Below are 144,179 nucleotides of genomic sequence, written 5' to 3'. Positions count from 1 at the left end.
TCGGATCACTCCCCGGTTTGGGTCTCCTTTGACTTTCGAACCCCCGTGTCCTCGCGGGTGGCTCCCATCAACCCTTGGTATTTTCGCGACCCGAAGACCAGGTCGCTCCTGGCTAGGGCTATGGATCGGTACTTCGTCGAGAATACAGGATCAGTTGCCTCGTCTGTTTCCCTTTGGGAGGCCTTCAAAACTGTGCTTCGCGGCGAGGCCTTCTCCCTGATTGCGGAGGTCCGCCGGCGGCGGGACGAGGACGTAGTTCGATTGGAATCTGACATTGCTGCATTAAACTCCCAGCTGGAGCTGGGCCCGTCTCCCGAGCTACTCCACGCTCTCTCCCTCAAACAGTCTGAGCTTCGGGCGACCGCCACTGACGCGGCGAAAGCCCTGAGCAGGGAGCAGCAAGGCAGAATTTATGACGCGGGTGACAAGGCTGGCAAGCTCCTGGCGTGGCTAGATAGAAGGGAACTCGCGTCTCGGGTGGTCCCGGAGCTGACCAGTGCGGAGGGCCTGTCCCTCACGGACCCGGCGGCTATAGTTGGGTCCTTCGCGGACCACTTTGGGGAGGTTTACGCCTCGGCGGACCCCCTCCCGGAGTCTGCGTCGGCGTCCTTCTTGGAGGACATTGAGCTTCCCTGCCTCTCGGACCTCGAGCGCGACGATATGGATAGGGACCTAACGGTGGATGAGACGGCCTTGGCTATTAAATCATTACGCTCGGGCAAAGCGCCGGGGCCAAACGGCATCCCGGTTGAGCTCTACAAACTCAGGGCCGATGCACTTGCGACGCCTCTGTTAAACATGTTCCTTGAGGCCCGCGAGGTGGGAGAACTCCCCCCCGACCAGCGGCTGGCCACCATTGTGGTGATACATAAGGAGGGGAAGCCTCGCGATCTTTGTCGATCCTACCGACCCATCTCCCTCTTAAACGCCGAACCCAAAATTCTGGCCAAACTATTGGCTAATCGGTTAGTGGGAGTGATCTCGGACCTGGTGCACCCGGACCAGTCCGGTTTCATCCCGCATCGGAATACGGCGCTCAATCTGAGACGGCTTCACGCAGTAATGGCGCGTGTCCATCTGCTCCGAGAACCCGCTGTCCTCGCCTCCCTCGACGCCACTATGGCATTTGACTCGTTGGAGTGGAACTACCTGTGGGCAGTTCTGGCCAAGTTGGGGTTTGGCCCCGCTTTCATCGGCTGGGTCCGGCTGCTGTACTCCGCTCCAATGGCCAATGTGACGGTCAATGGTCGGTTGTCTGCCTCCTTTGCGCTGCACAGGGGCACTAGGCAAGGCTGCCCGCTTTCCCCGCTCCTATTTGCCTTAGCACTTGAGCCATTGGCGGCCTGGATTAGAACGCACCCCGATATCTCTGGGATACCGTGGTCCCCGGGTTTCGAGGACCGGATATCGCTCTATGCGGACGACATCCTTCTGTACCTCTCCTCTCCATGCCACTCGCTCATAATGGCCTTTGAACTCTTGCGGACCTTCGGGACCCACTCGGGCCTGACGATCAATTGGTCTAAATCCTCGTTGTACGTACTGTCCGGAGACACGCCGCGCCTCCCCCGTGGGTGCTCAATTCAGGTGGCCCAGCAGGGCTTTCGGTACTTGGGCATCTACGTGTCGCGGGACTCCCGAGCCCGGTACTCGCACAACCTCCTCCCGCCGTTGGAGCGATTGCGCCGGGACGTCGAGGGCTGGAAGAAATTGCCGATCTCCCTGATGGGTAGAGCCGCGCTTTTTAAGATGATGGCGCTGCCTCACTTCTTATATGCCCTGCAGAATACACAGGATCCCGTACCGGCGAAATACTTTACTGATATCGAATCACTGCAGCGGGCGTTGCTGTGGGATGGTAGGCCGAGAATCTCGTTGGCTAAGTTGACTATACCAAGTTATGACGGGGGCATTGCCCTACCTGACGTGAGGCGCTACTATTGGGCGTCCCAGCTGGCGGCAATCAATCATGGCCTCTACGGCCCGGCGGTCAACCCGAGCTATGCTATGGATCGGTGGCTAGTGGGAGATGGGAATTACTATAGAGCGTTGTACTCCGGATCTCTGGATCGGAAGCTGACAGGTCCCACTATGACGATGGTGCGTATATGGCGCACAATTACTAAAACTCAGGTTACTATGGCCACCCCGCTGTTTGATTCGGATATACTGGGGAAGCTGTGGCATACTAAGGGCTTCGACAGGTGGGACACCATTGGGATTTCCAAGGTGGGGGACATGGTGGCCAGAGGACGGGTCAAGTCGTTTGAAGTGCTGCAGTCTGAACACCAACTGGCGGCGACGGAATACTTCCGACACGCCCAGCTTAGTCATGCCCTCTCTCCCTATGTAGTGGAAGGGGAGCCTATCCCTGAATCATCCCCCCTGGAGGATCGGGTGCTGGACGGCCATATGCCGGACAGCGCTATCTCCCTAACGTATAAAAAGCTTATTAATGTACGAGTGGACTTGCTGGTGCGACTGAGAGAGCTGTGGGTGCATGACGGTATAGAGGTGGATGACGAGGAATGGCAATCGGCGATCTCCTCCCCTAGGGAGGTGGCCATATCTGCACGGCTCCGCCTGGTGCAGCTGAAGATACTGCACAGAGTGTATGTCACCGGCCCAAGACTTCTACGTATGGGGCTTTCTATGGACGGCATGTGCCGGCGGGGGTGTGGTATGATTGGGACCTTCCTGCACATCATATGGGAGTGTCCGGATGTGGCCCGTTATTGGAAACGTGTGCATGAGGTTATGGAAGAAGTGACTGGTGTGGCCCTGCCGGCAGAGGCCCGGAGATGCCTCCTTAACATCTGGGGCCCGACCGACTACAATGTCGCACAGACCCGCTGGGTCACCCTGGGCAATATGGTGGCTAAGAGAGACATCGCCCAGAAATGGGGTGCGCCTGCTCCTCCCTCGCTCAGCCTATGGGAAACTAATATGGACTGGTGCATGCTGCGTGAAAAGACGGTGTATGTAGCCAGGGGTAAACCTAAAATGTGGAGATCTGTTTGGGGTGCCTGGAACACTTATAGAGGTGATATTTGCGACCCCCCCGTTGAACTTGATCCCGAGATCCAGCTTTCCCCGTAGTGCCCCCTACCTGTGGCTCCAGATTGTTTCTCCTGCGGTACTACTTCCCACATGCCTCATTGTTGTCATTGTCAGTGTGTTACCTTGGGTGTGCACCCCCCGACCTCCTGCCGCCACGCAAGTCCGCTGAATCTGTATTGTCCTCAGCCTACCCTCTCTTCCCTTCTTTTTCTCCTGTGCCTCTTGCACACTTCTTTTTCCTTGGTCTTCTGGGCCCTTTTATCTTATGGTTTACTTGTTTCAGCTTTGATGTTATTTAAAAATTAAACCTGATTGCTCCTGCTTCCGATATGGTACATGACCTATCCTATTGCCTTAATGCTGCCTGGCCTCCGGGATGTATGGCTGAATAGCGGTGTACTTTTTCCTATAAATAAAGGTTTTCCAAAAAAAAAAAAAAAAAAAAAAAAAAAGAATGAGGAAGTGGTGCGTCTGGAAAATGAAATTACTGCATTGGAAGAGGAGATGGAGTCTGGGGCTACATCTGAGGGATTACATTCTTTGGCCCTTAAACAGTCTGATTACAGGGCTCTGGTGACTGATGCGGCCAAGGCAATGAATCGTGAGCAACAGGGGCGTCTGTATGATGTTGGTGATAAAGCGGGAAAGTTGATTGCTTGGTTGGACAAAAGAGACAGATTGAATCGGGTGGTGCCTGTTGTTGAAAAGGCGGATGGAACGCGGGTTGTGGACCTGGTTGAGATAGTCGAGGTCTTTGCCCAGCACTTTCAGAAGGTTTACGCGCCGGTTTCGGACAGACCAGAGGAGGAATCACATTTGCTACTTAGGGATATCGCGTTGCCTAGCCTGTCGGAATCAGACAAGGAGCTTATGGAGGCGGAATTTTCCACCAATGAAATAGCGCTCGCTATCCGTTCCCCTCGCTCGGGGAAGGCCTCAGGCCCGAATGGTATCCCGGTTGAGCTGTACAAGCTGTGCCCCGACAAAATGGCGCCGCATCTTCGCCAAATGTTTTCGGCATCGCGAGATCTTGGATCCCTTCCCCGGGATCAGAGACTGGCGTCCATTGTAGTCATCCATAGATGGGAAGCCCCGCGAACAATGTTCATCATACCGGCCGATTTCGCTTTTGAACGTAGAGCCAAAGATCTTGGCAAAGCTTTTGGCAAATCGGCAGATAAAGGTGGTCAGTGATTTGATACACCCGGATCAGTCTGGGTTCATTCCCCATCGGAACACCGCGCTCAACCTTCGCCGTCTTCACGGCGTATTAGCAAGGGCGGGGTCTCTTAGTGAGCCGGCCATCTTGGTTTCTCTGGATGCCTCGATGGCCTTTGACACGGTGGAATGGCTGTATTTGTGGGCGGCCCTTGCGAAGTTTGGTTTTCGGCCCCAATTTCATCAGGTGGGTTAGACTTCTATATGAGCAACCGCTAGCCCAAGTGGTGGTCAACGGCAGGGCCTCAGAACCCTTTGTTCTTGGAAGAGGCACACGGCAGGGCTGTCCTCTGTCGCCGCTGCTCTTCGCGCTTGCCCTTGAACCCCTTGCCGCGTGGCTTCGGTGGGAGCCATCGCTCAAGGGCATTAGGTGGTCCCCTGACTTCGAGGATCATATATCGTTGTATGCGGACGATATATTGTTGTACTTCACTTCCCCTCATAAATCATTGGGAGTCTTGTTCGACGTCTTGAGTTCCTTCGGGAGAAATTCTGGCTTGGTCATTAATTGGGCCAAGTCCTGTATTTACTCTCTTACTGGAGAATTGCCTCCCTTGCCCCGCGTCTGTCCGATACCGATTTCGCGCGTCGGCTTTAAGTATTTGAGGATCTATATATCATTGGACCCCGCAGCACAATATGAGCGAAATTTGCTTCCTCCGCTTATCCGGCTTAGATCGGATGTCACGGCGTGGTGTGGTCTGCCGCTGTCCCCGGTGGGGAGAGCGTCGCTCTTTAAGATGATGTCTCTTCCCCGATTCCTGTACGCTATCCAGAACACGCTTGATTTGGTGCCTGCCAATTATTTCCGCGAAATTGAGGGCCTCCAGAGGAAGCTTGTGTGGGGCGGGGAGCCTCGCATTGCATTGGCGAAATTGACTATGCCCTGTTACGATGGTGGCATAGCGCTGCCCGATATCAAACGATATTATTGGGCATCCCAATTGAGTGCAGCTAACCATGCCATGTACGGTCCTGTTCCGAATCTCGCATTCGAGATGGATAGATGGCAGCTACCGGGAGGCGACTATAATAGGGCGCTCTACTCGAGAGCGGCTAGGAAGAATCTGACGGGCCCCACTGGGGTAGCGGTACGGGTGTGGGGTAGTGCAACCGCGGCCACGGGGGGGTCGGACAAGCTAACTAGAGCAACCCCCCTGTATGCGGCGGAGAGACTGGGCAGTCTTTGGACGACAAAGGGATTCGATAAATGGGACCTCATTGGCATCAGTAAGGTCGGTGATCTTTGGGTCAAGAACAGAATCAAGACTTTCGACGAACTCAAACGGGAATATAAACTGAGTGATAGGGAACACTTCCACTATATCCAGATCCGCCATGCGCTTTAGTCGGTTTTCCCAGCCGGGGCCACTATTCCAGAGTCCTCTCCCCTGGAAGATAGAGTGCTTGACGGGTACGTCCCCGATAGCACTATCTCTCTCATTTACAAAAAACTTATCAATGACCGCTCGGACCTCCTTGTACAGCTTTGTGGGGCTTGGACCAGCGATGGACTGGAGTTGGATGATGAAGACTGGCAAGCTGCGATATCTTCCCCCAAATAAGTCGCGATTCCGGCGCGTCTCTGGCTGGTGCAACTAAAGATTTTGCACCGTGTCTATGTCACGGGTCCACGTCTGATGTGTATGGGTTATTCTGTGGATAGGTTTTGTAGGCGCGGCTGCGGTATGCTTGCTACTTTTCTTCACATTATATGGGAATGTCCAGCTGTTGCGGTATTTTGGAACCGAGTGCATGCTGTTATGGAAGAGGTGACGGGTGTTGCGTTATTGCCTGAGGCCAGACGCTGTTTGTTAATCATCTGGGAGCCGAATGATTACAGTGTTGCTCAGACTCAATGGGCCACCCTCGGCAACATGATAGCGAAAAGGGACATTGCCCAACTGTGGGGGTCTCAGAGGGCACCTTTCGTCTCAACATGGAAAGAAAATATGGACTGGTGCATGTTCAGAGAAAAAATTGTATATGTTGCCCGTGGCAGGCCCAAGAAGTGGGGGAGGATAATGGCCAATGGAATTCGTATCGTGGAGAGATTTGCACCCCCCCTTTCGTAGATGTCTCTGACATTCCTCTGTCCCCGTGACCGTGCGTTCCATGTTATTTACTTCCTATTGTGTATGACTTGCTTGTTTGCTCTCGGCCCCCTTCCCTCTCCGAGATCTTTCATCCTTCATTAAATTGCTTCTTTGGCTAGATCGCTCCCCCTACTGTTTGAGACAGCCACTAAAATGTATAGTCTCCGCCTCAGAAAATTTCTTTTTTTGTTTCTATGTTTGTTTTATAAAATATAAAATGTGAAACCTTTCGTTTATCCTCCTATCGCCACAGGTTCTCTATACTATCGTGCGATATCGCTGCCAGGCCCACGGGTTGTCAGCTGATGAGCTGTGTATCATTGTGCACTTGGTATTTATTGCAACTGGCCGGCCTCCGTGGTTGTAGGTCTGTAATTGTACTGCTTTTTTTCCGTAATAAAGGTTTTCAAAAAATTAAAAAAAAATAATAATAATGTATTGCATGTCCCTGTTTATATAGAATCCAAAATTCCTTAAGGTTATCTTTGACCTCAGACATCATAAGGGTCATGTGGCCTGGTACAAGGTGCCCACTTTAATTAGTGGACAGCATATACCAACCCACCTTGTCACACAGGAGATTACTTATGTCCACCTTCAAATCACTAAAGTCTCTTGCAAAAGGCAAGTGCTCTCATAACTCCCATCTCAAGCTGTGGATTCTACACCTATTGCAGTGGAGAGGTAAACAAAAGCAGCCGGCAACAATGTGAAAGCGGAAGCACGCCCTGCATAAACAAACAAAACTGTGCACTAAAATGTCTTGCAAAAGACAAGTCGCCTCCTAGCTCCCATCTCAACCTGTGGATTGTGCATCTATTGCAGTGGAGAAGTAAACTAAAGCAGCCGTCAGCCATATGAAAGTGTGAGCGCACCCTGCATAAACAAACAAAAGTGGATTCAGCACCTATTGCAGTGAAGAAGTAAACAAAAGCGGTCGGCAGCCATATGAAAGTGCGAGCGCGTCCTGCATAAGCAAATGAAAGTGGATTCAGCACCTATTGCAGTTGAGAAGTAACCAAAAGCGTCCAGCAGCCATATGAAAGTGCGAGCGCGCCGTGCATAAACAAACAATAGTGGATTCATCACCTATTGCAGGGGAGAAATACACAAAAGCGGCCGGCAGCCATATGAAAGTGCGATCGGGCCCTGCATAATCAAGAAAAAGTGGATTCAGCACCTATTGCAAAGGAGAAGTAAACAAAAGTGTCCATCAGCTACTATACTTGAAAGTGAAAGTGCGCTGTGCCCCACACAAGTATACAATTAAATAAACAAGTAGTCCCCAAAAAACACACAACACTTATGTGTGTATGGAAATTGTAATTTACTGGTGCTCCTTGTGAGTAAAACTAGAAATTATGTTATGGTGTGCTAGCGAATACGGAGGCAGGAAATAAAAGTGGCACAAGAGTGGACCAATTGCAAGCAGCTGGCAGGAGTGATTCCAAAAGTTCTTGCAGACAGCGCGTGCGTGCTGATGCTTGACCTAAAAACTAGATGAATTGTCTCTGCTAAAATTTTCAGGGTTTAAATCCTGATGCTGCACCAAAGTATCCTTATTGTTTAGGCTCAGAACACAATGCCTCTGCCTGCGATGGATGTTCCTTAAGGCCTTCGGGGAGGGGGGCGGGGCAAGCCATTATTGGCTATGGCCATAGAGATACGCCAACAGCATTCACCTCAGGTAAGTCTCTTGACCTGGAGAGCGTTCCACATAAAGCAGAAAAAGCGCCAATGAAGAAGCCTTCCAGTCTGTTCATGCGGATAATGCAGTAGCAGCTGGAACCCTTCAACCTTGTGACGGGTCATCCTTTTAGCCCTTCACAGGCTACCACCACAGAACCGCGACGGGACCATTGGTAGCAGGGAGTACCTCTACTCATAGTGCTATTAAGCCCAACATCCTCGCTGGCTCATGATGACTTTGATTCGATCATAGCAAATTTACGAATAGAGGCAGTACCTTGTGTTAGGCCATATCTACCATATTAGGCACATTTGGCTATTTCCCACACATAACTTTTTGTTGAGACAGTATTATTCTGCTACATGTGAGTAAGGCAGGGATCTGTTCACCTATCCTGAAGAAGCAGCTTTACGCTTTGAAACATGTCGACGCACACACAGGAGGTTATGTAGATTAAATACACATAAAAACCTCCATCACTTCCTTTTAATAATACCAGCACGGAGGCATATTAACATTTCTTAGTCCTCACTTGCCAGGTATTTTTTTAAACACTCACTTACCCATTCACTTCTGACCCTACCACTCAACAACCTCACATAGAGAATACATCAGTGCTCCCGCGTACTCGTTGGTTAGTAGCACGCCGCATTCCACAGAGGGACGCGAAGACCCCTATGATGAAGCATGACACCAAGGGCCCTTTTGGTGTGTTAGGGGTATTTAAAAAACACAAAGTGCTTTCCATCACTGTAGGAAACACTCACCCTTTCCTTTTAAGACCTGTTCCCCTCCTTGTTCGCCTATCATTCATGGGTGGATTCCCTGTGTTCTTTAACTGTTATTGGGGAGAATGAATCCGCCCGAGTGTCCATGAGGACACAATCTCTCTCCGCTCCCTCTTTTGATTAACAGGACAGGCTACCATAGTCATGGACACCGCAAAGAGCTGAGGTGCCAATCTGGGCTACATGATGGAGTGGGGGCCATTGGTTCACATCACAGCAGCATCTGCATATAAATGTGCAAGAGCTGTGGAAGGTCCGCCTTGCACAAAGGCATTTCTACCTTCAATCGCGGGCAGAGCCATTCAGGCTAAATCAGGATATGATGCCTTATGTGCACGCCCGCAAACACCACCATCATCCTTGGGAAAACCCAGAATACTGAGGTAAGCCTAAAGGACAAAACCACAAACTGGAAGAGTTCTTCCCCCAAAAGAAATCAGAGAGACTGCAGACGTTCACATGAAAGTATTCATCCTACAAGTCCAAGGATAACATCTAGTCCATTGGGTCTAAAGCAGATAGAAACCTAGCCAAACTATGCATCTTTTAATTTGTCCTTCTGAGGAAAAGCGTTCAGAAATCGAAGGTTCTAAGTCAGCCTGAGGCCACCATGCTTTTTGGGCTTTAGAAATCAGTGGGAATAGTACCTGTTGCCTATTTCCTCCCTGGGCACATCCCTGTTGCCCATTTGGCCAGTATCAACTGAACCTTTCTAGCAAAGATGAAGGCATATTCTGCCACGGTCTAAGCGAAAATAGGAGGAGCTGGAGTTCGAGTTGACAAAAAGGGACGGGTGTAACCTTGACTAATAACCTGCAGAACCACTGGTCCCAGGTATGGTATGCCAGTTGGGCAGACACAAACATATTTTGCTGCTTAGTTGCTGCTAGTGACTGTCTCAGGGGATAAGAGTGGTTTGACAGTGGTGGTGCTGTTGACCCCATCCTCTATTGCCGCTACTATGTCCTCTGGACCCTCGAAACTGAGCAAGTTGCTGGATGGACTGAGACGGGTAGCTTGTGGGTCAGAGTTAGCACGCCCAAGGAGTAAGATGTAGCACAGGTATCTTTGAACCACTCCATAGCGAATCTGCCTTGTCTCCAAAGAATTTGGACTAAATAAGAGCCTGGCTCGAAACATGGCACACATCCAGGTGAGACAATGAATGACCAATCAATCAATCAATCAGTGACACTTATAAAGCGCGCTACATACCCGTAGGGTCTCAAGGCGCTGGGGCGGGGGGGGGGGTGCCGCTACTGCTCGAACAGCCAGGTCTTCAGCTTCTTCCTGAAGGAGAGGTGGTCTTGGGTCAGGCGCAGGTCGGGAGGGAGGGAGTTCCAGGTCTTGGCGGCCAGGTAGGAGAAGGACCTTCCTCCTGTAGTCGCTCTTCGGATGCGGGGGACGGCGGCGAGGGCGTGGTTGGCTGATCGGAGGTGGCGTTTGGGAGCGTAGAAGTTGACTCGGCTGTTGAGGTAGCTCGGGCCTTGGTCGTGTAGGGCTTTGTGTGCGTGGGTGAGGAGGCGGAAGGTGATTCTTTTGTTGACGGGGAGCCAGTGAAGGTCTCTCAGATGTCCGGAGATGTGGCTGGTTCGTGGGATGTCGAGGATGAGTCTGGCTGAGGCGTTCTGGATCCGCTGGAGTCTCTTCTGGAGCTTGGCGGTGGTACCGGCGTAGAGGGCGTTGCTGTAGTCCAGTCGGCTGGTGACGAGGGCCTGGGTGACGGTCTTCCTGGTCTCGGTGGGGATCCACCAGAAGATCTTCCGTAGCATGCGTAGGATGTTGAAGCACGCCGAGGAGACGTTGTTGACTTGCCTGGTCATGGAGAGGGAGGGGTCCAGGATGAAACCCAGGTTGCGTGCATGGTCTGTCGGTTTGGGTGCGGTGCCCAGGGCGGGAGGCCACCAGGAGTCGTCCCAGGCGGAGGGTGAGGAGCCCAGGATGAGGACCTCCGTCTTGTCCGAGTTCAGTTTCAGGCGGCTGGTCGTCATCCACTCGGCTACCTCTTTCATCCCTTCGTGCAGGTTGGCTCTGGCGGCGGCGGGGTCGTTGGTCAGGGAGAGGATCAGCTGGGTGTCGTCGGCGTAGGAGATTATGCTGAGGTTGTGTTTGCGTACGATGGCCGCGAGGGGGCTCATGTAGACGTTGAAGAGGGTGGGGCTCAGAGATGATCCTTGGGGGACGCCGCAGATGACTTCGGAGGCCTCTGACTTGTACGGTGGTAGGCGGACTCTCTGTGTTCTTCCGTCGAGGAAGGAGATGATCCATTCCAGCGCCTTGTCCTGGATTCCGATGTTGCTGAGGCGCCGTACTAGGGTGCGGTGGCAGACCGTGTCGAATGCCGCGGAGAGGTCTAGGAGGATGAGGGCCGCTGTTTCTCCATTGTCCATCAGGGCTCGGATGTCATCGGTGGCGGCGATGAGGGCGGTCTCGGTGCTGTGGTTGGCTCGGAAGCCGGACTGTGAGGGGTCGAGGGATCCGTTCGTCTCGAGGAAGGCGGCCATCTGCTTGTTGACGGTCTTCTCGATGACTTTGGCTGGAAACGGGAGGAGCACACTAATGCCCAATGATGTATACACAAAAATGATAGTTTGCACCAGTCATATTAAATAATTCAAGCATTCCATCCATCACTTTTTTGTTATACTTCAGTGTGACGCTCTAAGTGGGAGGATTATGCCCAGATCTGGGTCTTATGCTCCATGGAAACAAGCTATACACAGCTGATAACACCTAATAAGGGCAAAACTACTCTTGGGTTGCTTATGTTCCGGTTCGGAGATGGCCTGATCTGGCAGCCTGGGCTGCTCCCATTGGTGCAGCATCAAATCTCATTTGCACATGACTGAGGACAAACTGAGGTGTCATGGGTTGCACAATAATGATGGACTGGGGTGCTGCCTGAGTAATAACCAGTGGCTGAGATTAATTCAAACATTCCATCCTTCTCTTTTTTGTATATTTCAGTGTGATGCCCTATGTGGGATGGATATGCCCAGACATGGGGTCCGTTCCATGCACACTGTGCCACTGAAACCAAGCTATACCTAGCTGAGGAGCCCTAATAAAGGTGAAAAGGGTCCGTGGTTGCTCTTGTTCTGGTTCAGGGATGACCTAGCCTAGCAATTGGGGCTGGACTGTTCCCATTGGAGCGGGGTCAAGACTGAACTGCATTTGGTGGGTCCAAAGTGGAAAGGCATGGTGTGCAAAATAACGATGGACTGGGTGCGTTCCCGTGTTATTACCAGAGGCTGAGATTAATTCAAGCATTTCATCCCTAACTTTTTTGTATACCTCAGTGTGACACACTAATACCTACAGCACATCCTACACAGCGTGTGGTGTTCAGACCAGCTCTCAAGATGTAGTTTGCTGATTTCTGCCCTTCATGGCCTAGGCAAACGTGTTCTGAAACTATTCTGGGAGATTGGGCAAGATATCACGCACCATATATCAGAGGGTGTATCTGCCTAGTAGATAGACCGCATTCAAGGACCATGAGACCAACTAGGTGAAGTGAAATATTCTCTTACCAAGTGCAGTCATTTGCTCTAATTCATTGTCACGCGGAGCAGTGCGAATTACCTCTGCGTTTACTTTGCTGGCTTAAACCTGAACCACAAGACTCTTCAGTGAAGGACACTGAGTCAAAAAGGGTGGGTCACCTACAGCAGTCTATGGCGCCTTGCAATTGAGTGATTTATCTGTGGCGCCAAACAGGATTTTTCCAACATTGCAGCCAAAGCAACTGTCAGAGCTTCATTGAAATAAAGTAAAGGCTTGAAGATGAATGGCCAGGTGGCAAAATGTCAGTCAGTATATTACCCTTAAAATCCAATTTAGGAAAGTATAGCTCTAGAACCTCTGCTACCCCTCGTACAATCAAAACAATGGAAGTTCTTTTTTTGGTAGGGGGAACCAATGATAAATCCTGTTTCATTTCAGGGGAGGTATCAAGATTACTTGGATCCTGGAGATGCTTATAAAGTCCATCATCAGCATAGTGCAGGATGCGTTGTTAGCCATTACCTCATCACCCATATGAATTACAAAAATCTCCTGTACATCTAAGTTAGAGCTGAATAAGGACTTAAGATGCTTAAAATAATGGCGCTGAGGCAAAGGGAGTGCCACAGGATCCTCAGGCAATACTGGCTGAGCCTTGAAGATTTTATAATGAGACATTGGTTTGGATCTATCTTAGCCAAACCTACTCCACATCCAAGATCAATATTGTGGTCAGATCCAGAACCGGAGTCTCTGAGACTGGGCCAGTGCTAGCCCTGTAGGGACTGGCATAGCCTTCTGCTAGGGGGTAGAAGCACAGCTTGGCACCCAGCGCAAAGCCAAGTGGGTTACGTTGATGCTGGGGAAGTGCTCACCGGGTGGAGTTCAACTGGTGGTTCCATAGGATCTGTGGGGCCCAAGGGTGGTCTTGAAATTTGCAGGATTGCCTTCTTGAAGGTCTCGATTTGCTGAGGAAACGCAGACTACTCAGGATATTTGGCGTACATCGGCTCCTGTTGCAAATTGTGTCTGTCAAGTCCTTAGAGTGTTGACTGCAAGACCCCTCCCAGGAGAGGGAATGATGGGAGGGTCATCCGACTGGAACATGCAGAAAGCCATCGGGAATGGGAGACCTATCAGCCAGATAGGCAATGGTGTTGCCATTAATGGCTTTGTAGTTGGTGCCACTGGTTTAGAAGATGCTGTAAGCCAGCAATTGTAGCTAATTGTGTTTCATAAGGGTGAGGGTGATGTCCTATTTTTTCAGACCATTGATGACTTGAGGGACGCCATGTTGGACACCCATGAACAGGAGAGGGGCAGTATGGAGTCTGCGAGGCTCCACATTAAGAATCTTCTCCATGTTAAAGTGTATGTACGTCTGGTTGATGCGATGTTTAGTGTCTTTCAAAATGTCTAGTTCTTGAGCCAAGCAACTAATTTTAACAATATAAGGTTTCGATGCAGGACCTGGCCGCCAGGTTGTGTAAGAGACCCCGTCTGCACAACAGCATCATGTGTGGTTGCTACAACAAATGTAGAAGATCGGTAGACCAGCATGGGCATGCTCACTCTAAAGATCTGTGGATGATCCGGCTTTCCAAAAAGACAGCTTCTCACCACTGCAATATGGACTTTCAGAGGAAAAGGATTTAAAACAGCCCTGACCTGTCTATCAAAAAGTACCCCCCTCCCCCACTTTGCACCTTGCTAATTTCACTTCGAGGGGAAGACTGGGCATTTCTACTTTCTAAGATCCATGAAGAGGCTTAACTAAGAAAAATGACAATCACAAAGGAAGCCTTAAAGTATTTCGTTATGCAATACTCACTTGTGATTATCTTGGAAAATTCTATTGGGTGAGTCTGTACTCTGCACACCTGAGAGATGTACAGCGGTGAACTGCAAATTTCTTGCTATCGGGCATTTCCAAACTGATTGGGTTTTCAGAGAGAATCTTTTGGAGTGAGCTCAAAGCAGGGAATTTGTTTTGAAAGTTTGCAGATATGACTAGAAAGCCAAGTGGATTTTTCTCAGTCCCGGAAGGTTGATGTGTTGGGATTTCTTTTTCTAAGACCATGTCCTCTTTACTTAAAGGTGGTTCAATGTACAAAAGTGCTGTCTGTCAAGTCCCTGTGTGGGCATATCCTAATGGAAGAGTATACCCTGCAGGAAGTTATCTGATTGCCAATACCAAGGGAGCAACTGAATTGCAAACAGAGTCTGAACGAGTGTCTTCTAAGCTACTGGAGTACTGGAATCACTAGTGCTGAAAATCACTGCTAAAGAGATCTCATGTGTAATGTGGTGTGAGGTACCAGTAAGATTCAGGGAATCATTATCCTAGTAAATATATGTATCGTTCAGCACAAATCGTTGGGGCATATTAACAAGATGTGCGTTAAAAAACGCACATCGCACATTTCACTATCGCAGTGTTAGCGTGTCATTATCAACGCGCAACACGTAGGCGATAGTAAATCCTGCGATAGCCGGTGATAGTGAACATTAGCGCATGAAAACAAGCGTTGTTTTCACGCGCTAATGTGTGCTTTGATAATATGGGGGGGTGGATTCAGCTTTATGGTCCACACCCCCATGTTAACAATGCCTAACACCTGGTCAGAGCAGGCGTTGGGAGACCTGCGATAAACAAGTTTATCGCAGGTCTTTTCCGCTCAACGCCTGCCTTGGTGATAGGGTGTTCCCACCTCCAACCACATTTAACATGTGGTTGGATGTGGGAACGCCCACTTTGCATGTCATTAGCGATGTTTCTTGCTGACCTGCAAAGTGGGCTTGTGGCAGGCGTTGCAATGTCCTTGTTAATAGGGTGCTGGAAGTATCGCCGCTTTCTCTGCGAATTGTGCAGAGAAAGCGGCGATGCTTCAGCTTGTTAATATGCCCCAAGGTTCTTTGAAGATTGGAACACTTCCGACAGGTGATCGTCAGTACTCAGATGTATAATCTTGTGCAAACAAGTCTCCAACACTACAGCAGTTAGTGAAAGGAATGAGCTGGGGCAATTAATTTTATGTGGTTGGTTTGCAAATCAAAATGGTGAAAGATGGGTAGTATCGTCTCATAGTGATGCCTATCTTAGGCTCACACCCAATTCCCTTGATTTAACTGGGATAAAATATGATATAAGGTCGTTTTGGACCTGACATCTTTGGCATGGTCTTCTCCCAATCTTTTTACCTTCACTCCTTCTGTTTTGTTAAGTTTGTTTTTGTTGACTTTAGGACTCTGTGCACTTTGCCACTGCTGACCAGTGCTAAAGTGCTTATGCTGTCTCCTCTAAACATGGTCAAATTGGTTTACACCTAGTCAGCACATAAATTGGTTTACACCTAGTCAGCACATTTAATTTACTTTTAAGTCCCTATTAAATGGTCCTAGATGTACCCAGGATCTGTAAATTAAATGCTACCAGTGGGCCTGTAGCACTCATTGTGCCATCCACTGAAGTAAACATTTATTGCCTGTAGTGCAGTTTAAACTGCCAATTCGAACTGGGAAACATACGTTTTGCCAGGACTAAACCTTCTTGTTTAATACTTATAAGTAGGGTTTCCTGGGTTATGTTTTTTTTATTTTTATATTTCCATCTGTGTACATCCATTCTCATTTTTTCATCATTTTATAATAATTTATGTGTATTGATTTTGGGTTTAGTGTAAACGTGAAGCTGCAATGGGTTTAGTTCCACAATTATTTAACCAAGAAAAGTATTGTCATGTTTGAATGTCCAAAAGGTGGCAGAAATTTGTTGCACAATACAATTGTCTGAAAACATTTATATCGCAGAATAGCTAAAAAAATCTATACAGCTACAATTATTTAAACTTCATTGGGAAATCTTTTTTCTTTAACTCCTCTACCTTTCAATCTGCGCAGCTACTGACCTACCACCCATGATTGACAGTACTGAGAATTGTACAAGAGAAGCCCTATGTTCTCTTTTTCCCATATTTAAAAATAAATATACACAGGAAAATAGATGGTTTTATGTCTGTATTTATCTGTAAAAATCAGTAAAGACTCAAAACTGAGAGCATTACTTTTAAGTCCCCAGAAGAAAGGCCTTAAAGCCTCAGAGGACAGGGTGCAGTGTACTTAAAAAGTTTGATATGTGGGTTTTAGTGTTACATATCCAGGTAGTGAAAAATTCCTGAACTCGTTTTTCACTGTCTGTGTATTTTTGCCAGACAGTGGAACAAAGGGCACTGGGTGTAGATAGGATGAACCATCCTGCCATGATGGCTGGGGCAGATGTGTGCCATGCCCCACTTACACTTTTAAGGGCTTGCCTCCAGCAAAGACAAAGGACCCTGACTCCAGCTTTTTGTAATCCCAGACTTCTTGGAGCCTTGACAGGGGAAGGGAAGAACTTTCCAGAACCAGTAGTGGGCCTAGTATAGGGAATAACCCCACTTTAAAGGCTGTTACCAGGTATTCATATTGGATCTTTAGTACGCACCAGGACCTGTGGACCCTACATAAGAACCGCCTTATTTTCAAGAGGACTGCCCTGCTGCTTGAGGCCTGCCTCGTTTCCTAGAGGGCAACCCTGCTGCTCCCAGTAGACTGCCTTGGTGCTTGAATCTTGCCTTGTTTCCCAGAGGCCTGCCCTGCTGCTTGAGTCCTGCTCTGCTCTCTGAGAAGAAAGGCTGAACCTGCTCTCATCATCCCAGGCTAACCTGAGTGACTCCAAGGGTCAGTTGACTGACATTCGGTGTGAGCAACAGTGACACAATAAGCTCCAGAGGCATCTCTGCAACTGCCTATCTGGCCTGCTGCAACAGAACCTGCCTGTAGCCGCTACTGGATGTGCCTGAGCCCTGCTGCCCTCTCCTAGAGTCAGTCCATGAGCCCCAAGTGGTGCCCCCTGAGGTGCTTGACCTTTGGCTGGCATAAGAGTGGACTCCTCAACAAGAAAAGAGAAAAGGAAATACTAACGTTTTTGGCTCTTTACGATTGTGAACAGGTTTGTTTGTGCCGAGACTCTGCAATCCGCGCCAGCTTTCAATATGAAGTTCCAGTGAACCTGATTCTTCATACTACAGCAACCACCAGTGGCGACCGGCAACCTGATATCAGCACGACCAGATGACATCAAGTTGCACTTTGTGCTTTTAGAAGCTATACTTACAAAACACTTTGAAATTCAATAACTCTGGTTCTACTGATTGGATTTTTGCCATTTTTATTTCTTTGTATTTATTAAAATGTGCCTTATTTGTCTAAATTGCTTTGGGAATTTTCTTATGTTGTGTTGTCACTTAATTACTGTTTGTGTGCTGCTTAAATACTTGCCTCTATGATAAGCCTGACTTCTTTGTGCCAAGCTACTAGGGGTGTATAGAGGTAACAACCTGAACTTCAGTGGTAGTTGTTATATACAATTTATAGCACCCATCCGTCTCTTGCTTTTGTCTGCCCCTCTTATACATGGTTCACAATGCTTCTCCTAAATGAGTGTCTAAAGGAGTAGGGTGAAGTGAGAAGCTACTCTTTTGACGGTGTTTATCTTTTGGCTGTCAATGGCTGAAAGAAACCTCTTCCAAAGATGCTTTAGTTGTTGATGCTATTCTTGGCGCCACTTTATGGTTTGAACTGTATAGGTATTTTAATACATCATGATGGACTTACAGTGTTTTTAATCCCTTCATTTTACATCAGGTCCATAGGCTTCAGTTTCTCAATTTCAGTCTTTGTGTGATTCATCTATTTATCCACATGCATTCCAAACTAACAAATTATTTATGTTAGGTGATGCTGTTTCTGTTAGATACTCTATCTAACCACAGATCTCTCACGTTGTGAATATCCCCAAATGCCAGACTGGTTCCAGAAGCTCAAAAAACAGTTCCATGCAGCTCTGCACTGACATTTTTCCACTCTAGAAATGATGAACAGAGCTGCAGATAAGCTGGTCCAATGTGCACTGATGACAGTTTCTTTCATATGCCTGCTTGTGCTCTCAAAGACGGAGCTCAACAGCAAATTGAAACAAATAGTGTGCAGATTCCTAAATTAGAAACCTTTTAGATGGAAAAGAAGACCCGTCCACAGAATGGGGAAGTGGGAATAAGAAATCTGCGGTTAGATAGAGTATCCACTATAAAAAGCATTACTAAAAGTACAAAACTTGTTCTAATGGATACGTCTGACTGCAGACTCCTCACCATGTGAATAGATACCAAAGCAATATCTCCGTAGGTAGTGGGTCTGTTGAATGGCTCTAATCAAAAAGTCCTGCAGAACCGAATTGGCAAAATGCCCTTTCTGTCAGACCTGGCTGTCAAGGCAGTATTGTTTTTTTTAAACAGGTGCAGTGATGGTAACCTCGTCACAGCCTGAACATTTTTTCCAGGTTAGCTCTAGGGGTAACTAGACATAATATCGAATCCAAAATATAGAATAGCCAAAAAATCAAAGTCAAAATATAGAATGGACAAAATATCGAATAGACACAATATAGTGGTGAAAAATATCGAATTGAAGGTAAGTAATATAATATCATTTTTCAAAATATAGAAAATCAAAATATCGAAGTATATAATATAGGTATTAAAATATATCGAATTTTTAATAATATCGATTTTTTGAAGTGTTTTGTATGTTAGTATATGTGTGAAAAGTGTATCTTATTTTTGTAATTTCTTTTAAGTAATGAATTTTATGTTATTTAATTTTTGCGTAATTTAATTCTGTAGTGGGTTGTGGGTTTATGTGGGAATAGGGTGGAAAATAATTTAATTATATTAAATTAAATATTAATTTTTAGAAATGACTAATTATTTTTAATTTAATTTTGCATTTTAGTTCTGTAGCGGGTTGTGGTTTTATAGTGGAATAGGGTGGGAAGTAATTTAATTGTAATTAATTAAATATTTTTATTTATTTATTGGTATTCATTTTGAATTAATTGTTAATTCTTTTTTAATTGGTGATTAATTTGTATTAATTGATTAATTGATAATTATGTTAATTTTATTAATTTATTTTCTGTTGCAGTTGTGGGTTTATAGGGGAGTAGGATGGGAAATAATTTAATTGTAATTAAGTAAATCATTTTTATTTATTTATTGGTATTGATTTTTATTTTATTGTTAATTAATTTTTAAGTGGTAATTCATTTTTAATAATTGGTAATTAATTTATATTAATTCTTTAATTGATAATTATGATAATTGTAATAATTTATTTATTTTCTGTAGTGGATTGTGGGTTTATAGGGGAATAGGGTGGGAAGTAATTTAATTGTAATTAATTACATATTAAAATATAGAAAATCAAAATATCGAAGTATATAATATAGGTATTAAAATATATCGAATTTTTAATAATATCGATTTTTTAAGTGTTTTGTATGTTAGTATATGTGTGAAAAGTGTATCTTATTTTTGTAATTTATTTTAAGTAATGAATTTTATGTTATTTAATTTTTGCGTAATTTATTTCTGTAGTGGGTTGTGGGTTTATGTGGGAATAGGGTGGAAAGTAATTTAATTATATTAAATTAAATATTAATTTTTAGAAATGACTAATTATTTTTAATTTAATTTTGCATTTTAGTTCTGTAGCGGGTTGTGGGTTTATAGTGGAATAGGGTGGGAAGTAATTTAATTGTAATTAATTAAATATTTTTATTTATTTATTGGTATTCATTTTGAATTAATTGTTAATTCTTTTTTAATTGGTGATTAATTTGTATTAATTGATTAATTGATAATTATGTTAATTTTATTAATTTATTTTCTGTTGCAGTTGTGGGTTTATAGGGGAGTAGGATGGGAAATAATTTAATTGTAATTAAGTAAATCATTTTTATTTATTTATTGGTATTGATTTTTATTTTATTGTTAATTAATTTTTAAGTGGTAATTCATTTTTAATAATTGGTAATTAATTTATATTAATTCTATATTAATTCTTTAATTGATAATTATGATAATTGTAATAATTTATTTATTTTCTGTAGTGGATTGTGGGTTTATAGGGGAATAGGGTGGGAAGTAATTTAATTGTAATTAATTACATATTAAAAATACTTTTTGTGTATTGAAAATTAATTTACTGTTAATTATTTATTAATTGGTATTAATTATTATTAATTAGTTTTTGTTATTGAAAACTAATTATTTGTTAATTAATTATGAATAGGTAATTAATTTTAATAACTAATATTTATTTGTATTTCTAATTGATTAGTTATTACATAATATTAAATTGGTAATTCATTTTAATTAACTTTTTATTGGTATTGATATTTAATTTATTTGTATCAATATATTAAATCATTACTTTCCCTACTGTTAAACTCACTAGAGTGGGAATAGTAATTTTTACCCCTAGGCTATCCAATTCTAGCCCTACTGTTGCACTCTCTGGAGTGGGAATAGTAATTTTTACCCCTACGCTATCCAACGCTTTCCCTACTGTCGCACTCTCTGGAGTTGGAATAGTAATTTTTACCCCTACGCTATCCAACGCTTTCCCTACTGTTGCACTCTCTGGAGTGGGAATATTAATATTTACCCCTACGCTATCCAATGCTTTCCCTACTGTTGCATTCTCTGGAGTGGGAATAGTAATGTTTACCATTACCCTATCCAACGCTTTCCCTACTGTTGCACTCTCTGGAGTGGGAATAGTAATTTTTACCCTCCCGCTATCCAACGCTTTCCCTACTGTTGCACTCTCTGGAGTGGGAATAGTAATTTTTACCCTCCCGCTATCCAACGCTTTTCCTACTGTTGCACTCACTGGAGTGGGAATAGTAATTTTTACCCTCCCGCTATCCAACACTTTCCCTACTGTTGCACTCACTGGAGTGGGAATAGTAATTTTTACCCTCCCTCTATCCAACGCTTTCCCTACTGTTGCACTCACTAGAGTGGGAATAGTAATTTATACCCCTACGCTATCCAACGTTTTCCCTACTGTTGCTCTCACTGGAGTGGTAATAGTAAATTCTACCCTCCCGCTATCCTACGGTAAAAATATTGTATATTTTTTTATTAATATTACGATAATATATATATATATATATATATGTATTAAAACATAGAATTGTATGTTTTTTTATAACATAAATTAATTATTTATTACTTTTAAGGTTCTTTAAATATTTTAAAGTATGTTTTAGTTAATTATATTTATTATTTCATTAATTTTAAATTACTTTTAAGACATTTAAAAAAAATCGATATTTTGACTAACTATATTTTTTACAACAATATTTTAGATTGAATATTTTTGTACTTACCTGTTTGTAGATAGGAATTCGATATTTTTGCATTCTATATTTTGTCATCGAAATTTTGGTAAGTCTATATTTTTGTATTCGATATTATGTCAGTGATCCGGCTCTACACATATCAATGCAGCTGTTGCCTTGCCAATGTGTAGCAGCTTTTTATACAGAAATAAAATGAAATGAAATTATGATTTATAATGTGCACTAATAGCCCAGGGTGTCTAGCCGTAAATATTCAGATTTTTAAAGAGCGGAACTACAAGAAATGAAAAAACCCAGTTGAGAAACTCATTTTATTTTTTAAACAGCCAGGTTTGTAAATGTTTGCAAAAAACGAGAAGATAATTTTCTTTCTTAAGTGCAAAAGGCAAAGAATTCCACAGCCTGACTGTGCCTGCCACAAAGCGTGTCCCCCCCCCCCCCCCCCCCACACACCCCCCAAAGCAGTTTTTGCCCTTGGAGTTACAAGATCAAAAGATGAGGACGATCGAAGCTACCTTTCTAGAACATATCACATAAATCTATGTTTAAAATAGTCAGGGCCAAGTCCATCTAGTGCTTTAAACAATGCAGAGGGACTTAAATTCACTTCACCTTGTAACTGGTTGCCAATGCAATATTGGCAGAGTATGCAACACTGATTGATATTTAGGGATGGCAAGCAGAAGGCGTGCAGCAGCATTATGAAGGACCTGCAATTTATTTAAAAATCCAGATTGTATATCACAGAAGAGTGCACTACAGTAATCTATCTTTGATAGAATAAATGCCGAAATTACAGCTTTCTGATACAGAGAACTATCCATTGAGAGATAGCCTGTTTCGGCACCACCCTGATCTTCTTTACACCAGAGAATGTCACCTGCTGATTTTCAACCTGGTGTTCCTAGATACCATTGATGTAAAAGCTCAGTGCTGTCTTGGGGTCTAGCTATGGAATCTCTCTACCTTCTCCTCTTTCAAGGGATGAGGCTGGACAAAGATGAACAAAGAGTGATGTGTTCTCCAACGTAACCTTTGGTGAGAATGTTGCTCAGGTCAGTAACAACAGTTTGTCCTGGGAAAAAAAGTGCCGTAGGAAGTGTAGGAAGCTAGCTTAGTATGTGGTGCACAATTATTTAAGTGATTCATCTTGCACTAATCCAGGCAATCCTTATGGGGATTTTAGTGGTCTTGATAACCATAGAAAGCTCTCAAAGTGGTAGCTGTGGAGAGCAGCCTTCAGGCTTATCTTGAAGGAGTGTTAAGCAGCTTGTTTTACCAGTTTAATCATGTGGTGTAGGTTAAATGAAAAAGAACCACACACTGTTCATATAAAAATCCTTCTATTTATTACACAACACTCACTAACACATTGGTATATCTCCTACCCGGACATATTAACACACTACACAAAAATACTTCAATTGCAATAAGGTAAGCAGCACAAAAACAGTGGTCTCAAGGGGGAGACCAAACCATTTATTAGGAAAGTGGAATGTGAACTGCAAAGGAGGACGGGACTTGGACCAGAAGACCCAGAGGAGCTGGGGACACAAGGAACCACCCAAGGCAAGTACCAAGGAGCCCCAGGGGGGCTGTGTGCCCAATAAAAGTCTTAAAGGAGAAGTCGCAGTTGCAGTTTTGCAGAAGAAGGACCCTTCCCAGAGGACCCAAAGAATTCCCTTGGAGGACAGCAGGTTGGAGAGCCACCCCACCCATGGATGCCCTGGAGACCAGGTTACCTACACCAGGGAAACCTCTGTAGATGACAATGGAAGACTTGGAGAAAAGTGCCTCTAGAGAAGAAAGTGAAGAAGACTGGTGGAATGCAAGGGTGGATTCTGGAAGTGAAAATCCTGCAGGCAGAGGGGATAGGGTGACCAGGAGGCACGGCAGCGCAATGCCCACCGATGTCAGACGGTTCAGACGAGTTGACGGTGACCTTGTGCTGCAGTTGTGGGGACCAGGCGATGCTGAGGAAGACGCAGAGCCATGCATGAGCTGTCCCATGTCGGCTGTCGGTGACGAGGTGGTTGGTGTCCGGCGGGAGCACCAACAAGCCTTGGTAGCTGCAACTGGCATGGAGTACGAAAACGGAGAAACATTGGAACCAGCAAGGTCGAAGGGACTCACCAACAGCAGGAGAGTCGGAGCAGGCCTCGAGCAAGCAGGGGAGTCAACTTTAGCAGGAGAAGACCCTCAGGAGGACCCACATGCCAAAGGCACAGGAGTCACAAAAGGACCTCGAGTAGCTCACCAAGAAGGAAGGTCCATGGTGCAGAGGATGAAGTAAGGATGCTGTACTTGGCAAGAAGAGCTGCTAGAGGCTGCATATACCACCAGGCATGCTTGAAAACAAGGTGCTGGATGGAAACAGGCCAAGAAGCTCAGAGCCATCCTCACTGAGACCCAAGACAGAGGCAGAAACATCAGAATCTTAGCCCGAATGTCCTGGACTTGTTGCTCCAAAAAAACACTGCGTCGAGAATGGCTCACATGAAGTGAAGCTACTGCAGAGGAGTCAGGTGTGACATTTGGCAGGTTGAATGAGAAGCCCAACACTGTCAAGAGGTTTGCCGACGTCTGGTGATGGTTTGAGACTGACTGTGGTGACACCAACTTCCACAGCCAGTTGTCAAGGTTAAGGGTAGATTGGTACCATATATCAGATGGACAGGGACCATCACCTCTGTGAACAACTGAGGGGCACTAGTGAGGCCGCAAGGGAGCACAGCAAACTAAAAATGCTTATGGTCCATCTTGAACAGTAGGTAGCACCTGTGAGCCTGCAGAGCAAGAAAGGGAAGATAGGTGGCTTGCTGGTCCAATGCCACAATACAGTCTCTGGGGTCCAGGGCAGAAAGAACCTGGGCCAGCATAAACATCTTGAATTTGTCCTTAGGCAGGAAGGCATTGAGTGGACAAAGATTTAAAATAGGATGAAGGCCTCCATCCTTCTTCCGAACAATGATGTAGCATGAATAACACCCAATCCCTACTTCCAATGGCGGTACCCTCTCTGTGACTGCCTTAGTTAAAAAAGCCTACACTTCCTGGTGCAAAATTGACAGATGGACCTCCGAGAGATGATCTGATGTAGGTGGAAGGTTTGGTGAGTCAAAAAAGCATAGTCCTATTGGTCATTTTAGAGGACCAACCTGTCAGATGTAATCCTCTGCATCCACCAGAATCAATTTTACCATTGAATTGTTTGGAAGTAGAATTTCTCTGAGAAGATGCATTCCTTCTATTTTGAAATGATGGTATACCACCCACTTGTTGAACTACTTTAGGTTGATCACTGGTCGATATCCCTTATCTTTTTTCTTCAGCAGTAATGGATGATCAAAAACACCCTTGGGTGTAAAACTGTCTTGCGTATTGTATTTGTCACCTTCACCATCAGGGCTTGCATCTCTTGGTCTGTGTCTGATTGAGAAAAATACAGTAGGATAGGCCTCCGTGTCTGAACTTGAGTTCCATAAAATTCCAGTTGGAAGCCTGTTGCGGTCAATAACAGCTAAGCATGCACTGTCACTTTCTGCTGCATGAGTAAGAATAGTGTCAACGTTCCACCCACTCTTAGCTGGAAAGAAGGGTTACTCCTTACCTGTTTTTCTGCTTGTTGAGCTATAGGTACCCTGGAAGGCTGCACTGCTCTCTCAGCCTCTGTCGTTTACCCGGGTGGAGAAGAATCATCCAAATTTCTTGTAGTCTTGACATTGCAATGGTTTCTAAACTGGGACCTCTGGAAGGCTGGGACGTAAGTATTGCCAGTTGAGATCTCTACTACCTCTACTAGCCCCTCCACAAACTGTTTATGGTGCTGCCTCAGAGTTGCAATTTCTCGTAAATCTGGGGCCTCTGGAAGGCTGGGAAGTAAGTATTGCCAGTTGAGATCTCTACTACCTCTACTAGCCCCTCCACAAACTGTTTTTGGTGCTGCCTCAGAGTTGCGATTTCTCGTAAATCTGGGGCATGTCAAAAAACCATGGATGTTGCTGGAAATGGCCCAGCAACACCCATTGCACGCCCCGTTAAAGGGAGCGATAATTAAAAGTCAAAAACAACAGTTGATGGACAGAATGCAGAATAATGTCATACATTCACCCCAGTACAGAGATCTGGGCCTAAATCCATCGTTTTTTTGCTCACCATGCCATTCCAGTTTTAACCCAGCCATATGCAAATCAGTCTTGACCCTGTGCCCCATGTGAAGAGTCCAGCCCGAACTGCCAAGCCAGGTCCTCCATGGACATGAAGCAAGCATCCTAGGACCGGTTTCGGGCTTTCAGCCCTCATCAGCCAAGATAGCTTGATTCCAGTGGCATGGAGAGCACGGGACTCACGTATGAGCATACCCGTCCCACTCGGGGTGACAAATGCAAAAACAACAGTTGATGGACAGAATGCAGAACAATCTCCTACATTCACCCTAGTACAGAGATCTGGGCCTAAGTCCATCACCCCCTTTGGTATCGATTTGTCCGCCCTGAGTTGGCAGGGTATGCCCAGACGTGGTTCTCTTGCTCACTCTGCCACTGGATTCAAGATAGCCTGGCTGATGAGGGTTATGAACCCGAAACCGGTCCCAGGATGCTTGTTTCCGGTCCAGGGCTGGACTGTTCCCATGAGGCACAGGGTCAGACTGATTTGCATATGGCCATGTTTGAACTGGGGTGGCGGAGTGAGCTAAAGAATGATGATGGATTAAACCCAGATCAGTTGACTGGGGGTGAGTGTTTGATTTGTTCAAACGCTCCGTCCATCATCTCCTTTGGTATCGCTTTGTTCGCCCTGAGTTGGCAGCGTATGCCCAGACGTGTGTCCCTTGCTCACTCTGCCACTGGATTCAAGATAGCCTGGCTGATGAGGGTTATAACCCCCGAAACCGGTCCAAGGATGCTTGTTTCCGGTCCTAGGAAGACATGGCTTGGCAGTTCGAGGTGGACTGTTCCCATGAGGCACAGGGTCAGACTGATTTGCATATGGCCATGTCTGAACTGAGGTGGCGGAGTGAGCTAAAGAATGATGATGGATTAAACCCAGATCAGTTGACGGGGGGTGAGTGTTTGATTTGCTCAAACGCTCCGTCTATCATCCCCTTTGGTATCGATAATTAAAAGAGAGCATTAAGCGGAAAAAAGTGGCTAAGAGCTGCCTGGTAAATATTGAGCAGGCTCCTGCACCACTGGAGCATCACAAAAAGTGATGCACTGATGGTGCAAGGGGCTTATAAATAAGCCCCTGAATTTCTTGCTGAAGCAGTCACGACATGCTGTACGAGCCTTAGTGTCAGTGATTTTTTTTTTATTTACAACATACTATGAATGGGCATTTATGTGGGTGCATGCACATCCGCTTTATATTTTCAGAAAGCGCTAACCTCGAGGTTACACTTTAACTTTAAATATTTTTTTTTTTTTTATTCTGAGGCCACTTTATATTTACACAAAAGGCGCTCACTGCACGCCGCGGCGTCTAATTTACCTTTAAACATTGCTTTTTTGTTTTAATTCGCCACACCCTGCTTCAGCCATCCTCTACCTAGAGGCATCAGGTGTCTACCTATGTCACAAATGAGTCCTCTATACTCCCACAGTCCACCGCTGCAGAGCCCCAGTGCCCGGACCACCTGCATTGAGTTCCGGCTTCGTAGGTAACTCATCCACGGCGACATCTTGCCTCAAAACTTCGGTTGCTGAATTATCTCCTGACTTCTTAGTGCCAGTCTCTAAAGATCTGGGGGGCGAGTGCCCTGGCAGCAATCACCGCTGTGCAGCAAACGGAGTACAGGTTCCGGGGGCACTGACTGCAGGAAGGGTAGTGGCTTTAACAAAACAAACTAATGCATCTAACGATGTCTATCCAACCCGAATACTGAACCTGACTTGGTGTGAGGGGATCCCGCAGACAAGTCACCTCCTGAAAATGCTGAACACTGGGCATTTCCAGCCACTGAAGTCCCTCAGATTTTTTTAGAACCTTTGTTTTGTGACATTCATCGGCTAGATCGAAAATGTTAAACATACCCACACCACACATAGTGCACCACATGTAAAAACACTGAAGGCTGTCGATCCCATCGCCTACACTTGACAAACCCTAGTCACTGTTCGCCAAGAAAGTCTGCACCTTTCGTAGCGCACTGAAGTAAAATGTTAGGGAAGCATCCCTTCCCTCAAATGCGCTCATTGTTTCCAGGCACTAGGTCTCCCCCACTCAGCAGCAGAGACAAAGGCTCCCGGGAACCCTTCTGTTTACAGCTCACTCCACAGGTCACAAACTAGCTGTTCTTTCTAGGAATCCCAGAGCCGCGCTTGTCTAGCCACGTACAGAGTGCAGGCTGAACCCTCTGGCCAGTACAGAATGCAGGCTACTGCTCATACAGCTGACTACAGAGTGCACAATGCATGTACACAATCCAGTACAGACTGCAGAATACACACACAGTCCAGTACCTCATGATTGATGCACACAAAGCTGCTACAAAGTGCATGACGCATGCACAGGACTGGGCTTCCACCTATCGCCAGACACACACACCACCCGACAAGAATCAAGTTGTTACTGGGCGCAGACACATAGACCTCACAGGTAAAAACTGCAGAAAATTGACTTTCCGAGTGGCTGCAGCTGGGGATATTAGATAAAAGCAATTTGTTGCGTGTCATAATGCAGCTGGTCGCAGCCAGGTGGGCTCTACTGCTGTAGTGGGCACCTATACGCTGCTTCTGGGGATCAGGGTTTCGGCCATGTTCTGCTTTCTGTTACCCTGTACTGTGGGGTGTAACCATGTCCCATGGACAGTGACTACTGTATGATGGTGCTTCGAGGACAATAACAATGCAATAGGTCGCGCAATACTGAAAGTTTGAGCTATTGGCGTTGCATTATTATTTGAAACGCCAATCAATTATGCAAAATCTATTTAATTGCAAATGCTTGTTCTTATTTTGCTCTCCAGGAATTTTCTGATGCAGAAAAATAAGTGCTACTCCCCAAAATGAATGGTGGCAGGCACCACTGGCAACCACAGGCTCAAATTAAGCACTAGAGATAGTGTAAGAACTGGGGGTCTCTAGATGGCAGAGGTAGGTACCACTGTCCAAATAGGGAACCTTGCTTCTAGTTAGGGTAAGGAGAAAACCCTCTGAGATAATCCCTGCTCAACCTCTAAGTAGCTTGGCACGAGCAGTCAAGGCTAATCAGAAGGCAATGTGTAAAGTATTTGTACCAACACAAAAAATAAAGGTATGTAATCTAAACTACACAAGACCAAAATGACAAAAATCCAACATACACAGTTCAAGAATATGGTTGCGAAAGAGTTCTTAAGGTTGCGATAAAAATAATCCACAGTTGCGTGAAAAGTTCACAGTTGCGTCACGTTTAGCTCACAGTACCTTTAGTTGCGACAAAGTTCCAAAAGCAGAAGCTGGTGTGGTGGAAAACAAGCGATGCGTTGCTCCTGAGACCTTGGGGAGGCGATGCGACAACCCCGGTGCAACAGCGGGCGTGTTGCGACTAATCCAGTCTGTATGGGGAGGAAGGCCACTTGTATTCAGGTGCGTAGGTTCCGTAGGAAGTTTGTTCTCCCAAAGGCACGATGCGACGATCTCGTAGGGGCTGCGACTATCTCCGGGGCGATGATGCGCGATCCAGCGGCGCTCTCTCTCTCGCAGCTCCTCGATGCGATGGTTCTGCGACGATGCTCGCAGTGACGCGATGCGGTCCGCAAGCAAGCGGTGTGGTGATCTCACCCAGCGAGACAGGCTCTGCGTTGACACTTGCAGCAATGGTAGTCTTCTCGCACCGGTCGGGTGCGTCCCGCAAACGAAGGATGCTCTGGCAGCAACAACAGGCGCTGCAACGATCTTGGCCTTCGTAGCGGTGGGAATTTCCTCGCACTGTCGGGGATGCACTCCACAGCGAGCGATGCAGCAACTTTTCTATTGCAAAGTCTTTAAATCTTGGTTTCCAGCTTCCCAGCACAGGTACAACTTCCAGATGCACCACACATGGGCCACGCACTCTAGGAAGGACAGAACTCTCTCACTAGAGCTCAGGGGAAGCTGGGGGTGGTCTTTTTTTCCCTGGGACTTCAAAACAGGGAGCCAGCTCTTCTCAGGCCCTTGGAGATTCCTTCAAGCAAGGGGACACAGCACAAAGCAAAGTCCTCCCCCTCTCCTTGGCAGCAAAGCAACAGCAGGGCAATCCAGCAGAGCAACAGCTGGACAATCTTCCTTCTTCAGTTTCAGCGTTCTCCTTGGCAGAGGTTCCTTCTTGGTTCCAGGATGATCTAATTTTCTGTTGCCAGGGTTCCTGTACTTATACTCCTAAAAGTCTTTGTTCTCTTTGTGCAAGTGGGCCCTGAGCCCAGTCTGAACCAGTTCTGGGTGTTTCTCGAGCACTTTGTTTTCCTGGCTTCTCCTTTCCTTTCAGAGTGAGGGGCAGGGTCGTCATCCGCCCAGCAGGAGGTGGAGCCAGCATTGTGGAAGGCAAGCACAGCCCTATTCAGGCCCAGGTGCTATCTCCTCCCACCATTCAAGTTGCAAATGCAGTCATTCAGCCTAGGGTCTAACTCAGCCAGCCTCCTGGGGAATCCCTAGCCCCTGTCTCTCTCAAACCAGATAGTCAATACACAAACAGGCCAAGGCATACAGGAAGGTCAGACAAGAGAACATCAACTTTCTAAAAGTGCTGTTCTCAAACACAGGATTCAAAAACAACCTTTCCTAAAAGATGTGTTATTAGATTCTGAGTTCAGGGATACTAGACTCTTATGTCCTATCTTGTTCCTATGGGACGATATGCTGGTAGCCACTGTCACCAGCATCCCCCATGTTAACCTATGGAGCAAGATAGCCTTACAATAATGAAAAACGAAAATGGCTGTAATTCACTACCAGAGCATGTCACCTGCACCAGTACATGCTCTACCTTTCACATACACTGCACCCTGTCCAGGGGGGGTATCTTGGGCCTTCCATAGGGGTGACCAATGTGCACAAAAAGGGAAAGGTTAGGCCTGGTCAGTGGGACACTGACCAGGAGGACATGGCAGTTCACAGACTGCACACAGGCACTGCAGTGGCAGGCCTAAGACACCACTTTGGGGCTACTCATGTGGGTGGCACAATCAGTGCTGCAGGCCCAGTAGTTTGCTAAAACTAAGGAGTTAGGTCCTACAACATTGGGGTGGGCTGGACCTTATTAATGAAAATACAACAACAGTGCCCACACCAACCAGAATCTCAAAGCAATTATTTAAAGGTCAAAACTAATAAATTTTAGTTTTGTCCGGGTACTTTTATTTATACCCCTTCCAATTTCCACAATTCTTTATATAAACTTTTATCTTTTTTATGAATGAAAAGAGAAACATATACACATTCAGAGCTATTTACACAAATATATACAACACATATATCAGCTACAACACTTCACTTTGATAAAAGTTTATAAAAAAGAATTGTGGAAATTGGAAGGGGTATAAATAAAAGTACTTGGACAAAACTGAAATGTATTCGTTTTGACCTTTAAATAATTGCTTTGAGATTCTGGTTATTGTGGGCACTGTTGTATTTGCAGGCCCACTAGTAGCATTTGTCATCACCAGCCCTGGCACACCCAGTGCACTTTACTAGGAACTTCTTGGTGATACAAATGCCATTCATGTATATCCAATCATCATAACAATTTACACAGGGAGCACTTACACTCTGGCACTGATCAGCAGTGGCAGAGTGTCCAAAGCATCTAAACCAGTAAAAACGAAATCCAGCACAGCATCAAATATCAGGAGGTAGAGGCCAAAAAAACAGGGGAAACCACCCCAAAGATGCCAGGTCTAACAGATAGAATGTAATGCTCGATGCGGCCTGCTTGTTCTAGGCCCTCGTGGTACCTACCCACCCATCCTTGTTAACACCTCTCTCCTGTGCCACAGGCCCCCTGAAATGATTGTACTAATACCCCACATGTGAACTGCAAAACCAGATACACCGCTCCAGCCGAGCCCCCCAAGAATAGACACCGAGGCAGCCCATGCCCCTCAAGACTGGACACACAGTCCGGCACAATGCACTTACAATTTAAGCATAGTCTGACGGTACACAGCCTAGTGATGAGAACGCAAAAAAATACATTGTGTAATTTCCAAAAGGTGAATAGGAAATAGCTGTGATTAATTTCGTGGTGTGTCATTGGCTGCAAGATATTGCGACAAAACATCAATGGCCACGCAGCACATAGGAAATGATAGTGTCTTAAATAAGCACTCCTGGTGTGGCAACCGGAAATCAACTCAACACGCCTGAGAGGCATGTCCCTTTAGAACACTGTAGCGGTCCTTCGGAAATTGTAATATCTTTGTCAGTTAAATGACATCTCTATTTCTAGCGCCTTCTTGCAGAGGAGCTAGAAATACACAGTTGCACAGTAAAATCATAAAGGCCAATTGTGCAGGAATGAAAGAGTACTAATAATTTCTTTCTAAGCCCTTTATCGATGCCTGCAGCCAGTCACTCATAGATGGAATTTCTGTTGTCGGCCATGCCATGCTGTCCTTTACTGGCTGCTGTATCCGGGAGAGCCATTTTAATGCAAATTCCAGGGGTCTGTGGGTCCAATAGAATCACTAGGGACATCCCTAAATGGGCACACTTTACTGTTATCTTTCTACCGAGAAAAAGATTTCCATTCATCCGGTTTGTTGTTCATTAAACCAATTTATTAATTGTTGGCATTATTTCATTAGTTTTTCTTAATCTTTTACATTCTTGATGTTTTCAAAATACAGGCAATGTCATTATGTCTGATCATATCCAATGCATTTCGGGCATTATGGGGTCATGCCCTTCATCAGGGAAATCGACACTGTGAGAAAACGAAAATAGGGTGATATTTACTGTTTTCAAATAAACAAAAAAACATGCCTAGACAGTAGTATATCAATCACAAAAATGTCTCTCCTTATAATTAGTGCATATAGGTCAAAACATGCAGTCTGGTCATGTGAGGGTGTGCTGGGGGTAAGGTTGTACGTGCAGGGGTGTGGGGACACGATTACTTACATGCCTTTCTTCATGTAAGCTTCAAAATCTGGAACAGATAAACATATTACTGGATTGTCTCGCCGCGAATAAACGGGTAAAAAAACAGGAAAAGGTAGTACGCGTGTCACTAAGAGACCGCGAGCATATCTAGTCTGGAACTAACCTGGTGAGAAATGAATCCGTTTCGCTGTGGGTTACTCGTTCGCCGTTTCACATACTTTGTTTTCGTATTTAATTTCAATATATTTGAGTATAACCATAACCCTTGGTTTGCTCAGCTTTTCACATATTATTCGGCAATATTGCTTTTTACCAATGTTTATCTCGAGCGATATGACCGCAGTCTTTTTTCACCCGCTATCACCAGGTGACACGTCACATGACCGCTATCTCTCTTTAAAATCAGGAAAGCGCGGACTGCTCACCAGCAGCCGCTGCTACGCGGAACCGCTACGGCGAACGAGTAACCCACAGCGAAACGGATTCATTTCTCACCAGGTTAGTTCCAGACTAGATATGCTCGCGGTCTCTTAGTGACACGCGTACTACCTTTTCCGTTTTTTTACCCGTTTATTTGCGGCGAGACAATCCAGTAATATGTTTATCTGTTCCAGATTTTGAAGCTTACATGAAGAAAGGCATGTAAGTAATCGTGTCCCCACACCCCTGCACGTACAACCTTACCCCCAGCACACCCTCACATGACCAGACTGCATGTTTTGACCTATATGCACTAATTATAAGGAGAGACATTTTTGTGATTGATATACTACTGTCTAGGCATGTTTTTTTGTTTATTTGAAAACAGTAAATATCACCCTATTTTCGTTTTCTCACAGTGTCGATTTCCCTGATGAAGGGCATGACCCCATAATGCCCGAAATGCATTGGATATGATCAGACATAATGACATTGCCTGTATTTTGAAAACATCAAGAATGTAAAAGATTAAGAAAAACTAATGAAATAATGCCAACAATTAATAAATTGGTTTAATGAACAACAAACCGGATGAATGGAAATCTTTTTCTCGGTAGAAAGATAACAGTAAAGTGTGCCCATTTAGGGATGTCCCTAGAGATTCTCTAGGTCCACGATTTTACATTTAACCTTGACGCCATTGGACCCCTGGCGCCACCTTGTGGAGCACCTACAAAACCTTATTCAAACCCTCTAACCCTAAAGGAATTGTACGTCATACATAACCAGCTGTGCATTCATCCATTGTTAAATTTCTGTTCTACTATTGAGTGTCCACAGGACGGATTGCACGCTTAAACAAACAGAATCAGAACACAATAATGAGTAACTATGAAGACATTTCGAAAAGCACAGAGGCCCGAGCCTCCACCTTCGCATTTGAAACCAAAGATGCTGATCAAATCTACTCACTAATCAGGGATGAACTCTCACAGGAAACCACGAGCCGATCTAAAGAGCAAAACATCAAACAATTGCTATATCTCTCCAAAAGGAAAACAAACCAACAATTACACGCCAGTACTCTTATTAGATACCATAGAAATTCACGCATACCACGAGGCCTAAGAATTGCTTTAAAACCATCCTTATGCAAACATTCAAAAAAATTCCAGGAACGTTGGTACGAAATTTTAAATAAATGCTCCCTAGACTTGATCCTCCTGATCATACAAGAACTGTCCACAATTTTGGAGGAATTGAGCATGGAAATAGAAGAAACTTCATCAGAACTTTCTAAAATGATGACGGAAGATGAATTAAAAACGACGTTAGAGGATATCAAAAGACAAATAGATCGCCATACCAAAGAGATCAATGAAAGAAAAATTCGCAAATTTAAGAGGGATACTTTAGATTACCGCCTAGGGGAAGTTTACACATGGGCAGACATCTACGCACAAAAACGAAGAAACAAGCCATACAATTCGAACACAGATACATCATCCACGGACAGTGACACTACACAAAAAACACGTAGACCCCCACCAAACAGGACCACCGAGCAAACAACAACAACGGAAGAACCCACCACCAGTAAACCCATGGAACCGAATCCTTTTTTAGAACAGGGCCAAGCCCAAAAAGGAGACCCAGGCGAAGCAGCAGAAAAGGACAAAGAAAGAGATCCACCGACCACACGAAGCACATCGGCCATCAACAAGGAGAAAGAAAAAATGAAGAAAAAGAACCTACCTCAGAACAATTAGTAATCAATATAAGCAATAAAAACTTCAATCCATACGAATTACAAATACTACAAAGGGGGATGTCCTTTGTTCCGACTACCAGCATAGACAACCTGGAATTAGAGGTGAGCCTATTTAAACTCATGAGGAAACTTAGATTGAGACACTTCTTCGATAACGTCATACCAGAGCGACCACAAACTGATCAAGATCAACTATTAGGCTTACGACCCCAGAGTTCATTTCAAGCTCCTACGAGCCATAAAACATTAGATCTGTTTGAAAATTTAGTACGACAAGACTTACAGAAATTGAAACATACCAAACCCAAACAAAGAAATATCACACAAAAAGATCTTGACACATTACACAGAATGGCGAATGACAAGAGTATCATTTTCACCAAAGCTGACAAAGGGGGAGCCATCGTAATCATGAACACAGAAATGTACAACTCAAAAGTGATGGATCACATCTCAGACACCGAAACGTATTCAATGTTAAATCAAAATCCAACGTTGGAATACTCCAAAATACTTAAAATCATCATTGATGAAGCACACAAAAAGGGCATCATTACGGATAGAACAAAACAGTTCCTGACAACATTGAATCCCAAAAGTCCAACACTGAGGATGGTCCCCAAAATTCATAAAAACACATATGATCCTCCGATGCGACCTATAGTATCCACCATAGGTAGCCTCCATGAACCTATTGGTCAACTCATCGACAAATACCTGCAAAAACCAGTTCAATCTATGCAAACTTACATCAAGGATACGACTCAATTCCTACAGAAACTACAAGAGGTAACAGTCAATCAAACAGACAAACTAATTTTATGCGCAGCTGACGTTCGTAGCCTATATACGAGTATACCCCATGATATGGGTATAGAAGCCTTGGAGAATGCTCTTTTGAACTCTGATCTCGATATAGATTTCCAAACCTTCCTCATGGAATTAATGCAATTCATTTTGTACCATAGCTACTTCAAAGTTGAACAATCCTGGTACCAACAGCTCACGGGCATGGCTATGGGCAATTCAGCGGCACCCGTATATGCCAATATATTCATGCAATGGTATGAACAACAACATATCCTCTCTAAACCCGAATGGACAGACAATCTCAAGATGATAGTGAGGTACATTGATGACCTTTTCCTAATTTGGACTAACACCAAAGAAGCCTTAGACACACAGCTGAAGAAATTCAATGACATCGACCACAGAATTCAATTAACATGGGACATATCTGATACCGAAGTTAATTTCCTAGATGTCAAAGTAACAATCTCCCCTGAAGGATTTCAAACGGATCTATACACGAAACCAACGGATAGAAACAATGTGCTTCTATATTCCAGCTTCCATGAACCCAAACTCATCAAGAATCTGCCATTTTCCCAAATGGCCAGAGTTAAACGCATCAGTTCGGATGAACAAATGCTGAAAATCAGACTCACACAAATGACTACTAAGTTCACTTCGAGAGGATATCCACCGACCCTAGTGGAAGAAAGCAGAAGTAGAATTGATAACATCGACAGATCAAATCTCTTAACTCCCAAAGAGAAAATTGAGCAAACACGGATTGTAGCTGTGTCTAAATATTCCACCGCCAGCAAAAAATATAAACAATCCATTTTGAAACATTGGTCAATTTTAAACATGGAACCGGACTTTAATCAATCGTTCAGCTCCACGCCGATCTTTGCTTTCACTAGAGCCAAGAATTTGGGAGAAATCCTTCGAAATAAACTTCCAGATAACAACACATACCTAGGAACCAAACCCTGTCTGAATTGTGGAAGCTGCAATAATATAATCAGAGGAAACGAAATATGCCACCCTACACAAGGTTACCCCATTAAACTGAAGGTGAATGGCACCTGTGAATCATCCAACCTGATATATGGAATCAGATGCCCATGTGGGAAAATGTACGTGGGCAAAACAGAGCGTCGAATCAAGACACGCTTAATTGAACACAAATCTAATATCCGCCTGAAAAACATTAAATCAGCCTTAGCATCACATTTTACAGAAGCACAACACAACGCTTCCCAAATCAGGTATATCATCCTTGAGACTATCCAGAAGATAGAAGGCAGAGACAATACAAAATTTCTACTCAGAAGAGAGAACTACTGGATTTACAGACTATCTACCCAAAGACCGATGGGTCTCAATGATAGAATTGAATTTTCATGTTATCTGTAATATATTTGCTCTTTAAATTGCTGCTTGTGAATACTGTACAGAGTTCCTGAATAACTGACACATGTATACACCCCTCCTCCGTTCCTCCCCAATAAACCACACTCATAGCACTATCACTTAAGACATCGACTCTGACACTAAGACCCCACGAGTTCGAGTCTCCTACCGATCGTTTTTTTGCCTAAATCCCGACTTTCACATACTTTGTTTTCGTATTTAATTTCAATATATTTGAGTATAACCATAACCCTTGGTTTGCTCAGCTTTTCACATATTATTCGGCAATATTGCTTTTTACCAATGTTTATCTCGAGCGATATGACCGCAGTCTTTTTTCACCCGCTATCACCAGGTGACACGTCACATGACCGCTATCTCTCTTTAAAATCAGGAAAGCGCGGACTGCTCACCAGCAGCCGCTGCTACGCGGAACCGCTACGGCGAACGAGTAACCCACAGCGAAACAGATTCATTTCTCACCAGGTTAGTTCCAGACTAGATATGCTCGCGGTCTCTTAGTGACACGCGTACTACCTTTTCCGTTTTTTTACCCGTTTATTCGCGGCGAGACAATCCAGTAATATGTTTATCTGTTCCAGATTTTGAAGCTTACATGAAGAAAGGCATGTAAGTAATCGTGTCCCCACACCCCTGCACGTACAACCTTACCCCCAGCACACCCTCACATGACCAGACTGCATGTTTTGACCTATATGCACTAATTATAAGGAGAGACATTTTTGTGATTGATATACTACTGTCTAGGCATGTTTTTTTGTTTATTTGAAAACAGTAAATATCACCCTATTTTCGTTTTCTCACAGTGTCGATTTCCCTGATGAAGGGCATGACCCCATAATGCCCGAAATGCATTGGATATGATCAGACATAATGACATTGCCTGTATTTTGAAAACATCAAGAATGTAAAAGATTAAGAAAAACTAATGAAATAATGCCAACAATTAATAAATTGGTTTAATGAACAACAAACCGGATGAATGGAAATCTTTTTCTCGGTAGAAAGATAACAGTAAAGTGTGCCCATTTAGGGATGTCCCTAGAGATTCTCTAGGTCCACGATTTTACATTTAACCTTGACACCATTGGACCCCTGGCGCCACCTTGTGGAGCACCTACAAAACCTTATTCAAACCCTCTAACCCTAAAGGAATTGTACGTCATACATAACCAGCTGTGCATTCATCCATTGTTAAATTCCAATAGAATCACGCCATAATGCTGTTTAGTTACTCCACAGCTAGGTCATGGTGCAGGAATTACACTGCCTGAAAGATCACGCTTCCATTGGCCAGCTTTAGCTTGATTTTTAGGGTGAGAAACCTCGACCAAGGCTGCTGTTCTGCAGATTTTCATGGGGAACTTTTAGTTTATAAAGCATACTGCTGAGGATTTGATGATGGCTTCCTCCTTGCTGCATCAAGTGAAGTTCTTTGGTAGCGGCATCCCTCATGCTTCATGAATTCACCACGCCACACTGCCATGCTACGTGCAGGTCCAAATGTGTCTGTGATTCTCATAGACTATTGAGAGATGATAGTCTTTGTTTTGGGCAGTGTTTACATTCTAATATGGAGTGAAGGGTTTTCCACCGCACAATTTCGTTGAAGCATTGGATGGCCATTAATGACGTTTAAACAAGACTGTTTTTCTTACCGACGCCTGGTGGCCGACTGCACTCACAGGATTGGGGGCTGTAGGGCACAGTCATGACTGAAGGGCACTTAAGGGGCAGGCCGACACAGAAACATGCACCTTCAGGGGGCCCCACCTTGTCTTCTGGCTGCCAGTAAAGCCACAAACACTAGAGCGTAAATAAATGTTCACAGTCCTGCAGTGTGGCAGGAAGCAGACACCTCAAGTCTGTGCAGTGTGTCTTCGAAAGTCTTGATGACAAACTACCCACACTCAATTTCTCAGCCTCCCACCTGCAGTTGACCACACTCTTTCCCAATTTGTCACAGATCCCCAACCCCCTGTGATGAGAAGAAAGGGTGGGGTGACCAAGCTTTCCACTCCCTGATTGGCGCGGAGCCCCAGCTCTACAGTGCTTCAGTCGAAACCACCTGGGCTTAATTGAGCCCTTATTGGGAGGTGGAGACTGGTCCTCAGTGCTGTGCCTTTGCCCATCTGATGACCTCATGGGCCTTAGGGCTGAGAGATCATCAGCCCGTCAAACACTATAAACTTTGTCCGTGTCTGTTGCAGTGTCATGACGAGTCATCATCACAGCAACAAACAAGGACAGTGAGTGCCAATGTGCACAGCCCCGTCCCCAAGCAAGAGATGTGTCACTACGGGCCCGATTCACAGAACTAACATAAGACAAAATCCTAAACTTACTACTTTTGGTATTCACAGAAGTTAGGATTTTGTCTTAAGTTTGTCTTAAGACAAACTTAAGACAGATTTAAGACAAAATCCTAACTTAAGTCTGTCATAAGACAAACTTAAGACAAAATCCTAACTTCTGTGAATACCAAAAGTAGTAAGTTTAGGATTTTGTCTTAAGTTAGTTCTGTGAATCGGGCCCTATTTTTTTTTTTTTTGAAGAAGCAAATTTAAAGTCTTTGCTTTCATTTAGGTATTGGCCTTCCCTGAGAGTGAAATTAAAGGGGGAGGAGCATCGATGACCTTGGACAGAAACTGCCGCTGGTGGGTGCCCAGGACCCGCAGTCGATGGGCTGCTTTAGCTGCATTGGAAACAGATACCAAGCAAAGCTGCAGAGGTACGCGTCTACTCCATTTCCCTGCTGGCCACGCCCCCAAAAGTGATATTTTTTAAACATGAACCATTGCTGAATAAGAAGGTAAGACAATTGCCATGTAAACCCTGTACTGGCCCAGATTATTATAGAGCAACATTATTGTCTATTGAATCAAACGCAAACAGGTTTCTTCCAGCTGGTATTCTGAACTCACATATTTGAAAGTGCTTTCAGGCACAATAATGAAGAAAAATGAGTTTTGGTGAAATAAAATATTTGCCTGAGTATAGACTTTTTTTTAACTCCCCTTTTTAAACTCAAACTTACACAACATGACACCTGCTGGTATTGCCACACTCACCCAGGTACAGATTTCCACATGCTCTTTTCCTGTCCAACTTTATCTGCCTTTTGGGTTGGAATTTGGAATCACATTACTGACATTAACCTGATTCACATACCTTTTTCACAAAATCTTTTGTTCTTAGAAAGTGCTCATGAACTTTGGAGTTTGCATAAGGCACTTGGAAAATTATTATGCTATCCATAGCTATTTCTACTATCATCTCCAATTGGAAGTCCACCAACAATCCCAATCTTTTATCTTGGTGGAATTCAGTTTGTTATCACTATAGACTAGACAGCTATAATACTGATTTGTTGCAGTTATTTATCAAGTGCACTCAACTATGGATGCTGCTTACTAACTACTTAATACCCTTCGCAAAGGGACATCTGCCCTCTTTTGATTGACTGTATACTTTCTTACGACATATTTTATTACAATTCATTTACACTATTGTATTGAATAATACTAGTCTTTTTTTTATTTTGCTGTATTTAATGTTTCTTCATTTGCAATTTTATAAGGCCATCAGTAATCTCTATTCCTTTATTATTCTGCCTCCTTTTCTATCTTTCTTCTTTCTTTTCATTCTCTTCTTCTCTTTTTGTTTTAAGTAAGTAATACTTTATTGTTCAGTTAATTAAAACGTACAATACATCACAATATGATCACCAGTAAAAAACATCATCCAGTACATCACAAAATCCGTCATCAGTCATTTGGGACAGAAGAAATTTATTTCTTTAAATCTCAACCCATGCAATACGGAGAAATCCTTAACCTGAGTCATAGGTCAGAGAACAATGAACCACATTTTAAAACTACCATGGAACATAATCCTGCTAACTTTGCCCAATTAATAGTTGGAGAGAAAGTGCTTTAATGTTGAAAGTATTACAGAGCATGGACCTTGTTGTTCCAGTTTAATATACTTGCATTTAAAATGTCTCAACAGGCAATGTTGTTACCATGAATGTCAAATGGTGCAAAATTGTCAAAACAAAGTGCTACGTGCCTTTACTAAATGCCTTACTTCATATTAAATCTATTTGTATGATAGCAGAGCTACAAGTTTAAACTGCCTACTTTAACATGATCAATCGTACTTTACTATAAACGTTCACAGTTGAGGGTAAAACCAATAAAATTCATACTTGATTAGGTCACCAATTCATATAATTTTTTTAAACAAATATAGACACTATGGGGTCTATTAGGATGGCGGGCCGATGACTGCCGCCGGGCCGGCTGTAGCAACCGCCGGACCGGCGGAGGACATCCGCCCGCCATCGAAACTCTGAAAAACGCCAGTCCGATTAGCATTGCAGTCGTGACCGTAGCGGTGTGATTTTCCGCCCGCCACTTTTCCGCCCGTAGCAGTCCACCCTCTTGCCTGGCATGCGGAGTTGGACTGCTACAATTGTAGTGGGTCAGGGGCAAGCACCGCCGGCACAATTATGATGCCGGCAGTAGCCAGCCTTTCACGGTGGTGGGACCGCATTGTGGATCCCCAATGTGTTGGTGGGTTTGTGGGTGCACTGGTGGGGTACATGTCCCTGTACCAGGTGGCAGGCACTGTGCAGTGCCTGCCACACAGGCCAAGGACATGCAGGACATGCTTTTTTGGACATCACGGCGGTGCTGCTGGCAGCAGCAACAGCCACAATGTTAACTGCCAGAAACCGACCGCCTCGGTCGGATTTCGACTGCGGAGCATACTAATTGCACCAGCGGTTTTACCGCAGTCCTAGCGGGTGGTGTTTTAACGCTACCATGGCAGTCGGAATGATTTTCCGACCGCCATCCTAATAGGCCCCATAGTCATCAGCTGCGCTGCACAATACATGTGTCACTGACAATTACTGTTATAACTCAAACCGGGCTAGTTTTGACTCAGCAATAGAGATAAACTTCAGGAATTTGCCACAAAACATCAAATCATCCCCTTGGAGACAGACTTTAACTGCTTGCCGACATGTACTTATGGTATTTCTGAAAAAACTCCCTCAACAGTCCTTTACGCTCCGTCATTAGGGCTGGGCAGGTAAAGAAAATGTGACAAATGTTTTCCTTAAAGGAGTTACAAAGACGACATGAAGACTCTTCAGTCAATCTCCTCCAAATACGTGATTTGAAACAAGTTTGCAAATCACCAATACGGTAACACTTCATCTTTCATTTTGGCTTTAGACCATTCAACCCTGCTAAGTCTGATCGAAATCTAAGGGGCCATATGATCCTATTACCTTCCATGCTTGGGCTCTTTTATACAGCACAGCTTAATCCATTAGGGATCTTATCTACAAAAACTCAATATTTTATATTACATTGCATCTTAAACTTGCTCTTTTCTATTTTTTTCACTAAAATATTCTCCAAGTTTTTTTTACAATGTTATAATCAATATTTATAAATTTGTAATGCAATGTTCCTTTATTTGTCACTTTCCTTGATTCAATAAAATCTTTATAAAAAAACAATGGGAACAACAGAGTTTTAGTTACAAATATCTCATAATAATTTATAAAGGTTGACGAATTTCAGTACCTTCTGTGTGATGTATGATTGACTATATGGTTAGTCACTCTTTGTTATCCAAACAAACAAACTAGATTACATTGAAATGATCAATGACATATAAAAAATTGCTGTTAAGCCAATGCTTCCCCATTAATTGCTGTCACAGGTCGGATCTTCATTTCGCTCCTCTTCAGTGAATAGTCTTGTCCTCGCCAGGAAGACCAGGTAAAACCAATTTCCAGGGCTGACTTGGGCCTAGGCCCCAGGTAACGTCCATTCAGGTTTGTGGTAACACACCCCTCATCGTGGTACCAGAATGCTCCCCTGGCATACTGCGCACAGTGCTGGACATGCATTTCCCGGTCACGGTCCAAAGTGGAGAACTTTGCACCGCTGTGTGGTGTTAACGAATCACCTGTGAGAATGAATACAGAAATGTACATTTGAGTTGTTCTGAACATGGCACAACACCTACTTTACCGTGTCTATATGCACATTTATACCCCGTTATTTCCACTTAAATTCTTACACCACATCTTGGCATAACATTTATGTTGAGTCATCCACAAAATGAACCGCCTCTAGGTGCTTAAGTGTCTGGTGCTGTTATTACTCAAGAAGAAGAAGAAGCCCACAGTTGACCAGAATCAACTGAGCAAATTCCCACCCATCTCCCTGCTACCCATCCAGTCAAAGTGATTGAAAAGGCTATCTACAAGCAACTCACAACCCACCTCAATGTTCACCATCTTCTACACAACACAGAATCAGGATTCAGAAAGAACCACAGCACCTAAACAGCACTCATTGCAGCCATCAACAACATTTGAATCACCCTGGACCGATGAGAAACAGCGGCCTGCATCCTGCTTGACCTTTCTGTGGCCTTTTGTCACCCATAACACCCTCATCAGAAGGCTCCATGAGACTGGCATACAGGGATCAACTCTCAAATGGATCTTTTCCTTCCTCATGGGAAGACCCAAAGGGTCAGGCTGCTTCCCTTCACATTAAAGACGAAGAAATGTATATTCGAAGTGCCACAGGGATCATTCTTCAGCCCCACCCTTTTAAACATATACATGACACCGCTCGCCAACATCATCCGATCACAAGACATCACTATTATTTACGCCGATGACACCCAACTTGTAGTCTCCCTGACAGAAAAGACAACCACCACCAGAACCAACTTCAGCAACTGCATGACCATGGTGGCAGCCTAGATACAAACTACCTGTCTGAAGCTCAACTCCAATGAGATGGAAGTACTGGTCTTCATCAACAAGACCTCCCCATGGGGCTTCACCTGGTGGCCGTCAGAGCTACGACTAATACCCACATCCAAATACCACGCAAGAATTATCTTGGGAACATCCTAAACGACTAACTCAACATGCCGGCTCAAGTCAAATGGAGTGGGCACAACCTGCTTTCACATCCTACGCAAGCTGCAAAAGATCTTTAAATGGTTGCCTCAGGACACCAGACCGACTGTCACACAAGAGCTCATCACCAGCAGGCTGGAATACGGCACCACTCTCTCTTTTGGAATGACCAAACAACTCCTTCACAGACCCTGGACCATTAAGAACACTACCACAAGCCTCATACTCGATATCCCACGCTGCACCCACATCACACAACACCTCAGGAAGCTTCACTGGGTCCCCATTCGCAAGCACAGCCAATTCAATGTTCTCACACATATACAAAGACCTACGCAACACAGGACCAGAATTCCTGATCAGCCGCATACACTTTGTCCAACCGAACAGACACCAACGCTCTGCCTCACTCTCACTCGCACACATTCCCTGCATCCGCAAAAGCAAAACTAGACATTGCTCATTCACCTACATTGCATCCAAGACATGGAACAGCCTTCTTTAACACATCACAGTCTCCTTCTCATTTCTTGAGTTCCACAAGAAGCTGAAGTCCTAGCTCTTCATATAAGTACGTTGGGGACCACACACCTACACACCTGTCCAAGCACCTGGACACCCTCTCAGTTGATTTGTGTGCTTTACAAATCAGGTATAGAGCTAGAATATCAATGTATAAATATCGATGTACAGAAATATTGAGGTAAAAATATCGTGGGATAGAAATATCGATGGAAAAATAATGTGGTCAAGAATATTGATTGTTAGGTAAATAATATCAATTGCAAAAATATCGAAGTGTCAAATATCGTTTACAAAAATATAGTTGTTAAAAATATCGATTTATTATTAATGTTATGGATTTTAGTATTTTGTAGGAGAATTGTTTGTATTTTTAGTATATGTGTTAACATTTTAGTAGTTCATATTTTTTTTTTTTAAATACAATTTTGTGTTTTTAGTTCTGTAGCAGGTTGAGGTTTATAGGGGAATAGAGTGGGAAGAAATTTAATTATATAGATTTTATTTATTATTTATAGTAGTTAATAAATTGTTTTAAATTGAATTTTGCTTTTTTAGTTCTGTAGTCGGTTGTAGGTTTATGGGGGAATAGCGTGGGAAGTAATTTCATTATATGAAATGTATTTAATAATTTATATTTATTCATAATTGTATAATTGTGATGTTATTGAGTTAAATGTGTACATTAATTTATTCATAATGGTTTGATAATTAGTTGTTAATTAATTTAAATTAATTAAATATTAATTAAGTATAGTAATTGTTTAATTAATTTTAGGTGTGTGTTGTGGTGTGTATAGGTGTAAATGGTGGAAAGGGTGGGAAGTAATTGATTTTTTATTGATGAATTAATAATTATTTGTTAATTAATTTGTATTAATTAATTAGTAATTGTAATTGTGTAATAAATGTTAGGTGTGTATTGTGGAGAATATAGTGTTAAACAATGTGTAATTAATTAATGTTTATAAATCGTTTTTAATAATATATTTCAATTTCAATATTATTTGTGTTAATAATGGAAATTACATTTTAATTTGGTGTGGTATTGTGCACTTTCCTTACTGTTGCACTCCCTAGAGTGGGAATAGTATTTTTTACCCCTCCGCTATCCAACACTTTCCTTGCTTTTCACTCACTGGAGTGGGAATAGTAATTTTTACTCCTCCGCTATCCAACACTTTCACTACTGTTGCACTCACTAGAGTGGGAATAGTAATTTTTACCCCTCTGCTATGCAACACTTTCCCTACTGTTGCACGAACTTGAGTGGGAATAGTAATTTTTATCCCTCCGCTATCCAACACTTTCCCTGCTGTTGCGCTCACTGGAGTGGGAATAGTAATTTGTACCCTTCCACTATTCAACACTTTCCCTGCTTTTGCACTCACTTGAGTGGGAATAGTAATTTTTACCCCTAAGCTATCCAACATTTTTCCTGCTATTGTAATTATTGTGTTGTGAAATGTATGTTTTTTTTAATAGTTTAATGTGTTAATTAATTATGGGATGTTTTATTTTATTTTAAATTATTGATATATGTATATATTTTATTTTTATATAATTTAAAAGTTTATAAATTAAATAAAGATAATAGTTAATAAAATGTATTTAGGTCAATATATGTATATGTACACATTTTTGTGCATTTGTATTTTTTTTAATTACGTTTATTTGTTATATTTAGTTATATTTAGTTAAAAAATATGTTAAATGTAATATATTTTGTTAAAATATTAATATTATTTAATATATTGTGTTTGTTATATATATTTTAAGTCCATTTTGTTTACATCTATATTTTTTACTTCGATATTTTTCATTCAATATTATTGTGCTTACCTGTTTAAATATAGGGAGTGATATTTTTGTATTTGATATTTTTACATCAATATTTTTGTAAACTACATTTTTTACATCGATATTTAAACATGGAACCACAAATCAATATAACATAACATTACTCAGCTCAGGGATGCTCACTTTATAAACCTTAGATGACTGAAAAGTTGAGTTTATCCTACCTCACACTAGGGCCAATGCAACACTCATCCATTTGAGCTACCTTACTATATGTTAATCAAGCAAGCATGCTACTTTCACTGGGTTCAGAGATCTGTGCATTCTCTGCATGTCTTTAGTTTAATTCCCAGATGGCTTACTCATCCTTTTATCATTTGAATATCATAAACATGAGTCCCATATACTACTACTACTACTACTAATAATAATAATAATAATAACTATTCTCCAAGAAACCTTTTAACTTGTGGCATGTGCTCTATGAAATGATTCATATTTGGATTACAGCGTTATTAAATTATCTCACGTTCAGAGGAGTTCCTGTGACCCCACTTGGACTCCTGTAATCGCTACCAAATATACCAAAACTGGTCAATGCAGTTGAAATTCTGAGGTTTAATGCAGCAGCTACTGCATGCAAAGGGCAGGTTTTACCCGATACTAAGGAAGTAAGGGCTCAATTTTCCAGCCTTTCTATCTGATAAACTCAATTTTATGTATTTATCTACGCATCCGTATATCTCAATAGCACCTTTAAAATATTACTATTATTCCATGGTGCTCATATTGTGTGCTACAGATGCATTGTCCTTCAGTAAAGTATTTTACCAGCTGCAGAGACTGCCAACCTGACTTGAAGTCAATATTATAAATGGGGCCTGATCAAGGGTTAACTTGCCCATACCATGTACGGATAGAGCAACAATGGCACTAGTACTCGCCCTCCAAGGGTCCTGTTAATGAGTATTAATGCACGTTTAAGGTTCCACCTGAGGTGGACCAGTCGCCATTTTACCTTGTGTCTAACATTATTACATGCAGGCAGCACTTGTGGCAAGGGATACTCAATAAATGGGTGTTGCTGGGGGAAGTTCGGATGGCATTGACCTGAACTATAAGAGTTGCCCCCAGTATGAAGTGAAGGTTCCAGAGGCGTAACGCAAAATAAGGGGGCCCCCTGCAATATGTGATGAAGGGCCCAAGAGCCTGGCCTATGTCACAGCTTCATAGGCCTTTTGCAGAGTTGGGGGCCTGTAACTCCCTACACCCCTGAAAGAACCCCCACTGCTGTGAGAAAATAGCACAGTCCATCTCTTCAATCAACAACTCAACTGTTCAATCATTTTAACTTTTTGATTAACAATTCTAAATGATGTAAACGTCAGAAAAAACTTTCATTGCGCTTAAATAACACCCGGATCATTTTTCAAAATTCCTAATTGACTTTTGTACCATTTAGGAGTCTGTAAATTGTTGTGATTGGCGACTTTTATACTCTTAAAAACAGGTCTACATATTGGTTAAAAGATTTTGGGTCTGATTCACAACAGCATACATGACTTCGAGATGTAGTACTACAGGGGTACTCTTTTACATACTCTTACTTGGCTTTGGGGATTGGTCCTGAAATGTCCAACTCCCAATAAGTACAAAGAGGACATATTCCTTTCTATGTGTACTCATTATAGAAGCACATTCCCTGAATATTTCGATTTTATTCCTATTTCAAATGTTTGAGGCTAATTAAAAGTGTCATCTTTTTAAAGAGGATCCGCCAAGCAATCGTTGTTCTGGTTTTTGACATATGAGGCTCACAAAGGTTCCGACAAGCCTCGCAGCCTTACCTGCGCCTCCATCACGAAAACCAGCCACATGTAGAGTGTAGCCGTCCAAAGCAGCGTTGATGGCCCCAGGAGAGACAGAGAATTCAGCATAGCTGGCAGATGCTGTATTGCCCTCGAAATCCTCCAGATCAATTCTCAGCTCATACTTTCTCTGCAGGGTCAGCAGATGAATGTACTGAAGACCTGCAATTGACCATGGAACGTCAATAGTCAGACAAGGAGGCCAACTGAATGCTGGGCATAAACTTGTACGATACTACGATGTCAGTGACACATTAAAATGAGAAATACACATAAAGGTCATACAGAAAAATAAATAAACAGAATATCCATTTCAAAGTTTTAAAAAACCTAATCACTAAATTATAAAATTCAGTCAGAATGTTCAGGTATTTCCAGAATTCATGAAAAATCTATGTTTTAATTAAATGTTATTCAAATGTTGGTCAAAAATGTTAGTCAAAGTGAAGTTGGGTGGTCTCCAGTAGCAGGAAAGAGTAACTGGGTGTCCTACCAGTGAACGTGAGGTCTACTGTATGGGAGGTTTTGGGGACAGTGCCTAGAACCAGTCATAGGAGTCCTGATGGCTTCACAGCCAACTTAAGAGACAGGATTCATGTTGTTCTCTAGCTTGAGTATCTACCAAGGGTACCTTGTTTCTAGGAGAGCCAGGGAGATGGCGGGCTGAGCTGTCTGGATTTATTTGGACAGAGTCTGTTCCATCCTGGGCACTCGTGACTGAACAGTCTCTCGCACCCAAAAGTAAAGAGCTTCCAGACTTCCTCTCTGACTGTCACAAACTAGAAGAATATATGTATCTTTGTTTTTTGATCATTATTTCCATTATTCAAATCTTTGGTGAGGTCTTAGCACATACTCTGCCATTAATGGAGGCAGAAGTCCCCCTTGCATCCGAGCAAATCAGGCCCTTGGGTTAGACAGGCATGTCGGCTCCACCAAAGGTGTCAATCACTGGAGGGTAACTGTTCCTAAAAAAAAGTTAGCCTATTAGGTCGCTGGAAGGAGAGGTGAAAGGAACTCCTAGAAGGAATATCGGTTGGATAAACAGAGGTCAGAGGGGGGAATCCCTCCTTGTTGAAGAAGTGCCCACACACACCCAAGCGGGTGTCATGCTTCATCATTGGGTGTTGTTCCTCGTGGGGGTGGCGCTGCTGTCCCCCATGGGCCCCGCAAGAGGGTTATTTGTCAGAGATCTTTTTGAGGAACCCTGCAGTGTTATGTGCGGGTGTGTGGGGAGTGGTGTGAATGAGATAAAAGTATCACACTAGTACCCTGAAAAACTTTATTCTGGGGTCCATGCGATATGGTTAAAAACTAGAGCCAAGAGGAATACTCTGAATCTGATAGTCAGGGTTGGAGGTATTTTCCTTCTGAGTATCTCAGTGCATGTGGTGACAAAAAGTAATGGTATCAGGGCGAAATGTTTCACACCTATTGTGGTCCCTAGTGGATCCTTTGGCGAATCTTCAGTCTGTGCAAAGGTAAAATGTGTGAAGTGAAGTACAGGGGTTTGAGACGGCGACACTCAGTACACCCTTTAGTAATACCTAGATTCAGGTGAGGTCAGGGCGACTCTGCACCTGAACGGATTCAACCACCTAAGTTTCAATATCCAACCTCAAAAAGACGTTTAGGGAAGCCACATCAGCGTGGAGTACGGCTTTGAGAAGTATACATTGACTTCTGCAAGAAACAAGCGTGCTACCTGCCCACCGCTGCTCACTCGCCGGTGGGAGGAGGAGAGCTACTTCCGCTTTTAACTCAAAGAGACTCCCACTGCGCCAACTCCCAAAGACACTGGCAGCAGGTTTATTCTCTTCAGATACTCAGACTTTTACCCAGAAGTAGCAGTACAACAATCATCCCACAATTCCTCTCGCCTCAAGAGCATCTGCTTTTGGCAGCAGCCGTCACTCTCGGCTAGGGGGAATCTGGATTTCTGTACCAGGTGATTTATGGCTGCGTGGGTGGCTTCCAGTGTGCCATGAAGTATGAGAATTGCTGTACATATCATATGGACTATACTAAGCAGACAGCTGTGTAGTTCTAGGATTCTCCATGTTGAAGAAAATGAATAGGCAGCAAATACGTCCCCCATTAGGCCTTCCTCCCAGATCACACACTGTGTCAGAGGATCAACACCAAACCCCCATCCTCGGTAAAGAATGGGTGGAACGTAGGTGCCATTGACCCTGGTTAGGGCTCAGCAATGTGATGTGCTGACCAGCACTCACAGTAATGAATCTCAATGGGTGTCCAGTACACATGGGAGCTCGTCTTCAGGGATGATACAAAGGAAGGGATGTTAATAAAGAAAGATATTGTTAGCTTCTATTGACAATTCACAGCTGCTGTACCTACCTAGCCAGTACTCTCCATCAGCTTGACCAAATCCATGCCTGTAGTCATGCCATCTTCGATAGAAATCCAACGATCCATTCAATCTTTTTTGGAAGATCTAAAAGAGAGAGAGTGAAAAAGGGGAAGATGAAACATGGTTTTAATAGACAGCTGGGAGGTCTTTTAGTGTTCCAGAAATACTAGGCGCACTACCTGGGTGGCCGCAAGGTAATATTTTCAAAGATTGGTCAGTGTAGGCAATGAGGCGAGCGGTAATCCCTCACAACCGCTCCAGGATGGACCAGAACGATCCACACAATTACAATAAACAACAATGCCCCTGCGCTATACACATTACGTTATTCCTTAATAGTACTGATATCAGTAAAGTATAGAAACGTGGTGGAAGTTGTTTAAGCAAATCTAAACTTTAGGTCAAACTTCGAGAACAATTATACATAGTTGAAGATATATGAGTTAAGAAACAATCTATTCTTGGTGCGTTCGTCTTCGAAACACGGCGCCGGGAACCAAAAGAGGGAGAACTGTGCTAACTAGGTGCAACCGCCTCGTGGACTTAGCAGCGTATCCGCCCAACCACGAACTTTCTTCTCCTCCCGGTTTTTCACTTAACTCGTGAATAATTGAGACTCGTCAGATCCGGCACAGCCCGAGTGTGTACGCTTGGAAATCCGAATTCAGGATTCCACGCAACGCCCCTACTTGGGCGTTTTGTCTAACGGATTTCACCTTTAACTTACGAGGCCCTGAAGATTCGCAGTTTGTTCCCTGCGATGAAACACGTGTTGGCTTGTGAAATGGAACAATAAACAGAAGTGGCTACACCAAGAACAGATTGTTTCTTAACTCGTATATCTTCAACTATGTATAATTGTTCTCGAAGTTTGACCTAAAGTTTAGATTTGCTTAAACAACTTCCACCACGTTTCTATACTTTACTGATATCAGTACTATTAAGGAATAACTTAATGTGTATAGCGCAGGGGCATTGTTGTTTAATGAAACATGGTTTTGTAAGATCGTGGAGAAGAGTTCACTGCAAGAGAGGATAATGAAGACAGCACTTGGGAAAGACCATTATAGCATGGCCTTAGAATACTTGGTCATATGTAAAGAACACACATATAAGAAGGTGTGTGCCCAGAACAATTTTCTAATAGGAACCGAGGGCCAGATGTACAAAGCTTGTTTTTGTTACCAAACGGCCTGATTCACAGAATCAGGCCTTTTGAAAAATATCTTTTTTCATTTACAAAGTATAAAGACTCAATTTGTGATTTGGTAACCTATTACAAAATCACAAATTGGGTTTGCAATTTGGTATTCGGAAGGGGCTTCTTTAGGGGCGTGTCCCTTCTTAGTACCGAATCGCAGTGTGTGTGAAGGTTTTGCAACCGAAATGCAGTCTCAAAATATTTTACACACTACTTCAAGTAGGTGGTAACCCATTTGCAAATGGGAGGGGGTTCCCAAGAGCACCCCTTCCCCTCTAGGAATGTTTGTAAAAACTGTTTATAAGAGCAGGAAGTGGGCCCAAGGACCACTGCCTCCATTCAAAAACTGAAAAGAAAACTTTTTTTTTTTTTTAAATGTATCACGTTTTCCTTTAAGGAAAATGGGCTGCATAAAAAAAACAATGCTTTATTGAAAAGCAATCACAGACATGGTTGTTTGCCCCATCACTTTGAATTTTGTGATTCCCAATAGGTCGCAAACCGAGAGCTAGCTCATGAATATTAATGAGGTAGGTCTGTTTGTCACATACCGGAAATCGCAGAATGAGTCAAAGACACATTTGTACATCAGTGTTTGCGATTGCCAAATAGCGAACTATAAGAATTTGCTATTCGGTAATCTCAAACGATTACCAACGTAGATCTGGCCCCAAATGTTATTTTTTGATCTGCATGGTTAATAGGGGAAGCTGACATAGCTTGAAATGTTTTCTAGATTTCTGTTGATTAATAACTCAGATAGATGAGCATGTAGTTCCGAAGTTTGATATCAATAACTAAGAGGATTTTCTACTTTCAGTGTTTCATGGCCATGAACGAACTCTAACGGTTCAGCCTTCATTGGCCTGTGTTTGTGTAACTGAGCGCAGACAGCGGATTTAGACTTTTTGAATGGGGCTCGTGAAGAATGGTAGATTTATTTATTATACAGAACATTTTAAATATCACTCTTGGGGGTACTGCCCAACACCCAAAAACACCTCTATTGATCCTACTTACAAGGTCATTGTGGCCTTGGGCTCTGTGATTCTAAGGCACCATGACCATGGGTTTATCATACCCATAAGTAAATGAAGGAGCACATAAGCATTGCTAAATTGGTCGTTTGGGTAACTTTCTTGCACCCTTTAATAAATTATAACTGGAGAAAGTAAATAAAAAAGAGAAATTAATGGTTGTTGTGTGGAACGACTTCTTCCTGTCCTGCATGCTGGGGAATAATCTTGTTGAGTTGAGGATAGCGGAGACAGCCCACCTAGAGGATCTCAGATGGAGTGTTCCTCTTAGAGGGAAACATCCGATGAGAGTGCTAACTAAAACTCAAATCAAAAAACATACTCATCAGGTACACAGGTGCCCAACAATGCATGCACTCCCACAGCAGGATCTGAGCTACAGGGCTTATTGGCTGCTTTAGATCCCATATGCAGTGAGTTTTCTGTACTCATGCACACAGCTTGATGGTCCAAAAGTGAATGTGCTGCAGCATAGCTCATGTTTCATGCTTTTTTCCAGACAGCTTACAAGTTGTCCCTAGACAGGCTCCTCAGAATCATGAAAACAGGAGACAATAGTGACACTGCTCTATCTCCCCGTTCTACCATCAAAGTAGTTGACACAGAGTGGTTTTTCCGGACTGGCCTGACTTACCAGCTGAGTGGTAATTTTTGGAAGGCAGACAATGGCATCATTTGTTCCAATTTCAGTAGTTAAAGGTCCCTTTATTGTGAACCATACCTCACGGTGCCCTGAATCTGTGACTTTGAGGAACACATCTACTCCTTTATTCAGATCTTCACTTAAGTGCGAAACAAGATTTTGCTGGCCTGGGAGAATTACCAAAAACTTCATCCTAAAAAAGAAGACCTTAGAGTGTATGTCTTGAAAACATATACAACCCTTTGTAATTTACTCCATCAATAGCTTGTTGTGTGTGGTGTGTTTCACATGGTTGTATGATGAGGCACGCATGGCTAAACCATGTGTGCCTCTACCACACAGCTCGAACAACTAATGATTCTTAACTACGCATTCCTTTACCACGCATGCCTTTACCACGTAGTTTTGTGGTAAAGGCATGAATGGTAAGTGAGTATGTGTGGCTATTGTCACCACTACTTCAACCCCACCTCCCCCGGCCCTAAGCCCTAAATGACACTACCCGACTCCCCCCAACCCAGCGCTGTCCCTAAAACTACCCCAACCCCTTCCACTGCCCAGAGGCCCAAAACCTTAACCCCTGATTTTAAAAAACGACCCTTCCCCCGAGCCCTAAAAACTACCCTGCCCTCACCTAAGGCCAAAAACTACCCAACACCCCAATCCTGAAAAATACCTCCCCAAACCTTACCAACGCCCCCCAAAACCCTGGCCAGCCCCACTTACCTCACTGCATCCTCTCCCAATCCTTCCTGCTTCTGACCAGCAGCAGCTTGTTTGCGCACTGCCTTAACCACACATATGCGTGGTTGAGGCATATACGTGAATAAGGCAAGCGTGGTGGTGCTTGCCTTGTCAGACAATGCATGGCTCTGCCAGAATTGTTCCGACTGTTTCCTGTTTCACATTTGGAACCAGAATCTATGTATACAGTGTGAATAAATAATGATCATTGAGACCAGTGTGTTCTTTTCCCAAATGGCGCATCACCTTCAGATTGTCTTCATTCTCTCCTGTGAATGAGCCAAGCTTGTGATTTCTTGCTCCTAGATCCCAGACCCAAAACTCTCAAGATGTCTGGTGAAATGTTCAACTGCTCCCTTGCAGAACTAGTTTCTGTAATTCACTCAGTCTGATTTACAATCCCTCCTTTCCTGTATTTTTGGATGTTGTTGTCTGGCAGTTTGGGTACTTTGACTGAACTAATCTGGTACCGACCAAGCGGAATATACAAAACTAGGGGTGGGCGTAGTTTGCAAAGTAGCGCTACGCGTAGCTACGCAAAGTGCACTTTGCACTACGCGAGCTACGCGTAGCACTACGCAAACTGCGTAGTAGCATGTTCGCACTGTGCAAGATGATGTTTTCAATGATTGCACAGTGCGGACAAGCATCCGGCACTGTGCAATCATTGAAAACGGCACCTTGCACAGTGCAAGCTATACTTTTCTGCCGCTCGAGTAGATTTTTACTCGAGCTGCAGCTTTCTCAAAGCGGACTGGTAGTTTCTCAACGCGAGCTTTCGCGACAACTCGCAATGAGAAACCTGACCTTCCCGGGTTGAGAATCTCGCCTGGAGGTTTATTTTCCATGCTCGCGATCAGCAACTTGATGTTGCTGATCGTGAACAAGGAGAAAGTCTCGCGAGGATGTAATTTTGCTTGCTCGCGGTCGCCAACTTGACGTTGAGGACCGTGAGCAAGCAAAAAATGACCGCTGCACTACGCTACGCATGTTTGCTCTCTGCTACGTGCAGTTTGCGTACTGCGAAGTTGCGCAAACTTCACAAACTACACGAGCGTAGAGTAGTGCTTTGCCCAGGGTTATACAAAACCCCTTGACAGTTGATACCAGTTTCTACTCTTACCGCTCCAATACTCAGAAAAGGCATTATTACCTGTTTGGCACAAGTTTGAGTTTTAAACAAAGCTCAGACGTGGCTGGACCTGGCTTTGGGTTAGAATCCCTATTATGGATAATTGCTCTCTTGATTGAGTCAATGTCTGGGACTCATCTGGAATTCTGAAGGAGAATCTGCTGGCACCGGATAAATGTTTCCCCATAGATGGAACTCTGTAAGCTGCTGTCTTCCTTTAAGAATTAAGACCAAACCCTAGGAACTAGCGTAGCCTAAAGCTACTGCCTAGAGAAGAAGTGGAACTGTCTAGAGTGAGGAGAGCAGCTGATCTCCTGACCAGGAAGTGCACAGGAGGGTTCATCTGCCAGGAGTCAAATGAAGAATGCCTTGAGAAAGGAAAGCACCAAAGAGCCACAAGTACCTTGCAGCCCAGCTGGCCAGACTCAACTTGTAAAATATCTGCATAAGTATATGAGTGGAGTGCAGCAGGAGGCATTCCACAACAAAGAAGGCTGTGAGGTTGCACTATCCAAGATAAGCACAGTCCCATCCCTATCTTGGCAGAGTCACTATATTCTCTTTGTGAGATGCGGGCCAGCAAGGGTAGTCAATGGAATTCCATTAGGATCGGTGCGATGTGATCATATTTCTTCTGGTCCTGGATGAGAAGTGCTGCGGCGTGGAGGATTCCCTTAAATTGTAACTGCAAGACAATGTCGATAGCATTACCACTGTCGAAATGTAAGAATATGAGAGTTTGAACAGTAGGTCTGATGTCACTTTCTGGAAGAAATGTTTTCACTTTCTTTAGAAGAAAGAACTTTTATTTTTTGGCTTTGTGTTCCTTAAGGGTCAGTCCTGTATAGGGTAACCCAAGTGACTTGCCATTCAGTGGAATTTATAGTTCGAAGTAGTCAATATTCATGTAATTGAGCCAAGTTTGTGCTGTTTCATGTTCTTGGCAAATAACAGGAGTTCTGTCCTGACTTTATTGAGCTTCGGGTAGGTACGGGACTTCCAGGTCTAGTTAAGGTGCAGGCAATATTTCAGGCTCTAGATGTCTGAAGGATAGGAGACTATCTAGCAGAGTTGCGTATTATCAACATATTGGTGAATCTTGATGCTGTTATCTACAAAGAGTAATGTATACAAAAACATGGATGGAATACTTGCATTAATCTCAGCTACTGGTAATTTCTTGAATCTGCATCCTAGTCCATTCTTATTTTGTACACCATGCCACAGAGCCATATACAAATCACACTTGACCTTGCTCCGATGGGAATAGTCCAGCCCGAACTGGCTGGCAAGGTCCTCCCTGAACCGAAGCACAAGCAACGTAGGAACAGTTTCACCCTTGTTAGGACTCACCAGCCAGATATGGCTTGTTTACGGTGTCAATTTTCAGAGGGTCGAAGTTTGGGCATACCCATCTCACTTAGGGAAACACACTAAACTGATGGATAGAATGCTTGAATTAATCTCTGGTAATTTCTCTGGCCGCCTTCCAGTCCATTGTTATTCTGCACACCATGCCACCTCAGTTTGGTCCCACCCATATGCAAATCAGTCTTGACCCTACTCCAATGGGAAAAGTCCAGCCTGAACTGTAAGGCAAGGTCCTACCTGAACCAGAACACAAACATCCCTATTTCACCCTAACTAGGGCTCATCAGCCAGAATCAAGCTATGCCTGGCTGGGCAGACCTAACCAGGGTGAACCGGTACTAGGTTGCCTGTGTCCTGGTTGAGGGAGAACATGGCCTGTCAGTCCAGACTGACTGCTCCAGTTGAAGCAGGATCAAGACTGATTTGAATAGGGCTGGGTCCAAACTGAGATGGCATGGTGGGCTAAAATGATGGACTGGGATGTGGCCTGGGCTATTGCCAGTGGCTGAGATTAATTCAAGCATTCCACCATCACTTTGGTGTTGCTAAGGTGATGTTTGCAATGGGTATAGCCAGACTTGCATCCTGTTCTCACTTTAATGCTGGCATAAAGCTATACCTGGCTGATGAGCCATAATCCAGATGAAATCAGTCCTAGGTTCTTTGTGTTCTGGTTCAGGGGGGACCTGACCAGGCCATTCAGGCTGGGCTGTCCCCATTGAAACAGGGTCAAAACTGATTTGAATATGGCTGGGTCCAAAATAAGGTGGCATGGTGGGTGACAAACGATGGACTGGGATGCGGCCCAAATGATTGCCAGTGGCTGAGATTAATTCAAGCATTTCATCCATCACCTTGTTGTGTTTATCTCTGAGTAGAGCACTCGGTGGTTCCAGGTAGAGGCTGAAGATGACAGGGGACAGTAAGGAACCCTAGGGGACTAAGCGGGTGAAAGGGATCTTTTGGGACCTAGAAGTGCCCCTCAGTATTAAACAATGACGGTCTTAATCCATGAGGGTTCCTGCACTGATAGCCATGTGCCCTGCACCCCTGTAGTGATCATCAAGCATGCAGAGTCCTTCCGCAAACATCTTGGGCTCCCTTCATTAATGCACATGAATCCAGCTCTCCCTCCATCAGCAGACACACGCCTTCTGAATGCTGTAATGCTGAACATGCATGCCTTGATCCCTTCACTTATGACTATGTACCCTTTGAACCCTGACACACAAATGAGTGCATCCCACAGCCCCTGCACTGGTGTCATACACCATGGAATTTCTGGTAATCAAGAACAAACAAACTGCAGTGTGTATATATAAACTGCTGGCCAATCTTCTTGCTATAATGGCACTGGTGGGCGTGCCACAACTGCACCTGTGCAGTGATGGTTATGCTCCAGTGGTCTTTGACTTTGGAGGCACTGTCACAGTATCTCTGATCACCAGTGCCACTGGGCTCAAAGATCTCTAAATCTAGAATAATTACTTTTTAAATCAGAATTAATAACTTTGCAAATCTATTGACTTGGCCATTGCTTGTTACATGTTGTACAAAACGACATATGGTATAGCAGCAGCCAGGAGCAGAGACACTCTTCAGCTCTTCATTTTCACCTATTAGCCAAGATTGCCTGGTCACCCAGATAAAAAATACATTCCTTGAAAATATGATGAACACACATATTTCATATTACCGTCCATGGTCCTCCATCAGTTGTAATGTCACAGAAGACGGGAACTGGTGCTTGCGGTCCAGCTGGGTAAATGACATATACTCCGCTTCGCTTTACTGTTGGGAAGATATCACTGCAGTCCAATGGTGCAGGCTCAACAACCTTCCTTTTCTTTATCATTTGTTTCCATGCTAAGGATAGGCAATGGAGCAACAATGAAGAAAACATTCATCACAACATGGCATGGCCATGCTAAGACACTTCACGGAATGGTTGGAATCATGTAACTGTGCAATACAAGTGTAGACAGAGGGTCAGATTCACAAAGAGCCTCCACCGCCATGATGGAGGCTCCGCACTTGTGACGGAATCTCTTTAATAAGAAACTGCAATGCAGAGATTCTGCCACAATGGTGGAGCCTGCTTGTGAATTGTACCCTTACTTACTTTCAACCATGGACTTTAATGGGTTGTATGTCAAAATAACGAGGTCAATAATATCAACCAAGATTTATATAAACTTCACAATATCGATTCCCAGAATATTATCAAGGCACGCATGCATATCTGATATAGATTTCCTGTTCTTAACTCTACACCTGCTTACCTTCACAATATGTTTTAGTCGATGTAACTTCATGCTGCTGTAAACAAAACTTAATATTTTGGTACTATACCTTCTAATGTGGGTCCAGGAGGAGTGTGTCCAAGACAGATTTTCAGGACAACCAATGAGCCCTTTCATGGATTAATTATAAAAGTACAGGCAGGGTTGTACATTTACACTCAAGTGTACTTGTACATTTTTTTATATTCACAAAAAACCTCAGAAATATTCTTGGAAAGCTGCATCAGGCATGGGTTTCCAGACGTACTACTGGAAAAATCACATGACCTCTCCCATGGACTCGATTGCTCCTGTGTGGAGTTGTACATGGATGGCAGGAGTTGAACTACTAGACTTTTGGAGGCCATGTGGTGGGCCAACACTGGTTGCTGCCTGACGCCCGCCTCTAGACCCTTGGCCATTCAACCCCTCAGCTTTGTGTGTAGGGTCCTCTGTGGTTGCTGGAAGGACGGCCCCTGGGGGCTGCCCAGTGATGATTCTTGCAGTGAGGAGCAACTGCCACTCCTTGCGGCTCATCTCTGGGGGCGGCCATAGAGGGCACTTCTGCTGATTGGGGGTTCTTTTTTAAGGGCTTACTAGGGTCCCTATCAATGGCTGTCTGATGTCCTGGTCGCATGATTGGGGCCATCAGGGGACTGCTCATGCTTCTCCCCCTTGTTTGTGCTGGTAGGCCATGGGTTGAGCGGGCCCACCCCCAGGGATCAGCACCGCTGGCTCTTCTTGTTCTCCTTAGTCTGGTTGGTCTCCTCGTGCTGCCCTTCCTACATCGAGAGGGTGGGCAAGCGGGCCAGGGCAATAGGTTTCTTCATCATAGCCAGGAGACTAGGGCCGCACCAAGCGACCTCTAACAGATGCTTTGATGTTGACCTCGGGTGCGAGTGGGACCCCACCAAGCCCGACAAGTTGGATACTATCTTCACAGCAGCTGAGACCTCACAGACCCACTGAGAGGCAAAGGTCAACATGATAGCAGAGGACATCAACCTCCTTCGGCAGAACCATCGGAAACTGACCGAGTTGGTCACCTGCGCAGAACACGCCCTAGCTAACCTTCAACGCAAGGCGTCAAATCTACAGAAGCAAATGTGGAATCTAACAGAGCGGGTGCATATCCTGGAAGCACTTGCGGAGGGTGCCAAGGGGCACATCCGGTGCAGTAACATAAGGATCATTGCTTGCTGGTGGACTACGAGGGCCTGGATATCATACCCCACCTGCAACAGTGGTTCAAGGATCTGGTGCCAGCTGCCAACCTTACCCTGTTGTTTTCCATCAAAAGGGCGCATTGCGTTCCATGAGGGGGCCCGCGCTGGGGCCTCCTCCGCCACCCATTGCTACCAAACTCTTACATTTTATGTTTAAATGTGTTTATTGATTTTCAATTGGAAACAATGCAAAAGCAGAAGCAATCTAGAGCAAGATTAGTACAGTCTGTTTGTACTCCTGCATCCATACAAAACATCTTGCCATTTTACTCTAGTACACAAATTAAACATTTCCGAAGCATTAAGTGAATTACATTATGTTTAGGGCTCCCGTTTTATGGTATTTATTTTTTTAACATTTCCGTCTGTATTTATCCATATTTATTTTTTTGACATTTTATCTGCATTTATCCACATTTATGTTTGTTGCAAGCAAAAGAAAATGCTTGAGCTAGTATTTTTCCACATTTATTTAAATAGACTGCATACCTACACTCAGTTGTTTAGGTTTAGTTATAGATATATATTCACCAAATGAAGTAAATAATACAATTGGTAATTTAAAAAAAAAAAGGCACTCGTGTATTTTGGAGTTTCACTTGCATGATCATGCATGTCCAGACTAGGCATGAGTGCAGTCAAGTTTTGTTCACACCCACTTGGGTTGTTAATGGCATTGTTCTGCATTCTTCTTTCACTGAATTGATTATGGCTTTAGCATGTTGGGCACGGCCATCCCACAGCGGTTTCTGAATTTGGCGCCTATGGTAAGCGTACTTTACATATTGGAAGCAAATGTCTTCCCTGTCCTCTTGGAAAAAATGTGTGAACTAGTGGTATTGATTAGATGTTGTTTGCGGAGCTGTCTGCAATGTCCTATTGTTACCCCTTCTTGAAATAAAAGCTCTAGAAAGTGCTTCCATCGGAATTCACGAGGAATCTTAAAAGTGCATTACCACTAAAAAGCATGCTAAATCATTAATGTCTGTCATATTAAGTTACTTAACTCCTAAGTACGTTATATGCGTAAAGTCGTCCTTTGTCTTTTCTCCAGTATTGTCAAAGCCAGAAGGACTAGCTTTAATGTGCTAAATATCATTTGTATATGCAATGCATGCAAACATGCCAATGCTTATTTTTGGTTGCTTCTGCCACACTAAGTTCACAACTCCTGTAGTACTAAGATGGTGCAACAGACTTGGGCTCCAACCTCCACCCCTGTGCCCCCATCAACCTCTTTTCCCCTCCCATAAAATAAAAACACAAAGGTTGCTGAGACTACAGCCGATGTCCTGCGGCGTTTTCACACCTCTTTTTTTTTTTTAAGCCCGTCTTTGTGAAAGGGCGGCTGCTGCCTAGAGTGGAGTTTTGGTTGAGCCTGCTCACTGGTTAGAGGCGGCAGACCCGAGAGCAGAGGACGGCCCCGGACCAGGGTTCGATTCCCGGCGCGGCAGGTTTCTGGACCAGGGTCAGCGGACTCGATAATTCTCTCCCCTCGGTGCCCACTCTGATCAGCGTTCACACTCGGCAACTCTGGGCATTAGCTTGCCTCATCTTCACTAACGGCCCCACCAGACCGCCGGGGATGCCTGGTCTCACCCTGGAGATAACCATTAAGGGACCATCTCTCAGGGAAGCCAGGAAGGGTTTCGCAGCGGTCGAAGCGCCTTGGGACCCTCCGGGTAAGTAGTGCGCTATATAAATGCCTATACATTACATTACATTACAGTAGCTGAGGCATGAGTGGGCTGAATTCCCTAGAATATTGTCACCTGCCTTGTGGTTCTTTTTCACTTTTGCATTGTGTTTCTTTGCATTGTAGCTTTTAGTACACCCCCCTGCCCCTCGTGGTCAGTTTGAGATTCGCCAAGGTTGGCAGAGACTACAGTTTCTCCCCTGCTTGCTCAAGTACTGGAGAGCACTCTGATATCTCGCTTTTATATCAACTTACTGTGCAGGGGGGAAAATGAGCAGCTAATGCGCTTCATTCTGTTTGGGGGTCTTAAGACACAGCACTCCTGGATGCAATTGTTCATCCCTCTCCAGAGCGGCAGTTTGATGACAGTTACAGTGATTTCAGATTTCAACTGTCTCCAGATATCACTGGGCGAAACCGAGGACCCAAGGAAGACTGGAGTGTTGCAATGGAAATGACCACCTCCACCTTGGATATAACATTTAGCATGACGGACTTCTGTTTTCATATTTCTTTTCTCAACTGAGCGTTAAAGAGAAGTTTTGTAAAAGCGCAAAAAACTTTGTGAATGTCCTTCGGGAAGGCTTCCTGTTTGTAAATGTTTATTTTTCCCACGAGGTGACAAATTATTGTCAGAAAACTTCTGGCTGGCTGTTATGGCTCAAAGAGGCCAAGCAGTCGGGGCCGAAGTTTGCCGAAGGCATCCTCAAAATATGCCCCTCGCCAAACTTAAAACACTTTTTTCTGTTTCCGTAAATGTAAAATCTCACCAGCCCTTTCTACTTGTGCTATTAAAACCTGTTATGGAAGGGGAGCTGGGATTCTCTAGTTTAAAAACCTATGTTCAAGTAGCCCAGATCCGCTCATAACTAGAACAGAACCAAAATACTGGCCGTAAGAAATGGGTACCTATAGAACAAAGTTTCTGTGCAGGGAGGAAATGAGCAGCTAAGGTGCTTCCTTTGTTTTGGGGGTGGAAAGATACAGCACTCCAGGCGGCACCTGTTCATCCCTCTCCAGAGCGGCAGTTTGATGGCAGTGATTTCAGATTTCACCTGGCCATTTCTTTTGGCAGTATTTTTCCGTTTCTATTTATAAATACAGAAAAAGGAAAACAAGTTTTCCGTCTGTATTTATGTGTAAAAATCAGTCTAAACGGAAAACCAGGAGCCTTAAACGTAATCTATCCCTCTCTGGGATCCCACAGTTTAGTTTTAGTTGAGAGAATGAAACGATTCCTGATAGGTCAAAGAGATGCCCCACCGAGCAACAGGGGACGTCCCGCCACAACATAAATACCTTGTCCTACAGACCCAGCATAAACTCACTATTTCCAAACAGGGGAGTTAAAGGAGATGGAAAAGTCATGAGATTCCTGGCCATCGCCATCCCGTCCCAGGCTTTCATCACCGACTTGGTGATCAGTGAACGCAGCAGACTGCGTGGAAGCTGTGATTTTTTCAGGAAGGGGACCTTCCATACAAGGATGCCCACTAGTGCCCTATCTTTTTTAGTATTACTCGACATGTCGGCCGCGTTCGACACGGTCAGCCACACAATCCTGATTAGGAGACTGGAGGAAATAGGGGTATCGGGACTGGCTCTGGACTGGCTGGTGTCCTATCTCTCTAAAAACAGAGAGGGACCCAAAGACCCAAAGGAGTAGGGTACCAAAAGACAAGTCTGTCAACAAAGTATTCCCCTTTGGGTAAACTTCAGAGTAAACCACAGTTTTATACTAAACATACACAAACATATACAATAAGGAGCAATAAATGATTAACATGAATCAGACATACAAAAGACCTTGTACATTTTATTTAAGTAATATAAAAACAAATTATAAAACAGTACATTGTCAGAAATCAAGATAAAAAATTCATTATAAAATGTGGGACAGTGCATAAGGAAAATGATTCCAATTAAAAAGCGGAGAAAGCCACCAGTATTTCAATAGCTTTTGATTAAGTTACTCCAGGTTTGTAAATTCCACAGTTTTGTAGGAGTTTCTTATCTCTTGTAGCCTAGTGCTCCTCCACCAGAATAGAGCATCGACGCGTTTCGGTTTATGGCACATACATTTCCAAAGCCAAGAAACCTTCTTCAGGAAATAAAATTATAATATCCCACAGAACCACAATGTCTTTGTGGAATTCAAACGAGTGTTGCTATAAGTACGACCACTTCTATTGCTCCACCACCTCCTGGGTATATCTTAAGAAAGTCGAGATATGCACATAAAAATATGCTGCATCACAATGTTGAAAGACGGCAAAAGTCACGCCTAATACTTCAAGGTAAGCCTCCGCTAGCGGAGGTTTTATCACGCAGTACCCCACGTTGCTATCGACGACCATCTGACCTGCAGACTGCGGGCGGTCTGACCAGGAAGGAGGCTTACCTTGAAGTATTAGGCGTGACTTTTGCCGTCTTTCAACATTGTGATGCAGCATATTTTTATGTGCATATCTCGACTTTCTTAAGATATACCTAGGAGGTGGTGGAGCAGTAGAAGTGGTCGTACTTATAGCAACACTCGTTTGAATTCCACAAAGACATTGTGGTTCTGTGGGATATTATAATTTTATTTCCTGAAGAAGGTTTCTTGGCTTTGGAAATGTATGTGCCATAAACCGAAATGCGTCAATGCTCTATTCTGGTGGAGGAGCACTAGGCTACAAGAGATAAGAAACTCCTACAAAACTGTGGAATTTACAAACCTGGAGTAACTTAATCAAAAGCTATTGAAATACTGGTGGCTTTCTCCGCTTTTTAATTGGAATCATTTTCCTTATGCACTGTCCCACATTTTATAATGAATTTTTTATCTTGATTTCTGACAATGTACTGTTTTATAATTTGTTTTTATATTACTTAAATAAAATGTACAAGGTCTTTTGTATGTCTGATTCATGTTAATCATTTATTGCTCCTTATTGTATATGTTTGTGTATGTTTAGTATAAAACTGTGGTTTACTCTGAAGTTTACCCAAAGGGGAATACTTTGTTGACAGACTGGTGTCCTATCTCGACAACCAACACTAAATGGTTGCCCTGCCGCCCTTTAAATCTAATATCAGAAGGGTGGAGCAGGGAGTACCCCAGGGATCGGCCTTCAGTCCGATCCTGTTCAATCTTTACCTCCGTCCCCTGATCCAGTTGATAAAATCTTATGGCATTGCAGTCACCAACTATGCTGATGACACCCAACTTGTCTTCTCGTTTGAAGGAAAGGAGGCAGTGTCGCAAGAGACTTTCCATCAGTGCATGTCCACGACGGCGGAATGGTTGAGTCTTAATTCTTTACAATTCAACGGTTCCAAAACTGAGGTATTGCACTGTTCCATGGACCGTTCCCCTAGGCCTCTGCCATCGAATTTTTGGCCTCCATCTTTTCAGGACACCAGTCTGCCGGCCGAATCAGTCAGAAACTTGGGGGTGATGTTTGACCCCAGTCTGCAGCTAGATGTGTCAGTAAATAAAACAGTAGCCACCTGTATGGCACTTCTGCGTATGTTGTGGAAAATATTACCGATGCTCCCGGTACAATCCAGGCCAGAAGTAGTGAGAAGTATCATCCTAAGTAGGCTTTACTACTGTAACTCACTACTTCTGGGGGCACCAAAGACCCTGGTGGCAAAATTGCAACGTGTTCAAAATCTCGCCGCCAAGCTGGCCCTCTCGCGCAGTCGCCTTGACTCTTCAACAAAAGCACTTAGGGAGCTCCATTGGCTTCCAATTCCCCAGAGGATTGAGTTTAAAGCCCTTTGCTTGGTACATAAGGCCCTTCACGGACAGGGTCCCTCTTCTTTGCAAAACCTGTTTTCCTGGTATGCACCTTCTAGATCTCTCCGCTCGGCCTCAGCATGTATGGTGATAGTTCCCAAGATTCTGAGGGTTCGGATGGGAGGCCGATCCTTTAGATTCACAGCAGCAAAATTGTGGAACTCCATACCATTAGGCTTACGCCGCACCGACAACTTTATTTCTTTTAAGAAGGCTTTGAAAACGTACCTGTTTCCCAAAACCTGTTAAAGTTCCTCTCTGCAAGCCATGCAACTGTTTTACACTGTGTCTGTATCATCTAAGTCTAAGCGCCAGGATACCCGAAGGGTGACAGTCATTGCGCTATATAAAAGCACCGATACATACATACATCCTGGAAGAGTCACCTTTTTTCAGATTCAGGCCTTGCCCACTCCACTAAGTATCACAATTGGGCCGCTTTGTAGTAGCTTAGGAGGTCCGGAATACCCAAGCCTCCTTATTCCGGGCGCATGTACACCAGTCTCTTGCTCATCCATGGTCTTGCCCCTGCCCACACAAAATGGTTATTGACACGTTGCAGAGAAACAATCGCTCCTTCCGGTGGTAGCGCCGGTAGAGTTTGAAACAAATACAGTGCTTTCTGTAAAAGGGACATTTTGACCGCTGCTATTCTCCCCAATAAAGAGAGGTGATGTTTACTCCAATTGCCCAGATCTTTTATCACTTGTCGCCCAAGTTTAGTATAATTCAAGTTAACCGTGTGTTGGAGTGTTGCTGCTAACTCCAGCCCCAAATAGGGAATAGTGTCAACCTTCTGTATCCCTGCCACCCGATCTTCTCCAGGTCCAAGTGTGGAGGCTGTGGGATTTAACTCTAGGATCAGAGATTTATCCACGTTTACCCAAAAGCCCAAGACATGGCCAAATATTTCTAGCTTCTCTAAAAATGCGAGAAGGGAGTCCCTCTGTTCCGTCAAGGCCTTTTTCACATCCTCAGCATATAAACTGATTGGATGTGTTTCACCTCCGAATGGAATCCCTTTAACGTTGGGGTTGTGTCATATTCTTTGTGCCAGAGGTTCTATGTATAGAGCGAACAATAAAATGGAAAGTGGGCAGCCTTGCCTGGTTCCCCTCTGAATATCAAAAGATCTTGAAGAAACGCTGTTGACTCTAATGGAGGCTGTAGGCCTCCCATAGCAGCAGCCTAAAAACTCCCGGAATCGCTCCCCCAGCCCAAATCATGATAACGTGTGTCCCAAAAATCTCCAATCTACCCGGTCAAATTCTTTTTCGGCGTTGACCGGCAACAAAAGTGCATACATTTGTGTTTGGTGCAGTATCCTCTTTGTATTATCCCCACTCTGCCGGGTTTGGATAAACCCCGCCTGATCTGGTTCAATTAGATAAGGCACATGAGAGCCCAGCCTTGTGGCTATCATTCCCGTGAATATTTTAAAATCTATGTTAAGGAGGGACACCAAACGGTATGACCCACAGTTCTGCCTATCTTTTCCAGCTTTGGGCAGGACCATAATCGCCGCGGCCAGCATCGTCGCCGGAATGGGTTTAGCATCTCCGAAGGAGTTAAACAGCCGTGTTAAGATCGGTGCTAGAACATGACAGACCTTTTTTTATAGAAAAGAGCGGGGAACCCGTTCCATGCGTGGGGACTTACGCACTTTAAGCCACAAGATGGCCATGACTAATACCTCAATGCAGATGGGGGCGTCCAGAGAATGTGCCTGCTCTGGTGACAGTGCTGTCAAATTGACATTCTGCAAGTAAGAAAGCACGTCGCGGTCAATCAGTGTGTCTGCTGCATAGAGCTTCTCAAAAGAACTCCCTAAAGGTTTGGGCTATCTCTTGATCCCCAGTGGCCTCTCTTTGTCTGTTCCTCCACAGCAAGAGCACCTTTGTCAGTAGTCGTTGGGCCCTCAGCCTATTCGCTAATAATCGGCCCATACGATCTCCCCCAATGTAATAAGAGTCTCTTAGTCGGACCGCAGCATACTCCACTCTATCTAGATCAATGCCTCCTAGCTGGGCTCTGGCCGCTTTCAGCTGCCTACATACCCTGGGCGCTCCCGTTTGACTATGTATCCTCTCAAGCTCTCGCACCTGCACAGATAAGGTCGCCTGCAGTTCCGTACGTTCTCTGTTATCCGCTGTCGATAAGCCTATGAACTCCCCCCTCACTGCTGTTTCATTGCTTTAGTGTTGTGACAGAGACGTCTGGGGTATCATTTAGGGTGAAGTTCTCCTGAATACACTTAGTGACATGCTGCTCTACCGTGTTCCTGTGGAGCATGGTTTCTTTAAGCCTCAAACCTCCAAGTGGTCGGGCCCTTGTGGCAGCCACACCTGTACTGTCACTGCATCATGGTCCGAAAGGGCCGCAGATTCAATACCTACATCTGCGACTGCTGTATTAAGCTCTAGCGTACCTGGTAAATAATCCAGACAGGATAAGACTTATGCGTGTGGGAATAAAATGTGTATTATGTCGCAGTGGGATGAGCTTCCCTCCAAATGTCAACTAGGCCAATTTCCTTCAACCATTTTTTCCCTCCCCCGGACAACTCCACCTACTGGTGGTAAATGGACTTTGATTTGTCCTTGACTGAATCCATAACCAAATTCAGGTCTCCCCCTACTAATGTCATGTGGTTATGTGAGGCCATCATGTCGGATAAGGCTGTTTTGAGGAACCCCTCTTGTCCCAAATTAGGTGCATATACAGAACCTACCACCATGTGTGGAAAATTGACAGCGATCAGTGTTAGCATTTAGCTGAAGCCATCTTGTTTCCGGCAGCCATTTTGTCTGCCATGTGCTCACCATGTGCTCTCTCCTTCTTCACTGTTGTTTACCCGTGTGCTCTGCTTAGAGGACTAGCTATACTTAGATTCTGCCTCTCTGCACATGCGCAGAGGAATCTGTAACTGTTTATACACATGTTTTAGTCTGTAACTGTCAGGTTGTTTATACCGGAGTCAGCACACTGCTAGTTCCCCCTTTACTGTTGACTGTACATTTCTGTATGTAACTCTCCTATGGGTACTTGTACCGCCTTCTTTTGAGCTCCCGTGTGGGTATAAAAGACCCATGTTTCTTCGACTCCTTGTGCTACTTCATTCACTACCGAAGGGTGTTGTGCGAATGTAGTTCCACCTCATGAGGTTTAATAAATCTTTCCTTTAACCTTTCAGCTTCTGTGCCAACTTCTATTTACTTGTCTGAGGACTTGCGTGCAGAGAAGGGCGAACCCCTAGCAGTGGTAGGCCTGGCTGAGGCCCACCTCTACAGATTGGCGCCCAACAAAAAAGTAGGGCTCATCGGCGACTCGGATGCCCGAAGGAGTGGTCGAAACGAAGGATTAGAATCTCGCTGCGGACGATCAATGCCCGAGGAGACCAGCATCTTGGCCCCCATGGTGTTTTTTCTCTCTTTCTGATCTGACCCTCCAGGTGGTGTTGGTCCTCGACTGAGATCTCTTCTGGTGTTCGCTATGCAGAGACCATTTGGTTGATTCAGAACTTGGCAGTTGGAATCTGGAGACCTATTTATGGTAAAGTCGCTTGATGCGACAATATATATATGGAATATGTAGTTGGCCAACATATGGAATGTATGTAGATATATAAATTGCAATTTATACAGGCAGGTAATGAGATTTTTCTCTAATCTATGAAGTGTATGTAACGGCACGCTTTGCGTTAAGTGCCACTGCTGTATAATATTGTATATTTTACAATATTCTTTGGCATGCCTGTTTTAAGCACACTTTGTAGAATGCGTTGCTTCTGTAGCAGTACCGATGTAAGTATTGAGAGGACATAGTTGGCTCCCTCCGAGGGGATGCCTAATAGGGCTACGTATTGTTAAAAATTTTATTTCTTCTATAATGGACAGCACGTTATGGAATAAATATATTATCAAGGATCCTGAGTTGCGCTGGCCTATGCATGGGTCATTTGATCTTAAGAAGATTCAGTATGTGGAACAATGTATGTTTAAGCGTAAGAGTCGACAAGACATGTTTGACTGTGTACGAATGTGGGAGAAAGAAGAGCGTGAACGAATGAAAAGAGAGCAAGCTTTACTAGATAAGGAACAATGCAAAAGTATCCATGCGAAAGCACAGGAATTGAAAGAGAAAGAAATGAAGGAGATAAAAGAAAGAGAGGATATAGAGCGTCGTTCACAGGTAAATGGCCAATACCCTATCCTGCACCCCCTTTATCCTCTCCTTAATAAACCACAGGATGATTTCATTTTGCTAGATCGTTCTCGGCCTCCATATACCTTTCCATCTGCTCCTACTCACGATTCTGATGATGATGATTCGCCTTCAGATCAGGATTCGTTGGGAGAGACTCGCTCTATGCTGACCGCTAAACGTGCGGCTGACCTTAGATCTGCTGCCCATAGAGCTGTTCGTAATGATATTTCTGCTTCTGATCTTTTGTCTGACGTACAACAATAGCAGGAAACGGAGCACTTATATTTTGCAGAAATGTTTGCCACAGAAGTAATTGAACGGTTTAGGAAACATTCCACAGAGTTAGAGCCTGATGATATATCAAGGGATTATAAGCAATTGCGTGACGGTCTTTTTCCCCTTCCTCAGGTGGCTGATTTTATTAGACACGTGGTTAAACTGCAAGCTGATGTATTCTGTTTGGGAGGAGAGAAAAAGGCAGCTGCAGCAGTTATACAAACACTCCAGACCTCCGTGCAGCACGCTGACGCTTCAGAGACATATAAGAATGTTGTAGTTCATGGGAAACCATGCGGGAAGCCACTCCTTTGTATGTTCCTCCTAAGGGTGCAGGGACGAGTGATAACAAAGATTCTACTGATGCAAATGGTTATTTTATTTATAATTGGGTTTATACTCCATGGAGTCGAGCAGATGTCATGGCTCTTAGAGCTGCTTTGCCTGACACGCGCAAAACTCCGGCCGCTTTTTATGAAGAAGTTGAAGGAGCTATTAGTTCCTGTACCATGACCTTATCTGATATTGACATGTTTTTTGGGCTGATTTTACCCCCTGATATGTGGAGAACAAATTCGTAGAGACGATGACCATACAACTTTTGGGGATGTTTGGAAGGAGCTAGAAAGGATTGATGCGGAAAGGGAACCTGCGCAGAAACCGCACCAAGTGATTTTAGATCTTCCAAAAGCCATTGCAGTTAAATTAAAAACACTCTTTCCTCCTAAAAAAGATAGATTGTACTGTGTTAGCATCCTGTAAGCAGAAGGTAGAAGAATCAGTTTCTGATTTCTTAACTCGTTTTTAGGAAGCATTTCACGACTTTAGTGGCCAGTCATTGACAGATGACACAGGCAGGCATCTGTTTGTCGATAAATTTATCACAAACATGTTGCCAGGAATAGCTAGTCGCCTAAAGGCCAGCGAGAGTTCATGGACTACGTCTTCCCCAATCTCTCTTTTGACTATGGCTCAGTATTATGAACAACAGGAATTAGAAGCTAAGGGAAATGAGGATAAGAAGAATAAGGAGTTGAAAACTAAGGTTATGATAGCTCAGGTTTATGGCCCCTCTTACAGAAATAATGGTTGAGGCGGACGTGCAATGTATCATTCTGATGTGCCCTCTTTTTCCCGAGCTACTTAGTCTATTGATCAGTGCGCTTACTGCAGGGAGATTGGACATTGGGCTTATGAATGTCCTTGTTCGCGCCCTCCGCAGTTCCAGCGTGGTCGGGGACAAAGGAGAGGTCGCCTAGGGACCCCAGGGCATAGGAGAGGTATGGATGATCGTGCTAGATTTGAGACTGTGGGGTTTCTCCAAATTCTTCAAATTTGTTTGATCGCCGTAATCAATATCAAATATCTGACTATTTGACTTTGGATTTGACGGACTCTGCTTATGCATAGGAATGCCTAGGATGGGGTAAGGAATCAGTTGAAGTTCCAGTTGATCAAAAGGGTCTCTATGACCAAGCACGTGTTTTTAGTTCTACTGATCGGTTTCTGGTTGATACAGGAGCTACTCGTAGCGCCTTGTCTAAACAATTGGTTCCAAGGGCTCCCCTGTGTGGCTTAACCATTAGACCGATAGGTTTCGATGGGAAACCTTCCCTTAGCCCACTGTCACAACCACTTGCATTCAATGTTGAGAAATGTACTGCTCCGTGTCCATTTCTGCTTTCCCCTAACACACCGGACAATATTGTGGGTCTTGATATGCTCAAGTGTTTCAGGGCTACGATACGTTGTTCCCCAGAAGGTGTACGTGATATTTTGAATGATAACTATCTGGTGGTTGAGAAGTCCTGTCTCCTTAGGGAAGATATTGTGTTGGCTTCACTCCCTAGTACTTTGTCAATCAATCAATCAGTGACACTTATAAAGCGCGCTACATACCCGTGGGGTCTCAAGGCGCTGGGGGGGGGGGAGCCGCTACTGCTCGAACAGCCAGGTCTTCAGCTTCTTCCTGAAGGAGAGGTGGTCTTGGGTCAGGCGCAGGTCGGTCGGGAGGGAGTTCCAGGTCTTGGCGGCCAGGTGGGAGAAGGACCTTCCTCCTGTAGTCGCTCTTCGGATGCGGGGGACGGCGGCGAGGGCGTGGTTGGCTGATCGGAGGTGGCGTTTGGGAGCGTAGAAGTTGACTCGGCTGTTGAGGTAGCTCGGGCCTTGGTCGTGTAGGGCTTTGTGTGCGTGGGTGAGGAGGCGGAAGGTGATTCTTTTGTTGACGGGGAGCCAGTGAAGGTCTCGCAGATGTCCGGAGATGTGGCTGGTTCGTGGGATGTCGAGGATGAGTCTGGCTGAGGCGTTCTGGATCCGCTGGAGTCTCTTCTGGAGCTTGGCGGTGGTCCCGGCGTAGAGGGCGTTGCCGTAGTCCAGTCGGCTGGTGACGAGGGCCTGGGTGACGGTCTTCCTGGTCTCGGTGGGGATCCACCAGAAGATCTTCCGTAGCATGCGTAGGATGTTGAAGCATGCCGAGGAGACGTTGTTGACTTGCCTGGTCATGGAGAGGGAGGAGTCCAGGATGAAGCCCAGGTTGCGTGCATGGTCTGTCGGTTTGGGTGCGGTGCCCAGGGCGGGAGGCCACCAGGAGTCGTCCCAGGCGGAGGGAGAGGAGCCCAGGATGAGGACCTCCGTCTTGTCCGAGTTCAGTTTCAGGCGGCTGGTCGTCATCCACTCGGCTACCTCTTTCATCCCTTCGTGCAGGTTGGCTCTGGCGGCGGCGGGGTCGTTGGTCAGGGAGAGGATCAGCTGGGTGTCGTCGGCGTAGGAGATTATGCTGAGGTTGTGTTTGCGTACGATGGCCGCGAGGGGGCTCATGTAGATGTTGAAGAGGGTGGGGCTCAGAGATGATCCTTTGTGGGCCACTTCGGATACTGATTTAGGGCCAATGGTTATTCCACCAGTGCATATTAGTGTCAAGGAGGGATCTTCATTGCCACAATTGTCTCAATACAAAATTTCTCGAGAAGGTGAAGAGGCACTTGTACGTATTGTTCATGATCTGATTAAAGTGGGGGTTGTGGAAGAAGTCCCTTATAATGTTTGCAGTAGCCCTATTTGGAAGAAAGACACTGATACTTAAATCTACAGGTTTATCATTGACTTACGAGAGGTTAACAAGATTGTAGTACCACAATACCCAGTGGTTTCTGATATTACATCACTTCTTACTTTGGTTCCTCCAACGGCTACTACCTTCTCCTTGATTGATTTGAAGAACACTTTCTTTTCAATTCCTATTCATTCTGATAGCCGATATTTGTTCGGCTTCACTTTGAATAAGCGATCCTATAGATTCTGTAGAGTTCCTCAGGGGTATACAGAGCGTCCTAGTATTTACAGCCAAGCATTGAAAAGACAGCTTGATTCTTTCCCTTTTCCCACAGGGGTGGCTCTCATACAATATGTCATTGACATCTTGGTGGCAGCTGATACACCCGAACAGTGTGAAGAATGCACACTGTCTTTGCTTTCATTCCTTGCATCACACCATCACAAGGTTTCACAGAAGAAATTGCAGTATTGTAGACTGAAGGTGACTTATTTGGGTCACCTTCTGTCTAAGGAGGGACGTGCACTTACACCAGATCGCATTAAAGAAATTTTAGACACACCAGTGCCCCGTACTCAGAAAGATGTCCGTGCATTCATCGGTTTTACCTCTTTTTGTAGGCAATGGATTTTAGGCTTTTCACACATTATTAAACCCTTGTTGACTCTTCTGACAAAGACACCCCAATGCCCCTTCCATGGACGTCTGAATGCCAGAATGCTTTCCATCAGTTGCGTCAAGCTCTTTGTTCTGCACCAGTATTAGGCACTCCAGATTACACTAAGACTTTTATACTCTATGTACACGAGAGAGATGGGTGTGCATTGTCAGTTTTAGTACAGATACACGGTGAAAAGCAACGTCCTTATGCATATTTTTCAGCTGTTCTTGATCCCGTTGCCCATGCATTGCCTGGGTGCTTCCGCTCTGTTGCAGTGGCAGCTGTGTCTATGCACAGATTATTGGTGTCAGTACCTCATGCAGTTGATGCCCTTCTGAAGCAAACCAAAATGCAGCATTTAACGGGTGCTCGTTTGACAGGATATAATTTGACACTCTTGGCCCCTCATATCACTTTGAAAAGATGTTCAACTTTGAATCCAGCTACTTTGTTGCCATACCCAGCAACTCAGTCTCAGTCACAGGAGTCTCATGATTGTATATTCCTTACTGAGGAACAGACAAAGGGTAGGGTCGATTTGCAAGACACGTCCATCTCAAATGTTGATGGGGAATTGTGGGTTGATGGATCTTGCTTGAAGTTACCAGGTGGCACGACATCAGCTGCATATGCGATTACAACACTTCAGACGGTAGTTGAGACAGCTGGTATCCCACAGAAGTCAGCTCAGGCAGCTGAGTTAATAGCTTTGACACGAGCATGTGAACTTAGTACTGACTTGTCTGTGAACATTTATACAGATATCTGCTATGCTTTTAGAGTGGCTCATGATTTTGGGTTACTCTGGAAGGAGAGAGACTTACATCCCACGGGATGCAAATAATGCATGGAGAGTTGGTGCATAATCATTTGACTGCCTTGACATACCCAAAGAAAATAGCAATTGTTAAATGTAGTGCACACAAGAAAGTGACTGATAAGATAGGACAAGGCAACGCCTTTGAAGATCACACAGCTCGTGAAACTACAATGCAGCGAAGTACTACATCCATGTTTGTAGTGAAGTCACAGGCTGAAAAATGGCATGATGTTAGGCAGGAAGTGCTAGACATGCAGAGATCTGCTTCTGCTGAAGAACTAGAGCAATGGTCTAAGGAAGGAACATTGGATGATGAAGGCTGCTGGAAGAATAATGAGATGGCCAAGTGGAAACTGCCAACAGCCTATTTACAACATATGATTCACATGGCACATGGGCCGGCACATGTTGGAGCTTCCTCAATAACGAAATTGCTTAAGCAAGTTTGGGAGCATCCAGAGATTGCCAGTACAACTAAAAAGACAGTAAAATCCTGCTTGATTTGTCTCCACTATAATCCTGGTACAGGGACATGAACTCCTACAGGAGGGTTTGCTATACCAACTGCACTTTTTGAAGTTTTGCAAATGGATTATATTCAGCTTGAACGCTGCAATAATCTAAAATATGTCTTAGTAGTAGTATGTCCCTTCAGTAACTGGATAGAGGCATACCCTATGTAAGATAATACAGCTCTGACCACAGCAAAGATGCTTTTGAAAAAATTCTTCCCTAGATTCGGTGTTTGCAAACTTTTATGGAGTGATTACGGACCCCATTTTGTTGGGCAAGTTGTTGAATATGTCCTGAAAGGATTAGGGATCAAGCAGAAGTTGTATGCAGTTTTTCATCCACAATCTGCAGGGTTAGTGGAGAGATATAATGCTACTTTAAATTTGAAGCTAGCGAAAATACAGGCTTCTACATCCTTGAAATGGCCAGATGCACTATCCTTGGCATTGTTGTCCATCAGATCAGTGCCACATTCACAATCTGGTCTTACGCCATATGAGGTGGTATTTGGAAGGCCTATGAATATTTGGGGAATTCCTAAACCACGCCCCATACATGATGTACCATGTGTATTGATGAGTGACTATCTATCTCAGTTGACTGACAGTTTGATTTCTATTCATCAACAGATTCAAGAAGATCTTCCTGACAGGTCCACAGGTGAGGCCCATGAACTCCAGCCCGGTGACCACGTGATAGTCAGAGCCTCCCAGAGGTCGAGCAGCTTGGAGTCCAGGTGGCGAGGACCGGAGCAGGTGCTCCTCGCGACGGGAACTGCAGATCGAGTGATGTAGAGAAAGAACTGGATACACTAAACGCATTGTAAGCGTGTGCCGTCTACCCTGGTGGAACCTGCTGCCCTGATCGACCATTGAGAGATTTTGGATACGGAGAAGGGCCAAGATGTATCACCTGGAGAACCTGCGGAAGTCTTCCCGGACCACACGCTCTCTGGTGTATCCCGATATCAACTGAGACCCCGGAAAGAACCTTCATTGTTGAAAAAGACTGGTTGAGCTACCATCCTGGGTTAGTGAAAAGGAGCTGATGTGGCAAGGGGGGGGGGTCGGTTCTGCATAGTGACACCCGTCTTGACCCTCAGCGAAGAAACCAACGGCTGCCCAGGACTTTAGAGCTCCAACAAATTTTGTTATTTCAACCAGTGGGATGGATATGCCGAAGGAGAAAATGTCAACTGCTGCAAAAATTTGTAATAGAAAAACCATGTGCATTACTATATTTGTTGTCACTGTGGTTGCTATGACAGGAATAACTTGGGCTGTAGAGGAAGCGGCTCCTGCTCTACAATTGCTGACTGCCACTACTCCAGTACCAATTGAGCACCACTATTGTACTCTCCCATACCATGAGCAAAAGCATAGACAATCTTATTTGAACAACACTTTCATCCAGATGTTACACCATACTCACAATGCTACGAACACTACTGACTGTTGGGTATGTGGGATGATACCTGCTCACCAAAAGAAGGGAGGAACACCTTTCATTCCTCTTCCCTTCTCCCATAATGGTTCTTGTCAAGCCTGGTTTGCACTTCTAATCACTTCTGAAAGAGCTAACATTACTAGTATGGCTGTAGGGGGAATAAACTATCATCTCAATAAAGTGTGTTACCCAGATGAAGATGGCAATCCACAGGCTGAAGGAACTAAATGGGAGGAGTACCGACCCGGAAATATTTCTACGCCTTATGTTTTCCCAAATATGCGAACTACCAAGGGTAATGGACCATTTGTAATATCTGTTACTAGAGCCCGAGCAGGCTTGTGTATAAGCAGTGTTGGGAGAATCACAATAGGAAGAAGCGAATGAACTCTAGTTTTGACTATTGAAGGTGTCAATAATAGTTGTTTCATGTCTTTGCATAACACCTACTTTGTCTGCGGTAACAAGGGATACTACCTGTTGGATGGTCTGGAGTCTGCTACGTGTCCATTTTTGTTACCACCTGTGTTTCTCGCACCTGCATCATATCAAAAGGACTATCGATTATTTAATGATATCACTAAGAACAGATACAAGAGGACAATAAGTAATGATGAGGTGGACCAGACTGACACTGCACTACAGCAATATGTTGATTTCAATCTGGGACTATTTTTCTTTGTTGGTGCTGCCTTAAACAGTAGAAAGATCAGACGTTTGATTCGTGTGGTGAAAGCTGTGGCCAACCAGACAGCTATGGCACTTGGGAACATTGCAGAGGAACTGCAAATTGCAAGGATTGTGGCGTTCCAAAACCGTATGGTCCTAGATGTAGTCTTGGCTGACCGAGGTGGTGCATGCCGTATCATCGGAAGTAGCTGCTGTGTCTATATAATTGACAATGCCCCCTCAGTTTTTGATGCAATCTCTCAACTACATAAGATTGCTGCTGAAATCCACCCTGATTCTGGCACATGGACTTTTGCCAGCTGGTTTTGGGGGTTAAATGTAACTTGGGGTTGGGAAGTAGTTACTATGTTATGTATATTATTCTCTGTTCTACTGACATGTTGCTTATGTATACAATGTGGTCCAATGCTTTGCTCTACTTGTATTACTGCCTGTACTCCTGCTGAACGAAATGTTGCACAAATGAATGCCCAGAAAATATTAGATAAAGAAATTAATAATATTATGCGAATTGATATACAAGGATTATCCTAGATCATAAATGTCTTCAGCTAATGCTAAAAGAGTTGTCTGTGGAAAATTGACAACAATCAGTGTTAGCATTTAGCTGAAGCCATCTTGTTTCCGGCAGCCATTTTGTCTGCCATGTGCTCACCATGTGCTCTCTCCTTCTTCACTGTTGTTTACCCTTGTGGTCTGCTTAGAGGATTTGCTATACTTAGGCTCCGCCACTCTGCACATGCGCAGAGGAATCTGTAACTGTTCATACACATGTTTTAGTCTGTAACTGTCAGGTTGTTTTTAACGGAGTCAGCACACTGCTAGCTCTCCCTTTATTGTTCACTGTGCATTTCTGTATAACCATTTAAGTATGTACCTCTCCTATGTGTACTTGTACCGCCTCCTTTTGAGCTCCTGTGTGGTTATAAAAGATCCATGGTTCTTCTACTCCTTGTGCTACTTCATACACTACCGAAGGGTGTTGTGTGAATGTAGTTCCACCACATGAGGTGTAATAAATCTTTCCTTTAACCTTTCAGCTTCCGTGCCAACTTCTATTTACTTGTCTGAGGACTTGTGTGCAGAGAAGGGCAAACCCCTAGCACTGGTAGGCCTGGCTGAGGCCCACCTCTACACATCGATCGGGGACTGAATTTGTTTAGTGTATGCCAGTAGCCTCCCTTAAATTCCGTCCACCACCTCTTTCACCTCCCCCTACAGTGTTTGGCAATGAGGATAGCCACCCCTGCCTTCTTTTCCCCTTAGAAGAGAAATACTGCTGGGGAAAAATCCTCGAGTGTAAGAGATGACAATGTTTGGGAAGGAGATGTGTCTCCTGTAGGAGACAAATATCTGCCTGTTCCAGGTATGATAGGATTGCTCTCCTTTGAATCCTTTTAATGGGGTTGTTGAGCTCTTTTACGTTAAGCGTGAGTACTTTCACAATGTCCTTGGCCATCTAGTGTAGGTGTGAACTGAAATGTGGTGGATACCAGGCCATCCCCATTCCTTCCCCCTAAACGTCTTCTCGCCACCCAGGTCAGAGCTATGTGTACCTGTGGAACAACTCTTATATAAACGTGTGGCGAACCCCAAGAGCTGAGTGCATATGGCTGCTGTGAGCACCAGATCCTCCCTCCCCCACCCTAACCCCAACTAATAACAAAAGAAGTACCCCCCTAAATAAAGAGTCCAGGAGCCGCTATAAGCGACTGCGTCCCCTTGGTGAAACAGGTGGTAGGGTGCATCTCATGGCCATCAGATCCCCCCGCCCTCCCCAACCACCATCTGCCGGCACAGCTTGTTTCCACTTGTCAGACCCCTGCGTCCTTTCATTTGCTATCTCTGGATCCAGCTTTGGCAGATTAGGAAGCTAACACTGCTTGACGTTCCTGTGCTATAGCCTCCGAGTCCGGCTTTGACGATGCATCAGGCCTCTTCCCTCCTCTGACTCTATGCCACCTCTCCCGTTGGCCCCTGTGATCACCCATGGCAGTTTCGGGTTGCTGAGGATGTTCGATGACCAAGACCCGGCATGCCTCCCGCAATGAATTGATTTGCTGCAATTTGCCGTCCCATCTGAAGACGATGCGGAAAGGGTGCCCCCAGGATTAGGAGATACCTTGGTTGCGTAGATGTGTGTTACCGGGTGGAAGTCTCGGCGCTTCTGCAGAGTTATTGCTGCCAGATCATGGTACGGGGCAATTGCGTGACCCTTGTATGTTAGGGGTTGTGCATCCTGTGCTCGTCGCAAGATGAGTTCATTTAGTTGAAAGTCCGGTAAGTATGCCAAGATATCAATGCAAAGTATACATTTACCAAGTTTTGTGCATCTGTAAAACAACGATAAACAAACACAAATAGATGTATGGCTGTGTTGCACATTCTTTTGCCTCGTATCATGACTAAATAAAAAAATATTTGTGATTTTCTACAAAAAAAAATAGTATTCCAAGATATCTAGGGGAGGTGCCGGCGCCCTCCTCTGCAGATCAACTTTATGGGCCCTATACATTTTGATGACAAAGTCCTGTGGCTTCCGCAATATGTGATGAAAGAGGCCTTGAGGATACTGGATGATATCCGTGCCTTCTTCCTTGGGAGGTACTCCTTTCACTCGCGTATTGTTTCTACGGGAGCGATTTTCCAAATCTTCTGCGTAGGCCCGGAGCTCTATTTGCTGTTCCTGAAGGCGGATCACTTCCTGATGCAGCTGCTCCACTTCGTCGTCTCGAGTCTGTTTGTGATCCTCCAATGTGGCATCTGTCACCCACAGTGTCGAGATCCCGCCTCACTTCTTTTATCTCAGTGGAAAGGTCTTTGCGGAGAGTGTGTATATTGTCCCGCAGCATTGAGAATTCCTCTGAGCTCTCCCATTTCTGCCCCCTAATGTAGCCGGTGAGGCGCACTCGTCTTTGCCACCCGACCCAGCCATCCTGGTGAACATATCTTTGACGTTTCTATCCTTCTTTCCCCTCATTGTTGACATTTCTAGATTATATCGGGGAATTTGAAGGGTCAGCTGAAAGTCCCAGGGCGTCCCACCAGGCGTGCGCAGTGCTCCCTGGCCCGTCCACTCCATGCCTTAAGGATGGAACTAAGCGGCCTCTCCCCTTTTGTACTCCCAGATCAGGCCGCGCCACCTTCGCTGCATGTCCACATGCACCCTGCACTGCGCAATGGCCTGAGTCTATGTTATACGATATCCGTTGGCGCTCCAGTAGTGCTCACACGGCACGCAGCAAACCTTGCAGGCCCTCCACTGTTGAGGTGGGCCTCTGAAGGAGCTCCACCACCCCCAGGTGCTTTCCCTCTTGAGTGGAACCTCCTGCAATGTTCAGGCCACTCTTGCTAAGGTCCTTGCCTCCTTGGGAGTGGTTCCATTTATCCGAGAGGCCCCCGCTTCAAAATATGGCTCCTGTCCCCCTCAGTCCCGGACTCAGTTGGTGTGCGGATCCAATGCTACATGGCACTGGCTGTGAAGCTGGGCCTCGGTCCATTCCCCACCTGCCCCCCGATGATGCCAAATCCCAAAGTGCGAGATGCCCTATGTCCCAAGGCAGTGGGCCTGATGAAGGCCCGTCAGTATTCTCGGATCTGGGCCCTCACCTTCGTCTGCAGTCATCCCTGTGCGGGTATACCACCGTGCGGGGGCAGCAGCCCCCGCCTTCAGTCCGGGCATTCCTTTGTGCTGGTGACGCCGGTGACGCCGGGACCTATTGCTCTGGACACTGTTGCTAGCAGGACGGAGCCCTGGAGTTGGACCCCCCGGATCCTCAGTCGCTCTCCAGACCACCGGACCCCATACCTCTGTCTGTGCCGTGCCTGGGGCTCTCAGACCACGATGTCTCTGGTGTGCGCTCTGGGCCTCCCACCCAGCTCACCACAGGATGCGGACTACGCTCTGTACCTCCCGCTGTTTCGCTCTGGTGCCCGGACCTCCACATCCGTCCCTTGGAGAATGCTCCTCGTAGCTGTCTGTGTGGTGCAAGCCGCTTCTGGGGATGGCACTAGCTCCGCAATCCCTCGCTGATGATCCCGTTCTGGTTCTGCGCTGTGCCCTCAGTTCTCCCCGTGGCCCAGGCTGCCATTTTGTTCCAAGGGGCCCTTCACAGATTCAGGTCGATTTGGGCAGCGTTAGACTCTGTTTCTGACGCCGGACACCCTCCTGGATTCCTGCACCTTTCCCCTTCACATTCAGGGGTCTATTGCTTATATTGGTGCCGGGAAACCACACAGCGGGCGAACGGGAGCGGGGAGACTAACGAGTCACATCTTACCCGCTAGCCATCTTGGCCACGCCTCCCGCCTCTTACATTTTAAAGGCTGCCCACTATCCTCCGGCATCGCACCAGACCTCTCCATCTGCGAGTCGATCATTGTATACTTCTCTTTCCAGACTTCATCCTGATGGTCCAGCAGAAACAAGCGTACTTCCTGGGAGTCAAGCTCAAGATGAGAGACCTGGGCATGAAGCATGTCCTCCTTTTTTCTCCAAATTAAATGTAATCAGGACCGGATCAATAGAAGAGCTCACACACTCCTGCTATCACCCCCCTCCCCATTATGCTTGTGATTTCTTGGCATTTCTATTTGGGCTGCAGGTCGTTGCCAGGCTGCCTAAGGTATTGGTATTGTTATTTGTACTGTTGTTATCTGTTGAGTCTAGTTCTGTTTTTGTATTGTACATGGCTATGCATGCAGATTCCATCTCTACGCTCCCTATTAGCGAGTCCTCCCACCCTGCCCCAATAACCCCCTACCTTTGCTGCTCCCTGTGGGACATAGAGGTGCATCAGGCTCATTGGCCTCATGCAACTATAGACTTTTAATGTCCTGTCCTGGAATATTGGTGGCATGCACACCCCAGCTAAGCTATATAGAGTACACACCTTTCTCAAGCATACGAAGACCCACATTACCTGCTGCAAGAATCACATATCACTAAAGCTGAAGGAATTCAACTCCAGAAGCAATGGCGGGGGCAAGTTTTCTCTACAAATTTGTCAGCATATGAGAGGGGTGCACTCATTTGGGTGAAGGCAGGGACTCCCCTTTAGGTCCTATATCAGGAGGTGGATGTTACGGGTTGGTATGTCGTCCAGGAGGTGCTCCTTAAAGGCTGCCATGTTCATATAGGCTGCATCTGTGCTCCTACCACAGATTAATTCACCTCACTCTGGCATCTCTATCTCGTGCTGGCCAGGTGGGCACATATCCTCTGTATTTTCAGGGAGGGAGGGTGAGGAAACTTTAACGCAGTTCTGGACGCTACTATGTATTTTTCCCAACCATCCACTCCCCAGCTCCATGACAGTTGCTTATATGAAGGCCCTTATGGCCTGGCTGCATCGGTGGGCCTTGATGGATGCCTGGAGATCCAGCAATTCGGGTCTGTGACTCTACTTATTCTAGTCCACAATCCACAGGGTTTATGCGCACCTGGATCTCATCATTTACTTCCAGACACTTTGTCCCTCTCTTACACAGTGGATCTACCCTCAGTAGCCTCGGTCCTGGTGGACTTTGGATGAGTGTCAGGAGAGCTAGTTAGCTGGAATAAGTCATGGTTGCTTCCCTTGGTACCGGCAGGCACGGCAGGCTTGTGGATCTGGTCAGGGGTCCCATTCTGTGGGAATCTGTGATATTTCTTTACAAGGTGGTCCGGATTTTTCACGCAACATTGGACCAGTGTGAGGGAAATCTGCTGGCTGTAACCACATTCCTTCGTGCCACTTTGTGGATGATGTAGGGGTCCCTCAACCCCCCCCATTTTGGCAGGCCTCCGTCACCTTACCAATGCCAAGATTTGCCTCCCCAGGAATCTCCCCATCCTTCTGCTGGTGACTCACCTGTCTAATGCAAGGCCGTCATTTTATGCGATCCATTACACCATATGCCCGAGCAAATTCACTGCTGGGATTTCTGACCCGGGAAGGTCGGCAGCTCTCTGACAGCTGCCTGCTGGTGTGGGAAGAGGCTGTCCTTTCCTTCTTGGTGATCACTTAGGGGACAGCCTCCTACTGATGTTTGAGGCGCTGACGGAACAATACAGGCTCCTTGAGGGCCAGTTTCTTACTTTCCTACACCTCCTTAAGAGGGTCGATAACTGATGCTTGGGCAGCACAGGGCGAGGAACCGGCCACTCACCAACTTCTTTAAACCGTACACAAATTAGGCTTGGCCTAGATTCATTACATGGCTCCCCAGAGCTCTCTTGGCTCACACTCAGGAGTCACTTCTACCCTTGCAAGAAAAATAGGAAGCGGAATTCGGTAGACCACTGGCCCTGGCTTACCCACAACAGGTGTCCCGTAATTCATGGCTTAAATTAATTACATTTTATATTTTACATGAGGCCTACTTATCTTCCCAAGGAATAGCTCATATCTTTCTGGGGGCAAAGATGCTTGTGGCATGTGCAGTGCCTCAGGCACTGATTTGAAACATCTTGAATGGTATAGCCCTCAGCTACACTCATATTGGAGCACTACACTGTCTTAGCTGAACGTGTCACGGCAATCACTAATATCTCCTCTTGGGATGTGGGCTCGCTGAGACTTTATACCAGGCAGTGTAAGCATAGCGCTGGAGATCGCTTACTCGACCTGTGGCATATTTACAAAGAATTGACATAGGACAGCGTCACAACTTATTTTGCTGCTCTGTCCAATGCCAACTCGAAAGGGCAGAAATGCACTGAGTTTACAAGATATGGTATATTCCTGTCCTTTTAGCCGGCGCACAATTAGCAGCTGTGCGCCAACACAGACACCCTTGCACCATGGTGAAAGGCTATCCGTCTTGTTGCCATGATTGTTTTTGTGTAGAAAGTGTCACCTTCCTGTACATAAAAAATCATTGGAGGTGTTTTCGTCTTTCTATATGGTCTGCAGAATGCAGAGTGGCTGTATGTGGCCTTGTAGAAATTACTATGCCCCTGTGCATCCCCAGAGAATCACAAAAAGTGACATTCTGGTGGCACACAGGGCTTGTTAATATGGCCCCTGGCTCTCATCTTAGATAAGAAAACCATTACAGTGCATTGGAAGTCACCTACCCCGACCCCTGACAGACGTTCACTTGTTGGGCCACTGCAGAGGCGACTGCACTTCACAATGAGGGCACTAGGGGGACCCGTCACCCTCCAATGACCCTAGTGTGTGAAGAACTGCTATCCAGATTTATTGACCTGCCATTAAGCTCATCCTCGGACCCTGCACCCATGACAACATAATTTACGCCAATACACCAAGCCTGTTACAAGAAAACAAGGGTCACCCTACTCACATGGAACCAGGGTATCTATCATATAACAAGGAACAGTGGCTCCTGTGGACATTGTGTTGAGTAAATGGTCAAAGCATATCGAAGAGAGAAATGAAATGATACACTACAGCAGAATCAAGGTTATTCACTATTGATGTATATTTCATAATCAATTTTATCAAAGCAAACAAGGATTGAATGATTCAAGATGCATTTCCAAGAATTGCTGTACAACTGCCCTCTGGAAACGCCGAAAGCAGCCTTTTGCACTCCGGCCTCACAAAATACCTGTCTGAATAAAGAAACCTCCTGCATCCCTCCATCAGATGCTCTCGACATATGAACTTAATTAGCCTATAATACTCACGCATGTCAAGTGAGGTCCCTGAAACTACAAAGTGTACATGCTTGAAAGAATCACCATCATATAAGATATTCTCAATCATTTGTGCCACCATATGGCCACCACTGTTGGGCTCATAAATCGCATGACTAGCTGTTGTTGGCAGGTTGCAGTCTAAGGAATTGTAAAGGATATGTACCGCCATCTTGTTGTTGCACAATTATAAGACTGGTTTTGTTATTTCATGTGTTGTGTATGATATTGTTCGTAGTAGTCTACAGTCAATTGTTTGCGATTACATGTTGTTTTTGATCTTGACATGCTTTAAATGTTGAAAATTAACCCCCGCCCCACCCCGCCATCAGTGCACGGCAACAACCGCAATAGGATCTGTGTGAGGACCCATGAGGAGAGTAACAGATCTGTAAGGTGAAATCGCCTATCGGGACTCGGAGCGAGCTGCTTCCTCACTTTCGGAGTCGCTGGGGGCGCAATAATCCCTTAGGGCCTGTACTAATGTCTCCCATTCCAGCGCTGCTTCCTGCGCCTTCTCGTTATGCTGTCTCCTAGCTAACTGATACCTCAGCGTGCTTTCTACCGCTGCCCATTTCAAGAGTTCGCTGTGCCATCGGCCCCCCGTTGGACCAGCCCGTGCCTTCCAGTTCCTGGTCACCTCTCGTTTAGCAAGGAGAAGCCCCAAATCAATGAATTTGCTAGAAATTTTGTTTTTGGGGGTATGTGGAAACCAGTGGAGGAGTCCCACTGCCGCATCAACCAATAAGGACCTCCCTGTTACCTCCTCCAGGGTCTTCCCCACTTCCGTCCAGTATGAGGACAATCCCGGGCAGGACCACAACATGTGGAGGAGGTCTGCCTCCGGCGCCTGGCACCTGGGGCAGTCTGCAGAGCTCGTAGCAAAATACTGTTTGATTTTCGCCGGGGTCAGATATGCCCTATGGAGTACATAGTAATGGACCAGTTGAAATCGGGCGTGACGCGTGCCCTTCCAGGCTCGCCGCACGAGTTGGGACCAGGTCGTCTCTGGGATCTCCTTACCTATGTCCTCCTCCCAACGGGTTCTCAAAGTGGTGAGGGGGGCCAGCCCCTCATTGATTAGTCTACCGTAGAGGCAAGTGACCGCCTTCACCGTACCCGCAGACATCATGACGTATTGGCACACCGGAGACGTAGGGGGTTCCTCTTGCCCGTGCTTCCAGTGTGCCTGGATCGCTCGGACCAGGGCCGAGTGCAACAGAAAGTCGCCGCGAGGAACCTCGAAGCGGTCAATGAGCTCCTGAAAGGGCAAAAGCGCCCGTCCTCGTAGAGGTCCCCTACCAATTGTAGGCCCGCGTCCTCCCAGTCCGCTAACCGCGACCAATCACCGCCATGGGGCAGAGCCGTCAGCATGCCCAAAGGTATTTCGGGCGCATACGGCATTCGCAGTTGGCCCCGGGCGTGGACTCGGTTCCAACACAGGCGAATGGTCTTCTCCTCCATCGATAAGTCCTGTAAGGCCAAACGCTGTCGCAGCGCTATGAAGGAGAGAACATGTCTGGCCATCCCCGTGCCCCTCCTGTCCTCCGGGCCCCGGAATTCCCTGGCGATCTCCTGGGTGAGGGTCTGTAGTTGCGCCGCCAGGTAGTACTTTTCGAAGTCCGGCACTGCAAGCCCACCCTCGTCTTTCGGCCTCATCAGGGTCTTGAGGGCCACTCTTCGGCGGCCCGAGCCCCAGAGGAATCCGACCATCATCGACCGTAAGAGTCTAAATGTGGCCGGCGGGACCCAGATCGGTAACGCTCGGAAATAATACAGCAACCGGGGAAGCGCCACCATTTTGAGCAAAGCAATCCGCCCTGCAACCGAGAGCGGTAGCGTAGCCCAAAAATCCATACTACCCCGTAGCGCTCGGGTGCTGCGAGCAATATTCCCATCCAGGAGGTCAGCTGGTTCATGGTAAACGTACACCCCCAGGTATTTAAAGCAGTCAGGTTCCCATCTAATCTCTCCACCGATAACAGGGCTCTGCGAACCGGGAAAAGACAGGTCTTAGCCCAGTTCACTCGAAGGCCCGAGACCTCCCCAAACGCCGTGAGCGCCGTCGCAGCCCCCTGCAGGGCAGCAACCGGGTCCTCAAGGAAGAGCAACAGGTCATCGGCCTAGAGCGAAATGTAGTGTGGGCCCGAAGGTGTCCGCAGGCCATTGTAATGGGTTCCCGATCGGAGTAGCAGCGCCAGTGGCTCCACCGCCAACGCAAAGAGAAGCGGGGATAACGAACAACCCTGTCTCGTGCCTCTCTCCACCGGGTATTGTGAGGAAACCAGCGGGCCTGCCCGAACCCTGGCCGATGCCGAGGCGTATAGGACCGTTGTCCATCTGATGAAACCCTCGCCGAGGCCGAATCGCAGTAGCACAGTGCGCAGGTAGTCCCATTCGAGGCTGTCAAAGGCCTTCTCTAAATCTACCGATAGGACCACCGGGCATGGGGCGTCCACGAGCGGTTCTCCCAGCAAGCGGAACAACCTACGGATGTTCATGGTCGTGTTTCGCTTGGGGATGAATCCCGCCTGGTCTTCGTGTACCAGGGAGCCCATGTGACCCAGCAACCTCGAAGCCAAGATGCTGCTCAGTATTTTATAGTCGACCGTCAGCATTGATAAAGGACGGTAGGACGCCGGATCGGACGAGTCCCTTCCCGGCTTGAGAAGAGGAACCACTAAGGCCTCGCACATCGAGCCGGGGAGCCGACCAAGCCTCTTCGCCTCTCTGTACACTATCAATAACCTTGGTGCTAGGAGGTCAACATAAGCTGCATAAAATTCAACAGGAAGGCCGTCTAGGCCCGGGGTCTTATTCCTCGCCATCTTTTTAATGGCGCTGCGGATCTCCCCCAGTTCAATGTCTGACCCCAGGGCTTTCGCCACGTCAGGCTCCACTGTCGGGAGCTCCAGGGGTCGTAGATAATCATCAAGCAGGTCAGGGTCTCTGGCAGAGCGATTGCGGTACAAGCATTCGTAATAGTGCAGGTAACAGCTCAGGATCTCAGGCTGAGTGTGCACTTCGGTCCCGTCCGCCATGCGCATGGACGTCGTCAGTGAGGCCTGGCGCGTAGGGTTAGCTAGCCATGCTAGCAGTGCGCTCGACCTATCCCCCTCTGCAAGGGACCTAACCGTATAGGCCTTGTAGTCGAATCAGCGCAGCTGTTCGACCTCCGCCGCCACCGCTTCCTTCGCCTCTACCGTGCGCTCCTGGAGTTCAGGGCGCCCGGGGCGGCGGAGCTCCAACTCACGGAGTTTCCGATCCGCAGTATCTAAGTCGTCAAGGATAACTCGCCTCATGCCTACCTTCTTGGAGATGCAGTAACCCCTCACCACCACCTTAAAAGCATCCCATTCCAGCGCCCTCGAGCTCGCAGTACCCCTGTTGGATGCGAAATATTCCGAGATCTTATCTCCTAGGTCCGCTTTGAATACACTGTCCTCAAGGATCTCGGGACGTAGCCTCCAGGTGGGCACCGCGGGCACCCCAGGAAACCAGCGAAGGGCCAGCAGGAGGGGGTTATGATCTGAGATGGTCCTGGTTAAATATTCAGACCGGACCGCCGCTGAAACCAGTCCAGTCGAGCCAAGAAATCCGTCTAGTCTAACGTGTAACTCGTGCAGTCCCGAGAAGTAGGAATAGTCTCTCGCGTCGGGGTGCTGCGCCCTCCAAATATCCGTCAGACCCCAGTGCGTCTGCCAGTCCCTACGACCTTTAGCCACACGGCGAACCGGAGAGTCAGGGAGGGGCGGGTGCGAGCGGTCAGTCTCCACATCCACTACTGAATTGAAATCTCCACCGAGCAAGAGGGGCCCGGAGAAGAAGTGGGCCAACGAGCCCAATAACCTGGAAAAGAAGGCAACCTGGTCCACATTGGGTGTGTAAACACAGCAAACGTTTAGGTCTCTCCCCCCTAGAGTGCCCGAAATGGCCACATAGCGCCCCTCCGGGTCCACCACCGATTTCGTGACCTGGAAGGGAACCCCAGCTCTAATCCAAATCAGCGCCCCCTTGGCATACGCGGAGTACGACGTGCAAAAGACCTGCCCTCTCCACCTACGCTGTAGCGCCGCCCCTTCCGCCTTGTTCAGATGGGTTTCCTGCAGCAGCGCCATTTGTACCCCTCTACGCACTAAATAAGCGTGCACTTTGTGACGTCTAGACATGGTGTGAAGCCCCCGCACCTTCCAAGTAATACATTTCACAGTAGCAACATCAGCCATTGTCCCATATTGTTCGTGCAAAGTCTCCCCATCTGGGTCCCAGCAAAGAAAGAACAACAAGCAACCCAGCACTGATGGCGGCCATTTTCCCCAACCAAAACTCAACAACCCCAATTCGACCCAATCCCCTACCCACCCTCCCCAGAACAGGACCCAAATAGCACCATCTAGTTCCCATCCAAACCATACCCTCAAAAAAAACCCTGTCCCCGACTAATCCTGCGGTCGCCACCGTAGGAAGGCCTTAAGGGCCAGGTGCGGGCTGGGCGTTGGCAGTGGGCCCTCGATGCTCTGGCTACCAGGACTAAAGCTAGCCCAAAACAGTACAGGAAACCCTCAGGGCACGAGCAATGCACCCCAACCCCACCTCCCCGGGAATCATGATCAATCGTCGGTACCCGCCACCCCCACTTCGGGCCCCCACCCAAACGAATGCAGCTCACCCCGTCAACCCTGTCCATCCAGAATGTCCTCAACTGATTTCGGTGTAATCACCGGCGTGTGGGCGCTATCAGTCACCGACTCCTCCGAGTCCGTTGGTTCCCCTTCGTCACCAGGGTCCGCTTCCTCTTCAATGGTGCCGTCCCGTGAGCCAGACAACGCAGATAACACCTCCAACACTCCCTTCCGCTCCGTCGATGTCTCCGCAGTTGAGGGTCCTCCCGACCGGCCACGGCGACTCCGAATTCTCTTGGATCGCCGTCGCTGTCCCGGCTCCACCGCTAGCTGAGATGAGGAGCCAAAGCCATCTTTCCCGGCTCTATAAAGTTCAAGCCAGTTACAGACATCCTCCGGGGTATCAAAGAATTGAGTCTTGTCATCGACAATTATGCGGAGCCGTGCGGGAAATAGGAGCGAGTATTGGATGCCCTCGCTCCGGAGCTCACGTTTGACCGCCAAGAATGAGAACCGCCTGCGTTGGGTCTCATAGGTGTAGTCAGGAAAGATGTTCACCTGGCTGTTCGCCACCTTGAATGGGCCATTATGTCTGGCGGCATTTAGGATGAGGTCTCTGTCCCGAAAGTGCAATAACCGTGCCACCACCGGACGCGGGGCACGGCCCTGTTGCGGCGGCCTCGCTGGAACTCTATGCGCTCGCTCCAGGGTGTAGAAGGAGGATAGACCCTCCGGAGCCACCGTGTCTCGGAGCCAGGCTTCCAAGTAGGCCACCATGTCGCCATCCTCAATCTTCTCCGGAAGGCCCACCACTCGAATGTTGTTGCGCCTGTTACGGCCTTCCGCATCTTCCGCTCGTTGCTCCAGAGCAGTAATCCGGGACAGGGCATCCTTCATTGTCGCGGCCAGGGTGCGCTGCGCTGGCTCCAAGGTTTTCACCGAGCCCTCCACTTCCTTGACCCTATCCGAAAGCTTGCCATGATCCGATCTAAGGAGGCCCAGACTCGTCGCCACCTGGGCAATGTCCTGCTGGAGGGCCGAGCGTGTGGTCGCAATCGCCTCTAAGACACGGTCAAATTGTTGTTGCAATGGTGCGCCACCAGAACTCTCCGGATCTCTACGTTCCTCTTTGTCCGGGGTCTCTGAGTCCGATGCGGCTGGGGTAGTCCCCTTGGCTCCCCTTGGTTTCCCCATGTCGCAGGAATCACACTGTGTGGATCCAGCCAGAGGCGCCACCGAGTGCGGGCTTCGGCTATGTCTCTCCCGGTTATTGGTCTTCGGGCCGAGGGTCGGCGATCCCCGTCTCCAGGGCCTGTTGGACCTCCACAGCTTCGGCCCGCGCCACCACCACGTCGTCGGAGGGCACTGAGGAGGAGGCGGAGACAGTTGGCGCCAGGTCGGGCAGGCCCGCCTGGCTGATGAGGACCCGGAGCGAGGGTCACCAACACCACCGGAGACTTTGTGGCGCCTAGGGGCAGTGCCTCCCATGGGAGTGGGTCGATCGGGGCGATGCAGCCAAGTGCGGCCTAGGGGGGTCAGTGCCGCGGGCAGGGCCTCCAGGCGTCCGTGTGCCGAGGTCCATTATAGTGAGGGCATCCGACCCTCCAGGCGCGTTCCCCGTTGCCTGAGTCCAATCAGTTCTGTACCCAGACCCTCATATCGCAGGGAAACGAAAAGGTGGAGGGTGCGCTGTAGTTAGCGATGCTCCTCCAGTTCAATGGTCCCGTCCAAGGGGACAATGAGGTCCGGGCGCCATGTTGGGTCTCACTCCGCGGATCCACAAACTTCGATTTTCCGTCGGATCACCTCATGTACGGGCTGCACCAAATGCCCCGGCAGGTCCCAGTCGATCCGATCAACAGTTTGCGGGGGCTAGGGTGCCCCACGGCCTCCGATTTACAGGATAATTCCGGGCTCAGTCCCGGAGCCGAGCTCTCAGGCGACCATCGCCATCGGCGCCCAAGCCACGCCCTTCCCCCAAGTCATTTATATTCTTTTTGATGTCAATGGATTCTTTGTTAATGACCAAGTGTAGCCTCGCCCCACAATAATCTCTGAGGTCTGCAAATAGTGATTCTAGGGCAGGCTTCTCCAACAAGTAGCTTGGGAGCTACTGGTAGCTCTCTAGCTACATGTTAGTAACTCTCCTGTGTGCAGCCCAACCTACTGAATTAGAAGCATCTGGCTGGCTGAATATATATATGTATACCAACATTAAAAAGTTTGTATTTGAGAATAGAAATGTGTGTATTTTCAGAACTAATAAGATGATATTTGGAGATAAATAAAATGGGTGAATTTCCTAATTATATTTATCTGATAGTTGAGTGACAAATTATGTGGCATTGGGTAAACGTATTGCTGATATTATTATTAAGCCTGGGGCTTTCAGGTATGGCTGTTATGTATTCCCCATGTAAAACCCTATTTTACATTACTACTGTCAACCCTGCTTGATACATTGAGGTGATCACTGCCAGTAATCTTGCATAGGCTAGCAACTAACATAGGGGCATATTTACAAGCCCCTATCACCACCACAATGTCAATTTCGGTGACGTGAAGGCGATAGAGGCCTCGCCTTCACGCTGCCTTGTAAATAAGGCACCCTTTTACGCTTATTTCGTGTGAAAGGGGAGGGCAATGGGTGTCATGGTGGGTGTTCCACCACAACACCCATTGATTTTGACGCTGCCCCCTATTTACAAGGGCAGCGCAAATAAAAAGCAGCACCAAAATTAAGACCCGGGAAATCCGATCTTAAACAGGTGAATCGAGGAGAAATGCTTTATTTCTCCTCATTTTTTGCTGTTTCTATGTGTGCTGACTTGTGCAGCACACATAGAAACAGCAAATTGCCTATGATTGTTTATGGGCAGGAAGGTCCTCCTTCCTGCACATAAACAATCATTTAAAAAAAATGCCATTTTGCAACTTCTATGTGTGCTGCATTAAGCAGTACACATAGAAATTACAAAACGCCATTTAAAGATTGTTTATGTGCAGGAAGGGGGACCTTCCTGCACATAAACCACCTTTCCCCCAACGCAGACACCCTTGCACTATGGTGCAAGGGTGCCTGCGTTGGCGCTAGGCAGCTGAACTCAGCGCCAGCGGTAGGGAAATGCAGGGATGCGCCGCATTCTTGTGAATACGGCACATCCTTTTGTTTTCAGAATGGAGAAGTGTGGCGTTAGCAATGTTTGCTAAATACCACCCTTCTCCATTTTGCTGTAAATATGCCCCATGATCTTGTCTGATGTGGTCACCATTACAACACTAATGATATTAGTAGATGGTGTGATTTTCGTTGATCATAAGCAGCTCTTATTACAGAAAATGTTGGAGACCTCTAGGTAATGGTGCATGATAGGTGCCTTTTTGTTCTCTGTGCCTTACATTTTGTTTACTGGAGCTTCCCTGGGAACCCCTGGTTTGTTCTTCTTACGAACGTCTTCCTTTGCTTGCAGGGCCTTCAATCTCATTTCTTTGAGGTTTTTCTCCGTTTTCCCTTTGGCTTGTGTCATTATGCTACTCTAAGCAGGGCATCAGTAGCTTGATGTACCTAGGAGGAGGCACTGGATGGGAATGAGGCAGGACATGCTTTGTGTCTGTGGCTGTGGAGGAGGATAGTCTGGGTCATTCAGCTTAGCTCACTGTTGTTCCCACATAGATTTTCTTCTGAGGCTCAGTATGCCACACTTCCCCAAGAGGCCACCTCTATCGACATGCTCCCTTGCACTTAGGCATATGGGAGTACTCAACAGCTTAGAGGAGGGCACTCCTCAAGACCCCCAAAGGTCCAGTGTCAATGAGTGTCCGCTCCTCACCTGTTCAGCGAGTTCTCCGGCAGCCGCTCCTAGGCTGGTTACAAGCTGGTTGGTGGCCAACCCGGTATTCCAACTCTCAGACCCAGCGCTGGGCATGTGTACTTCTTTTTATTTTCACTGCAGGGAAGGTCTTCCTTCCCCCCTGTTGCATCTCTGCTCCCTCCTACTGGTCCTGCCACTGGGTATGCGCCTCACATGCCATCTGGGACTTTTTTCTACAGACCCTCAGGGCAAATCGCCACCTCAGCCGCAGTCCGGCTCCTGGTTCCCATCAGGGCAGCTATCAGCCGACACTTATTCCAGAAGCCATAAATGGAATGTCACTGTTCTGTCGGGTGGTGCGTGGTGCCACCAGAAGCCAGTAGGTGGTCACCACCAGCTTGCTACCTCACTGCTGTCAGAACAGAGCACCAGCCAATACCATCCACTCCGGCCACCATCCTGACTACCGTCACCGCTCCCAGATTCACTCTTGCGACTGCTGCTATTACCGAGGTTAGCTGGGCCACTAATGCCCCATTCCAATGCAAGGACCTGAGCTCCTGCTGATTTGGAGGCCTGGCTGCAGTGAATGAGCTTACCACCCAGCGCTGCAGCAAGTAGAGCAGCGGACTCACTCCCAACTAAGTCGGCACTTGGGCTCCTCTAGCAGTTCTCCATTTTGATTGCTTTTTTGACTCTGATCACAATGTTATTATTTCATATTTTTGTAGCTTTTAGCACTGACTTAAGTGTAGGTCCTCCTGAAGGAAATAGAAATTCTTGAGAAGTGTTTACAAAGAAACATCCAGGTAATGATGTTACACGCTTGCAATGTGTCACTTGGTATTAACCCCTTCCATGCTGATGTGAAGGACAGAATAAATGATGGACCCTTTCTAGAGTCAGCACCTGACTGGCTATTCCCCGGTAAAGTTCTTTAACCCCTAAATTAAACAAGGGGGTTGTGTGCACACTGAATGGCACCCATCATCACTGTGCCTCTTCCCTAGGGAATTTCAATGCAAAATAGACAACCGCAAAGGTGCACCACAAGACATGAAACAATAAGTGCAAATGGTATTAAAGCACAATGAGGAGAAATATCTCAGAGATGTTGAGGTTCTTCTTATATTCTTTATTTTCGATAAGCAGTAAAACACATACAGCCAACGCGTTTCGTCCCAAACTGGGACTTCTTCAGGGCTGTCGGTAAAAAATATATACATACAATCAGTTTCTATGTACAACGAGGTGTATTAAAGCAGGAATTTGCAACCCAGTTTTTGATAGCCGGGTGTACGAAAAAATGAAATACAAAAGTAACGTCTGGTGTAGTGCGCGATCTGTATCTGTCTGGGAGTGGCGGCCATAATGGAGCGTCTGGAGGCAGTCTAATTCTTTCCTAGCAACATGGTCAGACAAACAGGCCGCTTGTATATATTTGTCTCCTGTTATATGTAATCACATGTGTTTTTTTCCAACTGTATATAATGTTTATACACTTGTACATACCCCCAGGCCCATGTGTATTACCCTGCGGATAGATTGTATGTGGGCCAACACCTTAATATCATAGTCTTGCATTAAGCTCCACGTCTATCGCAGCAATGCTTTTAGAATGTTTTGTTGATGTAAATGTTTTTAGATTAAAAATTGATCATTGTACATAGAAACTGATTGTATGTATATATTTTTTACCGACAGCCCTGAAGAAGTCCCAGTTTCGGACGAAACGCGTCGGCTGTATGTGTTTTACTGCTTATCGAAAATAAAGAATATAAGAAGAACCTCAACATCTCTGAGATATTTCTCCTCATTGTGCTTTAATACCATTTGCACTTATTGTTTCATGTCTTGTGGTGCACCTTTGCGGTTGTCTACCTTCCATGCTGATGACGAACCCCAGCCGTCATGCACTACGGCTGATGACGGCTGGGGTTCGTCATGGCCCGCCCCTGTTCGTGCTGTTTACAGCACACCAGGGGAATCGCGGCCGCATGGAAAGGGTTAAATGATCATCCATATTTACACTGAGCCTTGTGAGTTAGGGTTACTTACCATTCTGGTCTGAGCTGGTTTTGCATGCACTCTCGAGAGAGAGGTCAAACTGCCAAACGATCACAAAAACCAACAGCACCTGAAAAATAATGAAGATGTGACAATAACATAGAGCATGTAAATAACGAACACTGCAAACTGACTTTCTATTGAAGCTTACATACCTGTTGTTATTATTTCAAAATCTGTTTTTGTACTAACAAACTAGGCTGATTAAAAGGCTGAAATATGCCCAAAATGTATGGACAAGAATCCAGCTGTGAAAATGACCCATATTTACCACTTCCAACCAGGACTGAATAAAATGCACTTAATGAAGCATTAACTCATCTTCTTTCCTTCCTCTACCCATTCTTTACTAATGAAGATTAATGGTAAGTATTCTGAGCATTACCTCCTCTTTTCCCATTCCTCGTCCCATTCCTTACTGATATGGGTATGCCAAATCAAAACCTGTTTCAGCAGCTCCAAAAAAGAAAACACAGCGACATCAAATACAGAAGGAAATCATTTATTGTCATTCAATCCTCTATAATCAGAACCCAGCAAAAGAAACCCCCCAGTGAAGTTCCCACTATCAAACAGCTTAGTGAACTAAGAAAAAAAACTCTAAAAGAAGAACAGGGATCCCACACATGAAATGGACTATGAAGTAGACATAGAAGCCTTTATGATCGGTAAACCAAAACATAGTTCTGACCCCTGTGCAATATTCAATCTATAACTGCATATGAAAGTGTAAGGAGAAAACCATGTGGCAGTTCTGCAGATGTCCCTAAGAGGAAGGCGGCCCACGAACCTGCCTGAGTGAACCTTTACTCCTCCTAGTATTTCCCTACTTTGTGCCATGTAAGCTGAGAATATTACTGTTTCACCCATCTGGCCATGGTAGAGGAAGGCAGCTTTTTACCCTTCTTGACAGGACCAAAACTGAAGAAAAGGCAATCAGATTACCTAAAATCAGAAGATCTGGACTGGTAAATTTTCAGAGCCCTTACCACATCTGATAGGTGTAATAGTAGGTCAGAGGCTTTCCAATGTAATGCAGGCAGTATAATCTCTTGCTAATAGTGGAATGCAGAATTGATCTTGGGCAAGAACTTGGGATCAAGAGACAGAGAGAGAGAAATTTCAATGTAGGTATAAAAAATTTGTGTGCGAGCATCTGCAGCTGGGAATTTAACCCAGGAATAGAATTCTTCTGTTTTGAATGCTTCAAGGGCTTCAACCAAGAAGGTAACTTCTCCACCTGTTGCAGAGAGACTGTATTGTAATAATTCCTCAGTTACTGCATGTCTGCAATTTCCTGCTATATTTAGTACTCCCTTTTCTTCTTCAACAACTTCTCCTTTTACCGATATTGTTTGAAGAAAGGGGAAATTAATAAATTAATTTATGGAGATTGGATAAGCACAATGTGGGAAGTTTTATCCTACAAGCTTAAATAACCTACAGCCAATACAAAGGGTATACCTACACAGCTGAGCCGGATTTCTCTACCACCATGGATGTCTCTGATTTGAACGTGAGTATGAGTCTCTGAGAAAGCACAACAGAGCTACTCAGCTAGACCATTAAATAAGAACCCATACAATGTTTGCGGTGCCATGTCATGTAGTTGCCACTAATCCATAGGATCTGCATGTTTGTTGGACAACATACACTTTGGGTGAGGTGCCTAGACTGATTCTGGGCACCCCCAAGTATATGTTGGCCTAGAGACCTGCTTGCTCACAATGCCACCATAAGACACCTCCCAATCCTACCAGCGAGCAAATAGTTTTTGGTAACCAACCATTGAACATGACAACCCTGACCCCTCAAGGATCGTGGTAACAGATCAGAACATTTTTGCTCTGTCACTTGTGCTTACTTGTTCTCAGAGAAATATACAGAGAGTACACACTGGGACGTTTTCAATATATTTATTGAACCAGCGATATTAGTGTATAGAATACATGTGCTGTGATAATCAGTAGACAAAAACAGATGAAAGTGATTACAAGCACCAAAAGAGTAAATAGTAGCTACAGTTCCACCATGGCGCTAAGACAGTGTATATATGCAGGCATATAATACAAGATAGTAATCAGGCGTACTCCTACATTGCAAACCCTACTTTGTATGTTTCTGGAGTATATGTAGGTGTAGAGCTCATTTTCGTGCCCATGGATGATCCAACACCATTACCTGGCTGTATAGAATGTAAGACCCCGTCCTGGTCACGAAATTGGACACCTCTCACGGAGATGTCAGACCACTGCTTGGTGAAGTCTCAGCATGCAGGGACCCTCGGTGCCAGCTGAAGTGCCTTCTCTGCTAATCCTCTGAGATGCCTATTATTTATAATAAAAAGCATCCTTGCGATGCATGTATAAATTAGCTATGTTATGGATATGTAGGTAGCCCTGTTGTTCCGTGAATGAAGATAGAACACCATTTGTACATCATGCATAAAGGCCTTGTACTTGGTGTCCGAGGCATTGTGATAATGTTATGCGAGGCCAGATGTGTAAACATAAGCAGTTTCAGAGAAACTATTCCTACATTGTGATGCACACAAATATGTGCAAAAGGTCACAGCAGTAATGTTATTGTGCAAAAAGGGGACAATGTAAGAAAATATGCAGCTATGTTACATGGGCCTAACTCAGGCACATAACACACTATGTGGTCAAATATTCTTAAATATGGATGACAACATAGCAGTATTTATTTCAGAGAGACTTCTTGCAGTGGTGATAGACACCCCAAAGAAGACCTTTAAGGTGAAGAATTTGAGTGACACTTCTTTTAAGGGTTCAAACGGATACTTTTGTAGGTGAGAAAGGACCAAGGGAAGAGCCCATGAAGGTAGAAACACTGAACCTCAGTCTTAACCCTTTCGCTGCGGCGGCTATTCTGCCGCAGCGCTAACAGGGCGGGGCGGCCGCGCGGCGGCCGCATGTTGGTGACAGAACCGCTCCGTCACCAGCCGCGGTTGAGCTGTGCTTGTGACGGAGCGGTTCCGTCATGGCCCGCCCCGCTCAATAGAACGCGCTGCGCAGGCGCGAAATCAGCACCGCACAGGCGCGGCGGCCGGGCCATGACGGAACCGCTCCGTCATCAGCACAGCCCAACCGCAGCTGATGACGGAGCAGTTCCGTCATCAGCATGGAACCAGTTGAACAAATGGCTTCTAAGCCCTTCAAAGGCTTTCAGATTTTAACTCAAGATAGATTTCCCTAAGGAGTCCGAAATGTTTTAATAGAAAAAAAATGAAGTTTAAGGTTTGCAACTGGGAGGCCTTTGTGAAACAGTCTGAAATAATGGAAACATTTCAGTAGTAGCAGCAGAAACAGAAGAAAAAGACTTCGCTCTGCACCACCTATTAAAGGAACCCCCATAGTGTTCAAAAGCCTAATTATTGAAAGACCTCCTAAAAGATTGTAGAGAAAGGCAAACAGATTAGGAAATACCTCTAACTAAGAAGCACTCCCTCTCAAACTCCAGAACAAGAGTTTTAACTTGGCTAATATTTTGAAAAAACAGGGTTGGATAGGGAAGACAGAGTCAATGGAAGGATCCATTATTGGCCTAGAGACAAGAGCTTCAGAAGAGGGAACCAAGCGCCGCGGACCCAAAATGGAAAAACCAAGATTGCTTCTGCTGGCTCCTTGAAAACAACTACCAGGAACCTAGGAATTAAAGATATTGCAGGAATAGCAAATAGGAGGCCTAGAGGCCACGGAGTCAGTTGAGCATTGGTACCCAAAGACCCCTGAACTTGGAATCTTGTGAAGAACTGAGGCAGTTTGGAGATCAGGGGAGATGCGAAGAGTTCCGTAATTGCCCCCCATCTCTCATAGATTCTGTTGAATATCTGGGGATTTGGGACAAACTTCTGAGAGGATGGAACAACTCGGCTTAAATGATTTGCTTGAGGATTCATGACCCACTGAATGTGAATGGCTCTCAGATCTAGAAGTATGGACTCCGCCCCGGAGAAGATGAGGCAAGCTAAACTATTGAGGGTTGAGGAACCTGTGCCGAACCGGAGATTTACATACAAAATCACCACATGGGGTGATGTATGGGAGTGAATGAGTACAATCACTCCATCAGTAAGGAATGGGACGAGTAAGGAAAGTCGTAGTAATGAAGATTACCAGTTAGTAATTTGAGCATTCAGATCTAATCCAAAATGCAGAGGTTGGAGCATGAGTAAAAAGATAGCTTTTTTAAGCTCAATCAACCCTACCGGATACTCCCCTTCATTTTTAGGTCGAGGTAATATCCGGTCTGCCGAAGGCAGACCGGAAGTCCGAGATTTAATGTTTCTTAGTGTTGGACTATTGTCCCACCTCTGTTTTTGCCTCTCTCCCATTGGCTGGCTTCCTAAATGGAGGCCAGCCATTGGAGGAGAGAGCTGTCCCTCCGAATAGGCTCCGTCTTTTTCGGATTTGGGGGCGTAAGTTTTGCTGTTCTTTAGACAGTGACGTCGTCTGTCACTCAGAACCACAAAACCACGCCCCCGATTCCAAAAAATTCTGAAGCTTGCGGCCGCCATTTTTTTTCCACCCGCAGTGAAGGTGCAGAGGAGAGCCTCCTCCTCGCAGCACAGCAGTGAAGGTGAGCAAACAGCGCTTTCAGGAGCTGCTCGGGTCTGCTCGCCTCCCCCCTTCCCTCTGCCCTCCTCCGTCGCGCTCTCGCACCCCCCCTCCCCCGCCGCATTCATACCAATTCTGCTTAATGCTGCTCCTCAAAGGAGGGGAAAGTTGCCATCTTTCCGTCGTTTCAGAAAACAGGCTTTCTCATGATGCATAGGCTTGCCCTGGGGCACTTAGTATGGAAATGGCTCGGGAAGCTTCTATTTTTTGAACTGTTTGCCCGAAGCAGCCCCGCCGTCGCCCATGGGTGCCCTGCTGCCTGCATTTGCGCCTCTGATCTTCTTAGTTGTGTGAAAAGAGAGACACTCATACACCGGCTCTCCCCTCCACACATTCTGCCCCCCCCACCCCCCCTACACACACACACACTTGCTCCGTTGTTTTCATTCCTCTCTCCCAACTTGCGGGTCTCTTTCCACACTGGTTCTCTCTCGTACGCCTCTCTATCTCCCCCTCTTCCTTCACCCTCACTCCCCACCGTATCCGTCTCCCCGTCCCCACCAAGTCTTCCTCAACCCCCCTCTCTTCCTCCTCATCTTGGGGTGTCATGGAGCCCCCAGGGCCCTTTCTGGAAATGCGAGCTTGCGCACTAAGGTGTGAACCGTTAAGCGGGGGGCGGCAGGTAGAGGGTCTGGCTCTTGGAGAGGTGAGAAGGGACGGGGAGCCCTCTGAGGACAAAAACAACCCCTGAGCAAGAGGCAGACTCTCCACGGGGGGCCTGGTGTACACTGAGATTAAGGGGCTGCCACCTTGTGACAACCTGAAATAAAGTCGTGAAAGCAGGAACTCTGTGTACACCATGGCACTATTGCAGGAGGAAATGGAAGTCTGCTTTGTGTATTTTGCAAATTATCATTCAGAAATGCAGTTTGTTTCTGTGTTGGGTAGAACGATCAGCAAAAGAAATTATTCCTTTTCCTGAAAACAGAATTTATGTTACAAGGAACACATTTATAAAAGGTGGAGCAGCAGACCAGCGTTGTTCCACACGTACGTGGCAGCTTACACCTGCATGTACAACAAAAGCAGCTGCAATGCACGAAAAGTTACAGCGCAAGCTTCCTTAACAAACATAACTTAGGTTGCAAGTGTAGCAAAACAACCGTAACATGCAGCCTTTTACAACAGAGTGACCTGAACTACCAATCACCCACCTACTAAATAGAGGTCGAGCGAGGACACTCTGGTAACAGAGACAGACCGGCATAATACACAAAAGAACTTCAATAAAAACCGCACCTGAGTGGGTGCCAAGTGGCCGCGGGTGATATCAACAGACATCATTTTCTTTGAGCTCATATCTGCATCTGCAACGATAATAAATGGTGCACTACAAGTCCCAGAATGCATTACGTGAGGCAATGCATCCTGGTCAACACCCACCCACTTGCCTGTAACTTCAGCAACGCAAATACCAACCTACTTTGGCAAATGGAGGATCAAAGATGGACTAGAGGTGCATTGGACTAGAGGTGAGTTAAAGGCTGAGGTTTGTGCCAGGGCGCTACGGAAAGCGCCATGACAGCCGGTACCGGGCACTGTCCTCACTGGGCTGACCCATGCCAGGAGGACTCGGCAGAGCGGAGATGTGCTGATCTGAGGGAAGGGGCGGGGACAAGAAGGGTGAGGTGGGAAGGTGTGGTCCAGGGGGAAGGAGGCAGCCCGGACGAAATCTCTTGATAAAATGCGGGGATGGGGGCAGTGAGGGGGAAATCCGAGTTCAGCAGGCATCAGAAGGGAGTTGTTATTACTTCACACTGCATTCCAGACCCAGACAAGCAGCAGCAGGGGCGTCCACCGAAACCAGGAGGTCAACACAGGGTAAGTGCCTACCGATGCTAAGCACTAGATAATGTCCTCATGTGCCAACCGATGCCAAGCGCTGTCTTTAGATAGCATCCTCTTGTGCCTACCGATGCCAAGCGCTGTCTCGAGATAGTATGCGTTGTGCCTCTCATACGTTTCTCTATCTCCCCCTCTTCCTTCACCCTCACTCCCCACCGTATCAGTCTCCCCGTCCCCACCATATCTTTAGATCGCATCCTCTTGTGCCCACCGATGCCAAGTGCTGTCTCTGGATAGTATCCGTTGTGCCTACCGATGCCAAGTGTTGTCTCTAGATTGTAACCTCTTGTGCCTACCGATGCCAAACGTTGTCGCTAGAAAGCATCCTCTTGTGCCTACTGATGCCAAACGTTGTCGCTAGATAGTATCCCTTGTGCCCACCGCTGCCAGTGTGTTTAGTTCCCTTGTGCCCACTTATGCCAAACGATTTCTTTGCAGTGAGTGACTCAGCCTCTGCTCCCGGTTCATTCTCCGGCTCCTCGTGTGCTCACTGCGACTTCCACAGAGCTCCACACTTGTGCCAAGCACCTCTTGTGCACAGTAGCACTGCTCCTGGCACCTTGTGCAAACAGCGCTTTCAGAAGCTGCTCGGCTCCCCCCCTTCCCTCTGCCCTCCTCCGTCGCGCTCTCGCACCCCCCCTCCGTCGCCGCATTCATACCAATTCTGCTTAATGCTGCTCCTCAAAGGAGGGGTAAGTTGCCGCCTTTCCGTCGTTTCAGAAAACAGGCTTTCTCATGATGCATAGGCTTGCCCTGGGACACTTAGTATGGAAATGGCTCCGGAAGCTTCTATTTTTGGAACTGTTTGCCCGAAGCAGCCCCGCCGTTGCCCATGGGTGCCCTGCTGCCTGCATTTGCGCCTCTGATCTTCTTAGTTGTGTGAAAAGAGAGACACTCATACACCGGCCCTCCCCTCCACACATTCTGCCTCCCCCACACACACACACATTGCACACCAAAAAAATAAATCTCTCCTTTGTTCTCAAACTTTGAATTGTTAAAATGCACGACTTTGTTAATAAAGTGCAGTGTCTGACTCTCCCAAGATGTAGATGTCTGTTGAACGAATTGTGTTCGCTAAGAGTGTTGGCGGTGACTTCTGGGTTCATAGATGCATTTGCTAAAAAGTTGGGCTCTCTAAGCCGGTTAATGCAGTCAGCCACTACCTTTGTTGCTAGAAAAGGTTGTTGTTGGTCTATGCATCATAGGGCGTTGCCATGATATTGTGCTCTCAACATCTTTTTGCTGTGTTCTCCCCTTCAAGAGGAAAGCATCATAGATCACAGGTAGATTTTAGGTACTCAAGTTTCAGGCAACAATTGTTCAATAAGATTTCGCTTTAGAGAGAGAAAATCCTGTTTTTTTTTCCTTGGGGGTTTCTTAGAACCTCAATTTTTCTGTGTAAGACAGTGTGTCTTTCAAAGCACTCTCGATCGATCACGAAGACTTCCCTGGTGCCAGGCAGCCCCCTTCTAGTCGAAGGCGTTTGATGAACCTTTGGGGTCCCGTAAATTTCGAAGCTAAGGCTAACACAGCACCGGCTCTTTTAGGGAGTAAGTTGTACTTCACAAGAGCGAAGGTGGGGACAATGTATGTAAATGTGAATATATTTGGGGTAGGTATGAAGAAACTCTACTGTTGTCACAGCCAGTAGGTTCATTCTGACCGCTGTACAAGCTCTACGGGGGCGACGCAGTGGGCATGTGAATTAACATTAGGGAGTCAAGAGGGAACTTGAAAGGGGTTTAACAGGAGACCAGAGTCTCCAGCTTAAGTGAAAGGTGTTCAGTACATGTCCCATTACAAAGAAGATCAGTGTATATAGTGAGTGGAGCGGAGCGGGTAATAAAGGCCAAAAGATCAGGAAAGGGTAGAGGGAGTTTAATAGACAAAGGACCAGTAAGAATCTTGTGCTGGAACGTGGCATGTGAGCGTTTTAGGAAGTAACCTTCTACGAAGAGAGAGGGGCTAAACGAAGGTGAGAATCTTGTTTCCAACAGATCCATGTGTATTTATATTTATGTATATGGTATTTGCATAGTTTGCACCTAGCTGAAAGCTATATCTGGGCAATATATACGTTGCTGTATGTTGCTCTTTTCACCATGACTTCCTGCTTTCCAGCGTAGACATGAATCTCATCAAAGGTCCTCATTCCATACGGGGTAAGATCAAAGCATTTCTCTTTGAACAAGGAATTAATAGGATGTTAATAAGACACTGATTGCTTCAGTTCAACGGACATTGAATGAATGAATGAATGAATGAATACCTTCTTCTATAGCGCATGGCTACTCTTGAGCATCCCAGCGCATTTCTCCCTATATGTGTGCATTAGTGCATACATCAATTGAGGTTTTTATATGATGCTGCCCTACCGCATAGGTGTTAGAGCACTCCATAGTACAACAGCACTACCTGATAGCCAGGCCTACAGTTATAGTTGAACAGGTCTTCTTGCAACAAGGGATTTGAGCAACGAATAATAACATGGTAATATGGGGGGGGGGGTGTTATGGACTGACACTAGTAAATAATTGCTATTTGTTTGTTTAAGATATACAGGTAAGTGCTACATTTTTTTGTGTTGGTAGATAGCGTTTCTACCTCACTCTCTCCCTCACTAACTCACTCTCTCTCTCACTACCTCTCTCTCTCTCTCTCTCTCACTATCTCACTCTCTCTCACTAACTCACTCTCTCTGTCTACCTCACTCTCTCTACCTCACTACTCAACTCTCTCTATCTCACAACATCACTATCTCACTACCTCACTAACTATCTCTCTCAATACCTCATTACATCACTATCTCTCCCTACCTCACTCTCTCACTACATCACTCTCTATCTCACTACCTCACAACTTCACTCTCTCTCTATCTCACTACCTCACTCTCTCTCTATCTCACTACCTCACTCTATCTCTTTGTATCTCACTACCTCACTCTCTCACTTTCACTACCTCACTCTCTTTCTCACTACCTCACTCACTCACTCTCTCTAACTAACTCACTCTCTCACTCCCTCACTCTCTCTACCTCACTACTCCACTCTATCTATCTCACTACCTCACTATCTCACGACTTGCTCTCTCAAAACATCACTACCTCACTCTCTATCTCACTACCTCACTCTCTATCTCACTACCTCACAACTTCACTCTCTCTCTCTAACTCACTACCTCACTCTACCTCTATCTCACTACCTCACTCTATCTCTTTCTATCTCACTAACTCACTTTCACTCTCTCTTTCACTACCTCACTCTCTCTCTCTATCTCACTACCTCACAACCTCACTCTCTGTTTCTATCTCACTATCTCAGAACATCCCTCTCCCTCACTACCTCACTCTTTCACTACCTCACTCTCTCGGTCTCTCACTACCTCACTCTCTATCTACCTCACTCTCTCTCTCACTACCTCACTCTCTCTCTATTTCACTACCTCACTCTCTCTCTCTATCTCACTACCTCACTCTCTCTCTATCTCACTACCTCACTCTCTCTCTGCTAATGCAATAGGTCTCGCATTTGCAAGCAATTAAGCTATTGCCAATATAAATGACAATGCCATTTATTTAGGGATACAAAAAAAAATAACAAAATAATATGCAATAATATGCAATGCCCACTTCTGGGACACCCCCGCGCCGCACGGCCACCAGCTGCTGCGTGTGCCCCTTGCCTGCCCTCTGCCTCGCTGCTGCCTTGTCTGTGCCTCGTTCGCCGGCTGCCGCCGCTGCGAGCGCTTTTTCCCCTTGTTTTGTTTAGTTTTGTCAGGGATTTGTGCTTGTATTGCTGATCTGTGTTTATCTCTGTTTTTGTCCCGTTTTTTTCGCTATTTTGTGCCTGTTTAGAGTTCTCCTGCAGCCGGACCAGCCCCGCACCAGCACCCGCCAAGTCCAACACCAGCAGCACCCACCTCAAGTGCATCCTGCTCAACACCCGCTCCGTCCACAGACACGCCATCGAACTCTGGAACCTCCTCGACACCACAGCCCCTGACGTTGCCTTCCTCACGGAGACCTGGATGAACGCCTCATCAGCTCCCGACATCGCCATCGCTATCCCTGAGGGCTACAAGATCGTCCGGAGGGACCGAAACGCCAACCAGATGGGAGGAGGCATCGCCATCATCCACAGGAACACCATCCGCCTCACGACCAGCACCGACAACACCCTGACCAGCGCCGAACACCTGCATTTCCAGATCCACACCAACCCGAACACCACCCTCAGAGGCACCCTGATCTACCGACCCCCTGGACCACGCACGCAATTCAGCGAGGACATCGCCGACTTCGTCAGCCCGCATGCCCTCCCCTCCGCTGACTACATCCTCCTGGGAGACCTCAACTTCCATCTGGAGAACAACAACGACCACAACACCAGCACCCTGCTCGACAACCTCGCCAACCTGGGACTCAAGCAACTGGTGTCCACCCCCACCCACCTCGCCGGACACACACTCGACGCCGTCTTCTCATCCAGCACAGACATCGACTTCAGCCACGCCACAGAGCTTCAATGGACGGACCACAGCTGCGTCCACTTCACCTTCAAGAGAACAACGACCCACCAACACCAGCAACACACCGCCCGCAGAAGCTGGAACAAGATCACAGCAGACCAGCTCGCCACCTCCCTGAGCCAACACCCTCCTGCCAGCTCAGCGAACCCCAGCCAGGCCGCCGATAACATCACGAAGTGGATCAGCAACTGCGCGGACGAACTCGCCCCGCTGAGGACCCCGCCTAGCAGACCCGGCAGCAAGAAGGCCCCATGGTTCACCGACGAACTCAAGAGCTCCAAGACGAACTGCCGAGCCCTCGAGAAAGTCTGGAAAAGGGATCCGACACCGGACAACAGGACCTCCTACAAACTTGCCACCCGGAAACACCACCAGCTGATCCGCGCCGCCAAGAGAACAGCATTCAAGGACCGGTTGGACAACAACGCACACAACAGCAAGGAACTCTTCAACATCGTGAAAGAGCTTTCCAACCCCAACGCAGGAAACAACGACATCACCCCATCGCAAGACCTCTGCAACTCCCTCGCCTCCTACTTCCACAACAAGATCACAGACATACACAGCAGTTTCAACAACCAACCAACGCACACCACGACCGACCAGCCACCCCCCCCCACCACCACCCTCCACGCCTGGACCCCGATCAGCACAGAAGACACCATCCGCACGATGAACTCAATCCACTCCGGATCACCAACCGACCCCTGCCCCCACCACATCTTCAACAAGGCCGACGCTGTCATCGCACCCCACCTGCGAGACATCATCAACACATCCTTCGACACCGCCATCTTCCCCGAGAGCTGGAAACACGCCGAACTCAGCGCTCTACTCAAGAAACCAACAGCGGACCCCACCGACCTCAAGAATTACCGCCCCATCTCGCTTCTCCCGTTTCCAGCCAAAGTCATCGAGAAGACCGTCAACAAGCAGATGGCCGCCTTCCTCGAGACGAACGGATCCCTCGACCCCTCACAGTCCGGCTTCCGAGCCAAACACAGCACCGAGACCGCCCTCATCGCCGCCACCGATGACATCCGAGCCCTGATGGACAATGGAGAAACAGCGGCCCTCATCCTCCTAGACCTCTCCGCGGCATTCGACACGGTCTGCCACCGCACCCTAATACGGCGCCTCAGCAACATCGGAATCCAGGACAAGGCGCTGGAATGGATCATCTCCTTCCTCGACGGAAGAACACAGCGAGTCCGCCTACCACCGTACAAGTCAGAGGCCTCCGAAGTCATCTGCGGCGTCCCCCAAGGATCATCCCTGAGCCCCACCCTCTTCAACGTCTACATGAGCCCCCTCGCGGCCATCGTACGCAAACACCACCTCAGCATCATCTCCTACGCCGACGACACCCAGCTGATCCTCTCCCTGACCAACAACCCCGCCGCCGCCAGAGCCAACCTACACGAAGGGATGAAAGAGGTAGCCGAGTGGATGACGACCAGCCGCCTGAAACTGAACTCGGACAAGACGGAGGTCCTCATCCTGGGCTCCTCTCCCTCCGCCTGGGACGACTCCTGGTGGCCTCCCGCCCTGGGCACCGCACCCGAACCGACAGACCATGCACGTAACCTGGGCTTCATCCTGGACTCCTCCCTCTCCATGACCAGGCAAGTCAACAGCGTCTCCTCGGCGTGCTTCAACATCCTACGCATGCTACGGAAGATCTTCTGGTGGATCCCCACAGAGACCAGGAAGACCGTCACCCAGGCCCTCGTCACCAGCCGACTGGACTACGGCAACGCCCTCTACGCCGGGACCACCGCCAAGCTCCAGAAGAGACTCCAGCGGATCCAAAACGCCTCAGCCAGACTCATCCTCGACATCCCACGATCCAGCCACATCTCCGGACATCTGAGAGACCTTCACTGGCTCCCCATCAACAAGAGAATCACCTTCCGCCTCCTCACCCACGCACACAAAGCCCTACACGACCAAGGCCCGAGCTACCTCAACAGCCGAGTCAACTTCTACGCTCCCAAACGCCACCTCCGATCAGCCAACCACGCCCTCGCCGCCGTCCCCCGCATCCGAAGAGCAACCACAGGAGGAAGGTCCTTCTCCTACCTGGCCGCCAAGACCTGGAACTCCCTCCCGTCCGACCTGCGCCTGACCCAAGACCACCTCTCCTTCAGGAAGAAGCTGAAGACCTGGCTGTTCGAGCAGTAGCGGCACCCCCCCCCCCCCCCCCCCCCCCCCCCCAGCGCCTTGAGACCCTACGGGTATGTAGCGCGCTTTATAAGTGTCACTGATTGATTGATAGCTCTACCTATAATATTGCCGAGACCATTGCATTGTAAATGCTTGTTAAAGAATGCCACCAAGTGGTGGTGGGTTCTCAAATTGGATTCCTATAATGCTGTCTATCTCCAACACGGGCATTCTCACACTAGAGTATGCAAGGAATTACACAGAGTGAGGAGCAGTAAGCTAAAAGACAGGTTTTAGGTTTTGAAAATGTATACATTTTGATGTGGAGAAATTGAATAATGTCTGACCATTCCAAAGGAGAAAGAACGAACATATATCTGTGTTTTTATTGATAGGGGACTTGCAGCAGATGGGAGTATATGTTATACCAGGAACAAAGATTTCACGTTTCAAAGGGAGGAACAATTATGTGGCCCCAATCACAAAATATACGAATTATTTCCGTGACTATATGTGAAAAATGTGCACGTTTGGAGATTCACAAACATGTTCACGTACAGCAGGAGAAAAAAATATTATTTCCCAAGATGTTCATAAAAAACACATTAAGGGAATTAAAAAAAATACTTGCATGCAGGTGCATGTGTGAGATGTGACATGCAGGACAATAAAATAGTATTTGGTTAATGTAACCTGATTTTCTAGCCACCTTGATAAGATTTTCCTTGCTAGTGCTTCGTATAGGCCTGCGAAGGGTTGGAGCTCAGGAAATTGTTGTAATACTCTTGTGTTGAACAAAAACTCATTAGCACTCCTTTTCCAGGGGAAGGTACGAGGGTCCCATTTTCAGTATGCAAACTTGGAGATTTTACTGTTCCATACTTTCACATTCCTGCAGCTATTTGTACATTACGTATGCATAATTTGCTTACATGAAACACAATGGGTAGGTGCGCAGTGCACATTTTTTCTCTTTGTGAACTATGAGGATTTTGCACATGCACATTTTTGGGTGGAAGTTCATGCCTGAACAGATTTATCTTCTGGAACCCAACACAGATAAGAAAACATCATTATCCTTAACCCAGCATCAAGTGGATTCATATTCTGGTCAGCAGAGGTGTAGCAAGGGTGCAATGTGCCCTAGTGCAAATGCAAAAGAACAATTGATGGACAGAATGCAGAACAATGTCATATTTCACCCTAGTACAGAGATATGGGCCCAAATCCATCGTTTTTTTGCTCACCATGCCATTCCAGTTTGGACCCAGCCATATGCAAATCAGTCTTGACCCTGCCCTAGTGTAAGCAAGAAAAATTGACCTACTGCCCCTATTGGCTTGTCAAAGGTAGACAAAATAATTAACACTACCAATGTTAATAAATGTGATTGATATTTTTTTCTTAATGTTTTAATATATATTTCTAAATTTCTATATTGACATAACACCAGCAGTGACTTTTTATGAGGGGTGTTAGCCCCCCCCCCCACCCACCTTCCTATGAGGCCCCTGTGCATTTTTCAGTTTACCAGTATTCATGGCTTGTCTCCAAAAGTGCCGCAATCAACCCCCCCACCCACCAAAATAGTCTTTTAAACCTGTTCATACTGACAGCCACAGTCCCTAGCTGTTGAAAACAGGCCAAATTAATACCCCTCCTAAAAAGCCATCAGCTGAAATATCAAACTTTCCAACTCCAGACCAATCTCTTTGTTGCCGGCCTTTGCCAAGATATTAGAAAAGATTATTAACCGGCAACTCTGTTTTTTAGAACAGAATAAATGGCTATACCCCTCCCAGTTGGGCTTTTGGCCTGGCTTCAGCATCAACACTACTTTGCTGGAGGTTGCAGACATCATTAACACCTTCGCTGCGGCGGCTATTCCGCCGCAGCGCTAACGGTCGCGGAAGGGCGCGCGGCTCACCTGTGCGGGTGACAGAACCGTTCCGTCACGGCTCGCGGGTGAGCTGTGCTTGTGACGGAACGGTTCCGTCACGGCCCCGCCCGCTTAATGAAACGTGCCGCAAAGGCGCAAAATCAGTGCCGCGCAGGCGCGGCGAGCGGGCCGTGATGGAACCGTTCCGTCATGAGCACAGCCCACCCGAGGGGCGTGACGGAACGGTTCCATCAATAGCGCCGAAAGGGTTAAGCTAGCAGTGGATCAGGGAAGCAGATGGCCCTGATTCTTCTTGATCTAGCTGCAGCTTTTGACACTGTCTCACACCCTATACTTTACAGAGTCTCGGTGGCATAAGTATCTTTGGCCCCGCCTTGGCCTGATTCCTCTGTTTCCTGGTAGGCAGACATCAATCTATATGGATGGTTCCATTCACCTTTGAAACTAAACCTCTTTGTTTTGGGGTACCCAAAAGGTCTGATTTGAGTCCCACACTATGCAATGTCTACATGACCCCACTGGTGACCCCTGTAGAATCTTACGACATATAACTAGTTTCGTATAGCGATGACACAAATTTCTCCTCACCCTAGATATAATGCCTTTGATTCGCGCTAAGTAATTTTAAGGCCTGCATTTCAGCAGTATTTTAATGGATGCGCACCAGCAACCTGCAATGCAATAGCAGCAAAACTGAAATCTTGCTCTTGGGGATTCCACCTTCCAGCTGGGACAATGACATAATGGTGTCATTCCTCCACTGGCCCCTGCCGTGGTGGCTCACAATCTGTAGGTGAAATTTGATAACTCTGCCACCTCCGCTTCCCAGGTGGCCAGTGTAGTAGGCTCCTGTTTCATACTCCTCAAGAATAAAAATCCATTTTTTTAAAAATTTCCTTCTCTCTCTACCTAAGCAGAAAACAGTGATTCAGCCCTGATCACTTCACGGCTAGATATGCTAATTCACTTTATTGGGGTTTACCGGTCTATCTCCTGAAGAGACTACAGCTGGTTCAGAACGCCTCAGCATGGTTTCTGTTGAGACTCGCTAGGAGATCCCACATCCAACCGTACCTGAAAGAACAACACTGATTTCCCATCAAGGAACGACTTAGGTTTAACGGATTAGTCCTGACACACAGAGCTTTCTATCATTCAGGCCCTCAGGTCCTGTCTAATAGAATTACCACTTACCAACCATCAAGATCACTCCGTTCCTCTTGTTCCTTGTTGGTGGTGATTCCTCAATTTAACCTCTTAGCTGAGTCGAACGTTCAGCACCCAGTGCTGAACGTCAGAATAACGAGCCAACGGTCGTGCGCAGCACTGGCAAGGTAGTGCTCGCGACGACCGTTGGCTGACTGCAGCGCTTAAGGGGTTAGAAGGAAAAAGTGGGGCAGAAGCTCCTATTCCTACCTGGCTGCAAGGGTTTGGAACACTTCCACAGCAGCTCCGTGCCACAAAGCATATTCAGGCTTACCAGCGTCTTCTTAAAACTTGCCTCTTTGGGCTCGCTTTTTAATCGGGATCAGTTTTATAGCCAGCGCCTGAACACTCAATGAGTAGCTGTTGCACTTTATAAATCCCCCAAATAGATAGAAAGATAGATAGATAGATAGATAGATAGATAGATAGATAGATAGATAGATAGATAGATAGATAGATAGATAGATAGATAGATAGATAGATAGACAGACAGACAGTTGGATAGATGGATAGATAGATAGATAGATAGATAGATAGATAGATAGATAGATAGATAGATAGATAGATAGATAGATAGATAGATAGATAGATAGATAGATAGATAGATAGATAGATAGATAGATAGATAGATAGATAGATAGATAGATAGAAACACACATTTCGTGTTTTCACGAACACTGCTGGTGCACAGGTCAGCTCTCTCTCCCTCCTCTCCAGGCTCCTGATGACAGGAGGAGGGGAAGGGGGCTGAGGCATGACCCAGCTACAGAGTGTTCTTTCAAAATAAAATAAAGCACTCTATACTTGGATGTCTGGATTGTGCATGTCTGAGGGGTGTACCTCAGCTATGATTCCCTCACACAAGCACATCAGGCACATTACGGGGGAATATTTATCAGGGAATTGTGTCGCCCTTACACCATGCAACGAGGCATAAGCTTGACAAAATGGCAAAAAAAAGCGGAGCTTGACAAAATGTCAAAAATATGTGTTTAAAACACATTTGTTTGCCATTTTGTCACCCCACTCAGCTATGACACCTGGGGCGGCCCACACCCACCGCACCCCCTTCCTACGTCACTGTTCGAAAGTAGAATAAACGCCATACATTGAGAGCACATGGCAAGGAGTTAATGAGTTACCACTGCACCCAGCCATTGCCCAAAGCACTATATGTATGTCAGTATTACAACATAACTTCATCCAAGAGTGGAAGGAATTCAGTCTCTAAATGGTTCTCTGGATGAAAGATGACCAGTTTAACCACTTTCACTAAAGTCTGTGCATATTACTCAGGCTAACAAATCTGAAATCTCGCCAAACTAGCCTTTAATGTACAGATCTGCAAACCTGTGAGAAGCTGGTCATCATGACTCTACCCTATTCCAGCCCTTAAGAACATCCTAGGAACTATCCCAAAATCTACCCGTAAAGCTGGCCCTTTTTCTTGCTCACACTCCCTGCTTCCTGTAACTTTTCTTCTTGAGTGTGCTTTTCCATGGTGAGAGAGGGTTTGGGGTCCACTAAATATTCCTGTAGTAGGTCACAGGTTTGATCATTACCTAGAGAGCGTCTCCTTCAAGCGGTGCTCAGTTTTTTGCGGGGAGGTTGCCGTCCAACTGGCTTTCTGTCTCGGGATGTCACATTGATAAAGTCCTGGTGCTAGGGGGCATATAAAGCCTATTAGCAGGCCATCCTCTGGAAAGAAAATCCAGAAAATTTATCAATTTCACTGCACTGCATAGGAAGTGACGGTGCCTTGGAGAGTAGCGTTGGCCTGTTAGGTATGGAACAGAGCTGTGGGTAGTGGCCAAGATAGCAAAAAGATTAATTGAGAGAATTGGTGGTGCTCTTGTTGTGAGTTTTCTCTTCTATCACTGCAAAAGCATTGATTTAGCTAATACAGCATCAGTGCATCATTCTACACTGATGTGCATTACAACATGGAACACAACGATGGAAGCACTATTTTTCAGAATAAGGATAGGTGAAGCGGTTTGATTCTGTCTTGGGTCGACTCTCCTCATACAACCTCAATAGTTTCCACCTAGAGTCTAAAAAAAGGGATTCATGGAGTGACAGTGATTTCAGAAAGCCAGGAGAAGGTCACGAGGCATTGGTCTTATGGAGCAGCGACATGGGATGGATCAGAAGAAGGGCTGGGGTTATCTGGGCGGCAGCTGAGGAGAAGGCTACACTGTACGGCAGCAGGAACCGGTTGAGCAGGATGGAGTAAGCAGGGATGTAGGGGAACGGTGCAGCTTCAGGGGGCTACTAAAGTCAAAGTGAGGACATTACCTCAAGCAGCAAATTTACTTTAACTTCTGTATATTAAGAACTAGTAATGTGTTGACCCCGCCCCATGATAGGGAGCCCTGATTTAATGCTATTTAACTCCCCATCTCTATGCTGGACTGGCTGACTGGATATGCCATAAGCTACCACCCCTCTCTTTATGATTCAGCACACCCTCCACACAAGGCTGGCAACTGCTGCTCTGTAAGATATTGGTTGGTGAAACCAGCTAGCAACTGGCGCCATTTAACACTCTGAAGCCTTCATTCTGAGCGCCTTGTAAGCCAAATTTGAATAGTAACAGGAAATACCGGCCCAAACCAGATTTCAAGTGTGGAAACACAGCGCCTCCTGCGGCAAAATATGTGACTGGGAAAAAGATGGAATAACGTGCAGGAATCTGTGCACTTGAAACTTGTCCCCGTGGTTATTCCCCTTTCCTCCTAGTAACGTCAGGATAATGCTGAATTATTCTAAATGGTATCTACAGAATTCCAAGTGGGCTAATAACGATGTACGTTTCAGCTGACTTGCAATGAGCCTCTTAGTTGTGACAAAACCATCATGTCCGAGCCATCATGTCAGAGAGCCTTGTGCATGTCTAAGCCTGCCAGGTGGGTTTTGCTGCCCTGCCCAGGAGGCTGGCAGTGTCCACTGGAGGTGTAATGTGTGGGGAGCATGCCTATGTCATTAGGTAAAACACGTGCCAAAGTCAAGGTTGCCCTATTGGACTGTGAGTCCTGAACCCAAATCATCAGAGGAGAAAATACCCCAATCGCATAAAATCCATAGAGAAAAGGCAAGAGAGAAAAGTACCCTGAGGTTAAACATCGTTAATCTGTAAACCCTTCTCGGTTTTACACAATCATTTTGCGAAGATAGCCCCAAGTATGTGTTTCTTTTCAATGGCAGGCTCAAAAAGTAGATTTCCGATTGTAAAGCATGAACCCTCACGCCTCTCTAGATTGTTTGAGATCTGTTAACTAAACTCCATCTTGCTTGTCCCAGTTTCCGGAAATTACAACATTGTATCAGAGGCGCTAACCTTCTAGGAGATTCCAGTCAGGCGCCTTAATCCGAAGGGTGTTATGGGAGAGAAACGTTATTCTCAGGCAGTGTTTGATCTGAGCCCTTCTTGGGTGTTCTTAAGACTAGAAAGAGGCAAAAGGGTGAGCCAAGGAGTCAGAGAGATCAGGAACAATCCATGGACGTCTTTCACTTCTTGGTTAATTGGTTCTGATGTTAACTGAAGTACTGGTCAGTTTGAGCAAAATCCAAACTGTTATTAAATCTGCAAGGCCCCATTGACCTTTCAGTGAAATCACTATGTCAACATGCAAATGACACTTCTGTCCCACCTCACCCTGCCTATCAGAAACAGAAGATTGGCATCGGAGTCGCCCACTCCAACCAGCCTTCTACATACCTTTCTTGTCTAGGAAATGCCCAGATGTTCCAATATTTTGAACCAATACCGGGTTGGCAAACCTAAAATTCCAAGATGGCTGCCTTCATCCTCTGCAGATATTTTCTCTAAAAAAAATGATAGAATGGAATGGAAGCTGGAGGTATGCCCTGGAGGCAAAACACAGAGAATAGCTTCACTGGGCATTCCTCTCAGTCACGCGGCTCAAGATCTCCTATAGACTTTGTCTACCGCCTTTAAAGTAATATTCTCGTTCTCACCTACCTTCATGATGGTGTCGAAGGCGTTGTCATCAGCTATTGATGCCCTACCCAGTACAGAAGCCCTTATTTATATCGTCTGTAGACCCAGAGATAATGCAGCTGTTCCCGTCTGTAACTTTAATTGCACGCACTCGAGGGGAAAACCATAAACGGTTGAAATAATTGTAGTTTTATTTTTTTTGTTAATGGAAAACTGAAAGCTCAGTTAGTCCGCACCCTCTTTCGAACAGCTTCCGTTTTAAAACAATGGTCAACGTCTAATAGTGTGAAGTCATACAGTATAATAAAGAAGGTAAAGAGCTTCAGGGAAATCCGGGAGAACAAAGAGATGTGAAAAAAGGAAGTATAACCAGTGCCTACACCAGTTGTGAGGCGCCGCCTCAGGTGTCGGCGGGGGCATAGGTGGTAACACAGGGCAGCAGGTGCAGTGGCACCAGGATCCAGGGCTTGAGGGACCAATGCACCCCAATTATTAGTTTTTTTTTCCAATCAAGGGAATGTGGTCCTTTTACTTGCTTGCATTAAAGCACATGCCAACCTTTGTAGGCCAATGGTTGCATTTGAACACTTGCCCCCCTCCCACTGGAGGTCTCATCCGGGGTTCCATGTTCAGTTTTGGTGGAGGTATATAGTAATGTGCTCATTTTTGAAACTCATATTTATAATACCGTGCCAAGTTGTGAAGCCAACACTTGTGACACTGTGCCCTGGTCTGAAGGTCACATATGTGATGTGTCCAATTGGGACAGCAGAATCTACAAGATGCAGGGCGGGACTGGCCGGAGTGGCCATCAGGCGTTTTACTAAGGAGACTGGAAATGTGGGGGGCCGGTTTTATTACTGGGGGGGGGGGGGCTGGTTTTGCAGCAGTTCTTGAGTGTGGGCTCTAGGAATAAAATCAGCAGGCCAGCATAATCTACTCAGCATTCACTTTCGTTTCCAGCCTCTCTGTATTTGGACATATTTTATCAGTTTCCAGCAACAATGAAATTGTCAAGATACCTCTGGTGATTAATATTCCTGCTGGAGAGGGATCAGAGTTTTGTCTAGTGGCAGTTTTGACTCATCTAAGGTAGCGCAGAGGGTTAACATGCCTGCTGTAAAACATGCATCACGCAGAGCACAGGACGACATTTTATGTGCATAGCTCAGTGGGTCACTGCCTTTGTCACAGAGATCCATTTGTTATTGTGAAGTTCATAAATTGCAATCATAATCTAGCTCAGTGAGCTATCAACTACCGTCAAAGAGATTCATGCAAACTGTATGGTACAGCTTAGAAACATGTTTTTTTTCAGTCTTTCATTTTCCTAATGTTTCTTAAAAAGGACGTGTTTGAGTAGAAATACATTCTTATTAGTAAAGTCAGCCCTAGCCACTGTGTTCTGTTTTGAATCCTGAGTTGGTGCTTCTCCAGATCGAACACTCTTGAAAATGCCTACACCTCCTAGTTCCCTTTGTCTCATGTAACATTTTCTCTGTGTGTGATGTAAAGTCCTCCGACACCCTACAGTGATATGAGAGGCGCTACCATGTGAGAGAGGGGCTATGGAGAGATGAGGGGCACTGTTGGAGGGTGATAGTATGGGAACAATTGAGAGCCCCTAACAAAGATTTTGTGTCCTGGTGCAATCCAAAGTCATTATTTGCTATGCTTTAAAAACGAATACATTCGAATGTGTAATGATAAATGTGTTGTAGTATGCACCATTATTGCCCTTTGTTTCCATATCTTCTTGGAGGGAGCACCGGCAAACCCCCTTATGGTGGGCAGGCTCGCACACTCCGCTCCCTTGCTAAGCAACATATGGGGGCTGGCCTGACACAATTTGCCAGGGCTGCTTTGGGTTCCCAGTCCAACCCTGACAAGATGTTAAAGATAACAGAGTGGGTAGAAGCCAAAAGGTGCAAGGTGTGCTTCATGAATCACAGATTATAGAGGCCTGGATTTGGAACTAGGAAACAGAAAGAGAGAAGTGGTGGAGAGATTAAAATATGTGCGGCATAAATACAGTAGGGAAGGCAGGTGGATTCCACAGAAGGTGCGGCTGTCCTATAACAGTGGTTCTAAAATAGCACTGGGTGGGGGAGGCTTGTGAATGACAAATGTAAATTCTATTAAAAAAAGAATCTTAAAAGGATCTGTACGCCTTGCACAAGAGGTGGCTGTGCAAGGATGAACCCACCATGTCATAGGTTCCCATGCTAACATAGATGACTTACTGTTTGGCATTTATTTCAAGGGTTACTAAAGTGAGCATTATTCAACTGTAACACATGGGGCAATATATTACTGTTGTTTTATTCATATAGCAGAAGTCATTATTGCATTTGATTAAGAAGAAAATCACACTTTCTTCCAACACATGACTAACTGCGATTCATCACACTTGCACAGTAGACAGAAAAGCTTTGAAACATAAACCATCAACCCCCACTCCATGTTTCTTAGCTGAGGTGTGCAGAGGGAATGCGCTAATTTGTGAAATAAGCACATTTATAATCGTGTTGTAGATAGATCGATTTATTTGAAAACAGCCAAGGTTGGGACGGGGAGTGGAACACCTCCAAACTTTGTGGGGGTATATAGGAAGAGGTTTCTTCATAGGGAAAAATATATCACTCATGGAGAAGAAAACTAAAAAGACATGGCTACCTTTCCCCACAGTTGTATACTGTGCTTAAAACTCTGAGCACATTGGGGAGAATCACTGACAAAATATCGAAGGTCAGAATATTGACCTACAAAAATATCGAATCAAGAATATCGAAGTCAAAAACATTGACATCCTTTCTACATTAAGGTAAGAACAAAAATATCGAAAAATAAATATCGATGTCAAAAATGTTGTTGTTAAAAATAGCGTTTTTTATTTAACTTAAAAAAATAATGTAAAATAAAGTAAATAATACATATAATTTAAATAAACAGAGTTAAAAATATTTTAAAATGTTTAAAAATTATAAGTAATATATATATAATCTGTAAAAATAAATTAAACATACACATATATATAATATATATACTTACTAATAATTTGTAAGTTATTAACTTATATTTAAAAAATCATATAAATTATAAAAACATCTATACACATACAACAATAATATAGATACAAATTAAATAAATATATATAACAAATTAAAAAAAAAATAATTGTAATCTTTTTTAAATATTACTTATTATACATGAACTAAAATAATACAAAAATATTAGATAGCCGACGTAATAAAATTACTATTACAACTCCAAACAGTGCAACAGTAGGGAAAATGTTGGATAGTGTAGGGGTAAAAATTACTATTCCCACCCTAGTGAGTGCAAAAGTAGGGAAAGTGTTGGATATCGTAGGGGTAAAAATTACTATTCCCACCCTAGTGAGTGCAACAGTAGGGAAAGTGTTGGATAGCATAGTGGTAAAAATTACTATTCCCACACCAGGGAGTGCAAGAGTATGGAAAGTGTTGGATAGTGTAGTGGTAAATATGACTATTCCCACTCCAGGGAGTGCAACAGTAGGGAAAGTGTTGGATAGAGTAGGGGTAAAAATGAATATTCCCACTCCAGTGAGTGCAACAGTAGGGAAAGTGCTGGATAGCGTAGGGGTTAAAATAACTATTCCAACTCCAAGGAGTGCAACAGTAGGGAAAGTGTTGGATAGCGTGGGGGTAAAAACTTACTATTCCCACTCCAGTGAGTGCAAAAGTAGGGAAAGTGTTGGATATCGAAGGGGTTAAAATTAATATTCCAACTCCAGTGAATGTAAGTGTGGAAAATGTAGGATAGCGTAGGCTTTAAATTAACATACTTATTAATTAAATAATTTTTGTAAAATAAATAGCACATAAAAAATTAATTAACTAAAAAAATAATATTAAAGACCAATATAATTAAATTAATATTTACTTTAATAACATTAAATTACTCCCCACCCTATTCCCCCATAAACACACTACCCGCTACACATGAAAAAAACACACAAATAATGTAATTGTCAATTAATCAATAATACAAATTAATTACCAATTAATAATACATTAACAATAAATTAACAATAACATTAAATAAAAAATAAATAATAATAATAAAGTAATTATAATTAATATAATGATACATTAATGAATGAATAAAAAATAATTACCAATGTATAATCAATTACCAATACATTAATAATCAGTAACAATAAATAAAAAGAAATAATTAATTAATTGTAATTACATTACTTTCCACCCTATTCCCCTATAAACCCACAACCCGCTCTGATACAAAAATCAAAATTTAGTTAAAAAAATTACACATTTCTAAACATTTAATACATATATTTTAAAATATTAAAATACATTACAAAAAATGGTAAACATACATATAAAATACATACTCAAATACATAACACTAACATAAATATTGATATTATTGACAACGATATTTTTGCTAACGATATTACTTACTTCGATATTACTAACTTCGATATTACTTACTTCGAAATAAAAAAACCCAATATTACTTACCTTAAGGTCGATATTCTGGTCAACGATATTCTTGACATCGATTTTCTGTCCCTACAATAAAAAATCGATATTAGTGTAGGTCGATATAAAATAAATCGATATTTTGACTGCTCACCCATTGGGGAGATAGCAACTTGGCAAAATGCCACATGACATTCTCATTAATATGCCTGGAAAATCTGCAATCTGTGAATGTATGTCATTTACCAACATTTGTAAACCTACACCTGTAGATAGGAGCACACATATGGGTGTGGAATTATGAGTATATTTTATGAACCAGGTCCATTGCATTCAGTTGGATTCCCTACCATCTACAAGCTTGCTTTCTGGCTCAGGGTTTCCAGTGACATAGCAGATAATATCAGTAATGACCAAGCTGTTTGTTGTGTCAATTGAATTGAAAAATCAATTTTTGTTGATCACTGCCTAGGTACAATTTATGTTGTGTTTGCTTCGTCAAAGGCCCCTTAAGTCCTCTCTAAGCTAAACCAATAGACCACTTGTGCAGAAAGAGAAGTGTTATGGTGGATCTATCCAAATATGGCAATCATCTCTCCACACTGAGGGCCAATTCACAAAGGTAAACTTAGAGTTAAGTCAAAGTTTACTACTGTTTGGTATTCGCAAAGGTAAGTTAGTAATAGTAAACTTACAGTAGTAAAGTTACTAGTAGTAAAGTTACTACTAGTAAAATGACTTGTAGTAAACTTACTAGTAGTAGCATACTTTTTTAAATACCAAAAAGTAGTAAACTTACACTTAAGTATAAATGTAACCCCTAAATCTAAGTTTTCTATTTTTTGGTATTCACATAGGTATGTTACTACTTGAAAACCTACTAGTAGTACAGTCACTACTAGTAGTGAAGTTACTAATGGTAACTTACCTTTGTGAATACCAAAAAGAAGTAACGTTAGACCTAAGTCTACGTTTACCTTTGTGAATATGGCCCTAAATACATTAAAATACTCAGTGCCCAACCCATGCCACCCCTGAAAAAAAAAAATATATATATCAAGTCATGTGTAACTCACCCGCACATCCTTGCAGCACTTTCTTCCCTACCTATCCTTTTTTCATGCTCCCAACGCTCTCCTCGCTGCCCACAGGCTTTTTCTCCCCTTCCCTCCCCAGATGCGCTGTCTCAGTCCTCTCAGAGTGTGGGGAGCAGACAAGTCCTTAGAAGTGACGCTGTCAGACAGGGATGCTGCAGGTCGTGGTGGAGATGTGCTGCTTCCTGCTGGACTTTATGACCCAGAGGTAGGCATCAGAGCCGCAAGATGGTAACGTCACCCTGTAACCCATCTTCGAAAGAAAGGGGCTGCTGTAAATGTGGCCACGCAACAAAAATAAATCTGGCCAAACACTGCCATATTTAGACCAACTCCGTTAATAAATGCACATTGACACATTTATTACTACAGTGCCAAGGCCAAATTCCATTTCACCATCACAGTACATCTTAATGGACCTGAGAAATCAAAGCTAATTTGTATCACAGCTAATAGTCTAAAATAGGGCCATTCTCACAATGCTCTCTGGTCATATGGATTCAACACCTTATTTTGGGAATGTGGTTATATACCTTTGTGTATAAGTTACTGTTTATAAGTGCTGCATGTGTTTAGAAGTGCATTGTTTATAGGTGCTGAATATGAAACAATACCATGGCATACACTATAAATACAGATGCACTGAATGCAATATGCACTTTATTACCATTGTGAGGGAGGGCACAGGCATCTTGGTCCACTCGTACTCAACAATGCTAATGAATAGCATATTACACACTGTGCATCACCCTATACACTATATATTTCATGCCTGTGGGACCCACTATGAACTTAAACGTTATATTCTTAGCTTAAGCTGTCTTCCCAATCTCGATCACACAACTGATGTAACTCCCAAACAACTGCTATTTTGCCTAAACTGTGTTACCCACTATGTCCCTATTGATCTAGGCATCTTCATCAGTGCTATGGAAAAGACTTGCGATGCAAGTGCTGCTGCTGTCAGATATATAAATAAATATCTTCCACAGCCATCCCTTAATCTGTAAAGATACAGGATGACTGTGGAAAGCGGGGGTGGGGTCCATCGTCCCACCTCACGAAACTGTGGCATCACGTTTGCAAAACTAAAAGTAAAAATGTTTCTTCACCAGTGTGGTGTTGCAGTAGACAATCCCCAGAAAGCAACATATCTCGCTGTTACATCTAATGACTGGTAAAGGAGCTGTGTCCTAACATTCTGTAATTGCTGGCTCTACCTCTGCTGCAAGCCTGTGCAAGCTGACCCACAGACAAGGTAACAGGTTTGCGATTTGTGAGAAATTGTACCACTTGTAGAATTCTTTTTTTTTGGCTTAGATGTGTTAACCCTTTTTTTACAGAGTTCCTTCTATTTCAAACGTAATGTGAATTTTAAAGCCCGCGGCTGGTGCTATCAAATGTCCGGGTGCGTAGTTTGATCTCACCTCATGCCTCTTTAATCCACAACCAGATTAAATTAAATTAGATTAACCTTGCCCTTTTTTCACTCCTGTCTGATCTTTTTCATTCCTGCTTTCTCTCTTTGTTACTGTTTTTCCAGTTTTTTACTCCTCCTTAGTGGTGTTTGAACAGTTTTCCGAGTGAAATTGCTGCCATCAATGTTATATCACTGAAGTCATAGAGACTGTAAAATCCAAGCCTGAAAGCAAAGGGACAGAGTCTGGGTCACTTCAGGGTGACCAGGGGCTTGGTAGACGAATACCCACCGATGTCGGGTGCTTCAGGTGAGAAGATTGGATGCTTGACTCTGCAGCCACAGGGACCAGGAGACGTCAACGGTGACCAAAATCCGGAGGTGAGCTGTCCCACAAAGGACGTCGAAAGCCAGGGGGTCAGTGTCTGGATTGAACACCAACAAGCCTTGGCAAATGCAACCCACATGGGCAGAGGAAGCAAGTTACGGTGAGGACCAGCAAGGTTCTGAAGACTCTCTAGGCTAGGGGGAGTCAGGACACGACTGGAGTAACCAGGAAAGCCCAAGGGAAATCACAGTTACCTTAACCGGGACCCACAGGCCAACAGATCAGGGATCGAGAAGGGACCTCGAGCTGAATCACGAAGTACAGGCCCACGGAGTACTCGTGGAGTGGAGGCCAGATATCTTCAGTGGAAATATTGCTCGTGATCAGGACTACATGTAGCCCAAAGCACAGCCTCAGGGATTGCCAAAAAGCATTTGCTGCTGCAAAAGTACACAGTGCACAGGGGTTCAGGTTGCACGGTCCCCACGAGGGATACTCGTCTCAGAATTGCTGAGAGAGCAGATCAACCTCAGAGATGCTTGGAACCCCACGTCCTGTGTTGCAGAAATCTTCAAAGTCCTCAGGAGCTCAGGAGATGCAAACTGGTCAGATCCGTTAAGGTGCCTGCTTCAGCAGGGGAGTAATTCCTTTACTCCAAGGGATATTCATGTGTCGTCTAGCGAAGTGTAGACTGTCAAAGTACTTGGTTTCTGCTTGCAGAGTTTAGTCCAGGTAAAATCCAAAGTCCTGTAGTTAGGGTTCCTACTTTATACCCAAGGAAGGGGATGGACAAACTCTGGGGATCCCCCTATGGGAGGGTCAGGACAGAGGTGAGGCTACACCCATGTCCTTTGTCCAGTTTTGCGTCAGAGCAGGAGAAAATGGCTCCTGCAAACGGTTTGCACTGGACTATGCACAGGGACACCAAATGTACCCACAGTGCAGACCTTTCCTTTAATAACTTCATTCGGTTATTATATACAAAAACAACTATAAAAGTACAATTAAAAAGGCACAATATAAAAAGAAGATGTGTATATACATATGTATAAACAACAAACATCACACAGTAAAAATTGGCTATTTACGGTGAAGCATGAATTGATTTTCGTACTCTAAGAACATTTTTAAAAAAAAGCAGAGACAGATGCAATAGTTAATATATTATCTAGTTTCTAGATAGCTAAAAAAGCAGGGCGACACTGATTAACATCCATAATCTTCAATACGGGCACAATCCATCTTTTCCTCTGTACGATATAAAATTTACAGATTAGCAGTATATGTATATCCGATTGATTGGACAAATCGTCACATGGACATTTACTAAGTTGCTTTGTCCAATCGTTCATGTTGGGGAAGCTTAAAAATCTAAATAAGATATTTAATCTAAAACGCGTCAGCAGAAACCTTTCAAAATCACTCATGTGTGGCTTAACAGATGGTTGGATATTGCTAGTGGTCATTGTTAGTTGATGAGCAACCACTGTACTTTTCATCATTTCAGTGCTCATTCTACGATCTCCCAAATGCATCATACATTATTTTTTTTAGTTCTCTCCTAGACTCATGGGACATTGATAAGGGATCATCATAGTAATCCCGATGGCCTATTCGTATGAGAAACGTCTTTACAGATATTAACCATCTTATCTTGCTGACGTTATCCAAATTCATCACATCTCTCAAAATTGATTGATTAAAAACACACTCCTCTGTAGTCCATACCCTATGCTACAAAAGTACAGGTTGGACTTTGATAACATCCTCTATATACGGTTGACCCAGTTCAGCGTGGCAAATGTACGTAGAAACACTATCTGGGACTGCTAAGAGGTATCTCATAAAACAGTTTTCTGCCACCTGTAAAGATTTCACACTTGCATATCCCCATATTCCTGCACCATATGTAACATTTGCTACACAGGTCGCTCCATAAATGGTTAAAAGTTCCCCAATTGGTTTTTTACCCATTTTTCTGCTAAAATTTGTAAGGGCCATTATGGATTTACAGAACAACAACCTCCTTGTCTTTATTGTTGTATTCCACAGGCCAGTTTGGTCAAACAATATACCTAAATACGGGAAAGTTGGAGTAAAATCCAATGGTTTAGAATTAATGTACATTACTTTCTTCTTATTTTGTGCCCCGGGACCACAATTCATACAAAACGTTTTGGTACAAATAATTCTTAAATCCAAATTGGTCATGAAATGGGAGAAAGATGTAATCATCCATCGCATGGCCAGGGGTGTCCGGGCCATCAAAACCTCGGCATCCGCGTATAATAGTGCTGGGACAGTTCTATTGGCTATCATGGGCATGTCCCTGCACTCCCGGAGCAATGTATTTTCCAGATCATTGATGTAAATTGTGAATAAGAAGGGAGCGAGCACGCATCCTTGCCGCACTCCTCTTGCGATACTGATAGGCTTAGTGCATTCTCCATTCCTACCAAATCTGACTATGGCCCGTGCCCCCATGTAAAGCTCTCTAAGAAAGAAAATTATGTTTTCCTCCACACCCAATGTTTCTAAGATCAGCCAAAGCTTACTATGGGTGACACAATCAAAAGCCGACGTTAAGTCGACAAAAGTTAAAAATATACGACTTACCCTAGCTTTGGTATATTTTTCTAAAAGAATGTGCAAATTAAGGCCTTGGTCAATAGTGCCAATGCCTTTCCTAAAACCGTATTGAAGATCGCTAATTATTGAATGTTCTTCAGCCCATGTTTGCAATCTATTTAAAGTTACCCGCCCAAAAATCTTAATGGTTGAGTCTAATAATGATATTGGGCGATAGCACGAGCAACCTGTCCTATCTCCCTTTTTAAATATAGGTACAATATTAGACTCAAACCAAGAAGATAACAATCCGTTCAAGCAAGATGGGTTAAAAAGTTTCATAAGGAGTGGACCCCATAAAGCCATGTTATTTTTGTACAAATCAACTGGTACCCTATCGGGCCTGGGGCCTTGCCTCCCAGGCTAGCTTTTATACCCAGGGTGACTTCATTCAGACTGATTCACAGGTCCATTTTCTTATTAGTATTTAAAGTCTCCTCATCCACCACATTTACGAGTGGAATTTGATCCAGAGGGATCGCCACACTATATAAATCTGCATAATGCTCTGACCATTCACTCTCGGAAATAGCTATCTCTATCCTAGTCTTAACTTTATCACTTAGGAAGGGTGCATTGTGCAGACTTTCAGGCACTCTCAGAGTGCACCCACTTAGCCCCAATACACCAAAGTCTGTCTGGGAGGTGGTCACACCTCCCTGTGACAGGAAACTTATTGTCAAGCCTTCCCCTGCTCGAGCTCATCTCAGCTCAGCAGCAGGAGGGAAGACTAGTGTCTGTGGCTGGCAGCATCCACTTTGTGATGCCCAGGTCGAGAAAGCTGGTACCGGGTATACCAGTGTTTCACATAAGTCCCTCTAGAAGGGTGGAATCATACCTCCCCCACCACTTACTGGTGGGGGGGGTATGATTCCAAGGTGTTTGACACCAAACATGACATGTTTCTAAGCAGCCGTTTTAAAGTTAGCATTTACCGCGAGGTTATAATGCACTTAAGCATATATGGTTTGGCTGCATCACAGACAACCCCGGAGAATAGATTCCGAAGGCTGCAAAAGTGCTCTGCTCATGCAGGGGCACTGTTAGAACTGGCTATTTCTCGTTGGCTAAGGCTGACGACAAAGCTAGGCAGAAACCACCATTCTAGTTAGGGCAAGGGAGTCACATGCCAAGATAACCCCTGCTCACCCCCTTGGTAGCTTGGCACGAGCAGACAGGCCTATCCCGGAGGCAATGTGTAAAGCATTTGCACCAGCACACACCAGCAACAACATCCTAGGCACACCACAAAAGGAACTCCACACAAGGTTATATAAAAATAACTTCTGTATTGTAAAAACACATCAGATAGTAATCACACAATATACATTGTGCCAACTGGCACGAGCAATATTCACAAGGGATTATTTACACAGGACAGGGCCACGTGGGGCCTGCCAGAATCAGCACTTAGTAGAAAATAGAATATAGGCTATAAAATCACTGTAGCACAAATTAGCAAATATAAGTCACAACCAATAACTACTGGTAACAAGTAAGTACCACCTACGCAACCCTAAACACCGTAGGAGAATGTCACGCAGGGAAGCAAGACCTCACTAGGACCACCTGTACTAGAAAGAACAACCACCTAAGAATAAAATATATTTAGGGGTATAGGTAAGAACACATTACACATGATGCATCACAACATTCAGAGGTGTAGGGAAGGAAAACACATGATGCATAAAACATACATTCAGCAGTGTAGAACATGGCACATGATGCATCAAAAACACAGTCAGAGGTGCAGGGAAGGAAAAACACATGATGCATAAACCAACACATACAGAGGTGTAAGAACAAGGAAGTCACATGATGCATAAAAACATTCAGAGGTGCCAGACCACAACTAAATAGCGCAAAAACACATGATGCCTAAAATCATTCAGAGGTGTAAGATCAAGGTGCGTAATCATATTAAATGCATTATATTTCCTAGCACCACATCACATTGTGCAAAACTCACATTAGGCAATTACCATCACATAGATAATCACATTGCGCCTAAATAAAATCACATACCAGCCCCCATCTAATAAGGGGGCTAAGGAGCCCTGTGTCCAGAATGTCAGGGCGCGCTGCCTTGCAGCGCCAGTCAGGGGTGCGCCACCGGCGCAAAACCTAAACGTTGCAGGTGCCCACTACTTGCTGGGCACCTGAGGACATCACAAGACCTAAACGGTGCAGCTGCCCACTAATTGCTGGGCAAGCTGGGGATCAAAACTTCAACAGGGTCCTCACCGACCCTAGAACAGAACTGCGCCCAATCGTTGGAGCCACACAGGCTCTGAAAACACTGCGCAGAACATTGGAGCCACACAGGCTCTGGCACTACACATGGCCAAACGTTGGAGCCACTCAGGCTCTAAAACAAATATGCCCCATGGAGCCCTCGAGGCTCTGAATCTACCTCTGGGGCCCTTCGTGGGCTCTCCAAAAACACTGCGGGCCGTTGGAGCCCCCCTCTGGGGCTCAAGATCACTGTGATGGCCCCCTGAGCCTCGTGGGCTCATAACAAACATGCCCCCAGGGAGCCTCTTGGGGCTCTAGACAACGTTGGGGCGACCCGCTGCCAACCGGGGCCGCCCTGACTCTGTGACTCCTGTTGTTGGAGCCACCTACGCTCGGACAATAACGAGGCCCGAGAAGGTCGGAGCAGCCCGCTGCCATAGGGCCGCTCGGGGACACTCACACCAGTAGGCAGTCCCCCTCAGGAGCTGGAAGTACTGCCCCCTCTTGAGCCACACTTACCGGGCACTCCTTTGTGACCGGAGCACTCCTCATTCAGGATGCGGCGGGGCTCTGTTTCACCCGGTCCCCCGTCTCGGGACCGGGACTCAGTGCGGAGCCAGCAGGGCTCCCGGCGGCAGTCTCCTCACTCTTCTTCCAGCGCGGTGGGGGCCAGGCACCGGCAATGTCCCTCGCGCCCCCTCCGCAGGACGAGAGGCCACGCTGCTTTTCCCGGACCCCCCTTCCTCAGGACCCGGGACTCGGGACTCTGTCACCCTGCTCCGGGAGGCGGGGTGGGCTCCCGACCTCCCACGTCGTCCATCTCGGGGCTCCCTCTAGCTCACGGGAGCCCCGCACCAACCGCACGCCATCTCCTTCTCGCCCCGAGGCTGCGGGGCGGGACTTCCGGCTAGGCCGTGCTACCATTGGCTGGCCGGCCAACCACTTCCGGGTCGTCGTGGGCAGCGCGGCGGCCCGCTTCAGGCACTCGTAGGCTGGGGCTAAATTAACCGAGGAGTGGGCTCCCTCGAGTTAAAATATAAAAATAGCAAACAAGCGAGGTGGGCACTCACTAGGGCAACCATAAGCAGGGTGGGCACCTGCAAAGCAAATAAAGCGCTCCCAGTGCTAAATGGCAAGATAAAGCGCTCCCAAGCGCTAGAGCAAAGAAAAAGCGCTCCCAGGTGCTAAGGGGGGGGGGGCAGAGTCCATCAAGCCCCCAAGGCAGGGACTCTCATAGCATAGGGGTCCCAGCAGGCCTGGCAGGACAAAGATGGAGCAACACAGCTCCCAGTAAGGAAGATAAGGAAGATCCATCAGCCTCTAAGTCCATCAGATATCCAGGGGCTGGGCAGGGCTCAGGGAGGCAAGCCTTCCCCTGAGCCCAAGCAGCAGCACGCCCCTGGCAGGATGCAAGTCAGAAAGAAGAACATTTTGTAAGGGGACACAGCCCCTTTTTATACAGTGAATACCTTTGTCTAGTAGGGTGAAGGCAGTGTGAGAACCAGCTACAACTGGCTATAGGGAGCTCCTTTCACAGGCCAGGCTAGGGGCATCAGACGCACCACAGGGGGTGGAGCCAGCTTTGTGTGGGGAAAGCCCAGTCCTGTTCAGGCCCAGGTGCACCTCACCCCTCACATCAGCATGCTAATCACTCCATTCACCACCGGGGCTGACCTTCCCAGACTCTTGGAGCCAGGCTCACCAGCCAGCCTCAGCCAATCACACGCCAGACACAATTTACACAAATATGCCAACTTCTAAAAGTGATTCAGAAAAGGGGGTGGTGATGAACAGAGTGTCTGAATTAAGCAGACCACTCTTACCCAGTCCAAAGATCAGGGCTTGATCCATCCCCGTTATTTATCTCACTGCACCATCCCAGCTCAGAACCTGGCTATATGCAAATCAGTCTGTCCCTGGCCCAGTGCATCATGGGAACTGGGCAGACTAAACTACCAAGCCAATTCTTCACCAGAAAGGAGACAAGCTACCAGGGACCGGTTTCTGGCATTTCAGCCGTCTTCGGCCCGGCTTGCTTGAATCCTGATGGTGCAGTAAGAAAGGGACTCATGTCTGAGTATACCCTGCCACACCTATAGTGGCCAAAAACGATTCAGAAAAGGGGGTGGTGATGAACAGAGTGTCTGAATTAAGCAGACCACTCTTACCCAGTCCAAAGATCAGGGCTTGATCCATCACCGTTATTTATCTCACTGCACCATCCCAGCTCAGAACCTGGCTATATGCAAATCAGTCTGTCCCTGGCCCAGTGCATCATGGGAACAGGGCAGACTAAACTACCAAGCCAATTCTTCACCAGAAAGGAAACAAGCTACCAGGGACCGGTTTCTGGCATTTCAGCCGTCTTCGGCCCGGCTTGCTTGAATCCTGATGGTGCAGTGAGAAAGGGACTCATGTCTGAGTATACCCTGCCACACCTATAGTGGCCAAAAACGATTCAGAAAAGGGGGTGGTGATGAACAGAGTGTCTGAATTAAGCAGACCACTCTTACCCAGTCCAAAGATCAGGGCTTGATCCATCGACGTTATTTATCTCACTGCACCATCCCAGCTCAGAACCTGGCTATATGCAAATCAGTATGTCCCTGGCCCAGTGCATCATGGGAACAGGGCAGACTAAACTACCAAGCCAATTCTTCACCAGAAAGGAGACAAGCTACCAGGGACCGGTTTCTGGCATTTCAGCCGTCTTCGGCCCGGCTTGCTTGAATCCTGATGGTGCAGTGAGAAAGGGACTCATGTCTGAGTATACCCTGCCACACCTATAGTGGCCAAAAACGATTCAGAAAAGGGGGTGGTGATGAACAGAGTGTCTGAATTAAGCAGACCACTCTTACCCAGTCCAAAGATCAGGGCTTGATCCATCACCGTTATTTATCTCACTGCACCATCCCAGCTCAGAACCTGGCTATATGCAAATCAGTCTGTCCCTGGCCCAGTGCATCATGGGAAAAGGGCAGACTAAACTACCAAGCCAATTCTTCACCAGAAAGGAGACAAGCTACCAGGGACCGGTTTCTGGCATTTCAGCCGTCTTCGGCCCGGCTTGCTTGAATCCTGATGGTGCAGTGAGAAAGGGACTCATGTCTGAGTATACCCTGCCACACCTATAGTGGCCAAAAACGATTCAGAAAAGGGGGTGGTGATGAACAGAGTGTCTGAATTAAGCAGACCACTCCTACCCAGTCCAAAGATCAGGGCTTGATCCATCACCGTTATTTATCTCACTGCACCATCCCAGCTCAGAACCTGGCTATATGCAAATCAGTCTGTCCCTGGCCCAGTGCATCATGGGAACAGGGCAGACTAAACTACCAAGCCAATTCTTCACCAGAAAGGAGACAAGCTACCAGGGACCGGTTTCTGGCATTTCAGCCGTCTTCGGCCCGGCTTGCTTGAATCCTGATGGTGCAGTGAGAAAGGGACTCATGTCTGAGTATACCCTGCCACACCTATAGTGGCCAAAAACGATTCAGAAAAGGGGGTGGTGATGAACAGAGTGTCTGAATTAAGCAGACCACTCTTACCCAGTCCAAAGATCAGGGCTTGATCCATTACCGTTATTTATCTCACTGCACCATCCCAGCTCAGAACCTGGCTATATGCAAATCAGTCTGTCCCTGGCCCAGTGCATCATGGGAACAGGGCAGACTAAACTACCAAGCCAATTCTTCACCAGAAAGGAGACAAGCTACCAGGGACCGGTTTCTGGCATTTCAGCCGCCTTCGGCCCGGCTTGCTTGAATCCTGATGGTGCAGTGAGAAAGGGACTCATGTCTGAGTATACCCTGCCACACCTATAGTGGCCAAAAACGATTCAGAAAAGGGGGTGGTGATGAACAGAGTGTCTGAATTAAGCAGACCACTCTTACCCAGTCCAAAGATCAGGGCTTGATCCATCACCGTTATTTATCTCACTGCACCATCCCAGCTCAGAACCTGGCTATATGCAAATCAGTCTGTCCCTGGCCCAGTGCATCATGGGAACAGGGCAGACTAAACTACCAAGCCAATTCTTCACCAGAAAGGAGACAAGCTACCAGGGACCGGTTTCTGGCATTTCAGCCGTCTTCGGCCCGGCTTGCTTGAATCCTGATGGTGCAGTGAGAAAGGGACTCATGTATGAGTATACCCTGCCACACCTATAGTGGCCACAAACGATTCAGAAAAGGGGGTGGTGATGAACAGAGTGTCTGAATTAAGCAGACCACTCTTACCCAGTCGAAAGATCAGGGCTTGATCCATCACCGTTATTTATCTCACTGCACCATCCCAGCTCAGAACCTGGCTATATGCAAATCAGTCTGTCCCTGGCCCAGTGCATCATGGGAACAGGGCAGACTAAACTACCAAGCCAATTCTTCACCAGAAAGGAGACAAGCTACCAGGGACCGGTTTCTGGCATTTCAGCCGTCTTCGGCCCGGCTTGCTTGAATCCTGATGGTGCAGTGAGAACAGACTAATTTGCATATAGCCAGGTTCTGAGCTGGGATGGTGCAGTGAGCTAAAAAACGGTGTTGGATCTAGCCCTGATCTCTTGACTGGGTGAGAGTATTCTGCTTAATTCAGAAACTCTGTCCATCACCACCCCTTGTTGTTAAATATTTTGTCCACCATAAGCGTGGAAGGGTATACTCAGATGTGAGTCCCTTGCTCATTGCACCATCAGGATTCAAGCAAGCCGGGCCGACGACGGCTGAAATGCCAGAAACCGGTCCCCGGAAGCTTGTTTCCTTCCCAGTGTAAGAATTGGCTTGGTAGTTTGGTTTGCCCTGTTCCCATCATGCACTGGGACAGGAACAGACTAATTTGCATATAGCCAGGTTCTGAGCTGGGATGGTGCAGTGAGCTAAAAAACGGTGTTGGATCTAGCCCTGATCTCTTGACTGGGTGAGAGTATTCTGCTTAATTCAGAAACTCTGTCCATCACCACCCCTTGTTGTTAAATATTTTGTCCACCATAAGCGTGGAAGGGTATACTCAGATGTGAGTCCCTTGCTCATTGCACCATCAGGATTCAAGCAAGCCGGGCCGACGACGGCTGATATGCCAGAAGCCGGTCCCCGGAAGCTTGTTTCCTTCCCAGTGTAAGAATTGGCTTGGTAGTTTGGTTTGCCCTGTTCCCATCATGCACCGGGACAGGAACAGACTAATTTGCATATAGCCAGGTTCTGAGCTGGGATAGTGCAGTGAGCTAAAAAACGGTGTTGGATCTAGCCCTGATCTCTTGACTGGGTGAGAGTATTCTGCTTAATTCAGAAACTCTGTCCATCACCACCCCTTGTTGTTAAATATTTTGTCCACCATAAGCGTGGAAGGGTATACTCAGATGTGAGTCCCTTGCTCATTGCACCATCAGGATTCAAGCAAGCCGGGCCGACGACGGCTGAAATGCCAGAAACTGGTCCCCGGAAGCTTGTTTCCTTCCCAGTGTAAGAATTGGTTTGGTAGTTTGGTTTGCCCTGTTCCCATCATGCACTGGGACAGGAACAGACTAATTTGCATATAGCCAGGTTCTGAGCTGGGATGGTGCAGTGAGCTAAAAAACGGTGTTGGATCTAGCCCTGATCTCTTGACTGGGTGAGAGTATTCTGCTTAATTCAGAAACTCAGTCCATCACCGCCCCTTGTTGTTAAATATTTTGTCCACCATAAGCGTGGAAGGGTATACTCAGATGTGAGTCCCTTGCTCATTGCACCATCAGGATTCAAGCAAGCCGGGCCGACGACGGCTGAAATGCCAGAAACCGGTCCCCGGAAGCTTGTTTCCTTCCCAGTGTAAGAATTGGCTTGGTAGTTTGGTTTGCCCTGTTCCCATCATGCACTGGGACAGGAACAGACTAATTTGCATATAGCCATGTTCTGAGCTGGGATGGTGCAGTGAGCTAAAAAACGGTGTTGGATCTAGCCCTGATCTCTTGACTGGGTGAGAGTATTCTGCTTAATTCAGAAACTCTGTCCATCACCACCCCTTGTTGTTAAATATTTTGTCCACCATAAGCGTGGAAGGGTATACTCAGATGTGAGTCCCTTGCTCATTGCACCATCAGGATTCAAGCAAGCCGGGCCGACGACGGCTGATATGCCAGAAACCGGTCCCCGGAAGCTTGTTTCCTTCCCAGTGTAAGAATTGGCTTGGTAGTTTGGTTTGCCCTGTTCCCATCATGCACTGGGACAGGAACAGACTAATTTGCATATAGCCAGGTTCTGAGCTGGGATGGTGCAGTGAGCTAAAAAACGGTGTTGGATCTAGCCCTGATCTCTTGACTGGGTGAGAGTATTCTGCTTAATTCAGAAACTCTGTCCATCACCACCCCTTGTTGTTAAATAACTTCTAAAAGTGGCACTTCTACACTAGACACATTCATGCCGCATACATCATTACGCAGCATTCAATCTCACGAGTTCGCACATACCAAACTCAACCCTGCACTCCCCACACATCAGGAACTACCATGGGCATACATATTCCCCATTTGTTCCTACGGGAGGGCAGGTCACTCACCACACATACACAGAGAGCTCACACACTTTACACTGTACCACAGTGAAAAAGTGCGCAGAGGCCTAAAATCACCAACACCAGGTAACAGAAACAGGCTAGGAAAAAGCAAAAAGTCTCGGGGTGAACCTGCCAAAAGGGCCGGGTCCGACAGGCACCCTCTCACACAAAACGCAACACCCTGCCTTCAGGTTTGATAAGGCCTGCCATAGGGGTAACCTATATCTGAGTAAGGGGTGTATGTACAACCGTACACAGGCTACAGTAGAAGACCTGTGGTGCAATTTTGAATGGTCTCTCGGGTGGCATAATACATGCTGCAGCTCCTGGGAGGCCTCTGGCGTGCCTATGCCCTGGGTACATAGTGTACCATATACTAGGGACTGATAAGGGTACCTCAGTATCCAATCTTGAGTGTACCTAAAGTACATGCAATCGATTTATAGGAGAAAGCAGATAGACTGGGGTCCTGAATAGCAGGATTCCTAGTCAGTCTAAGTCAAAAACAGTGATACTTCAGCAAAAATTGGGGGTAACTATGAGAAGCAGATCCTACTCTCCTACAGATATGACATGTAGCTGGAGGTGCAGTTTGGAGCACAGAGATACAACTATCTTACTAAAGCATGGTGTGATAGACACTGTCATTTACTGACAGCACATTTTTCATTGAAATGGCCACAAAATTAAAAGTGGCATGCAGTTTTACAGATAAAATTACACAGCACAGAAACGTGTGGAAATCAGGTTTCAGCAAATATATTTCAAGTGCACATCACTAAGTAAAGTGTCTTGATTTGTTTTGATTCTATTAAAATATTTGTTTCTATTACACTTCAGTATTATGAATAAATGTGCTTTATTTGTGCTTTCCTAACACTTATACATTTTAAAATATCTGTGCAGTTCATTTACAGTGGTTTAAATGTGTGCAAGAAAAAAACTGACATCCTACACTCTCATTTCTCACTCTCTCTGTATCCCAGCAAGATTGTCAGATCTTTCACTTTACAAAATCCGCTAAGTTTACAGTTAGAGGAAGACAAGTAAACACCAATCTTGATGCCAAAAGAATGAGCAGCAATTTGTCAGAAGACATAGCCTGGCATTTGACCTCAGGCTGTGAACACACAGCAAATGTGACAATAAAATACAGTGTAAAAGCATGTTTATTGCTCAGTCAACTTCTGAACTCCAGTATGGTAATTTTGTGGGTGCTGCACCACCCACACACACCTACTTCCAGTGCCTATGCTCCTTTCCTTCTTTCCCACTTTTGTATTTTTCTTTCTCTTGCTCTGGGTCAAAGTCTAATTAGGAAAAATAAATGCTGGTCCATAAAGATGAGTGCCAGTGGGCTCCACCTGCAACCTCTGGCTCAAATTAGGCACTTTTTCTTCCTATACACCATTTTTTATCTTCTATTGCTTCTCCTAAGCTATTTAATCACAAGCTGTTTCTCTACTTGTCTCCTCACTCCACTCCAGACATACCTTCCAAAAGGTACTTTCACCTCTTTAATTCCCTGGCAGCCTGTAGCTTTTCTTATGCTGTCTGACAGTTCCTGGCTTTGACAGTGTCACACTCTCTCAAGTCTCCGCCTCTCTCTTAATCCCTACAACCATCCCCTTTCCCCTGATTTCCCACTGTTGATTGTAATCTTATCTTCCAAGTGTAACAGATCATAAATATTTATTGAGTGTTTGCTGTAATGCATTTTCTGTACTATTGCAGCGCTGAAGAATTTTTCTAACTTTATCCTTTTAGTATGTACATTATACTGATACACTAGGGTTGATCTCACTCAGTGGCATAACTCAAAATAATGGGGAATTTAGCTCCAAGATCTTTCAGAATAATTAAGAATCCCTGTTATTGATGCTCTTGATGGAAGCAGCAAACTGACATGCTCAGTTGCGCACAAGCCCACATAGGAATTCGCGTCATGGCAGGAAGTTGCTGTGCTTTGTGCAGTGATATATGTTGTCCTATATGGATCCAGCTGGTGGGACTGCACTCTGCTTACTCGCTGGAAAAGCTGGGGGGATTGCTCTGGTGGTCACTGGACTGAACCCCTATAGCTGGCGAGTTTTGATTGTAGGAATCTGTCCCTTTATATGGAATACCAAAAAGAATTATGCTATGTAAATATTCCTGGTATCATTTATGGGTGTACAGGGGCTTGCACTAGAAATCCTAAGGTACTCTATCTAGGGTAGTGTGGTCAAGCAACCTTAGGCTTATAAGAGAGGAGTGTTAGACATTTTTGCTAACACAGAGTCAATAAATGATACACACACTCAAAAAAGATAGCTACACCAATTTGAAAAAATACCAGTTATTTTTACATATATTATGCAGCCAAGAACTTCATACATAGGTAAGTACTTTTTTGGAATAGGCTTTTTACAGTTTTGGGAAAGTTAACCAACAGTGTGTTTTTACTCATAATACTTTCCTATGGGAGAAAGAACATTTACTGCATACTTATGTTTGCAATACTTTTCTGTGGTACCCCTTTCAGTGGTGAAGTGGGTACAATGACATAACATTGAGAAAACAAATATCGAGTTACAGAATTATCAACAATTTAATATAATTAACAAAATGAACGAACCCCTGCACTTAATTTAAAAAGTTACTTATATCGAAAAATAAATATCAAAAACAAAAATATTGGAAACAAAAATATTGTGACTTATAACTAACCATAGATATAAAATATTGAAATCAACATCAACTACATAAATATCATTAAAACAAGTAATAAGTAGCTGTTAAAAATACGAAAAACACAATATTTAAATAAACAACAACAAATATATCCCACAATAATAACTACAATTTATAAATAAAATATACTTTACTTAACCAAAATAATACATTTAAAATATATCAACATAAAACGTATCTAAATTATAACTTATAAATATTTACATCCCACTTACTTAAACTTTAAAAAACTATTTTTAATAAGCAACTACTAACACAGTTTTTACTGTTTATCCTTTTCCATAGATTATTCAAGCTTCAAACAAACTCAACATGCACATATCAAAGACTACAAAAAAGTAAGTATATCTAAAAACTTCTTTAAACATACTAAAACAGCAACAGCTAAAAGTCCAAATAACTTAAACATCCTTAATAATCAAAAATATAGTATGTGGGGGCGTGGCCAAGATGGCGGGGTGAGCGGACGCTTCTTCCCGCAGCTCCTCCGACCCGACTAGGCCCGAGCCCTTTTCCGTCAGCTTCTCTCCCCCCGCTGAAGCTCAGCGACCGAGGGACGAGCGGCGGAGACCCTGGGGCACACATTGATGCTACTTTGGCCCCGATCGCTCCGGCGGAGGCACACTTAGAGACCGATAACCAGACTGCGGAGCGCCTAGGAGGCGGAGCGGAGCGGGGCGCTGTCCGGGAAACTCGGTTGGGGCCTGGTGCTGATGTCTGGTGATCTGGAGTGGAACTTTCCTCGGTACCCGAACGGGACCGTCAGAGGAATAGCTGCCGCGAGGCATCGCTGAGAGTGGACCCTGCTGTGTGATCGTGAAGATGCTTGGATCTGGGGTGGTGGCCTTCTACATTGTGCGGGCCCCGGCCCTGTCGCCAGTTAGCAATAGTGCTTAGGACCGGGGGCCAGATCTACGGTTTCTCTCTTTTGGCTGGTCGGCCCTGGATGGAACTTTCCTCCGTGTAACTGACTCCTGGAGTGGCCTTGGTGGCGCCGCCGGGCCTGGATGATCTGCCTGGCTCCGCCCAACCGCCATCTTGTCTTCACGGCGACGGTGACGCAGCCCTCCTACAGTGTCGCCTGGGGCCGACTCCTGCACCCCTGGCCCTACATAGCTCTCTTCTCCTGCGAGACGCGGCAGCCTTGGCCCCCCCTGCGGGGGCCTACGTTGGAACTTTGGCTGGGTGGCGAGTTGCCCTCTGTGACTGGACTGGCCCGCCATTTTGTCATCTGTGGCGCAGAGCTCCTGGTGTCCCTACTACAGCGGGGGTTCCCCCTGGCAGCGCTCTGCCGGCCGTTAGAGACTCATCGAGGCCGGGGCCTACTGCTGGTGGCCGGAGCTCGCGTTTCTGACTCAGTGGAGTGCGGCAGCTCACGGGGCACGAATGTCGGGGAACCGAGGATCGAGGAAAGGGGACCGCACCCTGCCGGACATGCTCAGCAGAGCCCAGCAACAGCGCGCATCCGTCCCTGAGCTCTTTCAGGGCTGCAGCGGACCCCACTGGGGGTGAGCCTCCCGTCACGAGGTCCTTCATGGAGGATCTGTTCAGCTCGCTTAAGGCTGACTTTCAGACGCTGAAGCAGGAGGTGGCCAGTGAAGTACGCGAGGTCCGCAGGGAAGTGGAGGGCCTCGGCGAACGGATGGAGTCGGTGGAGGCGGCGGCTCAACGACGGAACGAAGAGATTGTCCATTTGCAGCAGGATGTTCTCGGTCTCAGGGAGCAACATGTAGAACTCCAAGCCCATAATGAGGACCTGGAGAACAGGTCAAGGAGGAACAACATACGAGTACGGGGTGTGCCGTCCGCGGATGAGGGGACCGACCTGATGGGCTATCTGCAAGACTTGTTCCGGGAGATTCTGGGAGAGCCCGCAGACTTCCCGATCCGCATCGACAGGGCCCATAGAGTCGGCCAGCAACGGCAGTCGACGGCACCTCCGCCGGACATCTTGGCCTACCTCCCAGACTTCCCGGTGAAGGAGCGCATCATGGCCGAGGCTCGCAGAAAACAGCCATTGACATTCCGAGAACGGCCTGTAGCGCTGTTTCAGGACCTGTCTGCTATCACGCTACAGAAGCGCAGGTCCTTCAAAATTGCAACAGATTTCCTGCGAGAGCATGAGACACCATACTCCTGGGGACATCCCTTTCGCTTGATATTCCGTTGGAACGGGGTGCTGCACCAGCTGCGTTCCTTGCAGGATGTCTGCGGTGTCTTGGGTCTCACGGCCACGGAGGAGGATGGAGTGACACCAACCTGGAGGCGTTCTGATAGAGGAGGACGACGGCGGTCGGCGAGGAGGAGATCGGCGGCGAGCGCTGGACGACCTGACTCGCCCACCATTAGAGCGGACATGGCTAGCGCTCTGAGAGAAGCGGCCAGGAACTCGGCCGCCACGAACGGTGTTGCCTTGACGGCGTAGACTCACTCCGGGGGGGGATGGACATAGCTTCTTCGGTGCCAGGTTTGGGGGTCGGAGGGAGGGCCGGGGGAGGGCAGGGAGAACGAGTGGCCGGACGTCCACTTTTGATACTTTCCGCAGACTTGTCCGTTTTGGGGCTTGACTGGGACAATGGGTTGTTTGTGCATGAGTAGGGATTTGGCTAGTTGCCACGGGTTAGTTTGGGGTGGGGTTGGGAGTTGTTCAGGGGTTGAAAGGGTACCGTCCAATATCTCATTTGTTAACGCTTGGTCCTATTTTGCTTGTCCTGCGCTGCTGTCCTGCGCCCCCCGCCTGCTTACTGCTTACCTGCGTCATAGCGACTCTAGACCCTTGGGGGTATGTCGTCCCTGAAGGTAGTGACCCTTAATGTTAAGGGTCTGAATAACCCTGTGAAGCGAAGGGCGATTTTATCTCTGCTGGAGGGGACTCAAGCTGACATATGTCTCCTACAAGAAACCCATTTATTGTCCCGAGATTGTCACAGAATGCGCTCTGCTAAGTTCCCAACTCAGTTTTTCTCCTCTGCTACGTCCAAGACCGCGGGGGTGGCTATTCTGCTATCGAGCTCCTTCAGGGGGGAGGTGTTGTACAAATTTGCAGAACAGAAGGGGAGGCTTTTGGCATACCGCCTCCGCCTGGGGAACACATCGTTCACCGTTGGTTCCTTATATAGCCCAAACGACCACCAAGAGCGCTTTCTAGACTCGGTGCTGGTAGACGTGACTGCCTCCCCTGATCGACATGTCATACTGGGGGGTGATTTAAATATAGTCTTTGATTCTGCACTAGATAGATCAGCGCAGCGATTCCCGCAGACTGGGGAACTTTCCCAGGCTGGGAAGGCCCGAATCACTGACATGGATTTGCATGATCTTTGGCGCGCCCTCCACCCTACAGATAGGGACTATTCCTATTACTCGCATGCGCACCGGACCTACGCACGGTTGGACTACTTTTTGGTTAGTGGACCGATGCGTGCCGCTGCTACGGCAGCGGACATTGGGGTCCTGTCACTGTCTGATCATGCGCCGGTCGTGGGTATGTTTGCGTGGCCGACGGACTCCCCCTCTCGGAGTGTGTGGCGCCTCAGGGACACCCTTCTGCACAAAAAGACGGTTGTGAAGCATATTGAGGAGGCGATCCGGGAATACCAGGCACACAACGATAACTCGGACACTTCACCGGCGACACAGTGGGCGGCGCTAAAGGCGGTTCTCAGGGGGGAGTTCATCTCCATCTCCTCGGCAGAAAATAGAGAGAGACAGCGCAAGAGGGAGGAGCTGACTTCCCAGGTCCAGGAACTGGAGCAGGTCCACCGCCGTACGGGAGCTCCAAGGGTGTGGAGGCAATTGAAGGCTGCCAGGAAGCTCCTGTCGACGCTGGACATGGATAGGGCGGAATACGCAGCGCTGCGTCTGAAACATGCATTCTACACGGGTGGGGATAGGTGTGGCAAACTCTTAGCAAATAGGCTTCGTATCGCGCACCAGCGTAATGTAGTGAAGGAACTCTTAGGTGCTGACGGGGTGGCGGTTTCTGGTGACGCTGCGGTTGCGGAAACGTTTTGTAGTTTCTATGAAGCGCTATACGCGGGAGAGCCCCCCTCGCCGCGGGTTGCCTCGGAATATCTGGAGTCCGTGACCCTTCCGGCGCTGGACCCCGTTCAGGCGGAATACCTCGAGCGCAACATCCACGTGGAGGAGGTGATTTCTGCGATAGCCAGACTCAAGCATGGGAAATCTCCGGGCCCGGACGGTTACACGTCCCTGTTCTATAAAACCTTCTGCCCGGTCGTGGCCCCTATCCTCACCCGGCTGTTTAACTCCTTTTCCGAACTGGGAGCCATTCCACCAGACCTCTTGAGAGCAACGGTCTCAGTGATCCCGAAACCTGGGAAAGACCGGGCCCTGTGCGGCTCCTACAGGCCCATCTCTCTCTCCTGAATGTCGACCTCAAATTGTACACAGGGATTTTGGCGTCCAGGCTAGCCCTGCACCTTCCGGGTCTGGTCGAGGCCAAGCAAGCTGGCTTTGTGCCGGGTAGGCAAACCGTCGACAACACTAAACGAGTAGCACACATTTTGGAGAAGGCTTCGCGGATCCCGGGCAAGCGGATGCTGCTGGCGGTGGATGCTGAGAAAGCATTCAATAGGGTTCACTGGCCTTATCTCGAGCAGGTGCTCAGGAAACTGGGCATCGGTGACAAATTCTGCTCGATGATCTTCAATTGCTACAAGTACCCTTCGGCGACGGTGAGAGTCAATGGGTGCAGCTCCCGTAGTTTCGCAATCGAACGGGGCACTAGGCAGGGGTGCCCGCTTTCCCCACTCCTCTTTGCTCTTTATATGGAGCCGTTTGCCCAGAGGATCCGCCAAAACCTGGATGCGATCGGGATCAAGATGGGGCAGTATGTCCACACGGTCAGTCTTTATGCGGACGATGTCCTGTTGACCTTGGACGATCCTAGGAGGGCCCTCCCCGCTTGTATTCATGAACTGGACGCTTTTTCGCGAGTGGCCGGTTTCAAAATGAACATGGGCAAGTCGGTGGCTCTGGATGTGTCTCTGGCCGCGGATACTAGACGGGACCTCCAGCGGCTTTTTCCCATGCAGTGGTCATCATCCCTGGTGCCATACCTGGGGATTCTCCTAGCGCCGACGTTGCCAGCGATGGTAACGGCCAATTATACTTCTCTTAGCAAGAAAATCAAGGAGGAACTAGGCCGCTGGAGTAAAAGCCTGCTGTCCTGGCTCGGCAGGATTGCTGCGGTCAAGATGACGGTTCTGCCCCAGATTCTATACCTTTTCCGAGCCTTGCCGCTCCAGCCTCCAGTGGGCTGGATCAGGCAGACGCAAGCCGACATCGCACGCTTTGTCTGGCAAGGCCGCAAGCCGCGGATGAAGAAGGTTCTTTCCACGCTAGCCCCGGAGGCGGGAGGCCTTGGTATCCCGGACCTTCAGAAGTATTTCCAGGCAGCGCAGTTGCGCTACCTTGTGGAGTGGAGCAGGTGGGAATCCGATAAGCACTCGCTCTTTCAAGACCAGGCGGTGGCGGGGCGTACCCTCCAGGAGGTTCCATTCTTGCGCCGGGCTCACCGCCCCCCCCCCCCAACCTCTATGCTTCCTTCATCACGCGAGTTCCCCTGAGGGTGTGGGACGCAGTTAGTGAGGTTCGGGAACTCACCACGTTCCCTTCGCCTTTTACGCCGATAGCGGATAACCCTGATTTCTCCCCTGGGATGGAGACAGGCGCTTTCTCCCACTGGAGGGCGGCGGGCTGCCGAGCGCTCTTTCAGATTTATGGGCCGGAAGGGGTGGTCCCCTTTCAGCAACTACGACAGGAGTTCCGACTGCCTGAGTCAGATAGACTGCGATATATGCAGGTCCGGCACTGGGCGCTTCAATCCCAGGTGCGGGACACCGCCGATCGCCAGATAACACCATATGAGCGGTGGTTGGTGACCCGCGCCTCTGATGCTAAATTGATCACCGATCTTTATAAATTCTTGCAGCCCCCTCCGTTTCACTACTATAACCCAGGCAGGGAACGGTGGAACAGAGAATTGGGAAGGACGCTTAGCCATAAAGAGTGGGATCAAATTGCACACCGCGCGAGACACTCGGCATATCACACGGGGCTCACGGAAACGTTCACCAAGGTGTCCACATACTGGTACTACACCCTGGAGAGGTTGCATGAGATGAACAGAAATATCGAGAAGGAGTGCTGGAGGGGTTGTGGTCGGGTGGGAACCCTTTCACATATACTTTGGGATTGTCCCTTGTTAGCAGCTTATTGGAAGGAAGTTCTTGACGAGATTGACTTGCATTTTGAAATTGAATTGCCGCGCTTCCCGGCGTATGTATTGCTGGGCCTTCCTAATGGTCTGATGTACCCGCTGAAGTCCCGTAGGGGCAGGCAAATTGCGATAGCGCTGGGCTCAGCGATTCAGAACATCCTGATCCACTGGCGTACCACCACGGTCCCCTCCATCACAGGCTGGCTGCATAGGCTCTGGCATGTGCTGGGTATGGAGAAATTGTCACTCCTGGTAGCGGGGGACGTGGACCAATTTGATGAGCTATGGAAACCCTTTCACGCGCTTTTAACCACGGAATTTAGGGAACTCACCTGCCCGAGGTACCTCAGGCTTCTAAGATTGACACCACCGGTGATTTCAACCGACTAGGGGGACAGGAGGGCTGGGCTCACAGGGAGGGGGGCGTGGCGGGAGGGCAGGTTACGTTATTAGCCGAGCATTGGACGGGGGGTGGTGGGGGGGAGTTGGGGTGAGTTGGGGTGTTCGGGGGGGGCCTAGGGGTTGGTGGGTTGGTTTTTTGTATTATTGCCTTCCCTTTTTCTGCTCAGACTGATGGTGTTGACTGTATTCAACCTTTCTCATTTGCCGTTGTTTTATTTACAGCAGCCTTGTCCACCATCGTAATCATAGCTCTATGCTCAGCTCTTTTCACTTGAATGTATGTAACCCTAACCTC

General features: G+C 46.1%; 1 protein-coding gene across 1 annotated transcript; it reads right to left on the bottom strand.

Annotated features, from left to right (window-relative positions):
- Positions 1–40,740: 40,740 nt before the first annotated feature.
- LOC147703665 (microfibril-associated glycoprotein 4-like) lies at positions 40,741–115,903 on the bottom strand. Its single transcript, XM_086928942.1, has 6 exons — positions 115,813–115,903; positions 95,532–95,610; positions 58,436–58,605; positions 50,599–50,695; positions 48,217–48,399; positions 40,741–43,074 (listed from the first exon to the last, which is right to left on the bottom strand). The coding sequence occupies exons 1-6, from the start codon at positions 115,816–115,818 to the stop codon at positions 42,791–42,793; spliced, it is 819 nt and encodes a 272-aa protein (XP_086785068.1). The 5' UTR covers positions 115,819–115,903; the 3' UTR covers positions 40,741–42,790.
- Positions 115,904–144,179: the final 28,276 nt, after the last annotated feature.

This window comes from Lissotriton vulgaris, chromosome 7 (assembly GCF_964263255.1).
Source record: "Lissotriton vulgaris chromosome 7, aLisVul1.2, whole genome shotgun sequence".
NCBI lineage: Eukaryota > Metazoa > Chordata > Amphibia > Caudata > Salamandridae > Lissotriton > Lissotriton vulgaris.
This window is presented reverse-complemented; position numbering and strand designations above follow the sequence as displayed.

What these genes read in the sequence shown, in the direction of transcription:
- LOC147703665 (XM_086928942.1), bottom strand. An exon ending in TGATGGAGAGTACTGGCTAG is followed by an intron (nt 48,400 to 50,598) that starts GTAGGTACAGCA and finishes GGTCAATTGCAG; the next exon opens with GTCTTCAGTACATTCATCTG. An exon ending in TTTTCGTGATGGAGGCGCAG is followed by an intron (nt 43,075 to 48,216) that starts GTAAGGCTGCGA and finishes TCATTCTCACAG; the next exon opens with GTGATTCGTTAACACCACAC.